Below are 144,179 nucleotides of genomic sequence, written 5' to 3' on the forward strand. Positions count from 1 at the left end.
TCTCATTGGAAACAAATGGAGATAAGTTGTAAGTCAGTGATTTCGGGTGGTTGTAAGATTTACCATTTATGATATGCTCACATGCTCTGTGATGTATTTTAAATTATATTGTTTCCATTTCTGTATACTTATTTTTCTATTTGAATACCCTTCCATTTGTAAGCGGTACTTTCTGCTCTTTACCAACAAAACCTTTGTCAATGGTAAAAAAAAAGTGCATAATTCAAAATTATATCAATTATCAAGATCCTTTTTCTTTTTTTAAATCAAAGTCAAAACTATACAATAGATAGAATTAAAAATTAGACATTAATTTTGTTTTTTTGTTTTTTTTGAACTTCTTTAATTCCAAGACAAAGTAACTTTGACATGCATACAGTCACCTGGATAATTAAGTATAACATGAATGATTGTTTGCCAAATGAAGATAATATATTCCTCAAAATCAAGCTTGGCCATTGCAGTGATTGCTCTGAAATTGATGACAAATGAAATACTACATTAGGGCAGAGACAGAGACAGAGAGAGAGAGAGACATGGAAAGACGAATATGATGACTTTAATTTTTTTTTTTTTTTTTTTTTTTTTGGGGGGGGGGGAGATAATTTAGGGTATGGTAGATGATGGGTAGTTGATTAATAGCTTGTCACATTTTATTCATGATAGCACATTGTGGTTGTCCATGATTTCACTTGCAGTAAATCTATAGAACCTTCCGAAGAGGCAATCTATATCATGTTTTGTGAATAATTCATAGTTTACGGTGCAGACTTATTGATCTTACCAATCAATCTCATCTTACCTGGGAACTGCGATATTGGAATGAAACAAAAACCTATTCTATCTTTCCGGAGCGCATCTTATTTCCTCAGTTCTCTCCATCTGTACATGAATTTAAGAGGCATTATGACTGATGCCATTAAAAAAATAGAAATGTTAAATATAAGCTATTTGAATATTGCAGTAAGATAAAAAGAATGAATACCAATTGTATCTTTCAGGGGGAAAATGGTGTTTTGTATAGCATTGGTTATCACCACCTTGTTCAATTTTCTCTATCTTTGTATTATGATGGGTCTACATGCAATGATAATAATTTTATTTTGTGTGTGTATCTAGCATCTTTCAGAATATGATATTGCCTCCCAATCTTCTTTTAAAGAACATTGACTATTAGTTCTGGCAACATTTATTAGCCATGAGCACTTTCTAGGAATACATTCTGCCAGTTTCTGAAGTGGATGAATCGAGACGAAAAGATATAAAATGCCTTGTCAAAGGACAAACGTTAAAAATAACAAAACTGTCAACCTCATTGTGAACTCTACCTCATTATTTATAGAGTCCATTGAATTATTTAGAGTCCAGGTATAGGTACAGGCATACATTCATTTGGTTTACTTTTCCACTTTATTTTCTTGAAATATCCTAGACTGTATCTTCTCCATTTTTGGTTTACCAGGGGGTATTTGACTACAGTTACTCTCCATTTTAATCTTTCAAATTTGTATGCTTGTTTTCCTTTGAACCCTTTTTATATACCCCCATTTTACAGAGCATAGGATTTACACATTCTAAGTCAAAACTTTGATTGATAGGACTACATCCAATATAATTTTTTTGAAATATTGAATTATCTTTAATTTATTTTGTACATGTTCAAAATTGTGTTTATATTCATTATGTCTCCATACATTCACCAAATGAATGAAAAGTACTCAATCTCCTCTTTTTACACACTAAATAATACTGTTTTGCTTCCTGATACATTTTTGTCAACCATTTAATGATGGATGTATACAGAATTCAAACACTTTTATTTTGAACCGTACCTTTAACCCGTTTTCAAAAATGCAAGCCCTTTTGTCCACTGTCTTGAATCTTTCATAATGCAGGGCAAGTTTGCTATCTCTGCGTTCAAGTCTCGATGTACGTCATCCCTGTATGATAGTAAGGCGTCTATTGAAGCAGTCATTCTCAAGAGTCCCATTCACATATAGAGTATGAATTTGTAGAAGTGCATCTATCGTAAGAATGGTCCTTCTGAAAGTCAGAGAGCTTGCACAATGTTTGCCAAAGGCTTGCCAGACCTAGCAACTATGTGCATTGTGCAATCATATTCTGGAAATGGTTATGATTACATTATGATTGTAGTTTATATAGTGATGATGTTGATGATGGTAACTATGGTGATACCAATGAAAGTGAAATGAAAATGAAAATGAAAACAGCACCATCATCATCAGCAATAACATGAAGAAGAAGAAGAAGAAGGAGGAGGAGGAGGAGGAGGAGGAGGAGGAGGAGGAGGAGGAGGAGGAGGAGGAGGAGGAGGGAGGAGGAGGAGGAGGAGGAGGAGGAGGAGGAGGAGGAGGAGGAGGAGGAGGAGGAGGAGGAGGAGGAGGAGGAGGAGGAGGAGGAGAGGAGGAGGAGGAGGAGGAGGAGGAGGAGGAGGAGGAGGAGGAGGAGGAGGAGGAGGGAGGAGGAGGAGGAGGAGGAGGGAGGAGGAGGAGGAGGAGGAGGAGGAGGAGGAGGGAGGAGGAGGAGGAGGAGGAGGAGGAGGAGGAGGAGGAGGAGGAGGAGGAGGAGGAGGAGGAGGAGGAGGAGGAGGAGGAGGAGGAGGAGGAGGAGGAGGAGGAGGAGGAGGAGGAGGAGGAGGAGGAGGAGGAGGAGGAGGAGGAGGAGGAGGAGGAGGAGGAGGAGGAGGAGGAGGAGGAGGAGGAGGAGGAGGAGGAGGAGGAGGAGGAGGAGGAGGAGGAGGAGGAGGAGGAGGAGGAGGAGGACAGATTATTTTGTATTCCAGAAGTATAATGGTGCTCAAGATACCCTCATGAAGCAAACATGGCTACAAAAATCTAACTCAAGTGAGCTTATTATTGAAGTTCGATAATTAAATGTTTGTTCATCAAGACACAAGAGGCCTTTAAAGTCGAGCCAACCATGAATGTCATAGTCCTTATGTGAACTGGTCTTTTCATGCTCTTGTATGGTTCCATTATTCAGAAAGGCCAATGAGAAATCTGCGTACCTCGATTCGCCTTCCCTTTTAGCACTAAGAGCCCTTCAAATGATGCCTTCCAATGTTGTATGGTTTTGATATCAGTTTTGATATTTGTTTATGGAGCTGAGAAGTGCTCTAATCAAATTGTTATCGATGCCAACTGATGTCTGTCGCGATAAAGTTATTTATAGCTCTGCTCTAGTGGAATATATCTGTCAAAATCTGATCACTTCATTAGTAGGTCTCCTACAATCACATTTTGAATGTTCTGATTTTTCAGAATTTTTATCTCAGTGAGATAAATTATCGAGATCAAGGTAAAATATAGTAAGAGAATAAAATTTGAATAAAATGTGGTCTGAGAATACCAATTTTTTTACAAAGGTAACATGAATTATTTTAGAGATAAAATCCTGCTTAGATTTTAATACCACCCTAGGTAATACTAATCGTTAATTAAAGACATTTATCCTTTATTTTTCTTATCTTGAATGCTGCTGTCTGGATTGGAAATATCATGTTATTCTGCATTTGTACATGTATTTGATTAATTTTGATCAAAACGTAGAAAACTTGTGGGAATTTATCAGTATCTGTTGTACAATTTCACCTTTACAGGCAGTTACAATATATTCTCTTTAAGGCGACTCTGTAACATTTTTTAAGGTTGATGAAAAAACTTCGTAATTTTTGTATGAAATGTTACTTATTACTGGTATATTCCTTCTACTAGCCCTCTAACAAAAGTAACATGCAAAAAATCCTGAAAAAATTCTTAATCCACAACAATATTTATTTAGTTTTCTTTGAAGGCATTGCTGTGCGACACCCTCTAGCAGTAAATTCTCCCAACCAATTTTGATTTTCCCAACCGTTTTTTTCCATGAAAATAAGACTTAAAACATGCTTTTATAAATCTTTCAACACTTAAATGTCTGGAATGGTATATGGAGCCAACTCACTGCTTTGTGACGATTTACATGCACCTTAACTGTAATTAAACCGTAATAATATAGTTCAGAGAATAAAGGAATCGATCAGATCAGTTTCTCCCATTTTTTTCCCATTAATAATTGTCTGTTTTCACTCAAACTTTCAGATTATCTTTAATTATACATCTAGCATTGAAGTGACTACCTTAGCACCACTTTCTCTCATCTGAACATTGTTACTAAGTCCCTTTAAAACGCCTTTGACTTCAGTCTACCTTGTAAAGACTTTTGTGGACAATATTCCCACCTGCAGCTGAGATTTTACATCAACCTTCATTCACACCACCAGAATTTATCGTACGTGCTCTCTCTCTCTCTCTCTTTCTCTCTCTCTTTCTCTCTCTCTCTTCTCTCTCTCTCTCTCTCTTTCTCTCTCTCTCTCTTTCTCTCTCTCTCTCTCTCTCTTCTCTCTTTCTCTCTCTCTCTCTCTTTCTCTCTCTTTCTCTCTCTCTCTCTCTAACTCTCTGTCTATCTCTCTGTCTCTTCTCTCTTTCTCTTCTCTCTTTCTCTTTCTCTTTCTCTCTTTCAAGTGTTCTGTCAAATACAGGTCCACACACCAGAGCCAACTTTCTCCATCCCTCTCTATCTTTAGCCTTCTTCATTATTAAGTCATATGATCTGTTACTTATCGAGTCCGACACCAATCCCACACCCAGGTCTTCTTCTTCCCCGATTACCATCCATCTTTCCTTGCAAGATGTCTCTGAGCATGTTATCTGCCTCCATGACGTGTATTGATCTTAGTATTGATCTTATAATGTAGTATAGCTTTACAATAACTAATTACTTTTTCTCTTGTCAGAATGTCGTTTAAAGAAACATTGTATAACAAAATGTTGTATAGCAAAACGCGCATTAAAGCAGAATTTTGAATGAAAACTTGATAAAGAATCAGTGAAGCGTTGTATTGTACAGAAATCGTACAAATGGGCGGGGCTTATTGTCAGCATGCACTGATGATTAGCCAGCTGTCATGGCAACTGAACTCTTCAAAATTAGATTATTTTTACGATGTTTCACTTTCTTTATATGATGTTGCTATCCACTGTGTATGCTCTTTCATACAATCATTCTTTATATGACGTTTCTTTAAACGAATTTCATATACATTTCATTTAGTCTGAACGGGCTTCAAGATTACATATCAGACTTGTTTTGATCACCGAGCGATGCAGCAAGCTTCTCTACTACATATTCCCCAGAGTGTATCACAATAAGTGACCTGAAAAATTATTACCTTGGCCGTGTAGCAGTGGAGTGAGAAATTGGCCTCAATTAGTTGCCGTCCATGTGTTGTCTGTTTATGAATTGTTATCGGGGAGTGTCGGGAGTCTACACGAGAGTGCGTTCTATTTCTGTTCTCATGCATATTTTATTCTTGGGAGTTTTATATCTTGAGTAGATCTGTAGATTTGCTTTTGTAGGTTTGCTTTCCTTTAGGGCTGTGATGCAAAGCCAATCTAAATTGTCGGAAAATAGATAGCTAACAAAGAAAAACAAATGCCTCGTGAAATAGTGAACTTGTTATGTTGAACTATCGAGAAGGTATGAGAGAGGGTAGCTTTTTTGGCCTATCTTTGGATTGATGTGATAGGAAATATAAAGAAATATTTTGTAGGGAAATAGAAGAATTAAGTCTGTAAGGAAATAAAAGAATTAATTCTGTAGGGATATAGAAGAATTAATTTTGTAAGGAAATAGAAGAATTAATTTTGTCAGGAAATAAAAGAAACCATTTGATGTACTGCAAATTCCATGGCTTAAAAATCAGTCACAAATGGGTTATCAATTTAAAGAGGATATAAACACCATTTCTAATGACACTAAACTTGGTGATGATTATGCCGTTACAAGAGAGATATAATTGATCATACTTGAGTTGCCAAACTTTTTATTAGGGGTTTAGATGAAAATTTTAAATTAATTCATTACTCCCTTTATTAAAAAAAATATTAACTGTCTTTGTTCACCTGTCATCCTTTTTGTGTGTGCCTTTGTTGACTGACTATCCATGGTAAGTCCGTGGTTTAATTACACCAACATGTACTCTCTAACGTCACTCCTCTGGAGAGTGAAAATGTAGTGAAAATAGAGTGAACATTCACTCTTTTCTTTTCTAGAGAGCACTCTAAAATCAATCGATTTTCACTCCTAAACAAGTGATCACGGCCGTCACTCCCAAGAAAGTGAAAATAGAGTGAAAATTCACTCTCTTTTTTTTAAGAGAGTATGCCTGAAATAGGTTGCACAGAATCACAGGAATGTATTTCTTATCTTTGTCAGATGTGAACTAATTCATAGAGCAAGCAAATACAGGGTCAAGAATATGATTTTTTTTTCTATTTTGTCTTTTTGGAGCCAGAAAGATTATTTACTCTGTTTAAAATGATAAAGACAGATTGTATTTCTTCAGTAGATTCAAAAGTAGAAGGGGAAATCTATTCGGGAGAAATTTCTGTTGACCAATCATTGTTTGAATTTGTATTGTGTCATGCATTTTTTATTTCAAAATATTATAAAGAAATATAATAATTAGATTGTTCATTGATTGTTAAACTGAAATGTTATTCCAGTATTCTATCCAACATTCTCTTGCACAGAATTTTGTTGGGTTCGCTTTGGTTCAGTTCGGTTTGGTTAGGTTCGGTTCGGTTTGGGAGTGCCATGTCTGTTGAACTTCCATTTGGTTCACTATTCTCTTGCATGGAAGCTTCTGAGAATGTTTTTCTTTAAAGTCTAAATCTGAAATTCATGAAGACCCTGTGTCTGTATACACAGTATAATTTTTACATCTACGATTAAGTAGACCATACATAATGTAGTGTCTTGAAATGCTTGAGTGAATATTTTACATTTCATGGACTGTTGGATTGCATCATCTGGTTCTCTCTATCATCTTGCTTTCTATTTCTTGGTATTTTTTGTCTTCCTCATCATAACATTCAGTAGTGGCCATCCACCACTCTTATTCGTTGATAGAGATTCTTGGTACTAATTGACCACTCCTTTTATAACCCATTACCACTGTATTGTTTGTAACAGAGAAAGTACTCTGGTTGTTTTGGAATTAACGCTTCTAGTTTAGACATCATCTAGTCGAGGCGCACTGCATCTCTGTCCAAGTCTATAAATGGGTCATTCCATGGAGTTGGGGCAATTTTTGTGACATACCAGAAGTGAGAAACCATGTCTCTTATCAACTGTAACAATGTTTGCTCAAACTGAGTTTAGCATAAATAGCATAGCCAACTATGTTGAGAAGTATTCTAGCTTTATGGTGAATTAACATCAGAAAACCAAAGTTAATGTAATGTTATACATGTATGCATATATTTTAAAAGTGAAGAGAAGCAACCAAAACAGGAATGATTCTGGCATTGCATTACTACATATAATCATTGCATAAAAACTTTCAGCAGATGGTGTCATCTTCCATGTGCAGAAGAAAATCTCATACTAGTGTTACATGGACATTGTCATATTTTCTACCCCACCCCCATGGATCGACCCAGATTCTTTACATACATGTGGAGGGTTCAGTGACACAAAGACGTAACTCCGTATTTTGCCAAAATGAGTATTTGATATCAAAATGTTCAGAAAAATGTGGGCTTTCCAGGAAACACAAAGACACTCCACCCAAAACCCCATTGAAGTCAATGGCTAGTGAAACATAGACTTAACTTCTTAAAGGTACTATGTCCCTTTTGCAGCCAACCTCAAATTCTGTAGAACTTTACAGGAATTATGAATATGTCGTGTATGTCCATCTGTGAAATTTAAACGTGAGCAGTGTCCTAATATTCAAATTATGCAAGGAAATCCATTTACTTGCTAGACTTCACTGTCAGACACTATTGAGTGACTGACTGGCTTTTTTTCTTCTTTGGTAATAACATACATAAAATGAGCTGTAAAGGGTACATGGGCATTTGTCTAAATCAATAACCCACTTCTTGTGATGGCCAAGATTAAACTGATTGAATCTTTGTGCAGCATAAAACTTATGACCATTCGGTACAATGGTCTGAAAATCAAGACTATTACTTATTGGCTCTATAGCTCCTAAGTCAATTTGACAACTAACAGTCATTATTTTCCCACTTGAAGACATTTGCAAGCTCCACCTTTTTTAGGGAAGTTCTAAATTAGTATTATTTTTCAAATGCCGTTGAAATTTTAACCTTTTCATTTTTTTGGCCTGCAAATGGGACATAGTACCTTTAAAGCCCAAATGCTCAGTGACACATACACCACTTTTTCTCAAAATGGCCAAAATGGAGTTATGTTTTTGTGTTACTGACCCCTCGATGTATCAACCCTCAAACGAGAGCCTAGCTGTCAGGTGTACACCCACACTGTGTCTCTTGGTATTGCACTGTCGTAGTTGATGGAAGAGCTTGTTTTCAGCATGCGGACTGATAATTTCTTGCCATTTCCACAGGGTTTCATCACATTCTAAAGGCTAAATTTGAGTTAAAGATGATGCAAAGTATCATGAAAAGGTCGAGGAGTCAAATATGATAGCTCTGCATTTGCTAATCTGTTGATACCATAGAAGGTGATGATTTAATTCTCCTATAATGATTATTAATACAGTCAAAGCTGTCTATTAAGGCCACTCTTGGCAAAACCAGAAAGTGGCCACTGTAGACAGGTGGCCTTTCTAGACAGGTTCTAGAACAGACAATTCTCTCCTGAGGGAGACAAAATGAATGGCCACTATAGACAGGAGAACTTTAAAGAGAGGTGGCCATTAAGACAGGTTTGACTGTATATGGCCACTATAGACAGGAGACCTTTATAAAGAGGTGGCCTCTATGACAGGATTGACTGTCCATGCATATTGCTGACTATATGCTCTACTGTTAATCACTTAATGGTCAATTTCTAACACTAACCATATAACTAATTTCAACCCAGAACCTTAAAACAGGACCCTAAACCCAACCTTTTCCTAACCGCAGCTGATCGTAATTGTCACCAGACATCCTTTTTGGAAATCCAAAGTATTTAAAGTTTGATATAAATGTTGATAAAGACAATCACATGGCATAATTAGGCTAATATCCATCAAGACCAAAGTAACCCTTCCCCATAGAGAGTCCTATGTACGTTAATTAGCACAGGTTGGAATACCTGACATGCTCAGAAGGTTGGGTGGTATTTTTAGCTCTCAGCAAGACATTAATTACTTCATAATTACCTACCTGCAGGTCCTACACGTATGTACATGTAGGCTAATGTAGACTCTTCCCAAGGCAGGGATTAGTTTTATTTACCTTCCATCTTCCTGCTCATGAAAACTGAACCAAATTCATAAATGGACTCAAAATACACATACAGGTCTAATTTGTGCAGAACAACTTGATATAGCCTCACATTCCATTAGAAATGGTACATAAGAAAAATCATTTACAAATAAATATTTCAGGTATCATATCAGACTTGATTAATCCCCAAATTTTGTGAATTGATGTCAGTTTGTATCTGTTGTCTGTTTCTCTATAATAATGATAGGTTTAGTGGCAGAGTATAAAGTAGTTGTCGTGTGATTACAACATTCATGGGATAGGGTTTAAATCTATGTCTGATTGATCGCCCTTCAAATATTCATAACTTTCTTATTTTTAATCAGTTTTTGCTCAAAATTTTACTGATCTGTTTCTCTAATTGTTCTGCTTCTATCAAGACAACTTAGTATCAGGGTGGGTTTCCCCTTTAAAGGCCCATGTTGCTCTGGTTGCATACATGTTGTATCTAAAAGCACTCTTGCTTTCTTACAGCCAAGTAAATTAAATCAATCATCAATTAAATCACAATGTGCCATTTGAGCTCCACTTTTCAGTTTCTGTTCTTGGTATTGTGCTGTTGATTCAAGAGGACCTGCTTACAAGAATGTTTTAATAGGCCATTTAAATCAGCATAAATGAACATTGTTTTCCATGTATTTTTGTTGCTTGATCCTTACTGACTGCTCAACTATAGAACCAGCCCTAACATATTATTTTCACTATTAATAGGTAAACTTGAAGCTCAGGGACCCGTTTCACAAAGCCTTTTTTCAATGACAACTGACATAAATCAGTGAAAAATCTGCTGATAACCAATCAGAAGCAAGGATTTCAGTAGCTTATAACAAAAACAGTAATTAGTCACTGATGACAAGTTTTGTGAAATGCCCTCCCTGGTAATGACTAATTTGCAGCATCATCAAGACACCAAACTGCAGTATCATCACTTCTTGGGAAGTATCCAAGTTATTTGAAAGATTTGCAGACCTTGTCCTTCAGAAAACAATAATGAACAATATGGATCTTGTTATTGTTAGTGGAACATAAAGAACTATAGATTCAGAGATCCCTGCATTTCATCAAATCAATTGTTAGAAGACATTGATGCAATGCATTGGTATAATGGCAGAGTGCGATAACACTTGTGCTAAAAATACCTTTGACCTACCTGAAGAAAAGAAGCTATTGATTTACAGCGTCCAAAAATAGCACGCAAGTAGCTATCATTGCATTTGATGGTTACCTAGACAGATTTCTGTTGTCATTGTTTGGGAAATGTGCTGAATTTACGACGTGATGAAATTGGGATGGATATGTGAGCAGGAGTACGTTAATTAACGTTAGCAAGAGTATGTTTATTAACATGGGCACTGCTGTCGCTTCCAATTTATGATGGTTGTCCTTTGAAATGATGCGCTTGATTTGGGATTCATCAGTAATAATTTTTGCTATTTCTGATTTTCTGGAGCATCTCGTGTGATACCAGGTTGCTAATGTTATGGCTTACAGAGATTAAGATGATGTGTTCATTCATGCTGTGCAGTATGATGAGAGCTCAGGTCAGGAAGAACATTGATGGTGCAGTATTTTGATGCCCCTGGATATAAGATGGCTTGATTGATCGGAGACAAGTATTTCACTCATTGTCATCTTATGTATTGTTCTATAGCAGTGAACGACATGATGTAGCTTTGTGTTATGATTTGCAATGATGCGCTTCATTCTGGATTCATCAGTAATCAATTTTTGCTATTTCTGGAGCATCTTGTGTGATACCACGTAGCTAATGTTACGGCTTACTAGGATTAAGATGATGTGTTGATTCATGCTGTGTAGTTTATGATGAGAGCTAAGGTCAGGACGAACATTGGTGGTGCAGTATTTTGATGCCCCTGGATGTAAGATGGCTTGATCGATCAGAGACAAGTGTTCACCTATTGTCATCTTCTGTGTTGTTCTATAGCAGTGAACGACATGATGTAGCTTTGTGTTATGATTTGCAATGATGCGTTTGAGATCATCAGTAATCAATTTTGCTATTTCTGGAGCATCTTGTGTGATACCACGTTGCTAATGTTACGGATTACAGAGATTAAGATGATGTGTTGATTCATGCTGTGTAGTTTATGATGAGAGCTAATTAGGTCGGGACGAACATTGATGGCCGGTGCAGTATTTTGATGCCCCTGGATATAAGATAGCTTGATCGATCGGAGACAAGTATTCACTCATTGTCATCTTACATATTGTTCTCTAGCAGTGAACGACATGATGTAGCTTTGTGTTATGATTTGCAATGATGCGTTTGATTTGGGAATCATCAGTAATAAATTTTGCTATTTCTGGAGCATCTTGTGTGATACCACGTAGCTAATGTTACGGCTTACTAGGATTAAGATGATGTGTTTGTTCATGCTGTGTAGTATTATAAGAGCTAAGGTCAGGAAGAACATTGACAGTGCAGTATTTATATTCTCCTGGATGTAATCATAAGATAGCTTGATCGATCAGAGACAAGTATTCACCCATTGTCATCTCATGTATTGATCTGGAGTCATGAATGATGTGATGTAGCATTGTGTTGTGGCTTGGTATAATTGAAATGTGGGAGTTGCTTCTTGTTGACATTGCCCATGCAGAGTGTGGAAATGGAAGAAGCCCTGAAACATTCTGATTAAAGGGAATATATCCAACCTTCATAGCAAACTACTCTGTAGAGGAAACCAGGAAAATCAGAGAAGTAGACTTGTGAAAGTTTGAATTAAATGGGATAGAAAAATGAGAGAGTTGTGATTTTCGAAAGTTGTCATCACTTTACTAGGTATGGGCTCTTCAAAGTTGCTGAATCAGTAATGTCTCTGTCATGTAGTGAAGAACAACTTTTTACTTTCCTATATGTTTCAACACACAAAATTACTAAATTTTACTTGTTAAAAAATATATGACTCTAGAGGGTCTACTCTCTTTAGAAGACCTTTAATAATATGCTATCTATAATATATTTTGATTAGTGCCCCAAGGGAGAAGGCACTGAGGAGAAAAACAGAAATCAATGATATTTTTTGTACAGGACAAATGGAAGAGTTATCTGACTCTACATCACAAAACCAAACTGCCAATTTTAAATTCACATAGGTAGACTTTATAGTGAACTCGTATTTTAAACATTCATAACTTTCTTATTATTTGTCTGATTTATTTTAAACTTTTGCCAGTCTGTGTATCTTTTTTCTGGTTTCATATGAATGAACATATTACAAGGGCTGGAGAAGAGAGCATTTTATTCTTTACTGGAATATCTTGGCTTATTATGTTATGAGCTGTTGCTGTCTTGTCAACAAGTCCTGTTAAATGTTTATTGTCTTGAAGAATTGAGGTTTGTTTGTAGCCTATACTTCAAAGTTTCAGAACCTTTAATAAAACTTATTATCAATAACAAGTAGCAATAAGTGTTATTAGCTGCTGAAATTGTTGCATTTGATTGGCTGAGAGCAAATTTGTCATAGAAATTTAGCATTTGTTTTTGATAACAAGTTTTATGCAACGGGGCCCAGATTATGCTTTGATTTGGAGGATTATATGTGCGTCTTCTTCCATGCTTTGCGTCATCTGTCATTCCATTATTTGTTTACCCTGGATACCGAAATGCATCCATTCTGTGCATATATTTTGGTGTAGCTTTCGATGCACATGTATGTGTATGCATATTATGTTGTTGTCTGGATGATAGGTAATAATAATAATAATAAAACGGTGGTTATAAATTCACCAAAGTGTCTAAGTGCTTTAAGAAACAAAATACAACGACAAACAATTATAGGTAGTGAAGAAAGGATTAACAAAGCCATCCAATATGCTCTAAAACAATATTTGAATTATTAAGGCAAGTAATTGTAGAGAAAATAGGTAGGTAGGATTCATGTATGTTCACTTTAAGGCCCGGTCACACAGCCCTCCACGGGCGTATCGCGGCCGAATCACGGCCAAAAATTTCTGCCCGTGAAGCAGACGCTGTTGGACGCTTTGAGGTCGCGATAAAGACGCGATACAGCCGTACTTTACCCGTCGTTACACGCGGTAAGAAATTCACACGCGGTTGGCCGCGCGAAAAAGTTTTGGGCTGCCCAAAAATTTAGACCGCGGGTAATCGCGGGCGGTACACGTGGTACACACGCGGTACACACGCGGTAAAGACGCGGTACAGACGCGGAACGAACGTGCTAGGACGTGCTACGGCCGCGGTTAAGACGTGGTTACACGCGGAATTGGACGCGAAATTTTAGCGGGTAATCGCGGGTGGAGCACGGTCATAGCACGTTTGTTCCGCGTCTGTACCGCGTTGTTATCACGTGCATTAGCGTGTGTACCGCGTGTAAGCGTGGTAGGCCGCGGTACCGCCGCGCTTCACCCGCGATAAGGACGCGGAACAGTCGCCGGCGTCTGTTCCGCGGGCATACCACGGGTAAACCGCGGGTAAGCCAATTTTGCACATTTTCCACCACGGGCAACCGCGGGCAAAAAAAAAATCGCGAAATTTTACCCGCGATACAGACGCGAAAGGCTGTGTGACCGGGCCTTTAAGAGGAAAATGAAAGTGAAAAGTTAAGTCCCTTGACTATTTAGAGTAACTTTACTAGAACTCTGTTGTTTTCTAAACAATTATAAAATGTCTAAGCTAATATCAAGTCTTTGCATTTTCATGATGAGCTCTTATATAACTTTCTTTAAATGGTACTAATCATCATTGTGACAAATCTGAAATAGTTATCCTTAATATATTTTTTTCATAATTATTTTTCAAATGACCCATGTATATGTTGTTTCGAATAGGACTTGGTTTAAACAAAAAGTTAGATAATACTGTGAACCAGATTCATCCTGCTTCTTTTTCATGATTTTGTCCCATTTTCACTCTCTTTTCACTTATCATTCAGTTTACACGCCGTACATTCCAAGACTAAAACCAGACCCTTCTTGAGGATAGAAAGATTGAGCAAATGAGACAAGAGAGAGAACGAGAGAGAGAGGAGAAAAGTACATAAATGGAGAGCATAAGAGTGGATATACACGGTGAGCAGATATTGACAGAGAGAGCTGAGGAGAAGGAGACTGTCATCCTTTATTATCAGATGCTCCTGTGATTAATGTTTGTAACAAGGTGATTCCTTGATATCAATCTTATTAAGCAAATGGACTAGAGCTGAGAACAATTACAGTGAACAGATGCTTTCAGAAGAAGAGGGTGGATGATGCACATGAGATACCAGAAGATAGAAGATAAAGCTTAAATTCGGGAAAGAATATTGATGCGAATGATATGATTTAGGATTATTTTAGTCTGAGATCGTCTGTGTGCTTGGAAAAACACTGTATTTGAACTCCCGAGGAAATATATGTGACTTTGAGCAGTAAAGTAATATATTCTTAGTTTAGTCAGTACTCGGTGCTATTTTCTTGTTGTTTTACCCAAGGAAGATTACGATTCTCTTGTTTACCTCAACTTTGAAATTATGGACTATTCATAGGATTCTTTACTACTTTCACTAAGTGGATTCACAATTAACAGCACCTTTACCAGCAAGCCGTGATCGACAGGCCAATTTTTCAAGTGCAGTGCAACAAAATGCTAGCCACCAATCAAAATGATCAAAGCAGTCCAAACTGTGTGAATTTACGAGATGAACACGTTGATGGGGATCAATTTGACCGCCTTTTCTAGCATTTAAAAAAAAACATTTTTGTCGACTATTTCCCATGATGCATCACATAAAATGAGTAAACATTTGTGTGGTTAAATGGCGCTGAGGGTTGTGAATCCATCGTATTAGATACAAGAGCAGTTCATGAATTTGCTGTTGATAGTTGCCACTCCTCCTGCTTTAATTAAATGCTGTGGTAAATCCATGAGCATTATCCTCAGAAAATGAAGAGTATTTATTGGTGGTTGCTATGGTTACTGGCATCCCTTGTTTTGATGCTCCTATGCCAGACAATCTCAGCGTGGATTCTCTGCTTTTTGGAGGAAAGCAACTTTGTTCCGCTGTGTGGCATCTGTGGATAGATGCTGCGCTAATTGATTCTACTTTTAGATTGAGAAAACAGCGGAGGAAAAGTGATAGCTTTCTTATCAAAGGCAGAACTAGATAGTAGTATTTCATATTATATTGTCTGTTTGGAGACACAAGGGCATTATCTCATGGACTTCAATATGATTCTATTTTTATTTTTATATTGATGAAGAAAACAGTTGAGGAAAATGATAGCTTTCTTATCAGAGGCAAAGCTAGATAGTGGTATTTCATATGATGTTTCCTGTTTGGAGCTAGAAGGGCATTATCTCATAGATTTTACATGGTTTCAATGCCCTTGTGAATCCAAACGGGTGATATATGCCTCTTTTGCAATCATTCTGTTATCATTTGCAAGGAAAAGTTTTAGACATTAGTTTAGGCGTTCATGTAAATGTAGCCAGTAGATAAGGTGTAATATATCACAATCTGTTTGATTTTACTTTGAGATCGTAGCTAAATGCACTCAATGATTTGATAGATGTCAAGTACCCTTGAATTAACGTATGCTTCTATTTATGATTTATTTATGATTCTGACAAATGGGATACTTACGTAGATGTCTTCTATTTTTCATTCATTAAAACCCTTCTTGTCAATTCACGTTTTAATGTGTGTTTAAAAGAGGCTCCCAGTTTCTTGTTATAAGTCCCTCGGATAGGACTTAAAGGCATCAGTCCACTGGTTGCTTACTTACAAGCATAAACATGCTTTCTTGGCAGTTAGGTAAAACAAGCAAGCAATTATTCCATCTACCTTGAAGGAGGGCTAAATCATTATACCCTACCCCCCCCCCCCCCCCGAAGTGGCAGACCATATTTAAATCTTTAAAACGTACATTTTATTGACATGAGATTTATTAGCAGTATAATAATAATAGTTATATTTATATTTCAGAGAATCCAACGCACTGTCCCTCAAACAAAGTATGTGGACATGAGACTAACATATTTCCCTTCTGTGACAAGTAACAGAATGTTTTTGTTGCACTATTTATACCCCCCCCCCCCAATATTCATCTTCTTTCAACCATCTTTCACCACACTGTACTTATGAAAAAGATAAAAATGTACATTGTAAGTTATGAAACGATCGACTAGTTTTCAATATTCAGTATTCATCTGACTTGATGAAATGATTTATTATCCCATTGGAGTTTAAGAATAAGATATCTGTCTGTCATACAGACAAGTTATTTTTTATATTCTGGTTCAAGCATTAACTATTCATCATGAAAATGCTGAAGCATGCATTTTTTTTTTCCTTTGGGCAAGTTTGATGAATATTTGTATAGCTATTGTGATTTTTAGGCCATTGAACTTTCTGATTGTGTACAGAATGAAGAATAAAAAGTTTCCTTTTCATATGTATGTAAGTAATGATATATTAAGCCAATGATTGTAGCAGTGATGAATCTATGTCAGACAGCCATCTTTTGTACAAGTTTAACTACCAGCAAATAGATGTGTGTCATTGTGTATCTGTACATAACTAAATAAAAACAAACATTGTATATGTGTCTCCAGATCACTTTTTTAGTCTACAGTAAAGTAGGAGGAACATATTTCCTGTTGCGTCGGCTGCTTATGTCCGGATTGAAAGGTAGAAATCAGCTTAGCATTTGGACCAGGAGAGTGTTTCACAAGGACTAAGATCGACTCTACTCTCTTTAAAAAAAGAGTGAATTTTCACTCTATTTTCACTTTCTTGGGAGTGACGTCCATGATCACTTGTTTAGGAGTGAAAATTGATTGATTTTAGAGTGCTCTGTAAGAAGAAAAGAGTGAATGTTCACTCTATTTTCACTACATTTTTCACTCTCCAGAGGAGTGACGTCCATGATCACTCGATTTTTTTTAGAGAGTAAGTTGGACTTACTTGCCACTTGTTGGTCTCTATAAAGGGATGTCACAAAACTACAGAAGTCACATTTTTGTATACCTGTTATTGAAGGAAAAAGCATTACAATCTAAAAATCATAATTTCTAAGGTTTTTCCCAATAATTTTACATCTGGTTCAAGACCTTTTAAGCGCATAAATCACCTGCCATAGTTAAAGTCCAACTTAAGTTGATCTTAGGCTTTGTGAAACACCCCCTGGTACATGTACGTGAGGGTTTATTACAACCTGATTGGAGAATATGGACTTGAGCTACAAACACAATATCCATTACAAATTTGCAACATTGCATTTAAATTGGTTTGTAAAGTATTTCCTTCTGAGAAATCATTTTGTCCAACAGAAACATTCAAAATGAGAAGGTGACTTTTCCCTGTGGCAGGTGCTGCAATGACAAGCTTATTTCTGTGTTATTTAATTTCTTTGGTGCTGTATTAGGAAGTCTGAGGCAACTCATCCCTTTTCCCAGAAACATATAATCATATAATTATATAAAGTTCATATTTGCTTAAGTTCTTATGCAGTTTTATAATTATTATTTTTTGGTCGTTGTTGGGGGGGGGGGGGGGTACATTTCATCAAAAATAGCAATACAGACATTTTAAAACAGTTTCTCAGACATTAAATGGGACATTAACAAACACATCACGTTTTAGAGGAAAATCGATCCATAACGAGTTAATTAAAGGCAAATCACGTACATGTAGGCATAGGCCTTTCAAGCGAAGCAGTAGCAATTGCTATATTCCATTACTTCACACGAGGGTATGGTTGGTTAAATTCATAGATCTGCTGATGAATCATGACTTGTTTACCAGTGAAATTGCTAAGAACTTTTTTATATATATATAATTTGAATGACAAGTTAATGTAGGTCAGGGCGAATCACATACATGTAGGCATAGGCCTTTCAAGCGAAGCCGTAGCAATTGTTATTCTACAAGGAACTTCCATTCCGGTATTTCATTTGAGGGCATGGTTCGTTAGATTCATAAATCTGCTGATGAATCATGATTTGATATACTGAGTTATAGAGGAGAAACTTTGGTGGAATTGCTAAGAATTAAAAAAAAAAGAGTTTGCATGACAATTTAATGTAGGTCAGGGCGAATCACATACATGTAGGCATAGGCCTTCGAAGCGGAGCCATAGCAATTGTTATATTCGATGGAACTCCTATTACCGGTACTTCATTTTAGGGCATGGTTGGTTAGATTCATAAATTTACTGATTTATCATGATTTGGTTACTACTGTATTATAGAGGAAAAACTTGAAAGAACAGTTCGGTCAAATCGCTAAGAAATATTTGGAAAAAAATAGTTGTCATTTTTCTCCAGAGGTGATCCTGGTACCTGTTTCACTAAACTACTTTTATCAGTAACGAGTGTTAAAATTCTAGGACAAATTTGCTCTCAGCCAATCATATGCAAAGATTTCAGTAGTTTAACAGTTCCTGCAACTTGTTATTCAAAACAAGTTTTTGTGTAACGACCCTGGTTGGTCTAACAGGAAACTTGTTTGAGGAGTATACCAGCAATTGTTTTATGTGCTGTATCAGGATTCCAATCCAGGCACTGATAAACGGAATCAACTGGAATCGCTCATGTTTATAGATCTACAGGACTCCTGGTAACATGAATTTACTTTGTGTCTCAGAGGAAATGTTTTCGTGCAATAGCATTAGAAATTACAGACCAATTAGTGCAACATCTGGGGAGTGTTTCACAAAGACTAAGATCGACTTGAACTATGGCAGGCCATTCATACCACTGGTTCTTCTCACCAATGGTCTCTCAAGGGATGTCACAAATCCACAGAATTTACTTTTTTGATAGTTCATTGTTGAAGAAAATAAGTTACTTACAATATAAACTTATGTTATATATAAGACTTGGACTTATACTACGGTATGCAATTCATGCCCTTAAAAAGTCTTAAACCAGATGTAATAGAGGGGAAAAAGCTAAAAGAAATTATGATCATTAGATATCATTTTTTCCTTCAATAATGAACTACATGTATAAGAAAATGTAAATTCTGTAGATTTGTGACGTCCCTTTAGAAACCAATGCCAGGAATGGTTAGACTAGTGGCATAAACGTCCTGCCGAACGGCCTAAAGTCGATCATAGTCTTTGTGAAACACTCCCCAGATCTATCATGATACCATGTATACTAAACATAAACCAATCATCTCCCTTTAGTACCATATAACTTTATTATTAGTTTACCTTCAAACTTTGATTACATGTGAATTGATAATTACCATGAAACCCAATGTATGTTATTGTATTGTGTATGTTTAGAATGAACCATGCAACATAAACCCTGTACAGGGTCCAGTTGGGATGTATGCTACATGCATTAGTGGGAAGTATTTGAGCGCAAGGAAATACAAACCGGTCTTTAAAGTAGAAACGTGAGCTACAAAGAGCATGCAATATTCTATATATACTGCTCTGGATATTGCACTGGATATAACACAGGATGTTTACAGTTTAACGATTTGATTCTTGCGTGCACTGCAGAGCTACTGTCAAAACGCACTTCCACGTTCGTCCAAAATGGAGTCCAACAAATTGCCAAGGAAATGGAATAAGTTTGGATACTTTGGAATACCATCATGTCATCCATGAGGATTCAGGATATGAAATGACCTAGACGATTCCCCAAGAGAATTCAAAGGCGTGGACCTTATATTTCTCCCAATTTGGCTTCTGTCTTTTTCGCTCACCTATATATAAAGCCATGATTCGGCACGATGAGCTTGTCGCCAAAGGGGGCGGGCCGGAGCGTAAGCGTCGATGGTCTGTTCCTGGTTGGACTACACCTGCCTACGTGAAGTCCTGTTTCCCTGGAGTTGGTAAAGGAAGCACCAGGCATGTTCGACTGAGGCACAACAGCAGTGGCACCATTCCATCTGTTGTAAGTACAGAGTTTGATCAAACCCCCCTCCCCCCCCCCCAAAAAAATGGTGTTTGCATATTATTATTTGCTTTCTGCTGTGCAGTGTTTTATTTGAATTCTATATTCACTTTCAAATCTAGCACCACTATCAACTATTGTACTTCAGGACACCTTGCATGCTGAGCAAACTTCATATGGGGATTACATATTCAGTAGATTTTTTATATATTTAAAAAAAAAAATATTTTATTGGGATTATTTTGTTGGGTTCAAGCTTGCTATCCATAAGGACTGTTATTCATAAGGACCGCTATCCATAACGTGTAACAAAATGAATAACGAGTCTTTATGAGTAGCGGCCCTTTAAATAGCGAGCAAACCATAGCCAATTTACCTCGCTATCCATAAGGACCATTATTCATAAGGACCGCTTTCCATAACGGGTGACTGAATGAATTGTGATTGGGCATGTTTTTCACTTTTCCTTCATGGCTTATTGGTACTTTGTTCTCGCTGAAACACCTAGGAAGGGGTACTTACATTTGGTTAGAATGGGGGTGCAAAGCTGAAGTCTCAAAACCCATGCCAATAGTCCAGTTTACTAACATATTCAAATTTCATGCATTCTTTTAAACTAAGGATGTTCGTGACAACCTTAAGGTTTGCACAATTATCACCTGACATAGCAACAAATAATGTTTGCAGACTGGATTCCAAGTATTGTAGTTCGTTAATTAACAATAGGTTAATGGAATAAGTTGTTACTAGGTCCCCAGGAAAGGAGCACCCATAGATTTGAGTATGTTAGTAAACTGGTCTATTATTAAGGGTCCTTTTGGCAGAAAGTGTACCCATTATAAAGATGAAAAAGCAAAATGATTTCAAATATTCATTTTTTGCATCTAGGATTTTAACTTTATAATGGATATTGGTGGGGGCTAATAAGAGGGCCATATTTAGGTACTTTTCGGTGCAAAATCGTATCCCATGTTTATTGTTTTTTGTGTAAAATGGTGACCCATTATTAGAGCGGCACATCCCTGTTTACAGTATAAGGCAAGCACCCCCCCCCCCCCCCCGAACATTCTCTCTATTCTCCACCCCTTTAGAAAGACGACACACTGCTATAAAGAGATATTTTTAAATGTTTTCATCAAAGTGCAAACTTATTGACCTGTGACATGTAATTAGACAACCCTTTTTGTTAGACTGGGACAATAGCCCTCCAGAAGAGGGTTAAATCTGAAGTGCTCTGCTTTCTAAATGCATAATATGAACAAATATATATATTATCATCATTAGCACCTTTGGTGTGCACTTGTATCCACCTGTCGATCTATTACCGAGCATGCTTTATTCATTTTTAAAATGCAAACTGGATATGGATTTGGGTGTTGTTTTACTTGTTTTGCAGTGTTTTTAAACAACAGAATATACAAATGCAAATATTCTTGTATCGTTTACTATCAAAATCCATCACCTGAATGAATGTCTTAACTGTTGGTAGAAATAATGATAATGATTGTTATTGTTATTATGATAATGATGATATTAGAAATAACAGTAAAAGTGATTAAAAAAATAATAAGTACAATAATTATAATTCCGCCAATAAAAACAATGACAACAACATTACCGGTATAATGTTTTTATGTAATGCAGTTCAACTCAAAATGTGTTTTATAAACAAAATCTAATATACAGAGGAGGTAATGATATAGCCAACTAATTACAACTGTAAAAAGAGATTCGACATAAAATAAGAAAGTCTGTTGACAATGAAATGGTTTAATGTCATGCATTTACATCATATAATATTATTTTACTCAACCAGGCACTTCTCTGCTTCGCAATAGCATGATTCTTTGTACAATTTTTATTTATTTGATATCTATTGGATGTGTACTGTAAGCCCCTTTACTGTTTACGCTCATTGTGTGTGTTTCTTTTATATACCATTACCTCTCTTTAAATATAAACTTTCATTAGATTGGAAAGAGCGGTTAGACACATTTATATAAGTCCTACAATCTACAATTTAGGCTTACAATGTGTTTATCAATATATTTATGTAATATGTACACTCCCCCTTGTCTGTATTTGAATCTCTCTCTCTTTCTATCCCTTTCTCTATCTCTTTCTCTTGTTTTCCATTTTGCTATGCAGCAACTGATTATTTGTAGGCCTACTTTTGTTCATGTAGATTCATGTTTATATTGGAATGTAAACATCGCTCTCCCACATACATTAGTTGTTAAACATTGTCTGGGTATACAGTCCACACAGTGATAAAGCAAACCATGTGCCATGTTGTTGTGGACTCAGTCTCGGAGCACAATATAGCTGGACTGCCTGGCCTGGCCTCTTGCCAAATCCTCCCACACACCTCCCGTTTGTTGATGTCCCATGGTGCATGTACATGTACTATAGTCTAGGGGAGCGAGCAATTTCTAGCCAGACATTCTAAAGTAACAGTTGAGTTCAGATGTGAAAAAATAGTTTTGGAGTTTTCTCATGTTTGTTATGTCAGTTTGGAAGAAATATATAGAAATGCGCCTCCTTGAAAAGGATAGCTATTTAAATGCTAAATGTATTCCAAATATTATAAGAAATAGCTGATAATGTTTAGACCAAACACTATACCACATGTTTATGTCATCCCACATGTATATTTATAATCCCTAATACCTGTCAATGATATATATAGCAAAGAAGATGATTTAAGAGGCCTGAAGCCCAGGAATCATTTATAGAAATTCTGAATGTTATTTTAACTGTAACTCGTTTCCTCATATTCTATTCTATTTTATTATAGACCCGGCCACTCTGTACCATATATATTTGTATATCTTTTGCTGACAAAAATGTTACAATTCAACTTTTCTCATCAATAGATCAGTGAGTGAAACGTATTCATTTGTCGAAATGAGAGCTCTTTTGTATTGGGCATATCTGTGATTGAAGTGACCTTCCTTGCATTTTGCAGCAATTTTCTTCCTTTAATTTTTTTTTGTAAATACTTTGTTTTCTCTCACTAGAACCATATCTCTTGTGCATATTTTACTGACCATTTTAATTTCTAATAGTCCACATAAATTTCATGATCAGTTGTATCTTACGATTGCCCTTTCAAGTAATAATGTAAGAATTTGAGTTACACATAAACATTTAATCTGTTCAAAAGCTTGAAACAGTATACAGGCATAGGTGTGTTCAAGCCAAGTGATGAAAAAGTTTTACTGTTGTATTTTGTCATGATTTTGTGGACGTAGATGCAGCTGAACACAGCCTTCACCTTTTGTATTGGTGTCTGAAAACTGAGACTAATCCAAGCCCAGGGTCTTGCCCCTATTTCCCAAATTAGCCTATCCCTCCCAGGCACCCCACATCCCAGCCTCTAGGCACTGGCCTCTGTTTACTTTCTGTCCAATCATAACAAAGCAAGGCAGTGTTCCCGTCTAGTCCATACATTCAATCCTTAGTTTTATCCAAGGAGTTGGTTGATCATGGTTTAGTTGTCTGCATGCAAAACCAGCGATTCAAAATGTGCCAGTCTATCCGATGCCCTGTATTTAGTCTATTTCAAGTCATATGCACTCACATATTTAAGATCTCATATGTTTCTTTACCTAGAAAAGGCTAGATATCCATTTTTCCCTTTCAAGTATTTCAATGGGGTCTTTATTTAGAGACTAGTTCCATTGTTGTCATTTTGCACTCAGATGATACACATCCACATGTGTGCTCTTTCAAGGTTTCGTTCATTCACTGACCAGCAATGCAATCACAAGTGCTAGACGCATGGACACTGCACTGTGCTTCTCTGTGAAGTATACAAGTTATAATTTGCTGGCATTTTAGTACCGTAATTACTTTCTGTATATTATTTATCAAGGAATCATTATTACCAGCTACTGTAAGCTTTGGTGGAGTTTTCGTGAATTGAAGCACCATTTGAAGGCAGGAAGGATCGTGTTATTTTGTTTCTCCGATTGACGAGAGAGAATCAATCTACTTTACGATGCAGACTGATTTGATCAAAGGTTTGCGTTACAAATCTTGTTTGTGTCTGATCACGGAGTGGTGATTATTAGTACTTAGATTGAGAATGAGCATTGGTTTACTCTGTGTAATTTCCCTACTGACAATGTGTGGTTTGCTGTTTATTTCTGCAGTTGCTGTTTTTGGTATTACTTTATTCCTTTGAAGGCAGGTTCTGGTGTTGTGTGAAGTGACGCGCTTGCCGTTTTCAAGATGATGAATTTAATTTGGCATATTTGTTTTTCCTGTGGTGAGATGTGTGACTTTCTTTCTTGCTGTATTTTCAGATTGTGAAATCACTCAATAAGTTTGTTTTATGTTTGACGTTTCATTGTCATGACTTGTATTTAATTGTTTACTGTCACTTTATCTTTTAAGTTCTATGGTGGACGTTGAAAAAAGGATGATTTTGCATTATTAAGATCGATATTAACCCAAGAGTTACAACTTTTATCAAACTGAACTTTGCACAATTACCATTGACGAGTATTGACTAAGTTCCATGACAATAGCAAATGGTCCTATAAATATTTGAGTAAATTTTCTTCTTTACAGAAACTTAGCTTAAATTAGACCCAGCTATGGGTTGGAATTCTATTAACATTTTGATTTAACGGTTTACTGTCAGAGAAATGACTACCATCAGCCAAAACTGTTCTTTTAATTTTGTGGTTTCCATTCAAGCCTGTCCGTTATGATTTGATCTTTAGTAGAAATATTATTTTTCTACTCTTAAATACTTCCAAATTAAAGAATATGACAGTGCTTGTACATATTAGAATTAAAGAATGCTTGTACATATTTAGTTGAATAAGTTACATTTCTACTTTTGCAGTAATGTGGGAAAGAAATTATGAATCGTAAGAAGAAAACAAAATTGGAAGATTTCAAACTGCCTTCGCGACTATAAAGTACTGGTATTTACAAATGTTAAGTAGTCTATGTGCCATGCTGCCTTCTGAATGGAAGATAAAAGGAAAATTAATGGGAAGTCCATCCTGATATTAAATTGAAAAATGAGAGAAACCGGTCAGTGAAAGTTTGAGCAAAAAACAATTAAAATAAGAACATTATGAACTTTTAAAGGTACAATCAATCTATTTTTTTCAGGATTTTTTGCATGTCAGAGGGTTAGTACAATAGAAGGAATATAATAAGTAACATTTCCTACAAAAATTACGCAGTTTTTTTTAATCATCCTTCAACATTGTTACTGAGTCACTTTAAACCAATTTAATATCAGGGTGGACTTTGCCTTTAAAGATAAAGTTGAGTTCTGGCCATGCGATTGCATTGTGAATGAAACGGTGTGGAATCGATCAGAAAAGTTTGATCATCTAGCATACAAGGATTATTGGTGTGTACTGCAAGGTTCTGGAATCATCAAAATGATAAGAAATTTGGCACAGTCTTGGTAAAGTTACAAGCACTGAACATATGGGACTACACAAACATGTGTCATAAAATTCGTCCCGATTTTTATGCTGTTACATGCCATATTTAGAATATTAAGGCATTTGAAGAGCCATGCTTTTCAGGGAACAGTTTTTATCTGATGTTCTTCCACACTTGCATAATAACGATAATAATGCTCATAAATTTTGTTTTACCCCTTCCCAGAACTCAACCTTCTCTTTAAACAAGTGTAGTTAATCTTGTTATGTCTCAAATGATGCTATCTAAGCCACAATAGAGTGTTTCAGAAAGATCCGTCTAGGGCATAGAAGTACAATGGTCAGTTGGTGATACAGCCTCCCATGTTTGTTCAGGTCAGTCTTGTTTTGATCAACAAGGCCCTGCCCAGAGAACAGCAAACAAAAGCCAAGATAAGGGTTGACCAAAATCAGGTCAATTGTGGCAATGCACACTCTACATACTGTATTATGCTCTACATGCATGGTCAACCCGGACAGGATAATTGCAGAAATAGAGGAAGAAAGCTTGTTGAAATCATGGACCCATACCGTACCTGCAACTGTAAGGTTTGAAATTGAATCATCAGAAGTTTGCTGAAACCACAAACCAGCTGCATGATGAAGCCAGCCATCGTACCATCAAATCCCTGGATGTTAGTTTGCCCCGCATAATTACCTGCAGGAAATTTGCTGATTTTGCTCACTAACCAACCTGTTTCAACTGTCTAATGTCATTGGATGACTGTATCAATAACAGCCCTAACACAACCACATGGCCTGGTGAATTTTCAGGAAGAAACCTTACTTTGCATATGATGAATCAGTTCTTTGTAAGTAGACTATGTACAGCAATAAAGATGTAGACTGGTAGTGGTAAAATTGCGGTTTAAGGGTTTTGGGTGCAAAATATCCATTTAACATTGTTTAAATATTGCCTTCAGAGGTTTAGATGGCAATACCTCAACCTAAATTCACAAAAAAGCAGAAATATATGCCCAAATGTTCAATGTTGAAGTACATTTGCGATATCTACCCAGGCCGGATCGATATGATAATTTACCAAATATATCAATTAGTAGGTGGTTTCCCAGCCAAATTTGTATCATCACGTATTTGTCAAAACATGTTCTTTCACATGATTGGAAATAAGAGCTTCCATTTCATTTTTTGAGAGGGGGGGGGGGGGGGCGTTTCCAAAATTAGTCTATACCTTTAAGACTACCTCACTAAACCAAAACAAGAGTGATCAAAATCTGTGATAAATAGACCTACTTCACTTTTCATGTGTGAGTTTACATGTTTTCATAAACTATATCTATAGGCTAAGATCTCCAGACAAAAGAAGAGAAAAACATGATTTGTTTTAGGTTTTGATATCTTGTAACGATCTCCAGACAAAAGAAGACAAAAACATTGTTCTTAGTTTGTTTTGATATCTTGTAAAACCAGAAGTTATAATTATCTTCAAATTCATACCTGTGATTAGTAATATTGTACCCAGATGTTGTGTATTTAGACAGTTGATTTTTAAAACAGCAATTTGAAGAAATTTGAACAATATTTCACAAATCTTCTATGTTGGACAATATTATAAAGGACAAATATTCATAATGGTTAGTGGCTATTTGATAGATATTTCATTAAAATCTGAAAGCAAAAGTTAAGTGTTTATGTTTGATAAGTGTCCAGACACCCAACTCCCCATCATACCGTACTCATATGGAGAATGGAGCAGTGATGTATTGTCCTAAGTACTCTACATGTAATATACATGATCATATGTCATGAAAGGAATTTAACCATGCATAATTCTCATTTCAGTAAGCTGTAGCTGTTTGTTTTATTCCTCCACATTTGGCTATATTGACTTATTGTACGGTATGATAATTATTTAAAAAATAATTTCTTCCTATTATTTGGGGGGTATTACTTAGAACTAGATACGGCACCAACTTGTGTTTGTACATTCACAATTAATTGCCAGACAAATGTTGGGTTAGATTCAAGAGGTAATAAAAAAAATTACTTGCTATTGATGGAAAAATATCTTGATTTATAAGTACAAATAAAAGTACAGTCGTTGAAGTTATAAGTTGGCAATCGAGTCTGCACAACGATTTCCGGTTTTCCGTGTTAACTAGTTGTACTAGCGCGCCCACATGCGATCTATACCGCTCAGCGGTGCATGATGGGATCGGGATATTTGACTCCGTACTTCGGTCTAATGAAGATGGTCGCAAACTATCCCGCTAGTTCAGAAATAGTGGGATATTTTGCAAACTAGACCGAGATATCTTGGGATATTATCCCGACCAACTATCCAGCTAATTTGCTACTTCGGTCTAATGAAGACGCAATTAGCTGGATAGTTTCGATCGGGATAGTTCAAATAGCTGGATATTTGGCAATCTCGAGATGGTGAAGACGGGCCTTACAGGGCATTTCGCTTGTATGAACAAGAAAGTAGATAAAGACTGTTTCAGTGAGGCCCCATGATGTCTACGCTGGTTTCTTACAACTTTGACTTTGAACTTGATTCATTACCAAAGCAGACTTTGACCTATGACCTCATGCCTTAACCTCTCTGCTAGGCTTAGCTAGCAGCGCCTTGCCCTTCGTTTATGCATACTGCATGACTAGATGAACATTAAGACCATGCTAGACTTTATCCAGCAACCTTTTTTAAGAAGAAGAAGAACAGCCCTTCAACTATTCCTAACTGCAAAAGAAAGTCTTATCCCTGTGAAAAAAAAGTGAAACCAAATGAGCTGTGCCTCACATTTTCAATGAGTAGAATCGTGTAGTCTAAACTTAAAAACATTATTGGCAGACAAGAGTTACAGAACTTTTCTTGAACTTATTACAAAAAACAGTCTGGAAGTATGAGACTAACAGTTCTTTGGGCTTCAAAGTCATTTCATATTTTCCCTGGTACAGTATTTTGCAAACAGTATTCATTTCCGCCTGTGTACCTGGGAAGTTTTGCTCATGAAAAGTAATGATCATGATCATTACGGGTAAACTTTGGAAGTATGCATACAAATGTAACGTCCCTTGCTCATTTTACAGTCTGCAGAAGGCTCTCCAGAACACTATTTCCTTGTTACAAGTGGAAAATGCAATATACATGTATGTGTGCAAGAAAACCTCCGTTTGGATCTAGTGTCCTTTGATTGTGTTTTCTGAAGTCATTGCAGTTCTGAGCAATTTTGCTTGTGGTTTTTACTTGGAAATTGTCCACTTGTGGCTTTTAACTTGGAAACTTTCCACTTGAAGTTCACTTTTCATAGCTTTGATTATGGATTCCATAGTGACTTGTTTAGCCTTAAACCCGGAGGTCAAGTTCACTGATCTGCACTAAAGAAGAAAGAGTGTCTTTTAACTGCAGCATTTTCATACAGTGAATTACTTTTTATGACAAAGTACATTTTGTCAGATTTTGATACCAAGTTTATTGACATTGTAAGAGAGATAGGTGTTCAGTTTGTCTTTGTTTTACTTGAAGGTCGCAGTGATCAATTTTTCCTGCCATACATGGTCACTAGCTGTTTGAACTTTTGTGTTTTAATTATGAAAAGTTGAATGGTATCTTTAAGACCCCAGCCCCGTTCTAAGGATTTGAAGCCCTATATTATTAATAATGACCTAACTAACTGTGATGAAAATTGTTTTGTACACATGTGCTGCAAGACTGAAAGCTAGCACAGGACAAAATCATAAATCTTAACGAGGGTAGATGGGAACTAAATCATTTTGTTTTCATGTTTGTCTGGGAATGTGTACTCCAGATCCAAAAGTAGCTTGTAGATTTAACTGGATGGAAGTACTGAACGTTCGATCTAGATCAGTCTGCAGGATCGAGTTATATGTTGAGCCAAGATTGATCCAGCTTGCACCACTGAACTACCATTCTGTGTGATGTAGCGCGCCACTAGTTCGATCCAGATCACTCATGTTTCGATCTAGATCACTCGTGTTATAGGAATCAGGCCTGCATTTGCTTAGCTGCAAAATCATTTTCTTCTCAACGAGAGGAAAATAAGAGAAGAAAGAGGAATGTCATAACGAGGTTTGAGTCTTGGGGGCAGAACAACTGTTCCTCTCTGGGTTGTCTTTCTGTCGTTGTCACTCTAGTCTTTTATTTTAGTTGATAATTTACAATGCTCTCACTTGAGTTAGAGCCCTGTGTCTCTGATTCAACTGTTTATCATTGCTTCATATCGTTAGCTGGTTATTTATGATGCTTTCACTTCTAAGTTTCACTTTGATTTTGAAATCTGTGATCACACTACAGTGTACGGTATGCTACTTTCACAACAAGAGAGAAGAGAAGTTTAACTGGAACATCTTGCGCATACAATTTGTAATTTTAAGGTTGGAACATTTTCATGTTTTTGACAGTGATAATGTTTTGCCCTGTGCATAGATGAGAGTTTGGACCATTTGTTCGTTGGGAGGAGTAAGATTGCAGAATATATTCCATTTCGAGTAGCAAAATATTTGTAATTTCAAGGTTCAACAAGTAAAAGATAATTCATTCGTTGGCCCTAATAGCCTAATGACCGGTGTCTCATAACATTACACATTGTACCTTGCCTTTTTGTTAATGGCTTTCATTGCAAACAACTTTTGTGTTCCTAGTTTGTATACAGATTGCAATAAAATGATATTGTAAAAGATAAGTCTGTCTTTCATATCCTGGCCTTTGTGCTTTAAATTTGCTGGGTGGTGACTTGTGTTTGTTGTGGGTTGCCCTTTTCACTATGAACATGACACACAAAGAAAGAGGACAAAATATACAGTTCCTCATTCTACCCTAAACAATTGCTGTGGTAGATAAAGGAACATTCCTTCACTGCTATTATGTAAAAATGTGTTGAACAGGTGAATATGCATGTGACACCTGTTCTACACATTTTTACATAATAGCAGTGAATGGATGTTCCTTTGTCTACCACAGCAATTGTTGAGGGTAGAATGAGCAACTGCATAGTTTGTCCTCTTTCTTTGTCCGCCATGTTCATAGTGTTTAGAAATCTGATATCAAATCTAATGGAGGCCTCACATGGATCATACTGGCATTATCAATATTGAAAGTTTCTAGACCATTGTATAATCTGTGCAGGTCTGAGGCTGGTATAAATATATGCACAAACATTGTATTTTGAAGACTGTTTAGTCACCTCCTTTCAAGTAGGCAACCAAGCGAAGCTTTTGTTTTTGTTATTTCATTTTATGTATCCTTAAACTCTTTGCTTCTTTTATGGCTTCATCAGTCTGTATGTATGAATAATGGCTGCTTACACTGTGTGACCTGCCTTGCTTGCTAGCAAAGAGAAGACATTTTGGAATGACCATCAACGCTTGGATCGTGGATGAACATATATGAGAATTCTATCACTGGATTATATAATTGACCTGTGACTAATATTTGAGGAGAGACTGGTGTCAGTTCTTTGAAGTTACCAAAATGATGAACCCATGGAGAATACAAGAAGAGGAGGTAACACACTTCATATTTGACTGCATGATTTTTTTTAACACTTTTCTTTTTAATACTAACATGATCGCAGCTACATATACCTACTTCGAAAATTCAACACGAGCAATTTCGATACCCATAAAAATCCAATAGAAATCATGTTCGGGTAATGTAATCCGTCTTTATCATTTCAATTGATGACACACATCAATTACGGCTATTAAAATTTCCCTGAGTTTATTTGAAGAAAGTTATTGCTATCTGGTGTTTATTCTTGCTTTTCAAAAAATCTATGATAATTTCACTAAGGTATAAATGAAAATATGTTCCTTATTCATACAAAAGTTTTTAAGATTGTATACGCTATGCTATTCAGTTATGATGTACAATTTACATGATTAGATTCATAATTATGAAGAGGAAAGTTTAAAAAAGATCAAAAATGAAAAGGGCATGAACAGTATTATTGTACATTTGCAGAAGTGATTTCACGTTGCGTCTGATTTCACTTGCACAAGTACAAGAGCATTCAGTACAGATGGGCATTGTATATAGGTGATAGCTTTCTTCACATTATACTTTGGACATTGCACACGCCCAATGCTATGTCAATACACCAATGTTTACACGTGGGACCAAAATAGATATCGGCCTACTGCCCTGAAACTGAAATACCAACACGTAAGAAAAGAGTGTTTGCACTCCCAGGCCATCTGAAAGTAAAATAAATAGAAACTGCTAATCAAATGAGTTCAGTTGATTTAAGCACTAATTCAATCAAGGATCCACACATTTTGTTTTCCTTGGGGGGGGGGGGGGGTGGAGGTGGTACACAATAAACCTTATAAAGTGTGTATGCTTGAGCCTTTTGTAAAACTTTCAAAATTTTGAGGGTCCAGACTTTATATATGTACAAATGTATATATATATATATAAATATTTGGGGCGCCCATATATGTCCCGGGCACCTGTTATTGTCGAGCCTCGACTAGTTTGAAAATTTGAATTGATGTACGATTCAGTTGAACACCATACATCCTATATAGGCCAATACTATAGATCTACATTATTATGTCGACAACATGTGAAATAGGGTATGAAACTCTTAGACTATCCATGTTCTTGTTTGGTCTAGCATGGTTGGCTTCGCTCCAGATGGTTAAAAAGATAGTCGAGTTCTGTTGCAGAGGGCGCTACACAAAATAATTTTTGTGTGAGATAATGAAAAACAGAGTGTCAAATTTGAAAGTACATACAATTAAAATTACAAAATCATCTTTGTTTGATCAAAATCGGTTCAGAGACTGCTGAAATATCCATAAATATAATGATTTCTAATACTTGTGTACCATCACAAATATTAGATCATTTGAAAAAACGAAATAGCACCTTTTACCTCGTATTTCAGCCAATGCCGATGTTGCACTTTGAAGGCATTTGCGGTCTGAAAACAGAACTCAACTATCCCTTTAAAGTAGATATTCATTGATTTTAAATCTAGCTTTATTTTCATTATTGCAAAGTTGAAACTTTGATTCGACAAGGTTATCAAAATTCAATGCTTGGAAACATTCAAAGTAATGATTATTATAAATTACAAAACGCTTAAATACAGCCCCGGCATAGCACCTGAATAGCTCTCCGAACGCTGCTGGGATGTGTGAGATCACAGCAGGGACATGATTTGCACAAGCAGACGATGTCCCATGACATCTCACACATTTTCAGTGCCTGTGTTTTCATCTTCTCTTGAGTTGTTTCTCTTACTTCACTACCGTCAGGCTAAATGTATAATCTATTGCCTCACTCTAAACCCCGCGCATGGTTTTATTTTGATGACAAATGCAGCGATACAAAAATAAAGGAATCTGTCGCTTGTAAACAAAATAAGACGCCATTGTATATTCAGCTGCACACACCGGGGTATGTTCGGCGTTTCAAGAGGGAACACATGCCGTCCTTAATATCAATCCGGGGGCTTTTCAATTTGAAAGTCTGGTTTATTTGATTGTTAATTAACCCCTATCCTGAGTATTTTCAAGCAAAAGATTTTAGTTATCAGAATCGGGTCATGTCCCCTTTTGATCGGTTTGACATGCCATTACATTTATATACACTAAACTCATTATAATTTGAGAAATAATAGCTTTGCAAATATGTTCATTCTTTATGGGATGTCGTCTACTTGGGCAGTATTGGTCCCTGTTATGACGTCATTAAAACATCGTTATTTTTCTGGCGAATCTCTCGTATATCCCAGCTGCTATGGAGGTGGTTGTATTTTTATTTTTATAAACCACCCGATATGTAGCTGACCTCAAACTTGTACGATGGCCATCTGTTAGCTTATCAGTTTCTAGTGATACATTAGTTGACATTTTTGTGATTTTCTTTGAATTTCACCTTTAAAGCATGGAGCTATAAGAGAGATGGTGCCTGGGTGTAGTGTAGTGTAGACTAACCAGGGTTACAATGGATCATGATAAGTGTTGTTTCTCTGATGATTTTTGTTGTTATTATTACCTTGATTTACACATTTTAGTCTAAGAAACATGATCTTTAAATGCATATCGAGAACTATTATCTATTTCGGATCAATGACTCTGTGATGAAAGAATCCATCTTTGTTGTTTTCTCTGATCATTTTTGTGTTACTATCTAGATTTACACTCTGTAGTCTAAACAAGACGACCTTTGAATGCAAATTGAGAACTATTATTTATTTCTGATCAATGACTCTTCAAAGAAAAAACCGATCCATGGAAAGAGCTTCCTCTTCATTTTGGAAACACGCTCCAGTTATTTTCTGAAACCTTAATAATAGCTCATTTGCATGTTACTGTGAACTGTTAGCTTAGTTCATAAGCTTCACAGAACACTTTGTAATCCCTCTAAAGCCTTGATGGGTGTGGGAATGTCAACAATCCAGTCTACTTTGAAAGTAGTCTTGTCTCTTATAGTCACAAAAGAAAGTTTACTATCGCACAAAAGGACATTTAATCTGGTTTCATGCAAGCTTGCCTTGTATTAAAATGGTGTAGAGCAGCTGCATTGTGCGTACATGGGTAATTCGATAAATTAGGGACCCTCTTGTATGTATCATGATCGCTAGGGTTCAGGTTTATGAAATCTATTTTATCATTCAATTAGTAAGGTGTAAACCTGGTGTTTAGTGTGCCTGCATACAAAACTGGAAATCTTTCTACAGATCTTTGAAAAAGGCTGAAAACACCTTTGAAGATTAGCAATAGAAGAAGAATAAATTGTGTAATTATTAATCGAGAAGTATTAAAATGTGTACCTGGTGCATTACAAGTGGGAAAACTCCCCCCTTCTGTTTAGATGTGAAAATAGAAATAAAATCATTGAAAGTATTGTATGATGTCACAAGTTTCAGTGTTGATGATCCTTTTGTCAATTCCTAATGAACAATTCAACTTGTGAAAAATTGAATATTTAAATTATTTACAACAGTTGTTGAATACCTTAGGCAATCAGAAAATCTGTCTGGAAACTTTTAAGAAAAGTAGTAGAATTTTGCTGAATGATAATTCGTTGTTCATTTGCAGTAAGATTTTCTACATGTACCGTCAAATGGATGTCTTTAAACAGTTTAAAGCTTATCTGCCATAGTTTACAGGAGGGATTAGACTGCCCTGCAAGGTCACAGGACAGGTGGTTACCTCATCAACTCAGCTCTCAGTTAACATAAGAAAAAGAGGATCATGGGGGACCAATGGTCTCCGATTAGGCATTGTTTGTTGTATAGAGGGCACAAGTAGCTACAAGTAGTACAGTGGGCCTTTAAAGTAATAGAGCCTGGATAATTAGACATCATACATGCAGAGACGCCAAGTTCAAAGATCAGCAATGCGTGACATTTGCATGATTCGCGTGCGAGGGTATAACACACGTATAAGGTATAGCGTTTTTTCTAAATCTAGCGTGCGCGTCGTGCGTGAGAGCATTTCCAGACCCTCGAAAATGCATGACGTCACGCCTAATGCGTGACACTTGATAGCTCTGTACATGACTTATTCCAAAGGATTCCATACCATTATTTCTTCTCATAATACCTTTGCGATTTGATATTGAAAGGTGAGAAGTGCCTTTAAAAAAGGTTGTTGATACAAATTACACCGCACTTGCACTTGCTCATATACTGTGTGTAATAATGCTAATTATGAACCCATTTGAGGGGTGCTTACATTTCGAAAGAAGATTTAGCGTGATAATGGACTTAGAGAGTGGTGTCAGACATGCTTCTATTAGCTCTATTATGAACAGATGATTGAGCAGTAGCAGTGTGGGAGAGTACACATATGATGAAGCAAAATTGTGGCACTTTGTTATGATGATGTGAAGTGTATTATTATCTGTATAAGGTTTCCAAGTGGTAAAATAAATTGGTGTATTTAATATCTTTAGGGCAGTATTACCTGGATGACAGATCAATATCGTTTTCATATTGCTCTGTCATCTTATCAGGGAACTCGATACAATATTGCTTGATCATTGATTTTTGTTATTTCGCTTGCTAGTCAGCCTGATGTAGATGATAATAAAAATATGGTATGGCTTTGTTTTTGTGTGATACAAGACTAAGCGAGAGCTCCCGCTACCTGTATAACAATATATTCTTGTATCACTATCAAAGCTATCCAATACATGTATACATGTATATAAGTACTCTTTGCCTCTATGATATCAGTTGAAATCATTCTCCCCGAGGTTTGAAAATATATAAGTTTGTATATCCTTTTCCTTTAATTATTAGTATTTTTTAAATTAATTCCAAACATTTTTATTCAGTTACAGTAATACATTAGAGGACACGAGTTTCCAGTGTCCCTTTTTGCCAGTTCTAAACTAAAGGCATCAATCAAATTTCTCTGATTTCCTCTCTAAACATGAGCTTTAGCCCTCTTCCGGGGATTAATATGCATCTTTATAAATGTTATCTCTCCTCGATTCTTTTTAAATCATTCATCATTGTCAATTTCAGCCATTTTAATGAGCCCCAGGTTGAAAGTTGCATGATTTGCTGCTCCCTTTTTTTAACGAAAAAAATTAAACCCTTTCTTTATTGATGGCCTTAAAAAAAAATCAAAGTGTAAATGCAAAAATTAAAAGGAACAAATATACAGACATTTCTTGAAAACAAAATGTAAATGCAAAATTTGTGTATTTATTCATCCCAGTGTCTGCATCCCTCTTTCCCCTCTTTCATCAATTGCGTTTTTCTAACCAGTGTTTCTAGAATACATGAATGCAAAGATGCTGTATTTGCTTGTGATTTCCATACTCTTAAAGGGATATTTGAGTTCTGTTTTCAGACCGCAAATGCCTTCATAGTGCATGGTTATTGCTCTTATTCTTATCTATGACATTTCTAGTGCCCTTTTAGAACCTAAAATTGCTATGAAGGTAATTTTAGACCCCAAAATGTGTGAAATTTAGCCAATAAGATCATACCAATTCAGCTCCACTTTCAAAAAAACATGGTGACCGTTAGTTAATTATTTAATTAAGAATAACAATACATGGGCCGGCTGGTTGTGCGTAGTATAAGCAACACGAAAATGCCAACAAAAGAGCCAACATCGGCATTGGATGAAATACGACTTAAAAAGCGTTATTTCGTTTTTTCAAAGGTTTTTTCAAATTTTTCAAAATATCTAATACATGTATTTGTGGTGGTACACAAGTATTAGAAATCGTTATATTTCAGGCGTCTCTGAACCAATTTTGATCAAACAAAGATGATATTGTCATTTAAATATTATGTTCTTTCAAATTTGACACTCGGTTTTTCATTATCTCACAAATTTTGTGTAGCCCCCTGCAACAGAACTCAACTATCCCTTTAAAGTGAATAATGCCATTCATTTGAATAGAAGCCCTACAGGTATTCTATGAACAAACGCTCCTTTTAGCTTGCTTGTTACCCGATTGCAATTGCCATTATTTTTTCTCTTGTTACGCGTAAGACCCAATTACAGTTTTGATAGCAAAACGGAAATTAAAAATTAAACTTGATTATGGTCTCGCAATAAAAGACTCATTGTTCCTTTTCTCTCTCAAGAAATGTAGAATCCACAGATATCACGACTCTTTCAATGTCTGCATGTGCAATTCAAGCCATTTTAACATTTTAACATTCTAACTTGAGAATGAATTCAATTAAAAAGCAAATATTTTTTAACTGTTTGTAGGCACTTTGTGCACCCTCACCCTCTTGTGAATTTTCACCCATTTTTAACTTACATATATAGATATGAAAGTGACCAACAACAAAAAAATGAAAGGAAAACTTACCCAACAGTTTCCATGGAGATATCTTTTAGAAAGTGATTATCTTGAAACTAATTTGTCTTAGTCTAAACATTGTATAATGAAACGAATTGTGAAACATACATATCTTTGAGCATAGTTTTAAAATGTAAGCTTGATAAAGAATCATAGACCTTTTTTGTCTTAACATCATATCATTAAAAACTTGTATAAGTTGGCGGGGCTTATATTGAGTGCGCACTAATGACAACGTCAGCTGACCTGTAAACTATTTTCTTAAAGCTTCATTTCTTTGTATAATCCATTGTGTATGCTCTCGTTTAATCTTTATACAGCGTTTCATTTATGAGGTTCAGAAATATTTCATTTAGCCTGAACAGACTTTGAAAATATGAAAGAAAATTAACTTATTCTTCCTGTTCATTTATATGTATACATGTATGTCATGCTGTCTTAGTTCGGAGCATGAGGAGCATTCTCCAAGAAGTTCTTGTACTCATTGTTGAAGTATTTTGCTTCTGAAAGGGATAGTCGAGTTCTGTTGCAGAGGGCGCTACACAAAATAATTTTTGTGTGAGATAATTAAAAACTGAGTATCAAATATGAAAGAACATACAATTTAAATGACAGAATCATCTTTGTTTGATCAAAATCGGTTCAGAGACGGCTGAAATATCCATAAATATAACGATTCTTAATACTTGTGTACCACCACAAATATTAGATAATTTGACAAAACTGTTGAAAAAACAAAATAGCGCCTTTTACGTTGTATTTCAGCCAATGCCGACGTTGGCTTTTTTGTTGACATTTTTGTGTTGGTTATATTACGCACAACCATCCGGCCCATGTATTATTATTTTTAATTAAATAATTAATTAACAGTATTTTTGGAAAGTGGAGCTGAGTATGATCATATTGGCTAAATTTCACAAATTTTGGGGTCTAAAATTACCTTCATAGCAATTTTAGTTTCTAAAAGGGCACTATAAATTTCATAAATAAGAATAAGAGCAATAACCATGCACTTTGAAGGCATTTGCGGTCTGAAAACAGAACTCAACTATCCCTTTAAGTCAATATTTGTGCTCTGTTCTAGAAACAAAAATGATGTAATCAAAATGACTTATTTTTCCATCTGTTTGTATCTCCTCTCTCCTCTCTCAGGACCTGAGTTCCTTTGCGATGCCTTTCCTGGAGAGTGAAGAGCGATCACCAGGGAGCTCACAAGCAGGAAGCAATTCACCTTCTCCTGCAGGAAGTCTTACAAACATCGACAACAACCGTCGATATACCTTCCCAAGCAACATCGCCAAGCCAGTGAGTATAGATCTCTTTCAGCCCATCTAGAGAAAAATAAATGCACCGCTGTTTGTGTGTTTTGGCGGTTGGTCCTTGATCTTTTGAGAGATAATGCAGCAAATTTATCAAAATTAATGATTGGAAAAAGTAATATTAGTTTGCAATTTGTCACTAATTCCAGACACAAGCGTATGCAGTTACTATATGGAAGCTTGATCTTTTCACATAACAGTTTTAGAGGGCTAGGAAAAAATATGAGCCCATTTCTTTTTGAGAATGGTTGTGTTCTGTTCGAATAAGATCTATATATTGAGAAAAATATACTTTCTTTTGCAAGTCATTGCTATTATCGGTATTGCCATTATTAGAATGGCAAGTGAAGTCAATAAGTTTTTGCCCGAATTATTTTACTTATAGTTTAGGGTAAGGGGGGGGGGGGATTCTGCCGAACTTATGACAACAACATTCATGAGCTGTAGATTGTATACCCAAGGTGATCGAGGGCTGAAATTGCAGTTGGCTGTTCTTATTGACCGAGCGAGTGCAAATACATGAAGTGCTCTTTCCTGCTGCTGATGTAAAAACAAAACATGGACCCTAGATGTGCAGGGCACTCTTTCACTTCCTTCCTTCTTTCCTCTTCCTCGCTTCAACTTCCTTCTCTCTCAGTAGCTTTATTATGGTGGGACCTGTGCCAGTTTAAACTTTAAGTTTGTGAAACTTTGAAGTTATAAAGTTATCTTTTACACCAATTCTTATTGTGAACTAAACAAATAATGTTAAACGTGTATTGTAATACAGTTCATTTATGCTTTGAGTTTCCTGCAAATCAAGGGTCCATATTTTGTCTTTACATTTCGGTTTGCCGTCTCGACAAAACTCCCACTTGTTTTTTTAGGGCCATCCTAATTCTAATTAAACTGTTTTTTAATTTGTACTGTATTATACTGTATATTTTTACACTTATATATATCTCTATTTCATATGTATTTACCCATGTATTTTGAATAAATTTGCTAGAATTAAAATAAACAAATTGCATTGAATAAATAACAAACCACTAACAACAATGAGGGTTCACGCAGGATTGAAACAACGAATATACAAAGTTTAAAATTACAAGCCAGACAAGCAGAGTGTCATTTTAACTAGATTCTAGCATAACAATAACATTGAGGTAAATTGCATCCGCACAGCATATAAAGTCGAGTGAGGATCCCCTGCTGCTCGTAGTTATCATCCTAACCTTAAGATCGCTTGTGGTTTATAGCTTCGAGTTACAAACTCATAAGTTTTGTAACCATGGATACAGATACAGAATATTGATATGTTACATTACATTATAAATTGACTTATATGATGTATATGTTCCCAAACAGAATATTGATTGTTACATTACATTGTAAAGTGATTATATGTTTATAAACAGAATATTGATGTACATCAATGAAGTTAAATAAATACAATACATACATCTTCATGGTTTAAAACCATGTCTTAATGCCTATCTGCACTAGTTTGACCAGGAGGGATTAGACCTGCCTGCGTGGTCACTGACAAGTGGTTATCTCATCAAATCGGCTCTCAATTGACATAAGAAAAGGGCGATCATGGGGGATCAACTGCTACTGCTTAGGCATTGTTGGCTGTATATATAGAGGGCACAAGTAGCTACAAGTAGTGCAGTCTCGCTTAAACTAAAGATTTAACAAACTGTCCTGTGAACCTAACTTTTGTTGTTTTACCCCTGACTTACAGGGTAAGAGGAGATGGCACAGTGGACCAGCACCTGCTACCTCTACTGGTCAACAATCACCAAGCTCTGGCAAGCTTCTCTACAGCACCACACAATCTAGATCAGGTAAGATCAATTCATATGTTGCTACATGTAGGTCAATTTGTAAGGGAGGGGTTTGGGGGGGGGGGGATACGCCTCTACCGGTCAACTATCTCCAAACTTTGGAAAGCTTCTCTACAGCACAACACAATCTAGATCAGGTAAGATCAATTCTCGCTACCCCAAATAGCGATTCTGCCGAGATCCGGGGAAAATCCTGAAAACGTGCATTGCATTATGGGATAGCTTTTCGACATTACAGCTTCCTGTGCAGGCGTTCGTGATCACAACCCTCTCTTTCACGGTAGAGTTTAACGGCCTTTTGTGCTAAAGTCACTAATTCTGCCCGAAGCTTTCCATTGCATATTATAATCTGTACAAATTACACTGATTGGCATCGATTTTAGCGTGCGTGAAAACTCTGCACAGCGAACACAGGCGCTAGCGCCAGCGGCATGGGACTCTATACCGGAAGTTGTAGTGACGACCCGAGAGAGTGAAAATTACCTCGTCTCGCGAATTTCGAGATTTTCGTACCTATTTAGGGTAGCGAGAATTCATATGTTGCTACATGTAGGTCAGTATGTAAGGGAGGAGTTTGGGGGGGGGGGGGGGATATGCCTCTACCGGTCAACTATCTCCAAACTTTGGAAAGCTTCTCTACACCACATCACAATCTAGATCAGGTAGCATTCATTGAGCTGTCTTGAAAAGAGCGGGGATGAGGTACTATGTACATCTACCAATCAACAATCTACAAGCTCTGGAGAGCTTCTCTACATCACATGCCAGTATCTATTAATCTATGTTGTAAGAGCGGGGATGGGGTACTATGTACATCTACCAGTCAACAATCTTCACGCTCTGGAAAGCTACATATCGTCACCTGGCTGGCAGAAGGGCGCTATAGCTTGAATTTCAGGTAAAAAATGAAACGTTAAGCAGAAGGGCGTTAGCACAAAATCGCCTCAAACTTTTTTTAAAAAACTTGAAATAAAACTGACTTATTTCCAAAAAGAAATTTGTGGGCTTGTTCTACTTTAACATTTCTATTACCGGTAGACTTTTAAGTTTTCAACTAATTTTCGGGATGGAAAGCAGTTTAAATATAAAACAAATCTTTAAACGTGAATAATTTGAAAAGTAGTTTTGAGTCGTTCGCGCGCTAACGCCCTTTTGCCAGTCAGCCGGCCGACGATATACTTCAGGTAAAAAATGAAGCATTAAGCAGAAGGGCGTTAGCACTAAATCGCCTCTAACTTTTATAAAACTGACTTATTTCCAAAAAGAAATTTGTGGCTGTGTTCCACTTTAACATTTTTATTAGTCTTCTAAGTTTGCAACTAATTTTCGGGACGGAAAGCAGTTTGAATATAAAACAAATCTTTAAATGCGAATAATTCGAAAAGTAGTTTTTTATTCACTTGAGCGCTAACGCCCTTCTGCCAGCCAGCTGACGATATACTGTACAGTACATCACAGTCTAGATCAAATTAGTGAGATACATTAATTTATTGCCATATTTTTGTTTTAGGGGAGGGAGGGGTACACACTTCAACCAGTCAACAATCTCCAAGTCCTTTAAAGCCATTTTACAGCAATCCAATTTGATTTTAGATTTTAGTATTCATTTAAAATATTCATCTTGTTTTGAGGATTTATTAACTGTAGGAGCTCCGCAGTTGGCTATTTTGTACAGCATATAGCTATTCAACAACAGTTATGTTTAGATACTACAGATTAGGACACACTAAAACCATTCCCCATCAATCATTACAATATTATGTTGGATTTACAGCAATCGAAAATTCCTCCAGCTCAAGTTTGATCTCGAGCTTAAGTTAGCTGTTGATTGATTATAATCGGGTGCAGTATGACTCGATTAGAAGCAAGATGAGAAGGAGAATTCAGTGGAACTTGTCTCGCAAGTTCCAGGTCTGTTCTTAATCTTGGGATTTCAATTTCCAATGCAGAAATGAGATAAGGTCTGAAAAAAATTGTAGTTAATCCATATATGTCTTTATCCCTATCTTCATGTTGGATATCAATGTTTATTTCATGGTGAAATTTGCTTTGTCGGTGTCCTGTATGCTTCACACATAGGTCATTAGCCTAGCTTCCATGCAACATGAGATATCGTTTTTCATCCCTAGACTGTAGTTTGGCTTGTTTTTGGATATCAGTAATGGTTTATTTACATATGACAATAATGCATATACCCCACCCCAAGAGGAAATATAGAGAAAGAGAGGGGGAGGGGGCTGGGGAAAGGGAGAGAGGGTGGATAGAGGGAAAGAAAGAAATAAAAAATAAAAAGAGAGAGGTCACTCTTGAATGTACTAGCCCTGTTTGAAGCAAAAACTGCCTTTGTTGTCATTGTTTATTTATTTCTTTATTTTTAAATCATTCCTAATCAATCCTAAAATTCCTAATCTAAAAGTATGGACTCTTAATTTGACACTTTTGATATAAAAATACAGTACATGTAAGTTTTGTATGAAGCCTGACCCAGCTTCCCATGATTAGCCATTAGCAGCAATAGTACAGGGCAATACATGTACGACATATGATATACAAAGCTACTGGCCCGACCTTGTGTAATGACGAATAGGCTTTATGCCTGCAATCTCTCTTGACCCCATTACAATGAACCCAACGTGTCTAGCCAGCATATTACAACACTAGGTGGCAGCAGACATCAAAGGATAAAGAGCCAGTATTGATCCCAGACCTATACAAGTGATGTTCATACCGATGCCATGTTCCTGTAAATCTGAAAAACTTCCCTTCCCCTCAAAAAGAATTATCATTATGATAAATTGTTGTTGAATTATTATTTATTATTATTATTATTTTTTTAATTATTATTATTTTTTGTATTATGGTTCTTTATTATAATTATTATTATTATTGTTATTGTTATTATTACTTATAATTAGTTGTCTTATTTTTAAAAGAGAGTTGCCTAAAACTGTATGATGCCTTCACCTGTTTTCATAATTTCACAGCAAACTTACAGGACTTTTTTTTGGGGGGGGGGGGGGGGGGAGTTGGGAAGGGGGAAGGAGAAGTAGTTGGATAAAGAGTCTTGCATCAATATTCCTTAAAAAGATATACTTTTGCTGTAAATTCTGTGAAGGTGCCTTACATGTGTAGAACATTGTTTTTCTTCAAGTTCATTGTCATCTATCGACCCTGTCCCTGGGAGGTACAAACGGAATCCCTAATCTTGACCTTTGAGTTCGTAGAGCTCTGAAAGACAAACGCAACAACAATGTTAACATGCTTCTATAGGTCACATGCTTGAGGTCTAGTCTCTATCAGCAGACCCTATCAAGACAGAACATACACGTAAACAAAACGTGGGATCGGAAAAATACACAGTAGCTAACCCCTGGCACTATATTGTGTTATGCAAGTACTTTTTCAAGTGGCATACTCATTTGAATCAATATTATTATTGTTATTAATGAGTATTTGCCGTTACCAGAGCCTTGGGGGGGGGGGGGGGGCGAAAAGCAAACTAAATCACTGTAACCCTCAGGTCTCTCCTCCCAGCATAACTGATTGAGGGTATTTCAAAGATTAATGTTGAGAATCCTAGACTAGTTTTGGAAGTCTTCCTGACTGGTATCAGGAAACACGGCCGGGTTTATCAACTCAACGTTCCACTTGTCTGTTGACTGGGTTGACTGTCTGGTCCAGGGATATGATTGTGACGTTGAACTAGATATACGGCAGGCCTTAGGGAAATTTCCTGATTAAATTGTATCGGAACCACATACAAAAATTGCAATTGAGGGAGGAGGTGTGTTAGTGTCACTGTTACTCCTGATCTAGATGATTTACAGTGTGTGCAGAGTGAGAGGAAAGGTAAGAGTTTATTTTGGCATAATTGTGGGTTGTTTACATTCTCATTTTTTAATAGAAATTAGCAAAATTATGCTGATATGGATAAGGTGATATGGATTATATTGCATTAGTCAAGCATTGTATGCTATGCTACCCCACCCATCCCCAGAGCCCCTTTGTTGTTGTTGGTTATTGACAAGAGTATGGATTTTACACTGTCAGAATACTTCAAAGATAGATGTTGATATATCGGTGAGTGCTTGAACAATCATTACTTTAGATATTAGGATATTTGTTTTGTCTTTTGTGTAAGCTTCAAACTTGTCCTTTTAAGCCGGCTTGGAATGTTGGGGGACATTAGGAAACTTATTGGTTTCTGTATTATTCAAAAGCTATTTTTAGCTAACAGTGCGACGCTGTTCTACACAAACGTGTATTGCAATCATACAGTCTTGGTACAATGCCATTACAAGTGACTTGTATGCCAGTATGATTAATTGTTATGCATTTATGTATTGCAATTTCAAGGTGAATAGAATAATGATTATACGTTTTGGTATAGCGCATAACATATATAATTGCATGTCTCTATGCGCTTTACAGAAAATAATACAGGGTAGCAATTGTGCACCGGGGTCATAATTCTGAGATCTTACAATCAAAGTGCTAAATAAATGTATTCTCAAATTACTTCTGAATTTTCATGTTTCTTTATTTTTATTTTCCCAGCTAGTTATTACATTAAAACAGTGGCTGGATATTAAAATAATCTTTCCCTGTAATATTTTGTCATAGTTTGAGGGACATAAAATAAAGACTTTTAACTGGAATGTGGTGTTCTTTCTAGTTTATAACTGTATTAACAAAGGAAACATTGATAAATTAATAAGAGTACTTCAAACTGGATACAGGACTGGAAAGGTAGCCAAAGTAGATTTCTTAAGACTGGGGATATTGATTCACATTCAGGGAACCCTGCCTTCCAAGTACAAGTGCATGATAATAATACTAATAGTGATGATAAAATAAATGAAATATAATGTACCTCCCCCCCCCCCCCCCCCCCCCCCAACAGAGAGTAATATCATCATGTGCCAAGCACAAGGGTACAAGGAAAATTTGTAAAATTTGTTAACTTTATTATAATGAAAGAATATATATTAAAAAGTATAGAGAAATGAATAGCCTTTCTCTGTGAATGATTTGGACAATATGTAGAATTGAATGTTCCATGCAGATGTAGTCATGAAAGATTGTAACTTGAAAATGTGTTCTCCAAGAAGCTAACAGTAACATACATCCCCAAGTAGATATTTTTCTTTTTATGCTGGGTACAAGCTCATATACATGTAGTTGAGCATTCTCCCTTACAATTGTGTTGCCACTGTAACGGTTTCTTATTTGTAGTTGGGGTATCTCCCCAAATGTAAATGAGCAAGGCTTTTGTCCAAACATTTCGATTATGTTCTTATTATGGAAGCCTTGTCGATCAATACAGCTACCCACTTAATCACACATACATATAGGAGCTTCACAAAGCTCCTTTGAACAAGCAGGGGTGTAGTATGAAAGGAGAGTGGATTATATTGATCTGAGGTTATCCATGTCTGTCGTTGCATTGTACAAGTTGACATTGTGATGACAAAAGGAGAAGGCAATTGGTGGTGTAATAAAGGAATGCCCCCCTAAGAGCTAACAACAGTATTGGGAGCACATTCACAGTGTCGGTGTTATTTACAATTGTACAGGATTGACTTAATTTTACTGTGTGCAGTATATTGGTTCCTGTTTATAGTGTTTCAAAAATATCAGTATTTCTTGAGGCTCAGAGGAACAGAGAGAAATAAAAGGTATGACGGTATATACATTGTAAATGTAAGCTCTCATGTCTACTCTCATGTATGTGACAGTCATAAGCAGTGGATTGGTCGTAAGTTGTTTACATTGGATGAATGAGATCAAATGATTGACTGATCTGTATCACTGGGCAATGTATCTTGTCCACAATTTCTAGATACTTGTAGCTCTTTCTTACTCCATTTAAAGAAATAACTATTCAGAATTTGATCTTCCAGGACCATTCCAGTATTTGAATGGTGTTAAACAACTCAGGTTGCATCATTTATAAAGTCTCAGTTAATTAATCAGATCATAGAGATCTGGCTTCACTTCGAAACATATTTTGTCTTTTTTTAAACAACATAATTGATTAAACGAATTCATTTTCACTGGCTGCCTGCCGTAGCAACAAACAGAATTGACAAAAGACTTAACACCGTTTCGTTGACATTCAGCCATGTCTTTCGTCTATGGCTGATTGTCAACGAAACGGTTTATCTTTATATCTTTACTACATTGCTTTGTTTGTAGGTTGTTTTGTATGTTCTTATTGGCATTTTTATCGAATTCTGGAAAGATAAATTGAATTAAAAATGTTTAACTTGTAAAAAAACATCTATAGACATTATAGATGTGTAAAGCACTATATATTCATAAATATGATATTATCATTATCATATTTTTTTTGTTGATTTCAGTAGTTGGATCTCCCAGCAGCACCGGGTCCCATTCTTACGTGAGCGGCCTTCAACAACTCAGACTGCAGGACTACAACAAAGAGCCGGAGAGGAGACTGCCTCGGCGGGTCCTCGTCCGGCAGTTCTCTGACCAGGGAGAGTCCGCCTCTGTACCTTTCCATCCGGTAAGTCTGCCGTCAGTAACTAGATCATGATGAATCGTCATGATTTATTTTGATATGAAATTATTGTTTTATTTTAATTGTATTTGCTGAATGTTAACAGGATTTCAATGTGTGGATACTTGCTGTTAAACAAGATTCTTCTCTCATACATTTATGTTCACAAATTTTGTGAATGGTTCTGGGCTCTGTGTAATAAAATTTGTTATTTCCGACAAGTTACAAGAACTGATATAAGCTACTTCCATCCGGTAAGTTGGTCTTCAGTAACTAGATGATGAATCGTCGGGATTTATTTTGATATGAAATTATTGTTTTATTTTAATTGTATTTGCTGAATGTTAACAGGATTCCAATGTGTGGATACTTGCTGTTAAACAAGATTCTTCTAACATACATTTATGTTCACAAATTTTGTGAATGGTTCTTGGCTCAGTGTCATAAAATTTGTTATTTCCGACAAATGATAAGAACTGATAATAATCAAGGAGGAAGGTGATTAGACAAGTAAACTATTCACTTGTAGATGATGAATATTGAGAGAGAGCGAGAGAGAGAGAGAGAGAGAGAAAGAAAAAGAAGTAGAAATTGTGGTTGTCACAGGATGATTACTATGTGATTCACCTGTGAATAGTATCATTATGAATAATGAAGATAAAAACGTGGTGACCGGATTTGTGAATTATATCTGATGAAAGGATTTTGCACAAGGTTTTCTTGGTGAGTTCTGTGCATTATTAGATTACCAATAACAGAAATGTTTTATTGTAACTGCCTTTATGAAATGGCCATTGTGTTATTCTGTCAAATCAACCCTCACTTGTCCTTGGTGGAGTCAGAGAAAGTTAGAATAAAAAACTGACTTTTTTTTTTAGGAGAGAGAGGGAGTATTTTATCAAAATAAACGTGATATGAAATGATGAAGAAAGGATAAGAGAGTGGTATTGATAATTTTTGGCAAATCACAAAAAAGTGTGATTGATTTGAAATTGTCATTTCCAGGTTAATGAATATTAATGTACAACTATATTTTAGTGTGATTTCATATTATATATATATATATATATATATATTGTAGAAACAAATGCAGCAGCTATACAGAAAGTGAACAGTGGATAGCTCCCCTAAATGGGTAACAAAAGAACAGGATGAAGGGGGCCCTCTAGAGTTACAAGATGACCAGTATCTGGTGTCTGTAAATTCTTTCAAAACGACATCATTCACAGTCGGGAAGTGAATAAAACACCTCTTTATCTCTGTATCGGTGACAAAACTTCATCGGCGTCATCCCCCATTATGGTTGTTAGATGTTTCTATGTAGCGAACGAGGACAATGACTTAGGCAAAATCCCGCCTCGTGATTGGTTGAATTGGACACACCTCCGATTTCCCGGCACATTACCCACAAATATTAGGAGGCAACATAATTATTATCTTTAATTAGTTTTCACGAGAACCCGTAAATAAAATGAGGAGAACAAACGGAACATATGTTTGTAATAGTTTTCTTTATATTTTCATACTGGTTTGGACGACTGCCACTGATGGGACTACGAAACAACACAATACAGTGACTTGCCCTACAGTCTAATTAATATAAAGCCATGAATGCAAAAATGTACAGTGCCTCATCTCGCGCATTAGCTGGGACATTTAAGACAAAAATTATTATTAGTAGTAGTAGTATTTTGTTGGGCAAATACAAAATCAAGAAAACAGTGAATACAAAGTAACAGTAAGGGTTGAATTAAGTGAGTCACATGAATGCCAGAAAAAGAAAAACATCAACTCTTATAAAACTATAACCACACATTAGGTGTTGTTACCTGTAAGTAGGACCAACATTATGGCTTTTCCTACTTTTCAACACGTAATGTACGCAATTCGCTTTCTGACTATTGAAATACAATTAATCATGACAGGTAAATGAAATAATTTGTAACCATGCACTTGTTTTTTTACATTACAAAAATGTCTTATTACAATTCAAATTTAGAGGAGGAGGGTGCCGGGGTAGTTTAGTATTTCAGTCCAGAAATTACTTACTTACTTTATAAATAACTCTGAATGTTATGTTCAGCATTCAGATAAAATCTTCTAGTTTATAGTTTTGTTTTTAAATTTTGAATGTGAGAAAATTTGAAATATGAAATTTCAACTTAAGAAGGTTCAGGTCAAAGGATTAACATTCTTTTTTAAAGACACAATTGCTGTTGATTTTCAATAATTATATTGTGGACATTTAATAATAATAATAATATGGATATTTATATAGCGCCGGTGTCCGCCAGGTTCTGACGCTCATGGCGCTTACACATATTACCCTGGTCGTAGCTGAGCTGCCAAAGTAACTAGCGCTCAAGCATATCAGGTACCCATTTACACCTGGGTGGAAAGTGGCAAATGTAGATTTACATCTTGCCAAAGGACATTAGTACCGCAGCGGGACTTGAACGCCGTACCTTGTGATCTGCAGTTCGGTGACTTATCCACCAGACCACAACACCTCTGAATATGATATTGATATTATTATAACTAGAGGGATTGTATAACATATATTCCATGAAATTGCTATCACCCTTATAATCATGCCTCCTCGCACCTTTTGGACAGATTTCTCAAGAGTAAAACCTTAGATAGTACCTTTAAAATTGCATTTAATTTGAAATGTTCCCAGGGATGAATGAGAGACGATGAAAGACCTTCTAAAATTGCAACGGACATGGTAACTTAATTAAATGCCGCAGAGTGGAGGTTTTATGTTAATGCAGTTTTGCTATTAATGTTTAAGGTACTGTCGGCCTTGTCTCTTGAAACTAATACAGAAACCATCAACGGTATTGCCAATTGAATGACGTTCTGTCTCCATAAAATCAAGGAGGTACTAGGCCTGGTGCTAATTAAAACATGTGTATGTTCTGCAATAGGACATGTTTTTTTAAATAAATAATCTACTGAAGATAAAGCTCCAAATTGGTTCAGGTTTCTCTAAATTGTCACTGTAGGCCAAATAAAATTGACTTCTAGTTCTTTGTCAACATTTTTTATTTTAATGGGGGGGGGGGGGGGGGGGGGGAGGGAGGATACTCAATCAGAAGGATCCCTCCTACAAAATAAATTTTGTAGGAGGGAATTTTATGGTTGCAAATGTGACGCATCTGCTAGGTGACAAGGTTTATCTCTCTAGCATGCGTTCCATCTGTTCAGAGCCACAAGGGCAGTAAATAATAAACTTCATTCTACAAATCATTCATTCAAAAATTTTAGTTAAGATAAATTAGATCTGTCACATCCATATGGTTAAATAACATATTCTTTTAAAGATAATATCATACATCAATCAAATGATACTTTAATCAAGCTCTCAAAAATTGTTGATCTTTTGAAGAAAAGAATGTTTATGTGGCTTGAAGCCGAGTGCTGGATAAATTTAAAAAAACTTGATTTACCCTTTTAAAAATTATATAAACAGATTACCTATAGCTTTAAACATGGAATTGGCAGTCAAATTTAAAAAATGTTGTGGAATATACAGTATTTTTTCGAAAATTAATTACAAAATGGATGCTTGTGATCGATTGTGGCATCAGCTAATGTGTGAAGCTGTGTAGTAGAATGATGGTAACTTGTTCAGGCATCCTGATTCATATGGTGTACTCTGCACGTTTTGCTCATAAACACCCAGGGCCTTCTAATGTTTAATGCTAATGATATGGCTGAAATGTCAGCTGTAGGACGCATTTACATGTATGTGCACAGCGCTATACTTGAAAGACATGTTACACACATGCTAGAGTGGTAAATGATGTACATCAGTAGGCTGTAATGGAAATCACGTCAAAGTCACTGTCTAGAATTTAAAGTTGCAGTGAAGTAAAATTGAAGTAAAAACCAAAGAAAAACAAAAATGATATGATCAATTACAAATTTGCAGCTCTATGATTTTATAATAATATAATATAGATATAATGATAATAGTTCACTTACATGTAAATAAGAAGGGGGCAATGTTATGAAAGCATTCGTATGCAAAAACTAAAAGTTTAAACAAAAATACGGGAGTGGAGAGGAAGCCAATGTTTAAATTGATTGATTCAAATTTATTCCATTCCATATATCAATTGTTTGCATAATAGACAACATAGTTGACAAAGTAAGTTCAAAATTATGAAATGAAACGGGAACCTACTGGAAAGCATAGCTTGTTTTTGTAGGTTTCCAAGAATAAATATAATATGAATATATATTTGAGTAGCTATCATCTCTTGATACACAAATTACCATGAACAATTCCACATGCTAATTTTTATGTAAGATTAGATGATTTTCATGGAAGCCTCACAGAACAAGATAGAATTTGTGCAATATTGTTTCTGTGAAATGGGCAATGGGAAACTAAAAATGAGAAGCATCATGTTGAAACTAAGAAGAAAGTAACTTGCATATGAAATTGGAGAGTTACACATTGATGTTCTATCAACTACAAATTTCAAACGTCAACTTCCTTATAATTTTTTCAATGACCTGTTTCAGTTATTTCTCTGCTATAATTGTCACAAACTGACCCTATTAAAGATTTTAAGTTCGAGATAACTGAAAATGAAACTCCTTTGAATAAGCACCATATATATGTTTAAGTGAAAATGTTTTCACTCTGCACACTTCTACTTATAGCAATAGGAATGAGCACTTCTTAGAATGTCTTGATTGATGAGCGCTGACTTGGGGAAGTCATTAATCTCCCAAGCTACAAGCTCCTGTCAGTTTGTCAAACAAATACTCATCAATTTTAAATTTAAAACAATAATCAGGAATGGAGCGGAAAAGGGGTTGATCGATGATGAGGGAAGGAGATGGGAGGGTCAAGAAAGAGTGGATCAAATATTAAACCAATTCAAGAGAAGCTAAATTTTGGACTAAGTCACTTATTTTGTTATAATTTTTTTCTTTGTGTATCTACCAGCTTGTTAATGTTGATCAGTGTTCTTCATGATTGGGCAAACATTACACCCCCCCCCCCCCCCCCCCCCCCCAAAAAAAGTGGGCACACTTCTGCTCTGCAAATTGTATGTACTCATAATTTACATTAGCATTAAATAGGGAGGCAGGAAAAATGTAAAAGCTGAATAAGACCTAAAGAGGAGACATTTAGGGTTCCTTTATTAAGTGAGAGCATGGAAAGAGAGAGTAAGGTAATTGAGAAAGGAGAAATGAAATAGAATAACTGGATATTTGAAGAGGGACACAATCTCTACATGTGTTGATTTATTATGGCTGTCTTGAAGCTGTCTTGAAGATGCAATCAATTCTGGTTGTCTCACTACAACATTAAAATAACTGAATGCAATCCATGTCATACAGACATTGTAAGCTATAAATCTTGAGAAGTGAATTGAATTCATTCCCTTAAAAGTACTTCAACGTAGCTCTCTCAAGTCTTTGTACATAAAATGACTAAAATGATGCAGAGGTTGTTTAAGTGAAAGTGTTTTATTTGGGGAAATTGGGACAAAGTGATTGATGGCAATAAGATCTTAAGAAAGAAAAGTATGAGGTAAATCTTTAGGATACATTCAGAGCAAGCTTCATTCATAAAGTCCCCAGTAGTGTTACCTGGTTAGTCATGAATCTCCTATGTTTTATTGAAGAAAATATACTGGAGTGAGTCACTAAATAGCTGAGAAAAGAAAGAGAGAGAGAGAAAAAGGAAGATACATGGTTGAATACTCCATTTATTACAGAGGAGTGAACTTTACAGCAGCTTGATATTTTGTGAGGAACTTGTTTTAACAAACAAATTAAATCAAATTAATATAACCATTTTTTCTTTTTTTAACTTTATCCAAAAACCCTAAAAAGTACATGTGGCGGAAATGTTCATTTTTGTATTTTGTATTTTTGAAATATACTGTTTGGAAGTCAATCTGAAAAAGTGATTGTAGTTTTTATAGAATTTAAGATCATTTACATCATAAGAAATCACAAGTTTGTGCTGAATATCATCAATATGAAAATAATGGTTTTGGCATATATGAATTATAGGATTAGAGATATTGTGACCTGAATTAAATTCTTGATCTTAGTCTGCCCAAATGACTAGTTTGAAAACCTCATGTTTTACTATTAACTTCTTCCATATGTTCATGAAAAATGAGACAGCCCTCAAATGATTGTTTTTCTTCAACCAGTACTGGAACTCACTTTGAAGTTTTACCCTTACGTTCACCATTTTCAACACAAGACTCCTCAACTTGAGAAAGGTTATATATATATTGCCCTTCATTTTGTTTTCCGCATTGCATGAATTGCCTGTAGGGTTGTGCTATGCATATATTCCAATGCTCTCATAGGGACATAAAGGGTTGCCTTCGAGACAACATGCAGACATAATGAGATGAAGATTGATCAGACGTCAACATTAATGTCATGATATTTAATACAGTCCATGTTTAGATGTCAAATAGAAAGGGTTCACACTGACTGTCTGATATTGTATGCTAAATGAGGGTTGCTGTGAAATGCGTCTCTCTTCCTACAGTTTCCATTATAAAAATGTTTTATTAAAAAAAATTGTATCTAAGTTTCTTTTTTCCCCTTATAAATAAATTTCAATTTGTCTAGCGCATACTTATTATAGGTTAATTCTCTATGAGCTTTACATTACTAAGCAGAGAAGGATGTAGCACTACTACAGAAAGAGATAGTTCTTCAAGGCTTTCTTACATGTATCGACTATCAAGAGAAGATAGGGTAGAAATGCCACAGAGCAGGAGTTGATGCTATGAACAATTGGTTTCCATATTTTACAGGATGCACAGTCAGTCCCTTTTCTTACAGGCTTATAATATGTCTTTTATCTTAAATTGAGTGTTATTTCTTACTTCTCTATGGACTATGTACTAGTATATGTTGTAATTTTTTTAGGCTATCTACTCTCCTCTATCTATTGGTTTAATTTTCTAGTTTTACTTTTTTTGAATCCCATGATTGGCATATTTTTTAAATACATAATGTTCCAAAGGAACTGTGACAAACATCAACTGTAGCAAACTATTTATCTTCTTACTCTCTCTTTCTTTCTCTCTCTCATTCTCTATATTTTCTCTTCTCTTTTGATCTCCCTCTCTTTGTATCTTCTCCTCCATCAATATGGCACTACCACTGGAGGCGAGAACCATTAAAGGTTCCATGACATGGCATCGCTTTCAATCTTCAATCTTTCAACCTTTCAAAATGGAGGAATAATGAGCCGGACGATATATCATTTTCAATTTACTCTGTCTCTCAATTTTAACCCGTCTTTGTTTCTTGTTCTCTGTCTTTCATGCTGTCTTTCTTTGTCTCCCTCTGTCTCCCTTATCCCCTCTCCCCTCCCCCCCCCCCCCCCTCTCTCTCTCTCTCTCCCTCTCTCTCTCTCTCCCTCTCTCTCTCTCTCCCTCTCTCTCTCTCTCCCTCTCTCTCTCTCTCCCTCTCTCTCTCTCTCTCTCCCTCTCCCTCCCTCTCCCTCTCTCTCCCTCTCTCTCCCTCTCTCTCCCTCTCTCTCCTACTTCTCTCCCTTTCCTTCTACATGTGTCTTTTGTAATGTGCCACACCCCATTTTCCATCTTTTCACTCTTTCTCTCTTTCTCTCTTTCTCTCTCTCTCTCTCTGTCTCCCTCCCCCATCCCACTCTCCCTCTTACTTCTTTCCCTTTCCTTCTACATGTGTCTTCTGTTTGTGCCACACCCCCTTCCCCATCCCCTCTCTCTCTCTCTCTCTCTCTGTCTCCCTCCCCCATCCCACTCTCCCTCTTACTTCTTTCCCTTTCCTTCTACATGTGTCTTCTGTTTGTGCCACACCCCCTTCCCCATCCCCTCTCTCTCTCTCTCTCTCTCTGTCTCCCTCCCCCATCCCACTCTCCCTCTTACTTCTTTCCCTTTCCTTCTACATGTGTCTTCTGTTTGTGCCACACCCCCTTCCCCATCCCCTCTCTCTCTCTCTCTCTCTTCTCCATCCCTTCACTCTACTCTCAACCCACCATTACCCTTTGCCAGCCTCTGTGCTACCTTTTCAAAGTGACATGATCTATTTACTGATGCCTTGGAACCTCATCTTAGTTAATCAACCATCAAAGAATCACTCCTTCTACTTAGGCACGGCCAATTTTACTGATTTGCACTTTGCTTGTCCTTGACTTTGCACCCTTTCATAAAAGCCAACCATTAATTTGCGAAGGTATAGAATACTTAAATTAAAGTTTATTTATAGCACTTCAATGCAAATAGTCCATCTCTTGGCAAACACAAACAAGGCATACAAATAATCACAATCCAGAATCCCTAATAGGACAGCGTGTAGTATCAGATTCTAACTGAGCCTGACTCGATAAACGCCGCCAATAGGGGTCCATTGAGTATGCTCATTGAACTGAGACGTAACATAGAACTATAGGGTCATGTACATAGTGTGTGAGCAATGCAGAGCAAAGGTTTGTGCAGTGCGGTATCACACGGCTGGAATCCCACTACCGGTGCTATATATTATCATAGGCTAGCTGTACGCCAGCCATCACACAGCACATGTAGAGGCGTTATTGGCTTGGGGATGGTAAATTGAGTATATGCTCTCGGTTGGATTGCTGGCGGCTGGCAGGACTCAGAGCGTAGCATTGTTGTGTTCACTGCGATGGTAATGGTGGTGTACTTATATGTGGGAAGCTAGCCAGAACCGGGTCAGTTCAGGTCTCTGACAGCTCAAGCTCAGTCTCTTTAGCATAACGCTGGTTCACGTTACTCTCTCTCTCTCCGACCCATCTCACTGTCTTCTTGCTCAGCCAGGCTACACTGGTGATTCTACCCATCGGAGATCAAGGAATACAGCTCTTCATTTGTCCTGTGTCTTGGAATATATACTGCAGCTCATTAATGTCTATGTGTATCATCGTCAACCAGGAAATATACAACAATTTTTGACGTATAGCTGCTTTTCCTCTATACCGGACTGTAATCCATCAATGAACCGAGGTCACACATAGTTGCTCGCTGTGTAACAAGGACAGGTTTATCTCATAATGATATTTCATCGTAATTATTGAGGTATATATCTTCAGACTATTGAAACCCTTCAATGGGCAGTTTGATGTGAATATCAGCTGTGAGCTATTCCTGGTATTCTATCTTTATTCAGAAAGTGCTTGCTAACGTGTGTGACTACATCATACCCACAGAACATTGTAGGTTGGCTCATCACACGGTGTAATATAATTGCATTCAATCAATTTATAATGCATGAAAATATCAAGGTACCTGCATGCTGAATACGAGCTCGTCAAGTCTATGCTTTCAACTGCAGGATTCATTCATTTATATAGTGGAAGCCATAACTCATCAGGATTCACATTTGTTGCCAACTTACGGAGACAGTCGGCAGCAAAGTGATTAATCACCAAGCGGTAGATATGTTGCATTCCTTGATCAGACCATAAGCGGATTTGTTTTTGTCTTTATAATTTTCCTTGGAAATGAAAACTGATGTGTTGAATGTCGTTTGGTGGCTTTGAGCAAATTTACCTCATGTGAAATCTACAAGCTACAGTACATGAGGATTGTTTTTACTGGAATCCCTGTATCGTATGAATAAACCATTGATTTCTAACATTTTATTATCAAAGTACTGATGAGGATTAATTGTTACGCTGAAACTAATTCATGAATGAAATAGCTTTCCATTGGTAGCCAGGATCTGCATGATGATAACTTTTGACTACAACCTGTGAATATTTGCAACTCGAGTGCTGTGGAATATAATTTATTGGCTTGCATTCTGCTCGGCTACGCTTTGCGGACTATACTCTACTGGCACTACCAGGCTTGTCAACATTTGGATTTTAATAGTCCTTGAAGCGGAAAGCAAAGTACATTAGAGGAATATCAATTACAATCAAACCAAACAACTTGGCGTGATACTGTTTCACCACCTCAAGCTCTCTTTCTTACATTTTTCACTACTTGTGATTGCCATGGCAACTGCTCATTAGAGGAATAACATTTCAGACAACTCATCGTCACTGATATAGATGTTGTTATCACCAAGCTTTTAACGTTTCTATTACTATCGCCATCCGCAATCTGATATAGATGTTGTAACACCAAGCTTTTAACATTACTATCGCCATCTGCAATCAGCAAGGGAGATAGAGAGTACATTAGAGAATTTAAGTTCCCAGTAGATTGAATCTGATCCTCGCGGGAGTGATTTGATCATATCTCCGCGGGAGTGATTTGATCATATCTTCAAGATGATTGATATCGATGAGGCGATGGCTCTGGAGACGGAGGTGGAGGAGAGCCAAGGGGATGTAAGTATTGATAGGATATTAGGATACTATAGGTAAAGGTTCAACAGAAGTAGAGGAATAAGGTCCTCTTGAGTTTTGGTAGAATACTATAGGTAAAGGTACAACAGAAATAGAGGAATAAGGTTGTCTTGAGTTTTGGTAGAATACTATAGGTAAAGGTTCAACAGAAGTAGAGGAATAAGGTTATCTTGAGTTTTGGTAGAATACTATAGGTAAAGGTACAACAGAAATAGAGGAATAAGGTCCTATTGAGTTTTGGTAGAATACTATAGGTAAAGGTACAACAGAAGTAGAGGAATAAGGTTATCTTGAGTTTTGGTAGAATACTATAAGTAAAGGTACAACAGAAATAGAGGAATAAGGTTATCTTGAGTTTTGGTAGAATACTATAGGTAAAGGTACAACAGAAGTAGAGGAATAAGGTCCTATTGAGTTTTGGTAGAATATACTATAGGTAAAGGTACAACAGAAATAGAGGAATATGGTTGTCTTGTGTTTTGGTAAGAATGAAAAGTTTCTGTACGGCTGGCATAAGGGCATGTACATGTACGCAGACCTGGGCATCCCTATGTCGCCACACACATGCACTTACATCTGCAAGCAGCTTCAGCAGTGAAGGAGGCAGATTAGCTTGAAGAAGAAGAAGGCACGAACGGACAGACACTATTGAGTCAAGCAGAAGGTCATTAGCATTTATAATGCCTGCAACTTCAAATAAATGTGCTTATGTTATATGAAACGACTCCAATCGGGTAGTTACAGGTATAATCCATTTTCTCTTTTTATTACTTGATAAAGAGAGAAATATGTGTCACGTTTGAAGTATAAAAGATGTAGAGCAGTCAAAGCCTTAGAAGAGAGATATCAGAGATTTGCTATTTCTTATTTTTATTATAGATGTAGACTGTAGCTAATGAGCAAGAGAGAAAGAGAGAGATGAAAAAAGAGAGGAAGACAAAGAAGAGGTCAAGTTGATATCTTAGATGTGATGTACCCATAAGATTTGGTCAGGGAGTTGCATTGGGATTGAAATTGGATGTTAGGTTATGATTAGAGTCAGGGTTGAAGAGAGTGCAGAAAAATCATGATTAGAGTCAGGGTTGAAGAGAGTGCAGAAAAATTAACTGTGGAGCAATCATTCATAGAGTACATTGTATGTGTGTACAGTCTTAAGCAACGAGAAGGAAGAGGAAAGAGACAGAGAGATGAGGAGAGACAGAGAGAAAGAAAGAGAGATCAAGAGAGGAAAGAAAGAAAGAGAGATCAAGAGAGGAGAGAGGGAGAGAGATAAAGAGAAAGAGAGAGAGAGAGAAAGAAAGAGAGAGAGAGAAAGAGAGAAAAGGAAAAAAGGAGAGAGAAGGTACCTTCAAAGTCAAGTTGATATCTCAGCGGTGATGCTACATACACGTAGCTGTAAGTAAACCCATGTTATTTGAGATGGGATGATTTAGGCTGGGCTAGCTGCTTCATTCATCATTGTGACTCGGTTGATGATGATGGGTAGATTCAACAGCTGCTAGATATACATGTACAACAATCTAACTGAGAGAGCATAAACAGTATACACTGGTTCCCATAAACTCATCCTTTAGTATTGCAAATATGTCTCCCCCCCCCCCCAAAAAAAACAACAACAACAACAAACAAACAACAACAACAAAATAATAATAATAATAATAATAGCAATATATGTAATAATATTGATAATAATAATAATAAGTTTATTAGTGTTTATAATATTGTAATACAAATGTTTATTTAAAAAATAAAAATAAACCAATGAGTCAAAATTTATGTTCACTGAACCTGTTTTAAATGTATGAAGAAAAAAAATATATATATCGTCGCTGTTTTCACGAAGTGACGGTAGTGAAAAATAATTGCATTCACTTTGCGTTACGATTTTCCTCACTACCGTCACTTCGTGAAAACAAGGACGATATGTACTTTCAGATATTTCTTCCTAGTTTCTAGAGCATTTTTCTACTTATAAAACCTCTGCTCCCTTTTATATTTCTTTTCCTGGCACTGGTATGATAGCTACAATACTGAGGACAAAACATTTGCCCCCTAAAATATGCGATAAAGCAGGGTGCAAGTGCCTCCTTTAATAAACAGATCAAGTTTTTCAACTTGTAAGAGATTGATATGCATGATTTGCTGTGGAGATGACATTTATAAGAGATGACCCACCCCCTCGGTTAGATGATTAAAAACAGAATGACATCAGGGCATGTCTCTTTATTAACCATTGCTTATGAATGTTTGATCAACATCGTAGCGACCCAAATGTAAACGATGACATTTATCAGATTCTTTCCTTAGGCAGAAGGGAATTTTTTTTGACATATCTCTTAGACCCCGTTCTCACTCACTTTGAAAGTGGTCTTAGTTAGACCGCTCCAGAGGAACGGGTCTTGAGGAACGTTTTGCGAGCGTTCACACTCCGAGCAGTTTTTTAAGGCTCAAACCGCTCCACGAGTCAAAGTGGTCTTGTTGCTATGGCAGCTCAGGTCAGCAGGTCAATTTTTTCGCGCGCAGAATACAAACCGTATGTACCGTACTACATGTTTCGCACGGAATGTCACTAGCTCACTTCCGGTCAAAGTACGCTTCCGTTCACATGGCGCGTTAGAGCGGTCCAAACCGCTCTTAATAAGACCCGTTCCTCAAGACCACCTCCCGAGGTGGTCTTCTGGAGCGGTCCAGAAGTCCACTTCCTGGACCACTTTGACCGTTCTCACTCACCTAAGAACTGCTCCTGAGGAATGGGTCTTAGTTAGACCGCTCCAATGAAGTGAATGAGAACGGGTCTAAGAAATCTTTATTGTGAATCCTGAATAAAATATACTCTAAAGTTTCTGAAGTTTCTGGGAATCGTATACAATGGTAATTCTGTAAGACTTCATTAAAAATAGTTATGTCATTTATGGAGATCACAGGCCGCATTATTCTTTTTTCTTACCAAGAAATGTTATTTGAAAATGTAATCTAATCAATCAATGTGTCGGAGATTGCCAAAACATTTCCACAAAATGTTATCCCTGTGGGTGGCACATTACGTGGTGTTTTTGAAAGATATTTGCAATGTTGTCTTGGTAAAATGCCTACATAACTATATTAGAAGCTAAAATGTCATCGTCTGAATCCAAATGCAATTTAGACTTTACAATAATGCCAGGTGTCACACTAGTTAAGAAATCTATCATGTCAATTACAAGGGTTACAAAAGCAAAGGAAAACAAAAGTAAAGTAGGGACTATGTAATGAATAATTTTCATGTATTTTACTTGTTTGTCATCTTTAAATTAAAAACAAAAGCAAGTAGCAGTTTGAATTATTGGTATTTTATCATTAAGACCTATTTTAAAATATAATATACATATGACTTTGATTAACCCTTATGAAACATTTCAACTTTCTCTGCTGTGAGTTAAAATGGTGATGTGCAATGATATCAGCTTACACGTACCCTTCACGTTTTTTGAGCTGTCAATTTAATAAACAGCATTGCAAAAGCTAGGCAACCTGATGGCGTTTTAAGGAAAAGGTTGAGAATTAATGAAAAACTGTAACCATATGGTAAGGAGTGTGGCCAATGGTTGAATGTCAATAGTGCTATGTAATTGCATGGGACGTGAAGTCCTAGACGTGATTATCATTATTTTGGCTTCTCTGATGATTGCTCCGATCAAGCTCTTGCTCTTGAACACCTGATGGACCCCTGCTCAGGGCAAGATGCATTTTAATGGTACCCAGAGGATAACAACTATTGAAGATATGGATTGGAGATGATCGAGGCCTATGAAGAAAAATTGAAATGGAGAGGGAAAGAGAAATGAGAGAAGAAAGGAGAGGAAAGGAGAGAGAGAGAGAGAGAGAGGAAAGGAGAGAATTAGAGACTGAGACGGAGACAGAGAGAGAGAGATAGAGAGAGACGAGAGAGAGAGAGAGAGAGACGAGAGAGAGAGAGAGAGAGAGAGAGAGAGAGAGAGAGAGAGAGAGACCCTGAGGGCAAGATGCATTTTAATGGTGTCCAGAGGATAGCAAATATTGAAGATATAGATTGGAGATGAGGCCCACAGAGAAAACTGAGATGGAGAGGGAAAGAGAAATGAGGGAGAAAGGGAAAGAGGGAGAAGGGGAGGGAGGGAGGGAGAGGAAAGGAGAAAGAGAGAGAGAGAGAGAGAGGGGGGTGGAGGACTCTTGCTCTTCAAGAACTGATTGGCCCGAGGGCATGATGCATTTTAATGGCACCCAGAGGATAACAAATATTGAAGATATAGATTGAAGATTAGGCACCTACACAGAGAAAAATGAGAAATGAGGGTGGAAGGTAGAGACGGAGAGAAAGGGAGAGAAAGGGAGAAAAAGGGAGAGAAAGAGGGGGAAGACGGAGAGAGATGGGAAAAAAGAGGAGGGAGAAGGAGAAAGAAAAACAAGGGGGAGGAAAGAGGGTGGACGGACAGTTCAAAATGGAGAAAAGAGCAAAATGAAGGAAGAAAAAGTTAGATGGAGGTATAAAAAAACAGAGAGGTGGGAACAACAGAGGGAGGAGAATGAAGTAGGGAAAGAATATTGGATAGCTTGATGATGAGATGTAGAGGGTGGAGAGCTCTTGGTTTATACTAGAGGTTTAATTAAACTTTCTTCTTGTATAAGTACAATGCCAATATTGCATAGTTTGCTGTTCATTTTGTGTTTCTCAATATAATAAGAGACATCTTGTATGCCTTCCTCCCTCCAACTGATCCTTTTTTTTCTTTAGAATACTGAGTAAGGTTTTTGAGATTGATTTCATACACTATACACAAATTATATTTTAAAGTGATTGGTATACTTAAAGGATAGTTGTGATGGATACAAAGTAGATCATGATATGACGTGACTGATGAAGACGGTTGCGTAGAATGAACTCCAAGAAAAAAACACTTTTTATTGAGGATGTCATCAATAGTTTTGACATTTTGATCGTTTGAACGTATGGGGGTGAATTCATTGGATATGAAATGCAGCTGTCTGTCCTATTTTCTTTGTCGAGCCCAGAGTCTCAGATTGATTTTAATATGTCTGAGTGAATGTCACCATTTTCCTGTAGAAATAGGATGTGATTAGCATTTATCATATTTAAGATGAGTATAGGAAATAGCATCTATACACCAATCCAGATTAGCATAATTTATCATTTGACCGTTGACTTATTTCTCAAATCCACTCAAAATTATGTTGGCAGCTAGGAGTTATGTATTTAAAAGTATATATTTTTTCAAGCTTTGTGCTGCATTTTCTGTAGTTTTAGTCCAAGATTTAGACGCTGAAGAATAATATGCATGGATCTGTTAAATATATTGCATGTTTAAAAATATTTAAGTAGATTTAAGCCCAGTTGATCTAATCTCAACCAAACTTGAGGCGGCCCTCAAAAATTCAAAAATGTTGCTTTCCATTTAAAGTAAGGAGCATGTGTCATGCTAAGCCTTCTCTCTCCATCATTCGAATATCAACATCCAAGCTTTTTAGAGATAGAAAGTTAGAAACAAAAGGTGAATTATTTTGCGGCCGGGTGTCACAGTTTTGTAACTTTGATTTGTTTATTACCTCACTTTAGAAGAAAAGATTGGAGCCACTTAGAGTTGTGAGTATTTATCAACTATTTATCAACTACAATCAAAATCAAACATTAATAGGGGGAATATCTACAGTCTGCTATAAAATTAGAGTCATCACAAAGCCAAAGGCTAGAATTGAGGAGACTATAGGACTTCTGAAAACCCATGTCTGCCGTTCAGACATATCACCTCACAGTATTGATCTGATTATAAATGTAAAAGGTGAAAGGTCATATTTGCACTCCTCTTATCGTGCAATTGTATGTTTGATAAAAGTTTGCTGTTTCTATTCTTACTGTGTCATCAATGTTTATTTATGAATGCAAAACTATGAAAAGTTGAATTGGTTATGTTATCAATGAATAATATTACTTATCTTGTAATAATTGTTTACCCATGTATGGTATGATATGATGATAATGTTACAGTGTACGATATCAATATCATAACATCAATACTTTTGTATTATTATCATTATCATTTTTCTTTGATGATATTTTTGTTAACAGAATGTTTAATTTTTCTAACCAAACTTAAATCCCCATTTGTTACAGCGATCCTACTCAGAGTCCTACGTTAAAAAGAAAGGTTAGTTTCAGTGCAAGACAGTTGGACAGCATGCGGCAACACTCACTCTTTCTTTCTTTCAACTCCAGCTTTATTTGTTTTCAACCATTTTCATGTTACTTCAATTCTCATATTCTAACCAGTTCCTAATTCTTGCTTTAGATTGTCTTCATTTGATTTCCAGAGACAGAAAGTTCAACTTTTGTGAAGCGTCCTGAAAAATGTTCATTTTTTGTTTCAGTTCCCATTGCATTCCAAATTCCAGGCTGCTGTATGTCATGTCATTAAAGCTAGCTTTGTTCTTCGTGTAAAAGTACATGTGCTTGCAAATGGTACCACAATGTCATTTTGGGGTCCCAGTTGCACAAAATGTATCCTGCACATTGTTCCACAATATAAAACATATGTGTATGTATGAAATTTAAAAAAAAATTATTCTTTGAAATAAATGTTTATGTGGTATTCACTCATTTTTGCTCTTTAAAACCACCAATTTTGTTGTCAGAAATATATGATTTGAAAGACAAAAGCTCTATATCAAGAAAATTAAGCATGAAATGTAAGGGGGAGGGGGTAATAATTGAAAATAAAGTCTCACAGAATCAAAGTAATTATACTTAATGCACAAACAAAATTGTGTACAAAAAACAAATTTCAACTATTTTTATCTGTAGAAAACACTTTTGATAGAAAATGTATAAACAAAACTAAGAAATGGGCAAAGAAATATAGTGGAAGTCTTGCCCTTGTGCAAAGCTTCCCTGTGAATTTAACTTCACAGAAATCTACTTCATGCATGGTAAAAACTTCAGAATTACTGTGCCACTTTCAATTAAAATTCCTTGTCAATACCACTACATATTCAACTGCCAGTAAGTACTCGTTGCTAAGATACCACACAAGTATTATTACCAGTTTAGCTGTAGCATCACTCGTATCACTCCAAATCTTCTGATGTCAGTCTCATACCTTTTTTGGTACCTCTGTATTTTGAGCACTCCAGTCACTTTATGTTGTCTCTAAGAGGGTCCAAATACTGGTATTGCAAGCACAGAATGTACGATGCTCGTTCTTAACTTTAAAATCAGGGCGATTCCATGCAATGTGTCCTATTTGGCATTATGACGTCTATCCATATTTTCATACTTTGAAAGAAAGATCTCATTCTCAACATGACAATGAATAATGGTAGTGGTAACAGAGAGCACTATAATTCACTGGTCATATCCAGATATTCTTCAATCGGTGGATGAAATATTTGAACGAAAAAAAGTCATGTAGTTTAGGACACGTTGCACAGAGTCACCCTACATCGTTATTCTTTTTCAGCTTTGTTTAGTTCTTTTCATGTTTTGATTTAGCAGCATTTCATCAATGACTTGTTATTTTATTTGCGCAAACTCTTTTGTTTTCATGCAGACATGGTTTTCATCTTTTTTCATGTGTTTTTTTGTCTTGTTCTCTTTCCAACCATTTGTGACTATCTTTTGTAGCTTCCCCGTAAGGCCAGTGATCCTATAGGGACAAGGGATTATTACAAGGAAGGTATGAAACATAAAACTGTTAAAAAAACAATGATTGCTGTGAGAAAAAAAATATTAGCATATATGCACATATTCACAAGATGACGTAGAGATTGGGTGTTGGTTAACTAACATAGGTAGTTGGTAATCTCCCCCCCACCCCCCGCCCCAGACCATACTCTTTATTTTCTTAGTGCTTGATGGATAGAGATGTATGATTTTTCTTTCAGAGAATCATGATATTTTTATATTTTTTGAAAGATTTAATCCTTGATATTATTATTAAAAATTATCCTTATTTTTGGTGTGGTGCTCTGTTAAGGTTTTTATTTTATATCATAATGCATTGAATTTCAGTCTCTCTCTTCATCTTCGACACTCTCTTGCTCCTTGAGGCCATCATTATCAACCTCCATTTCTCCCTCTCTAGCCACCTATTCTCCCCTTCCCCCCCCCCCCTTCTCTCTCTCTCTCTCTCTCTCTCTGTCTCTCTATTTCTCTCTCTCTCTTTCTCTCTCTCTCTCTCTCTCTCTCTCTCTCTCTCTGGCTCTCTCTCTCTCTCTCTCTCTCTCTCTCTCTCTCTCTATTTCTCTCCCGCTCTCTCTCTCTTTCTCTCTCTCTCTCTCTCACTATCTCACTATCTTCTCTCATTTCCCCATTTCTGCAGTTCATTTTTGTTTTTTCTTCTTTTCTCTCTTGATTCCTGACATATGTTCCTCTTCTTGTCCTTTTCCTTCATCATCGTAGCATGGAATGAAGTTCAAAATATTCAAGATTACGCAGCACGTTGGCTTTACAGGCTTCCCTGCTAGGCAATTTGGTTTGAGATGGCGACAGGGTCTCCTCAGTTTTCAGCTATACTGGGTTAATGCATTCCATCCTTCCCTCGAGATGAAAAGTCAAAACTGATAGGTTTCGAATAAAAGCACCCATGCACATCATTTTCTGATCAGGACCGCAAACCTCACTTTATCAAAAATAGAGTAAACCAATATAGAAGCAAATTAAATGTGATCTTATAATTAATTTCCTTATCTCTTCATTCCTGTATATGGTGCTTTCTTCATTATTTTTTATGTAACTACTCATTGGCATTATAAAAATAAAAACAAATGAAAAATCTAAGCTGTACAGAGAAGAACTCATGCATTTTTGTTCCAGTTGTTGTTACAATGAATTTCACCTAATCTCTTTGACTTTTTAAATTCCCCTCCAAAAAAAATATATATATAACATGTATATAAGATTACGAAATCGGGAAAAAAAAGAACTACTTGCAACTGACATTTCAATTTGTTGATTTGCTTTTGTACATTTTTTGCTTGTATTTTTGTTATTATAAATTCTATTCAGTGTACTCCTTTTATCTTTTTGATGCGTCCCACTCCCACGAACAAGAAATATTTCTTTTAAAAAATGAGGAAAATAAGAACTACTCGTGACTGACATGTTAATCTGTTTTGGAATTCAATTTTGAAGCTTTTCTTTTCTCTTCCATTTTATGCTGCTTTTATATTTTCTTTCTCTCACTCTCCTGTTTATTCATTTGTTTTTCACTTTTGTCTCCTTTCTCCATTTTTCGTATCTTTGTCACCACCAATATAATCTTGGTTCTCGTATTACCTGTTACATTGATATTCGTTCAGGTATTACCAACAGTGCAATAATACCTTCAAATTGGCCATTACGATATACGAAAAGAAACACACAAAAAACAAAGTGAAAACACTGAGGAAAAAAATTGTCAAGTGAATGACAGAAAACATAATTTGTCAGTGCATGTTATTTCCTCTGCCCCATCTTCAGAAAAAAATATTATATGCATTTAAGCCGATATTCATCCCCCCCCCCCCCCATCCCTTCTCATAGTAAAATGTGTTTCCCTCCAGGAGTGGGCCTTATTTTAGATATCAAAGTTATATTTTATGACCTTTATTGGAACCTTCCTGCATCTTTGCAATTCATTATTGTATGCATATAGGTCTACCACTCTTCCCCATCTCTTCTCATATATATTCCCCTCAAATGGTTGGCCTTATTTAAGATATTAAAGTTAAATTTTGTGAACTTTTTATTTTCACAACCTTTCTCTATCTTCAGAATTCATTATTGTTTGTGTACAGGTCTACCCCCCCCCCCCCCCCCCGTCTCTTCCCTCAAATGGTCTGCCCTTTTAAAGATATTTAAGTTGTATATTTTTATTACCTTTTATTTTATTAAAACCTTTCTTCTCCATCTTCAGAATTCATGATGGTTTGCATGCAGGCTTATAACCCCAGTCCCTTCTCATTTTTCTTAAGTAGCTTTCCTTATTATACGGGCAAACCTAGGGGCGATGAAACGTGAGATCCATAGATACATTTAATACCAGAAGTTGAGAGTGAATCGGCAAAGTGCAGAGTTTTATTTCATGGCATCCTTTATAAGAAGCTTTCTCTTCTCATAAATTTCCCTCAAATGGATGCCTTTATTTAAGATAATAAAGTTGTATTTTATGACCTTTTTTCAGTAAAACCTTTCTCCATCCTCAGAATTCATTAGTGTATGCATATGAACCTACTTATGTGCCTTCCCATGTGTTTCATTTGAATATTTGGCCTTGTTTTTAATATTAAAGTTATACTTCATGAACTTCTTTAGTAGAAGCTTTCTCCATTTTAAACAACCATTATTTTAGGCAGATAGGGTTAGGCCTACCCCTGTCCCTTTTGTGTTTCTTTTGAATAATTGGAATTGTTTAGGACATTAACAAAGTCATGAAAAGATGATCCCCTTATAAGGACCCTTCTCCATTTTGTATCTTTGAAGTGGTTTTGACTATTGACATTTAAAGATGCATACATTTAGAGCTCAGTAGAGCTAGGAAAAGTCATTTGAAATGAGGTTTTCTCAGGAGGCTTTTCATTAATTATAATGAAGACATGTAATTCAAAGACTAAAAACCCCTGATTAAATGACGGATACAGAATGATTGGAATTAGGACAACTCATTTTAATCATAATGTATATTGAATTAACACTTGATGTGATTATTTTTTTTTGGCACAGACAGTTCAATCATTGATTAATTTTTTCCTTATGACAACCTACAAAGTTTGCTAACTACTGCTACCTTACACACTATTTTTTTCCTCAAAAGAAGAATAAATAGTATGTTGAATTATAACAAAAGAAAAAGGTGTATGAGAATGAACCTGTGAAAACTAAAATGTACACCAAAATATTTTTTATTCTGAATATGACCATTTTGAGTAGTTGACTTGAGTCATCTTCCCAAAATCAAACCCATCTTCATTTTTTATATGCATAAATTTTCTATAATAGATTGGACATATTTATCTATTATGTAGTAATTCATTTTTGAAAAAAGAAAGTCACTCCATGACCTCATGACCTTAACTGTGACCTTGTATGCCCTCCACTCATTCAAATTGTTGTTATTACCATTGCTACTAATACCAAGGAGGATATCTCTTTGCTAATACAAATGATTTGTTTATTTGTTTTGTGTACTTCATCTCTTATACATCCATTCTTTAAACTCATGAGCTCAATTACACAAACTGTTTGAAAAAAATATATGTTTTATCTTTGTTTATTTGTTTTGTTTGCTTGTTTTTGTGCTTTGCATTTTGTTATCTCCATTTCTTCTACATTCATTCATTAAATTCCCTTGCTCAATTACACAAACCTGTAAAAAAAAAAAAAAGAAGAAGCATTTTGTTTTGTTGTGCTGTTTGTTTCTTTGCTTTTTTTTGCTGTCTCAATTTTTTCCTACTTTCATTCGTAAAATTCACTTGCTCAATTACACAAACCTTTTTTATAACCATCTTACTAATTCACATTTTATATCTTTCATTTGTTTTGTTTTGTATTTGGTTGTTTGTTTTTTGTTTGTTTGTTTGTGTTTTGCTGTCTCTTCCAAATCCTTTCATTATATTCACCATGCTCCTATTAAACAAACCTATCAAATTCTTTCTCTATAAATTTGAAATCATATGATATGCAGTGCAACTTCTGCTTCTGAAATCTAGAAGATAAGAGCCTGAAGGGCGTTAACTCATAGCTTAAAGTGGCATGTTCCCCGTATTCCAGAGGGCGTTCAAAATACGTACCCGCTGGCGGACGATGCTAGCTGCCTATTGACACCAACAGAATACGGCTCTTACGCGCAGATGGCATGTTCCGAATGCCCGCACAATGCCGATTATCGCATACATGTGCCGAAGTAATACCAATCGCAGTTCGGTTCTAAGATTCGGCTGCTGTTTCCGCCCACTTACGTGACGTCAGGATCGGCAGCGATCAGCTGGCTGGACGAAGGCAGGCCAGGCCGCGCGTACTTTGATTGACAGCTGTATGCAAATAAGAAGTCGATCTTCGGAACCAAGATAGCGATGACTAGAGCAGCGATAACTACAATGGCGGGAACGTGCCTCTATAAAGAGATGATTTAATGCCCTCTGGCTCTCAACAGATGACATCATCTGTTGAGAGCCAGAAGGGCATTAACTCTGTCTGTGTTAAAGTATATGAGTTAACGCCCTTCTGGATCCAAACAGACAACATATTCATTACAAATGTTGTCATTATTTATGTGTTTGATATTTGGTAAATTGCATGGTACCTGCCCACTCATTTCCATTCTATTCAGACTGTGGAGGAAATCTGAAGGAGCTCAGAGAAAGTACAGTGTACAAGACAGATTTCATTTAATTTTTGTTAAAAGGTTTGAGAATGTTCATTGAAATTTTGCAGTATTCATTGCATCATCAATGCGATAGGCTGCACAAAATGATGTTTTGAATGAAATCAAAGCTTGACAAAAACTTAGAACCAATTGTTAATTACAAAGACTTTTCAATAAGAAAAGAAGCTCAACTAATTTTTTTCATGGAAGCAGTTATAATAAGCAGAACTCTGAAGCTAAAATAAATATTACAAAAATAAAAAATGATTGAATAGCAATTAGATAATATTATATGTACCTACAGGCATAATGTTCATTTTTTTAAAGACAGTAGGCATGTCTAATTTTGTTTTTGCCATTCTCTGCATTGTTTCATGTCATTATTCCCCATCGCTATGGCAACAACAGAGGAGGAAGATATGACCTTCGTAAGGTTTATGAAGAATCACAAATGTTATGAGATCATCCCGACCAGCTCCAAACTAGTCGTCTTTGATGCAGAGTTATTGGTAAGTTCAGACAAATTCACTCTCAAGAGAATATTACCATGATTGCTTTTTGTCCCAGGGATATATTGCATTGTTATCTTGATTGAAGAGCAACTGCGACTGGGTTCATGCAGCGTAGATGAAGAACAATTTCTTCATTAAAAGGATTCAGTGCTGATTTCCCTGTCCTTCTCTTTTGCTTACTATTTTTAAGGCACCTTGATATATATTCCTTCTCATTCCCCCTTATGCTATGGTCACAAAGGTTCGTACGAACGATAAATTCGTACAAATCTCCCGGTTTTTCCATTGTCTTCCTGAATTTCCATTGTCTAAAAATCGTTTGTACGGCTTTGGTAGCAGTTCGTAATGGCATTTGTGACCGAGGCTTTACTTATCTTTAATTCCTGGGTTGTATGTCTCTCTGTTTTTCCTCGCTATTGTTGAAAATACTCTAATAAAAAATTGGCAAATATGGCACTTTAATGCAGATTACTGACATGGATGATGGCCATTAGGGTAAAGTAGCTACTTGGAAACAATTTTAACATTAATGGTACATGCACTTTAAAAGTACAGAAAAGTAGAATTAGGAGAGGGAGAGAGAGAGAGAGAGAGAGAGAGAGAGAGAGAGAGAGAGAGATAGAGATAGATGGAGAGTAATAATAGAGGTTCTCTCTGTCCCCCTCTCTCTCTTTCTTTCTCTTTTTTCCTTTATCTCTATCTCTCTCTCCATCTATCTCTCTCTCTCCCTCTCCCAATGCTACTTTTCTTTACTTTCAAAGTGCATGTACCATTAATGTTAAAATTGTCTCCAAGTAGCTACTTTACCCTAATGGCCATCATCCAAGTTAGAAATCTGCAATAGAGTGCCATATTTGCCAATGTTTAATAAAAGAGTACCAGTATGTTGAACCTGGCTGGAACAAGAAGCCTTCTGAGAAATGTTAAATGTCGCTTAAGGTTACTATATACTCTGTGCTAGGTTATAAGAGTGAGAGGTGATGCTTGTAACAATATAATGATAATGATGGCTTCTTATATAGCGCACATGTCCGTCACATTGTGACGCTCCTGGCGCTACCCAGATTATTACCCTGGCTTTAGCAAGACTGCCACTACGGCGCTCTAGCATTTCGAGGAATTAATTCCTGCCAGGTACCCATTTACAACACCTGGGTTAAGTGTGGCAACGTAGATCAAAGTCTTGCCAAAGGACATTAGTGCTCATATTTTGATCATTTACTTCCAGAGCTCGTTAAAAGCTTTTTAGAGCTTTCCAGGGCTCATTTGTAGCCTCCAGATCTTCTTTTTCCTCTGCCTCCTGTATATTTCATATCCCTTATCCTTCTTAAGTCATTTTTTTTAAGGCAGCATTAATATTCTGTCCATATGAGAGCGATGTAGAATTCTTTTATAGTGCATTTGTCGACACTGATCCTGACATATTGAGGTGTCTATTTTGACATTTCACTATAAGACACTCAAGAATATCTTTTTTTTAGCCTTCCCTAATCCTTGTTAATGTCCAAAAAATAGTAGTTGACATGAAATTGCAAAACTTCTTATACATTTACAGTTAGATACACCCAAAGCTGTAGGAATTAAGTATGACTATGCTTACCGGTGTTGTATGGACTTTAAAGCCTATCTGCACTAGTTTTGCCAGGAGGGATTAGACCACCCAGGGAGTTCACTGATTGGTGGTTATCTCATCAAATCGGCTCTCAATTAACATAAGCAAAAGTTGATCCTTGGGGACCAATGGGTACCACTAAGGCATTGTTTGGTATAACGAGGGGGCAGGTAGGTACAAGTAGTGCAGTGGGGCTTTAAACAAGTTTGTTTTTTATTTGTATTTCTTTACTTGTTGTTGCAGGTGAAGAAGGCTTTCTATGCCTTGGTGTACAATGGTGTCAGAGCAGCTCCACTATGGGACAGCTCAAAGCAAGACTTTGTGGGTAAGTGTTCAGAAAGCCAGATTGCAGTTAGAATCCTCCCCCAAAGACCAATGAATAAGATGCTTTTTGACTTGTGGAAAGGTCAGAGTTTCACAAAGATCCTAAGTTGAACTTAACTCTTAAGTTAGACATGAACATTATGGAGAGCCATTTGTCGCCTTAAAATAAAATATATTCAACAGCAAAAATTCAAGTATTTTAGACTTTTCATAAATTCCACATCAAGAACATGAAATCTCCCTGATAATAGAAAATATGAATGATTTGAATCAACATTTAATGCCTTTTAAAATAACTTTTACAAAATATTTTCAACAAGTTCAACTTAGGGTTTTTGTGAAACACCCCCTGGTCTCACCATGCATTCTGATGTATATCAACTGTAAAAAGGAATCCAATCCTAATAGCAAACTACTCTAAAAGAAAGCAGGGAAATCAGACAAGCAGACTGGTGAAAGTTTGAACGTAATCGGACAAAAAATAAGAAAGTTATGATTTTTTTTTAAAGTTGTAGGCTAATGGGCAATTCAAATTGGCTGTATCATTAATGTCACTATGGCAAAGTGTAGGATGTAAATGACATAACATTCAGGTGTACATGCACATCAAAGCATCAATGTGAGTTTCAAAGGGGATTGTTCTTGGAAGTTAAATTAGATGAAAGCAGAAATATCAGAAATGCAAATTCATGAAAGTTATCAAACAAAGGAACAGGAAAGTTATGATGGTTTCTCAGAGTCAAAATCTTTATTGAAGCGACAGAATCTTCTCTTGGCAATTTCAATGTAGAAAATTTGCGGGACATTTACAGCGAGCAATTAAGTATATTTCTGGAGTAATCACATACATGCTTTGATTTTTTTTAATTTTTAAATACAGGTATGCTGACAATAACAGACTTCATCAACATCCTTCAGTACTATTACAAATCACCATTGGTAAGTTGATGCATAGATTTAGGTTTGGAAAACCTACTAGTTAAAGATAAAGTTGAGTTCTGGTCATGCGATTGCATTGTGAAAGAAACGGTGTGGATTCGATCAGAAAATGTTGATCACCTAGCATATAAGTATTGGTGTGTACTCCAAGGTCCTGGAATCATCAAAATGATAAGAAATTTGGCCCAGTCTCTGTAAAGTTACAAGCACTGTACACGGAAAGATGTATATGGGACTACACAAACATTCGGACATGCCATATTTAAAATATTAAAGCACTTGAAGAGCCATGCTATTCAGGGAACATTTTTTTTTATTTGATGTTCTTCCACACTTGCATAATAGAATGATAACGCTCACAAATTATTTTTCGCCTCTTCCCAGAACTCAACCTTCTCTTGAAACCTTGTTCATGTATGAAGTGGAAAGCTGCGATTGGTTTTTTAATTAATTAGTTTTGAATGACCTTAAGGTAATGCGCTCCACATCCCTATATATCATAACACACAGCTCAGTGAATATGGGTTGGACCTTTGTTGCATTTAGTTGCCATTCATTTACACATGAATTTATAATTTGTAAAAAAAGCGTTGCGGTTTAAAACAAAATGGCTGCCGTATGTGCAGAAATTTAAGCTCTTTCTCCTATTAAATGCATCTGGCTTTTTGTTAAGGACTCTGAATCCAATGTTTTTTAGCCAAAGCACAAAATGTGGAATGATTGTCGTGAAGGGGACTATATGATTTTGTCTGCTGAGAGCCTGTAGGGCATTCACATTAGGCCCGTCCTCATCAGCTCCAGTTGGCTAAATAACCCGCTTTATTAACTACCCTGATCGCGAATTAGCCAGTTAATTTGCGTCTTCATCAGCCCACAGTGGCAATTAGCGGGATATTGGATGTTGTTTCCAAAATAGCGGGCTAATTTGCACCCGTCCATGCTAGTTTGAGATGCACATATCGTTCTAGTGAAGACGCAATTTGGAGCTTCAGGATAATATCCGGAGTCTGGAAATAGCAGGTTATTTGGCAAACTCGAGCTGATGAAGACAGGCCTAGTGTGTATTACTATGTGTCAACATCTTCCTGGCTGTTAGCAGATGGTACAATGTATGCTGAAGAAGTACAGCATGTCTTTCATGTGTAATATCATTGATATACCTCAAGAAAGGCTTGGGAGTACATATGTGACTCTGGTTTGAGGTATTCTCAGAATTGTTTCAATTTAATTGAAATTTTGATGTATAAGACGTTCACATCTACTTCTGATGTAATAATAGGTGTACATTTTTTTCTTCTTCAGTGATTTAGCATGTAAATGAATTTGTGTGTCTATCAAGATACAAAACATGACCTCCATTATTAAAGGGATCCGGTAACTTTGTCTCGGATTCTGAAACAAAATCCTGGATTTAGCTCATGCTGCAATGATAATTTTAGACCTTTAAGTCAGTCAGGAACTCCATGACTTTTACAAGCCGATCGCTTGTCTGATTATCAAGATATTTGTGATTGGAATTCAAAATTTCAAAAATAATTTTCCCCAACGGTTTTTATGACACTACAGTCTATTGGGGAAAATGAGTATGGTAAAACCAGTCACTCAAGATTTTACTTATTTGAGGCACTTCATGATCATTTTGAAGAGTGATTTTTAAGGGCTTCAATTTTTGCACCAGATACTGATAACACGTAGGACCATGCAAAACAGATTTGCCTGTAATGGCTACCTGTATATTATTCAGAGAACATTGAATGTTTCTTTGTGCCTGGCAAAAGTATAGCATAAATGCTATGTCTGCTGGTGACACCCATGTGGAAAATTCCTCATTGAAATGTACACATGGATGTACATTTTATCGATTGGTATGCTGTTATCCTTGGGCTCTATTTTGAGGTATGGGAAAAGCCATTTGCCATTAAAAAGCTCTTTCTCAAGCTTTTAGCATTAGTGCATGGATTCTGATTTTACTGCAAATTGTTTAAATTTGTTCACTGCATGCAATTTGAAATGTCTGTGTGATGAGTAATTGAAAATAAATCTCTTTTCTACCCTTTCTGTGTCTCTGTCTCTCTCTCTGCCTCTCTCTCTCTCTCTTTCTCTCTCTCCCTCCCTCCCTTCTCTCCCTCCTTCTCTCCCTCCCACTCATTCTTCTTTCTGCCTCTCCTTTTCTTTTCTCTCTTTCCTTGTCTCCATGTTTCATTCCTGCTCTTATTCTCTATCTCTCTCCCTCTTTTTAATTTCTTTTTTCTGTCTCTTCATGACTGTCTCCTTTTACTCTTTTGCTTTTCCTTTCTTCCCCCTTCTCTCTCTCTCTCTCTCTCTCTCTCTCTCTCTCTCTCTCTCTCTAATCCATCCCTCTCTTTCTTTCCTCTCTATTTCCCACTCCATCCCTAGGTCAAGATGGATGAGTTAGAGGAACACAAGATAGCAACATGGAGAGGTGAGACAAAGATAGCAACAACAACAAACTTGCATCAATTCATATTTGTGTTCTTCTTTTTTAAATGTACATTAATTTTCAAAAGAACTGCATATTTTTCTGTAGTGCCTTCCATTTGACTTGGTTTATTTAAGGAGGAAATATAATAAGATTGAATTTTAGAAACTGTTGAAAGGGGGAATGGGGAGTAAGTTGAATTCAAAAGACAGTTGATTGTGCTATACTAAAATGGAAAATATTAGGTATTCCTTTATACTTGTATTCTATGTTCATTCAGCTTTCCATTGATATAAAGTTGTATTTTCCTTGGATAGGTCTTTAATGCTTTTAATTCTTTGTCTTTTCATTTTTACAGAGGTGTTAAAAGAGAAAGCCAGACCGCTTGTGTGGATCAATCCAGATCAAAGGTTTGTTTACATCTGATTCTATGAATTCATCTTGGAGAGGATTTTTATGGGAACTTGCAGAAATATCATTGAAATCTGAGACTGATTACCTACTTGAGTCTGACTCTCTACTTGAAAAGGGCTATAAACAATCTCTCATGTAGTTTATCATTAACCGCAATGTGTCAATCTCACATGTTTTTGTGTCAAATCTAAGCCAATGAGAGTAGGAATGTAACTTTGGACTTATACAAGCACCAAGTTACATACCAGGGGAGTGTTTCACAAAGATTAAGATCGACTTTAAGTTAGACTTAAGTATGGCAGGCCGTTCATGCCACTGTTTGCTCTCACCATTTACTGGCATTGGTCTCTCCAGGGACGTACAAATCGTGGTCACAAATCTACAGAATTTAAATTCATTATTGAAAGAAAAATATTGTCTAAAGATCATAATGGTGAGAGCAAACAGTTCACAATATCTCTATCGTATCATTCAATAAAATTTTCCTCCTTTTTTGTTTCCGTTAGTTTGTTTGAAGCCGTCAAGATGCTCATCCAACAGAAGATTCATAGGTTACCAGTCATAGACAACGCTACAGGCAACGTCATCTACATCCTAACTCACAAACGTATACTGAAGTTCCTTGCTCTACTGGTAAGCTGTGCTTTGAATCTATCAATCCTTTGAAGCCTATCTGCACTACTTTAGCCAGGAGGGATTAGACCTCCCTGCATGGTCACTGACAAGTGGTTATCTCATCAAATCAGCTCTCAATTAACATAAGAAATAGGGGACCATGGGGGACCAACAGTGACCGCTTAGGCATTGTTTACTATATAGAGGGCGCAAGTAGCTACAAGTAGTGCAGTCCCGCCTTGAAATAAAGTTGAGTTCTGGTCATGTGATTGCATTGTGAAAGAAACTGTGGAAGCGATGGGAAAATGTAATGGAGCATATAAGTATAATGGACCATGATTTGATACTTGACTGGAAAATCTTATTTGCAGAACATGAGTAACTATGTTGCACATTGTCAGGGGTTATAATGGAATACTTGTCTGATGTGAACCAAGATCTGCATGCAGTGAACAAAATTGTACAGCATCTTTAAGCCTCGTTCAATTTTTTGATGACATAAATTGTAATAGGCTTCATATTTCTATATCTTATAAAATAAAGCTCTCTGAATACATACCTTTGTTGCACACAGTTGCCGCTATTTACACGTTTAAAAAAAAAGCTGGCGGCTTGTTTGGGGCACGATTCATATACCAGTTTCATATATCTGAACAAGCCTTATGTGTACTTTGTCTGCATTTTGAAATACATATCACTTTATGCACACTCTTATACCGTGTATTTCTGTTGATGCGTGATATAGTCGATACCATTTTACTACTTTGTTTTTCTGTGTCTTATCTTTGCAGCAAAAGACTGAAATAAAGAGTCCCTCCTTCCTGAAGAAGACCCTTAAAGAACTCAACATCGGGACGTACACCAACATTGCCACAGTGAGTCAAGATAGTTTGCATGTTTCATCAATGTCTCCTTTGTAATACATACATGTACTGGCGGGTGTTTCACAAAGATCCTAAGTCAAACTTAACTGTTGGACTTAAAATTATGGAGAGCCATTTGTAGCCTTAAAATAAAATTCAAAATATATTCAAAAGCGAAAATTCAAATATTTTAGACTTTTTATAAATTCCATGTAAAGAACATGAAATCTCCTTGATCATATAAAAAATATGAATGATTTGAATCAACATTTTATGCCTTTTAAAATAACTTTTACATAATATTTTCATGGATACCAACAGCTTTCCATAATTGGAACACTCCCCTGTACATATAATAACATATTTCCATCAAAGTAAGTCAAGTAAATGCACAAGGAGTTTATTTTCTTGTAAATTCATGCAGAAATTTAAAGTTAAAGCAAAGCCGTTTACAAAATAAATGGTAATACCATAGTGCTTTGACAAGGTATTAATCCACATTTGCCACTCCCTACCCAGGAGAGAAATGGGGACCTTGTATGATGCCAAAAGCCTTTTTTTTTCTGCCATATGCCCTCACGGTGACCATATGGTAGAAATAATCCCCAGGGAGTGAAGATGGTGCTCATTGTGCGTGAATCGATCTGATGACCAGGGTAATAACATCTGCTTAGGAACGGTATTTGGTATTAAGCGCTATATAAATCCAGATTATTATTATTTTCATCATTGTTTTTAATGTGATCTTCTTTGTTTCAGGCTCGACCGGACACCCCTCTGATAACAGCTCTCAATATGTTCATAAACAAGAGAGTTTCAGCCTTACCCATCGTAGACGAGAACAACAAGATTGTGGACATCTATGCCAAGTTTGATGTCATCGTAAGTCACTTAAATCAGTCAGTGTTTTTAAGAAGTACGATGATATGATGCTGTGGTATTGACCAGGGGCGCGATTTCTTTTCATGACCAGGAGGGAGGGGCGGGGGGGGGGGGGGGGGGGGAATGAAATGGGAGGGACGAGGGAGCATAGTGAACGAGAGGGGCGAAGCACTGATCTATTTCTAACTCTTAATCTTATATACATAGAGTGTCAACTGTGCTTGCATGATACCAACGGAAATACAGATTTTTCCTGCAATATTTACTTGTACATTTTGAAGGATATTATGCGAGGGGGGGGGGGGGGGGACGAGTCAAAGGTTAGGCTAGTCTAGGGAAGGAGGAGTGGTGAGTTACATTTATTTTAGGGTCATGTATTTTTTCACTCAAGCTGAGTATCATTCATCATTCTAACCCCTCCAGAATCTTGCTGCTGAGAAGACGTATAACAACCTAGACATCACCATTCAACAAGCGCTCCAGTTCCGTCAGACATACTTTGAGGGTGTGAGTACATGCAAGGCTTCAGAGACATTAGAAACCATCATGGAAAGGATCATCAAAGCTGGGGTGAGTTTATAGAAACTTCTTCTCCTCTCTCTCTCTCTCTTTCTCTCTCTCTCTCTCTCCAGAGGAATTAAAGTTGCTCAAGCGCGGGTATATAGAGGACAGCACATGGACGTATGCCAGGAGCGTAATACCTATTGGCTCGGTATTATGTAGTGATTGTCAAGTTGCCTACTTCACGAATGACGATATACCCACGCATGAACATCTTAAAGACAACAATGATATGAGTAGGAGCACAAAATCCAGAGAAACAAATGAGTGAAACCTTTAATTAATATAGGACAGAGTATGAGGAATATTTTTAAGTTGAGATGACTACAGTTACGCAGAAACATCCTTCGGACATGTAGTTGTACTATGTTATATTAGAACTGGGGGTGTTTCACAAAGTAAGATCGACTTTAAGTTGGACTTAACTATGGCAGGCCACTCATTCCACTGTTTGCTCTCACCATTTACTGTAATTGTTCTCTCAAGGGGCGTACAAATCATGGTCACAAATCTACAGAATTTACATTCTTTTATATTTCATTATTGAAGGGGGAAAATCAATCAATCTTAGTCTTTGTGAAACACCCCCCTGTACAAACACAAATGGAAAAGAGCTTTCTGTCAGGCTTTGCGAAGCTATATATGATGATTCTCATCAATAGATGGAAAAATAGAAGGAGAGTCATCCACACAACTTTTCCCATTTTGTTCCCTTCGACCGTAGAGGTCATCTTGGGATCTGGAAATTCTCTAAAATGTCTCACAGAATTAAACCAAACTTGATTTTTGGTAGCTGATTAACAAAGCAAAGAGAGATAGTAATATCATGTGATGTTACATGTGCAAAATTGAGCTGCGTTTTTCAATGTTGTTATTTCCTGCAAGTTCTCATTTTGTATTCAGATTTTTTCTGGTCCAAATAAGCAATTTAGAGGTTGATGAACCATTCGCAATCCCACAACATCTTTGTGAACTGAATTCAGGACCTGTTTGTACTATTTTTCCTCTTGGATGATATTTGAATCTGTTTTTTTATTCAACTTTTCTTCTGACAGGTCCATAGGTTAGTTGTGACTGACGATGAGAAGCATGTGATAGGCGTCATCTCACTTTCAGACATCCTTAATAGTTTAGTGCTCAAACCAGCAGGTAAGATTCCCATGGATACGATGGGGATGGGGATGGGGATGGGGATGGGGATGGGGATGGGGATGGGGATGGGGATGGGGATGGGGATGGGGATGGGGATGGGGATGGGGATGGGGATGGGGATGGGGATGGGGATGGGGATGGGGATGGGGATGGGGATGGGGATGGGGATGGGGATGGGGATGGGGATGGGGATGGGGATGGGGATGGGGATGGGGATGGGGATGGGGATGGGGGTGGGGGTGGGGTAGGGATGTGGGGGTGGGGATGTGGGGGTGGGGTGGGGATGTGGGGGTGGGGGGGATGGTGAAGAAGAAGAAGGTGATTATGATGGTGTTAATGGTGATGATTATGATATTGTTGATGATGATGATGCTGCTGCTGATGGTGATTATGGTGGCAATAATGATATGGATTGTGGTGGTGGTGGTGCTGGTAGTGGTCTCTTTTCATTTGACGCAATTTAAAATTAAACATAAGTGTACAAACAATTTGTGTTTTTACAACAGGGGTCATTTATCCCCTGGATCCTTCTCTAAACCACTGGCTTTCAAATTGTTAGGTTTGTTGGTGAAGTCTTTTAATCAACAACCAATAATTATATTTTCTCTCTTTGCTTTTTCTTTCTCTCGCCCAGGTGTACCCAGTAGAAAGAGCAGCTCATCATCGTCAACACAAGGGTCGCCGCGGGTATAGCAGGGTCACCAGCAGAGGGCAGTATTTCCTACAAGTACTAGCAGTTGGGTATCAGTTCTTATGTTCCTCAGAGATCGTACAAGGAGGGCTACGTGGTTTAGAAGAACCATCATGAGCACAATAACATACGGTCGCTTGATGTATCGGGTTCCAGGCCATGGATTGCCTGCTAGTGCATCCTGCTGTATTGGAGATCATGCAAAGTCATCTCATCGCCAAAGATATTCCCTGACTTATTTTCTCTGTCATTTTTTCATTGTCACCAATGTCTTCATGATGTTATAAAGATATTATATTTTTATTTTATTTGAGAATTATAGTAGAATCACCACAGGCACACAGGGATCATAAATAGAAATAATTTTCTTTGTGGTATACAGTCAATAGTTCTACAGAGCTTACACGTTTGCAAAGAGTTACATGTACATGTATTATAATTGCACTTTTCAAAGTAAACCTTTTGGCAACATTTATATCTTTTTGAGACACAAGTCGAATTATAAGTGTTTGGGAAATCCAAGCTTTGAGATTCGTAGCAGAGTTAAACACAAAGAAATTGCTTTATCTGTGATATTCCACCTTGTGTTAGCTTTGGTCAGGCATGTCATTTGAGCAGCTCGCTAGAACAGCTGAAGACAGGAAGATATGGAGAACCTGTGTCTCAAAGTCCATTTCATTGTAGCCTTAACGGCCTCCAACCAAGCTATGGGACATAGATACCTGTAGCTAGATTTGGTTAGTTAGTTTGGGTTGCTGGGCTAAAATGTTTAAAGAATTCACAAATCACTCATTAACCAATTGAATACTAGATTATCTAATTCCCATAGGCTTAACACATGGACCAACAGGTTCCAGTAAGCAAAGGGTTAAAATCTTCCAGGAAGAATCTCAAGTTTTCGATGATTCAGATGATTTCGAAGATCGGGTGGAACGGAATGACTGGAGTTGCAAGGACAGACATTTCAAATGTTGTGTCTCTACTCTAGGTGTTTTCTTATATGATGCTGTAAACATATGGATTGTAGGAATCAAAATGGGAAAAGTTGGTGGCCAGTATACCACTTGTATCTACTACAACTCGCTTTACTTACCTATCTGTTTCATAGTTGCCAATCTCCAATTAGAATTGCCCCAATACCTGAGATTAAGAAAGTTTTTTGAACTTTCAAAGAACTTTTTCAGCTACGGGGCGCAATTCTAATTGGCTTTAGAATGGCAATTATGAAGTAGATAGGTAAGTAAAGCCGACTCATAGATAAAATGTTAGGTCACAAACATACAGATATGCTTTAGAAAAGAGTTCTGTGACACATCCAACATTATTCACCTGTGTGACAGTTTGGGTGTCTAAGTTGAGACATATACTGGCGGACTGAAGCTAGCTGCCAGTTTTAAAAACTTTAGTCTGCTTCAGTCTGTCAGCACAAATCTAAGGAAGTTATGTGGACTGACGATACAAAAACTGTCACACAGGTCGATAAATTGTAATGTGTCTTGGAATTCTTATCTAAATTATTTAAACCATCTTTTCTAAATTATTCAAACCATCCTGATCAAATTGTTTGTCACTTATATAAGGTTCTGTAACACTGCTATTCTTTCTCCTGTCTTGACAATGTAAGTGTCCTTTCTGCATGTGTTACACGGAATCGAGAGTTAATACTTTGATAATTTTTTATCAAGCTTTTGATTATTTATTTTGATTACATTGTGATTTTCTACTGAAATATTGGAACATGAATTTATGTTTGCTTTTGCATGATATTCTTTTCCGTGAGAAAAAAATGGAACATATCCCCTTTTCCTTGGAAATTTGAAGATCAAGCTCACATATTATTCAAAGTGATGCTCACATAGTAGGATATGCAGAGTAAAGAGAAACACATGGCAAGGAATGGTTGTATACTTTAATAACTTCATGCATAGGGACTTGCTGGTAGAATTTATGAAACTGTACATGTAACTATATCATTATAGAAGGAATATCTAAGTACTGAGAATGTTCCTTTGAACTTTGTAGCATTGAAAATCTTTACAAAGGAAAGTCCTTTATTTTAAGCTATCATCCCTATATGATATTGTTAGAAGTATATTTTTGAACCCCAATCGAGTTCAAGATTGTACAACAACTTGGAAAGGGCTTCATGGTGTCAATATATTCAGGACTTCCAGATTTGTTCAAGTTATTAAAACAAATATTTCCCCAACCACCATCATTAAAAATTGTATACCCAGTTACCTGTACTTTATGAACAAATGTTTGTTCAATTTGTTTTTTCTTGACTTACTTTTTATTTCTTGTGGTTTTAACAAACTTGGGAACCTATGTGAAGACAAGTATGTTTTCTTTGCAATAATTTTTATTTTAACTCATATTTTGTGAATGGACTATGATTGCATGTATACTTCATTTTTTTTTCTTTTGGTGATTTTTTGTTTGTTGCCAAAAACCTGTATAAATGTAAATAGAAAGCAAAATGAAATAATTTGTAGCAAATTGTTTTTGAAATATTTAATATTGATATCACTAATGATCACTTTGATTTGTTGCTTGTTATCTCGTGGATATGATTCAAGTGTGTTGTCATTGTTAACAAATGAACATCACAACAAAAGTTCAAGTTTCTAGGAAGTTTGTTTCTTTTCCCCCTGTCTAATTAGATAATTTGTATACCTTTTCCTGTGTCTGAATCAAGAATTATCTGATTCAAAAATTGTCTGATTCAAGAATAGTCAACAATTATTTTGGTAAGTGAGACCCAAAATACTTGCTTCTACACAATCTGTTAGGTTACAGAAGCCTACACACTCGAGGGTCCCATTTTATGAAACATGTACCAGCTACAAATAACATTGAGACACAAGCAACTGAAATCAGTTTATTAGATTGACTGTGAGTAAAAAATTTAAATCCAGATATAGACAAATGTAGACAAAGTAAGGTCTAGACTACAGGAATTGAACCATGAGGTCTTTGATTTCGAGATATAACAAATCACAGACAATAAGGTTGTCATACACAATATTGATTCAGCTATAATGCATCATTTCTAATTTATACCTTGCATATAGTCAACCAATGTTCATTTGTGGAATAGGCATTCTTACAGCTTTAGACCTGGGTCCCATTTCACAAAACTTCTCATCAGTGACATATGACAGTTTTTATGCCTCCGTTACGAAGTAGCCGGAGGCATTATGTTTTCGGGTTGTCCGTCCGTCCGTACGTCCGTACGTCTGTACGTACGTACGTCCCGTTCTCGTGATCGCGTTATCTGAAGAACTGGTTGATGGATTCCTGCCAAACTTTGGTCATGTACGTATCTTGTAGAGCCGATGAACTGATTAGATTTTGGGGTTACGAGGTCAAAGGTCAAAGGTCACAGGGCTCATTATGTATGCAAAACAAGCTCGTGATCGCGTTATCTGAAGAACTGGTTGATGGATTCCTGCCAAACTTTGGTCATGTATGTATCTTGTAGAGCTGATGAACTGATTAGATTTTGGGGTCACGAGGTCAAAGGTCGAAGGTCACAGGGCTCATTATGTATGCAAAACGAGCTCGTGATCGCGTTATCTGAAGAACTGGTTGATGGATTCCTGCCAAACTTTGGTCATGTATGTATCTTGTAGAGCCGATGAACTGATTAGATTTTGGGGTCACGAGGTCAAAGGTCAAAGGTCACAGGGCTCATTATGTATGCAAAACGAGCTCGTGATCGCGTTATCTGAAGAACCGATTGATGGATTGCTGCCAAACTTAGGTCATGTATGTTACTTGCAAAGCCGAAAAACTGATTAGATTTTGAGGTCACGAGGTCAAAGATCAAAGGCCACAGGGCTCATTATGTATGCAAAACGAGCTTGTGATCGCGTTATCTGAAGAACCGATTGATGGATTGCTGCCAAACTTAGGTCATGTATGTTACTTGCAGAGCCGATGAACTGATTAGATGTAGGGGTCACAAGGTCAAAGGTCAAAGGCCACAGGGCACATTATGTATGCAAAAACAGCTCGTGATCGCGTTATCTCAAGAACCGATTGATGGATTCCTGCCAACTTAGGTCATGTATGTTTCTTGCAGAGCCAATGAACTGAGTAGATTCTTGGTTCATAAGGTCAAAGGTCATGGGCTCATTATGTATGCAAAAATAGCTTGTAATCACAATATTCTGAGAACCTGTTAATGGATTACAATTGAACTTGAATTCGAAAAATTTCTTCTGTTTTGGTTTGTAAAATTGCTCTATGACGGAGGCATCATTTTCGACTGCGCGCAGTCGAAGTTCCATCTAGTTTTTTTATAAGCTAGCGAAATCCTTGCTTCTGATTGGTTATTAGCAGATTTGTCACTGATTTTTGTTATTTGTCCTTGAAAAAAGGCTTTGTGAAACAGGTCCCTGTTGTTGACCATAGTAACCTAACACATTTCAGTCCTTAACATTCACTTTGATCGGTCTTAAATTATCTGCTATGTATACTTCTTTCTTTCTTTCTTGTTCCCCCTCATATCAAAAGGCTAAGAGAAAAATTATTGAAAATTGACCAGAGGTGTGTTTGCACTTTTCTGCTGACCACTCAAAATAATTTTTAGTTTCTTGTTTTATCAAAAAATATTTGGTATTTTATTGACAGTCCGACTTTGAGTCAAGGGAAAGGGGGGGGGGGGGTATTTTCATTATTGTTGTGGAGTTTGTATGTGTGTGCATATCAACATCCCACCATTGTATGTTACACACTTTCTTTAAAATCAGGGCCTTGTTACATGAAACTTACCACTGAAGGTAACTTTGCCATCAATATTAACTCATGGTAATATCACTCACCAGCCAATCAAATCAGATTGTAAGTTTTATGCAACGGGCCACGGATGTAGAGAATTGATAAGTTTAATTACGGATGTTGAATAGTTACAAATCAATTCAATGTTTCATACTTCCAAAGGACAGGGGCAGACTGGGACTAGAATTTGTGCGGGTAACTTTGATGGCCAAATCTTCTTCATGATATTAATATCAGTTGACCTTTAGACCACAAATCGACCAATCTCAATATGAATTATTGAGCGGCTTCAGGGGGGGGGGGGGGGGAACTCCCCAAACTTCCCAAACTTCTATGGCCAGTCTCACCCCGTCAAATGGTATAGAGATCATTCATAATTGGATGTGCACTGTATATGCACTGTATGATAGAAATAGTGTATATCATACTGTTTTAATGTCACAACTGGTCTTCTTGAAGTCCAATGGTATTGTTTTAGCGACAAAATAATTAAACTTTGCAGAGCAAACGATACATTTTTCTTTGTACCTGCTCTATAAGGTGCTATACCAAAGTCTTTGTATAATTGGACTGGATTATTTTGGCAAATGGGTTGATAGTTGGTCGATTATTCTAAATATCACTGAAGATGAAATCTTGGAAAATTTGATTGCAGATCTATGGTTTTATCAATCTCTTTCTTAGTCCATGGATATTTAAACAATGTTGGTCAACCTTGTGACTCAATTAATGTTATTAAAGTACACATGCTTCTTTGTAATTCTAAAATCATGTTTTTTGTTGTTCAACATGGTTACCCCCTTTGTTTGTATTGCTGTTACCCCCCAACAGAGAGGTGGTATCGTTCTTAGCAGTGTACTTTTAAAAGTGTTTATTATTGAAATATGAAATAAAATATTGAATTTATCATACATGACAAACGCTTCACATGAGGTCTCTATAAATCAATGTTTCATTGTAATTTGATTGAAAAGACAGTTACTGAATGCTTAAATTGTTGTGTCAGGTGATGATTATGAAGTTGACTACGGGGATGGTGATAATGGTGATGATGATGATGAAGTTAATTATAAGGAGGGTGGTGATGGTGATGATGAGGATGAAGTTAATTATAAGGAGGGTGGTGATGGTGATGATGATGATGATGATGAAGTTAATTATAAGGAGGGTGGTGATGGTGATGATGATGAAGTTGATTATGGGGAGGGTGATGATGGTGATGATGATGATGAAGTTAATTATAAGGAGGGTGGTGATGGTGATGGTGATGATGATGATGAAGTTAATTATAAGGAGGGTGGTGATGGTGATGATGATGATGAAGTTGATTATGGGGAGGGTGATGATGGTGATGATGATGATGAAGTTAATTATAAGGAGGGTGGTGATGGTGATGAGGATGAAGTTAATTATAAGGAGGGTGATGATGGCGATGATGATGATGATGATGATGAAGTTGAGTATGGGGAGGGTGATGATGATGATGATGAAGTTGAGTATGGGGAGGGTGATGATGGTGATGATTATGAAGTTGATTACGGGGAGGGTGATGATGGCGATGATTATGAAGTTGATTACGGGGAGGGTGATGATGGCGATGATGATGGTGATGATTATGAAGTTGACTACGGGGAGGGTGATGATTTATGAAGTTGACTTCGGGGAGGTTGATGATGGTGATGGTGATGAAGATGATGATGAAGTTGATTATGGGTAGGGTGTGGGTAGGGTGATGATGGCGATGATGAAGATGATTATGAAGTTAACTACGGGGAGGGTGATGATGTATGAAGTTGACTACGGGGATGGTGATGATAGCGATGATGATGATGATGAAGTTAGTTATGGGGAGGGTGATGATAAAGTTGATTATGGAGATGATGATATTAATGGTGGTGGTGGCCGTGTCATATTAAGAGTATCATCGAACTGCTTCATCTCGTCTGTTCAACAAAGCTGTTCCTTTATTACACAATATATGACGATGTAGAACAACTTATGAAAAATACACTATTCACTGACAATTTCAATACCCGTTCCCCCCCCCCTCTCTCTCTCTCTCTCTCCCCCTCTCTCTTGCTCTTGCTCTCCTTCCCGGTCGCTCACATATTTTGGAGGTCCTTTTCTTCTCCTTTTCTCTTCTCTCTCTCCCTCTCTCTCTCTCTCTCTCTCCTACTTTCCTATTTGTATCATTTCTACAAATTCTCACATGTCTTCCTTTTTTCTGTCATGCTGCCTCCTCTGTCTCACTTAAACCGGAACATATAATTATATTTGAAATACTTTCTTTCCCACCCCCCCCCCCCCCCCCTCCCCCTCCCCAAGTCCATAGTCTATAATATTCCCTACACTTGCTTCAAGTCACCGATGGTGGCATTATCAACGAACTCGAACGCACAGCCTAGATTCTTTCGCCCGGCGTAGAAATTCGGCGATCACGTCATCTTTAGCGTCTTGAAGCAAGGGAATATTACTCTTTCACCTCTGATAAATGCCCCTATTAAAACCTAATAGGTGTCAATTTCATTTCTTGTGAGGGCCCAGTTTCATGTACGAGAAGTACCACTTACCACCTTTGATAATAGTGCCTCCTTCACCTTTGAATTTTGCCCCTCTTCAAATTTGAGAAGTGTCCCTTTTCCTTTGAAATAAGTGCCCCTTCTAATTACGTGCCTCTTTTCACCTCTGATAAGCGCCCCTTTTATTTTGACACATATCTCCTTTTCCTTTCCAATAATTGCCCCTTTTTTCCTTCTGGTAAGTACCCCTTTTCCTTTTTAATTCCTTTCCCTTCTCATAAATACCTCTTTTTACCTCTGACAAATGCTACTATTAAAATCTGAATAATTTTCGATTGACAAGTGCCCCTTGCTCTTTGTAATAAATGTCCCTTTTTTCCAGTCTTTTCATCTCTCGTAAGTGCCCACTTTCATGTACGACAAGTACCCCCTACCATTTTTTCCTTTTTTACTTTGACACGTGCTCCTTTTCTTTTTTAATACGTGTCATTTTCCCTTGATGTTATTATCTTTTCATTTGTTCATTTATTTCCATCTTCATATAAAAACAATAGATCATTACAATATTATACATTAATCGGCTCGGTGTAAAAATGTCAGTGGAAAAAATGTCAGAGGTAAAAATGTCAGAGGTAAAAATGTCAGAGGTAAAAATGTCAGAGGTAAAAATGTCAGAGGTAAAAATGTCAGAGGAAAAAATGTCAGAGGAAAAAATGTCAGAGGTAAAAATGTCAGAGGTAAAAATGTCAGAGGTAAAAATGTCAGAGTTTAAAATGTCAGAGGTAAAAATGTCAGAGGAAAAAATGTCAGAGGTAAAAATGTCAGAGGAAAAAATGTCAGAGGTAAAAATGTCAGAGGTAAAATGTCAGAGGTAAAAATGTCAGAGGTAAAAATGTCAGATGAAAAAATGTCAGAGTTAAAAATGTCAGAGGTAAAAATGTCAGAGGTAAAAATGTCAGAGTTTAAAATGTCAGAGGTAAAAATGTCAGAGGAAAAAATGTCAGAGGTAAAAATGTCAGAGTTTAAAATAAAAACAAAAGCATGTGACAAGATTGTTATGTTTACTGTTATGATATACATGTATGTATCCTACGGGATTGAATGACTTAATAAAGTCCACGCATGCGCGTGTCTTATATATCTGAACTACGTCTCAAGACATGGTGGCAGCGGCGGAGCCTTAGAATTTGACATTTTCACAGGATAGCTTAAATCCTACGAGAAAAAGGACAGTGCTAAATTAATAGCGCAAGTTTCAAGCTGAGGTGAATATATGTGTGAACAAATTTTGAGGTCTTGAATAAGTGAATCCAGCCGTCAGAAAATATGCCTACAACAGGCGAACATGAGACAGCCGCTCAGCAGCAGCCCGATGGCAATGTCGAGCAGAACGGGACGGCTGACCAGTCGCCTACGCAGCTAGCGACGGGTCGCACTCAGCAGAGAGTGTCAGCACCGCCTCCCGTGAGCGGGATACGACCACCACCCCAATTGACTATAAATCGCGGAGTGATTGAGGGGTGGAAAACATGGCGTCAGATGTGGACGAACTACAGCGTGGTAGCACATCTGGATCGCCAAGCATCAGTGTACCAGACGGCATTGTTTTTGCATACAATCGGCCCGTTGGGACTAGAAATATACAACAGTTTTGTTTTCGCTAATGCCAATGGGGAAACTAGCAACCTGGATGAGATAATAGAGGCATTTGAACGGTACGCTGTCGGTGAGAAGAATGAAACCTACGAGAGATACCTCTTCAATAAACGGCAACAAGAACCAGGTGAGAGTTTTGAGTCATTTCTTGCCAATCTCAGATCTCTCGCCAAATCATGTAATTTCTGTAAATGCATGACAGACAGCCTCCTCCGGGACAAGATAGTGCTGGGCACCAATGATGCGCAGACGAGGAAGCAACTACTACAAGAAAGGAAACTGACACTCGGTGGCTGCATCGACATCTGTAAGAGCGCAGAGACAGCTGAATCGCACCTCAAAGCTTTCAGTGAGGCCGGTAGCAGCAGATCAGCGGCTCATATCCATAAGATCCGGCCAAGCTTTAAGAAAGGAAAGCAGAGCGGTGGACCAAAAAGAGATAACAGCAAGCGCAGCACTGGCAAAGCAGCAAAATCTCAATGCAAGTACTGTGGCAGGGAGCACCCGAGGGACAAAAACAAATGTCCAGCCTACGGACAAACCTGCAAGGCATGTGGAAAGCAAAACCACTTCGCCAATGTGTGCATGCTGAGCAAACGAATGCACCAAGTAAATGATCCAGCCGACAGTGACTCGAGCACCGAGTATATAGACAATGTCACAATCACCATCAACACCGTTAAACCGAGAGATGAGGTGTATGCCAGAATGATGATCAATGAGAAAGCAGTAGACTTCCAGGTGGATAGCGGGGCTAGTGCCAACATCCTGCCATTGAGACACCTGGAAGGGGCTGACTACGTCCTGAAACCTAGCAAGAAAAAGCTCATGATGTGGAACGAAATCACAATGGCCATCGAAGGCGTCAGCAGGGTCAAGATGCTAAACCCCAAGACGAAGCAGAAATATTCGGTGGAATTCATAGTGGTGGACAAGGACTTCACACCGTTGTTGGGAAGCACAGTCAGCCAGCATTTGAAGCTCATCACGGTCAATAATGAGAACTTCATAAGAGTTCACGCAGCTTCCAGCCAGAAAGACAAGGCATGCAAGCCTGAAGAACGCTATGCAGAAGTCTTTGATGGAGAGCTGGGAGAGATGCCTGGAGAGGTCAACCTGCAAGTGGATAAAGAGGTGCAGCCCACCATCTTACCTCCAAGAAGACTACCCCATGCAATCAAACAAAAAGTGAAAGCAGAGTTGGATCGCATGGTTGACCGTGAAGTGATCGCGAAGGTGACAAAACCGACGAGTTGGGTCAGCCAACTAGTGGTGGCTGAGAAAAAGAATGGTGACCTTAGGATATGCATTGATCCACGGCCACTGAACAAGGCACTCAAACGCGAGCACTACCCTCTACCTATAGTTGAGGATATCTTGCCAGATCTCAACCAAGCAAAGATCTTCAGCAAGCTTGATATGAGTTCTGCATTCTGGCAAGTGAAACTTGATGAGCCCTCAAGCCACCTGACGACATTCAACACGCCCTTTGGCCGCTACCGATGGCGCCGTTTACCATTCGGTACAAGTGCCTCATCAGAAATCTTCCAGCAAAGATTGCATCAAGCACTTGAAGGACTGCCAGGGGTGATTTGCGTAGCAGACGATATCCTTGTGTATGGGAAAGGGACAACGATGGAAGAAGCAATCATCGACCACGACTCGAAGCTTGAGCAATTGTTCCAGCGATGTGTTGAACAACACATCAAGCTCAACAAGGAGAAGTCCGTGTTCAGAGCAACTGAGATTCCTTTCCTAGGACATGTCGTCACAAGTGCAGGACTACAGCCTGATCCAAAGAAGGTTGCTGATGTCCTCAAAATGCCAAATCCCTCTGACGTACAAGGCGTGCAGAGGTTAGTGGGATTTGTGAACTACCTAAGCAGATTCTTGCCCAGTCTGTCCGATACGCTAGAACCCATCAGACAGCTGACACGCCCAGACATAGCATGGGAATGGTCTACAGAGCAAGCCAACGCAATGTCAAACATCAAAAGAATGGTTTCAGAAGCACCACTCTTGGCCTACTACAACCCTAAGGAAGAGCTAACCATCCAATGCGACGCAAGCAACAAGGGTTTGGGAGCAGCACTTCTGCAGAATGGACGCCCCATAGCGTATGCCAGTAGATCCTTGACCGACACAGAATCGCGGTACGCCTCAATTGAGAAGGAAATGCTAGCTGTAGTGTTTTCAATGGAGCGTTTTCATCAATACACGTTTGGTCGATTTACTAGCGTTGTGAGCGACCACAAGCCGCTTGAAATGATCATAAAGAAGCCGCTGGTGAAGGCTCCGAAACGCCTTCAGGGGATGCTCCTCCGTCTTCAAAAATATCATTTTGATATCAGCTATCAACAAGGAAAGCTCATGTATCTCGCAGATACCTTGTCGCGGGCAGTTGGTGGTGATCCAAGCGAAGTGAATTTCTTTGAAGAAGTGAATATGGTAGCACATTTACCTATCCGAGATGAGCGCCTTCAGCAAATTCGTGAGCAGACCGCTGCAGATCAAGTACTTCAGAAGCTCAAGAGCGTCATCGTCAGCGGGTGGCCGAATGACCGGCACACTCTGCCTGAGGAGCTAACACCATATTTCGGTTACAGAGATGAACTAGCAGTTCATGATGGTCTAATCTTCAAAGGAGAGCGTGTGATAATTCCAATAAGCCTTCGCAGGGAGATGAAGGAAAAGATCCACTCATCCCATCTGGGCATGGAAGGGTGTCTTCGACGTGCTCGCGAATCAATCTTTTGGCCTGGTATGGCTAGTGAAATCAAGCAGTTTATCGCGACATGTGATGTATGCCGATCATACGAAGTCAAGCAACAAAAGGAGCCTCTGATGGCTCATGATCTGCCTCAAAGGCCATGGGAAAAAATAGGCACAGATCTTTTCTCATTGAAGGGAAAAGATTACATGGTAACCGTCGATTACTACAGCAACTTCTTTGAAGTTGACCGATTGGATAACACAAGTAGCCAATTGGTGATTCGAAAGCTCAAAGCACACTTCGCGAGATATGGAAGCCCTACGCAAGTCGTTAGCGACAACGGGCCCCAGTATACATCAGCCGTGTTTCGGCAGTTCGCAAGTGAATGGGATTTCGAGCATCTCTGCAGTAGTCCCGGTAACAGCAGAGCCAATGGAAAGGCAGAATCCGCAGTCAAAACAGCAAAACGCATCATCATGAAGAGTGATAAGTCGCGGTCCGATACTTACCTTGCATTGTTGGATCACCGCAATACACCTTCGCAAGGTCTGGATACAAGTCCGGCCCAACGACTTATGAATCGCCGTACACGCACGCTCTTGCCTACTTCAGCGAGTCTACTCGAGCCAAGGGTAATACGTGAACGTGAGAAGATGCAATTACGTATCGCAAAGCAAGCGTACAACTACAACAAATCTGCAAAAGATTTGACCCCACTGCAGGAAGGTGATACCGTGCGAATGCAACCTCTTGTCCAGGGGCAAAAGAACTGGGAAAGAGCAATCGTGAAGCGACGCTTGGATGAGCGTTCCTACGTTGTCGAAACGCCCTCCGGCATCTACCGTCGCAATCGCGTACACTTGCGTCAAACACCTGAAAATCCTCCTGATGAAACAACCACGAGCAGCAACGAAACCGCGGAAATTCAACACGCAAATGACCACAATGCAACACCTGATGAAACTGAAGCGCGGCCTGCCCCTCAGGCAAGCCAATCAAATGACATTGAACTAGCGCCGAAAACTCGTTCAGGGCGTACGGTCAAACGTCCAAACTATCTGAAGGACTATGTTACTCGTTAATTTGCATGCCCGTGGATAAATATTCATGCTCCTATAACTGACATATTCGATTATCACGTTTATTTGAACGTTATACAGGAAGTGATATTTTCTTGATCTTTGAGTAAAATGTTGATCTATTATTGCCATGTGGATCTCAATTCACTAGTAAGAAGTTTACTACATTTTATAGATATGTTCAACTGCAAAGCAAAGGACCTACACTAAGTCATGTATATGCTTTTTTCCATACAGGATGAGATGGGAACAAACTTGTAAATATCATAGAGTTAGTTATTAGAGTTAGAAAGTACATAGTAAGACATTACATTGATTCATGTTCCAGAGCTGTACTCATCATTTATTATGGTCAAATACAAATTCATAGTAATCATAGCAGATGAAAGTGAAATGACATTGATTCGTAATTAAGCAGAATACGAGTAACGAGGCGACAATTTGTTAATTGTCTGTTACATGTTTAGACATTGAAATAAATCAATAAGTTCAAATTACCGTACCATTTGTCAGAGACACGTAACAAGTGTTTTATACAAACAATGTGGAAATTTATTATTATTGCTTAGGAAAACAGTAGTAACTGATTATACTTGAGTGTAATTTTGAGTTGAATAAGTGCACGTATTTACTCAAAGTTGTATCAGACAGTACAAATAATTGGATAACAATATTATACAAGATCAGCAAATGATCAACCTGACCTCACATTCCAAAATCGTATGAAATTAATAAGTTTTACAACAATAACAAATATTTGAGTTTTATTTAAAGAAAATCATTTAAGAGTTTTTCTAAGATTTTCATATTAGAAAGGAAAGTTTTTTATCTAGCAAAAGGCTATAAGTGTACATTCAATAGTTAACATTTTAATTTGAAAAAAAAAGGGGATGTTATGATATACATGTATGTATCCTACGGGATTGAATGACTTAATAAAGTCCACGCATGCGCGTGTCTTATATATCTGAACTACGTCTCAAGACATTTACACCCGGGCTATATATCAGGCTTATCGAAAAAGAACAGCGAGGGATATTCTGCAGTCGTTATTTCACCGCTGTCTTATTGTATTGTATTAGTTAAGTCTTATTTTGAGCGTATACCAAGGTTGTAACTTGTAGAGGAATCATGTACTTTGAAGAATGCTATCAGTTGTCTGATGACCGCTTGCAAGGCGTGAAACTCGGAGTACACCATCCATGTCCCATTAGTCTGCCTTATTAAATATTTATATACCGGTATATTATGTTTTTGTATAAGCAAATGGTACTGGTACACTAAGCAAACTTCTAGGGAAAAAGATTTCTAAAATCGATAAGTTTGGCCATGTTTTATAGGCTGAGTTGTCGCTCCATGGTGTAATCATTAAAAAAAAAAAAAAAACAAGGTTATTTAATAAAAGGATCATGCGACAAATAATCATTGTGATTCAAATTGATGCAAGGATTTTTTTGAATAAGCAATGCTTTTCACCAGAATCTTCTTTGTAAAAACGACTTTTACAAATCTCAGCCATGCAAATCTGCCACTGTGTTGTAAGATCACTTTCAGATTAGGAGAAGTGTATTCTGTAATGAGTATTTTACATTGAATGGAACGTCTCAACTCAGTAACACTATGAACATGATAGACAAAGAGAGCGGACAAAATATACAGTTCCTCAGGTAGACAAAGGAACATTCCTTCACTGCTATTGTGTAAAACAGGTGTCACATGCATATTCACCTGTTCAACACATTTTTACATAATAGCAGTGAAGGGATGTTCCTTTGTCTACCTGAGGAACTGTATATTTTGTCCGCTTTCTTTGTCTGCCATGTTCATAGTGTAAGCATGGCTGAGAATTGTAAAAGTTGTTTTTACAAAGAAGATTCGGGTGAATAGCAGTGCTTATTCAACCAAATATTCGCATCAATTTGAATCACAATCATTATTTGTCGCTTAATCCCTTTTAATGACCTTGTTTTCTTTCTCGTTTGCAAGGGGAGAAGAAGATATGTCACGTTAAAGACATCATAAAGATCAGTGTTGTATGCGTATATATTATATACACAGGCCAGTAACAGCTATGTAGCTTGTAAATTTGTAAGAGGGAAAATGCTGATTGAAATGATAATGATGAAATAGCAAATAATTGAGGAGTATCATAGGTACCAATTCAATGGATATTTGTATAACAGAGAGCCCCCGTCAGTACTAAAAGAGCCCCCGTGAGAAGGCTCACGGGGGCTCTTTTTTGGGGGGAAGAGCCCCCGTGGACAAAAAATTAATTTGAGCCCCAAAAAATTAATTTGAGCCCTGGTTGTAGAGGAATCATGTACTTTGAAGAATGCTATCAGTTGTCTGATGACCGCTTGCAAGGCTTGAAACTCGGAGTACACCATCCACGTCCCATTAGTCTGTCTTATTCAATATTTATATACCAGTATATTATGTTTTTGTATAAGCAAATGGTACTGGTACACTGAGCAAACTTCTGGGGAAAAAGATTTCTAAAATCGAGAAGTTTGGCCATGTTTTATAGGCTGAGTTGTCGCTCCATGGTGTAATCATTAAATAAAAAGAAAAGTCAGTACAGCCCCCAAAATAGGATCAGATATCTATGAACCTTCCCCCTCCTACTTCTCCTTCGTATTTGAAGATTGTTGGACATTTTAACTGCGTGGCAATGTCTACTATTATATGTAATTTCCAATAAATGCATATTTCCGACAATTCCACTTTCTTGAGGGCTTGGTATTTTGATACTCTGAAACAAGCAGAAAGCCATGTTATCAATGCTAACCGCACCATCACATTCCCGAAGTGCGCGCGTTGCAATAAAATATTGTCGATTACTATTGCGGTATAAAATAGTCTGGGAGAAAATCAATAAGCAGCTTTGTTACTCCGATACAAAGCAGAAAGCCGCCCATGTTACATCAATTAAAGAGAAGGTTGAGTTCTGGGGAAAGGTAAAACAAAAATTATTTGTGAGCGTTCAATGCAAGTGTAATAGAACATCAAAGAAAAAAGTTATTCCCTGAAAATCTATTTCAAATGACTTCATATCCCAGATATAACAAGTAACATCTTTGTATGCCTGCCCGATTTGTATGCCATATGTTTGTGTAGTCCCATATCAATATCTTTCTGTTTACAGTGCTTGTTACTTTACCAAGACTGGGCCAAATTTTTTATCATTTTGATGACTCCAAAACCTTGCACTACACACCAATACTTACATGTTTATGCTAGATGATTAACCTTCTCTGATTGCTTCCCAAAAAAAAAAAAAATTCAAAATCTATTTTCCACATTATATTATCTTCAGGACATGTACGATATACAACACATCCATTTAGAAAGGAATATAATAGACTAGCCCATGCAGTAGCTGTACGTCTTGACATTCTGAGTGATAAAAGTGCTGAGATATTATGACGGCACTCATTTGTTTTGCTTGTACCTCTGACATTTTTACCTCTGACATTTTTACCTCTGACATTTTTACCTCTGACATTTTTTCCTCTGACATTTTTTCCTCTGACATTTTTACCTCTGACATTTTTTCCTCTGACATTTTTACCTCTGACATTTTTACCTCTGACATTTTTACCTCTGACATTTTTACCTCTGACATTTTTACCTCTGACATTTTTTCCTCTGACATTTTTTCCTCTGACATTTTTACCTGGCACCCATTAATCATACATTTTAACAGTATCAAAGACACCAAATTTACCAGTCGAAAATGAGAAAAGGGGAACTAAAATAAGGCCAAAAGGCTTTGTAAAATAAATTTCCTATAAGTATAAAATTATTATTTGTTTTTTTCAACTTATTTTGTGACTAAAAGACATGTAAACAAATTAAAAACAAACAGTGGATAAAACAATTTTAAAAAAGCCAGAAGAACACAAAAGGGAATTTATTTTGGTAATGAATTCCAAATCACCGGGAGATTGCACCGAGGAGATTTTTCATCATACATAACAAATAATTTTCCAACGATGAAAATTGGTACAATTTCTTGTGTTATAATTATGAGTACTAAGATTCGTAGGGAGCATGTTCGAGATTTTATAAGGAAGAAGATTATGAAAATAAAGGAACCCTAACACTGCTGTATGATACTGGTATAAATCAAATACAGTTTTGAGCTTGATAAAAAGAGAAGCGGAATGAGCAAGATAATGGCTACTGGTACAAATACGCAGTATTTTTTTCTGTAATTTAAATAACATTTTCAGTTTCAGTTTGCCACAGTTACCCTAGACACTGACACAATATGATACATGTGGTATTACAAGTGCATTATATAATGACAAGAGAGCATGATCTGAAAGATACCCTGTCGCTCATATAGTTGGAATATTCCTTTTTTTACCCCAATTTATGGAATTATTTTAGAAATGATTTATTCCTAATAGATCTAGATATTTGTATACATTCTTAGGTTTTATTGAATAATAATTTGCCAGTGTTTGTTTTGCGTGACTGCTAAAGCATGTGTATGATAATATGCTTATCAACTAGTAGACCTACGCCCTTAAGTCATAAATGACAGTAATGAGGATTAATGCCCCCGCAAAAGGGCACTAATATAGCATATCGACACGGTTTTGATCCTGGGGCCTCACAGTAACGAGGCCATTGCTTTGTCTCTGAACCATGACTGTACGCAGCGGGGGCTAGGGTAGGGGGGGGGGGCAGTTCCCACAAATAAAAAAAAATAAAAAATAAAATGCAATAAATTTTCAATAATTCATTGCATTTTACCCCGGTCCCCAATATGAAAAAAAATCCTCTGTGTGCTCTTGCCTTGAGCCATAATGCATGGCCGTACAGAGGATTTGTTTATGTTGGGAACCAGGGGGAAATTCAATGAATTATTGAAAATTTAATAAAACCGAATCGAGCCTTGTAAGATGGAAACAAAATCCCAGTGCAAGTTATGCGTATTGTCTGCATCTACGTATACATCACTGGCTAATCGGGGGGGGGGGGGGGGGGGGGGGGGGGGGGGGGGGTCCTCCTTTTTGGGGGCGACCTAACAAAATGGAAATGGTAAAAAGAGAGAACGATGGAAGAACAACATGAGAAGAGAAAGAGTGAATAATGTAAAAAGAGAAGAAGATAGAGGATGAAGGAAAAGGAGAGAGACAGAGAGAGGGAGAGAGAGAGAGATAGAGAGAAAAACAAAACAGGACGACCATGAAATTCCCTGTTTACAGATTACATTTCCGATGAGTTGGCTCGACATGTGCTTAAAAGTTTGCGGACGAAAGTACAACAATAAAATAGAAGTTGTATAAAATTTTCTTTAAGAGAGAAAGAGAGATTATTTCTGAAATTAAATGAAAGGGGCAATGTGACTTTTGAGGAGGAAATTTACAATTTCTATCGCTCGTGACCACTATTTGGAACTTACACCTTTTAAAAAAAATTCAAGAACCCCCTCCGCTTTGATATACGTGTTTCTCAAGACAACCTTTTGTTGTATAAAATTGAAGAGAATGTGAGTTTCATGTAGTTAAAGCTTCTAACAACCACTCCCGTGGACTGGGGGAGGGCGGAGGGGCCTGGGAGCCCCCCTCACTCGAAATTTTCGGCGATTGCGCCGCAACCGCTTGGAATTTTAAATTTTCGTTTCATGAATTTTTTCCCTCAAGTATAAGCACATTTTGATACCGTTTTCGTCGAATACTGGATATACCTGTAAGGTGTTATCACTATGAACATGGCAGACAAAGAAAGCGGACAAAATATACAGTTCCTCAGGTAGACAAAGGAACATCCCTTCACTGCTATTATGTAAAAATGTGTTGAACAGGTGAATATGCATGTGACACCTGTTTTACACAATAGCAGTGAAGGAATGTTCCTTTGTCTACCTGAGGAACTGTATATTTTGTCCGCTCTCTTTGTCTATCATGTTCATAGTGTATATAACAATCAGTATGCACATGTCATCAAACAAGGTTATCGTTATAATTGCAAATATTCATGTACAAGCAGAAATGTGAATACAGGTTTAGATGTATTTCTTCATAAGTGGGAGATATGAATTGATATCAAATTTGATATGTTTCTCAAAGTAACGGGGAGCTCAAAATAGCCCAACGCAGTAAGGGTTAAAGACTACCGGCAAAGGTTTTGCCCCTGTACCTCATCCGTAAAGAAAGAAGTGGTTCCCAAGACATTCTTTAGTTGTATACAATTGGAGAGAGTGTGAGTTTTATGTAGTTAAAGCTTCTAACAACCACTCCCGCGGGCCTTCTATTATTTATAAAATTTGTAAATGGTTGTAAGACAAGAAATATTTTCAGCTAAATTACGAAATCAACTACCATCATTTGATATAATTTTATCAGCTGTAAAACGTTATTATGAAATGGAAAAATATATATACCAAACAAATCTCAGAGAGAATAAATTGAAAAAGAAATGGTTTCACTTTAGAAAATGTTTTGAGGGTGTTGGAAATGTGCTAACATAAACATGATCATGTATTTTATGTTTGTTTTTGTTTTTTAATTATATATTTAAAGTAATAATTTTGTCATAAATGTTTGTTTTTATCTGCCACAAAAGTTTTCAGCCGTGATGATTATTATCTGAGTTAAGCCATTATGTATGGAAATTATTTATTTAATTATTTGTGTATGATATATGGATATACTGTATATGATGGAACTTGTTTTGAAAATAAAGAACCCTGTGGAAGGGGAAAAATAATTATAAAAAAAAAAAAAAACTTCGTTAGATGTCGCCAACATTCGTCAGAAAAGTTGGCGACATCCTTGTTATGCAGATGGTTTTTCTACGGGCCATTCTTGACCAGAAGTGCGTTTCAAACTCACTGATGTGGGCATAATCCCATTGAATGTTAGGTCCAGGATTTAGGTATTAAGGGTGTGTCCTGCTGCCCGAATACAAAATTCGCTGCCCGGCCTTTGTGTGCTCTTTAAAAAGAGCACACAATATGGGCAGTGCAATTTATCATGCAGATTGGATTCTGTGAAATACTATTATTCTTATCAGGTGAATGAAAAAGTTTGTATCGAGGCACTTGATTAACTTGGGGTGTCATTGAGAATGCCGTAGATTTGGCCACAATCCGTTCTGGATTTCAGTACCTCAGCGGTCACCCCGCTGTTACTATAGTAGCTTCTCGAGTTTGCACACGTACCGCAGATTCTCCGTCCGCGTTGAGCTGGCGAAAACTCCCCATGAACTCGAGACCTCGACCACCTCATAAAGGGAAGGCACGGGTTGGTTGACGCAGAGGGGGTGCAACAGATTTCATGGACTGCCTACTTCCCTGATAATTATGAACCCTATTGAACATTGGACTCTGGCTATACTATATTCATTGTCGCCTACCTGGTGCATTACATGCCTTCGATTTCTTGGATCATTCGTCTCTCGTCAACATGGCGTCCATAAAGAAGATACTGAAGCTGAAGATATTCCTGTGCTTGCTTTTAGTATATTCTGCATCTAGCTTTCTCATTTACTTAAGGAAATCAGTGTTTCAAAAGATTACTTTGACCGAAACGCATTCTGAAGTGCGAAAAGCGCTACATGAAGTTGAAAACGAAACTCGCTTATCAAACTGTTTTAGTGATGAAGAGAAACTGCTTGGTTGGAGACAGACTGTTCACTGGGAGTCCAAATTAGACCAGCATGAGTATCGCTATCTCATCAACCCGGAGAATGGATGCAAGAAATCAGAAAACTTGACATTGGTTATCCTCGTAAAGACAACAGTGGGTAGTGTAAAACGGAGGACTATCATCAGAGAAACGTATGGCAAGGGAGTGGTTAAATACAATGTTTCTGCGAAGATTGTATTTCTTACTGGATTCTCCGGGGAATATAATTCCACTCTGCAAGCCCAGCTCCAAAGTGAGGCTGATATTCACGGAGATATTCTACAAGAGGACTTTATTGATAGCTACTACAATCTAACCATTAAACTCATCATGGCCGCCAAATGGGCATCCACATTCTGTAACAATAGTTATTATGTAATGTCGATAGATGACGATGTCATCGTCGACATCGTTAACCTTGTCAACGATCTCGAAGCAAATACGTTTCGTTCGAAGTTTGTGTTGGCCGAGCCTGCAATTGACTGGGAAGTGCATCGGGATCCTGGAGACAAGTGGTACACTCCATATCAATTCTATCCGGAGGAGTCATGGCCTCCTTTTCCTCGAGGATACGCGTATATCGTCTCCAGAGATGTCGCCCATGATCTCTATCGTGCCTCTCAGAAGATGGCTGCACCGATACCCTGGGACGATGTATATTGTGGTATGCTCTTACAGACATTAGGGGTGGAGATGAGAAATATAATACCTTGGTTTCAGACTAGACATGGACATGAGAAACCAATAGCTCCGTTGAAAACTCAACACCACTATGTGATTTGGGATTCTGTACAGAAGCCCCCAAGGAATACCTGGAGAGCAATTGAACATAGATACAAGAACATTCACAACTTGTAGCGAAGTTTGCCCGTCCAGGAAGATCTTACATAGGAGAAGCCGTACGATGGATCGACAATGTGTTATTTCATTGATTTCCTTTCGTATTCATTTTTTCAGAGTTTTGAAACAATTGGAGACGTCGTTTTGCAAATAGGTCAAAGTTTGATATACACAAGTAAATAGATGTTAGTTATGAACGGAAGTCATTCACAGGATACTTTTAAATCCAACGTGGGGTTCAACAATGTGATCCTCTGTCACTATATTCATTTTTATTAGAAATTGAGATTTTGGCGAACGTAATCAGGAAGAAAAATGTTATTCATGCAAATGATGTAACAATCTTAAACCAGATGTGAAATTACGAACAGTTCAAAGTTAATTTTTTTTTTAGATCGCCAACGAGCGAAGGGCGAAAGTCAGAAAGAGGGGTTTGCCTGCCACTACCACACAAACTAAGTACACCTTGTTCATTCTAAAGATTTTATCATAATACTCAATGTTTCATATGTGTTTTTCTTAAATTTGTTGCGAACACCCCTAAATCGGAGGGGGCGTCCAAAACAGAGGCCCTTTTGACGAAAAAAAGTATTTTGTGAATAAAATTTTGAGGGAACCTTGAGCCACCATGAATGTGGTGTCATATGAAAGCAAATTAAATTATCTATATTTTGATAACAATATCAACGGAATTGTGATTAATTAACATCGAAACTTTAAGTGAAAAACATGATTTTTGTGATTTTTTTTCTCGAATATTAAATTATAAATATTTTCCATCAATTTTGTTCGTTATTTTCCAGGAATTTGCCCATGTACATGGACAATATCATATCATAGCCAAGGTGGGTTACATATGGTTAAAATTGAGAAATAGATACTGAGTTTTCGTTTAAGATGGCTTGGTAGATTATTGGATGACAATAAAGGTCCATGGAAAGATATGTGTAATTATTGGTTTGATTTGCTAAGTGGCGTAAGTCTTCTGTTAAACTGTAACTATGACCATAAGTTATTCAATGTGCAGAAATCGCAACTAGGCGTTGTGGCGTGCGCCTGTAATCCAGCTAAAAAGTGGAAGTTACAAACTGATTCAGCCGAGGACGCAGGTTCGAAATTGAGTCACGTCTTTCGGATGGTGACGTTTAAAGGTCGGTCCCAGACGTAAATAATCATATCTGATTGATACACGTCTGTAAAAACCCAATACACACACACACTGATTTCTATCTAGAAATATTATAAGCCTGGAATTATGTGAAAGGTTTTACTTGTAGTGATAATTATTCTGTACAAGATGTTTATAAGATTTTATAAGTAAATAGTATGGCATAACAAGGATATTGTATTTGATACGAAGTCTTTATTTTACGCAGATTGGTTTGGTTGTGGAATAATTTATCTAAATGACCTCTTTGAAGTAAGACATTTTTTGTCTATTAGAGACCTGTCAGTACGCCTTGAGACTAAAAAAAGCAAGCAAAATCTTTTATTCGATTATACTAAATTGAAGAAAGCTATTCCAAAGATATGGTTCAGTGATCTTTCAAAGGGTGAAACTGAACCAGTATATTATATTCACTCTCTAGAAATTCCTTATTTTAAATTTGGAAGAGTGTCTTTACTTATCAGAGACGTAAGCAGCAAACGTTTATTCAATCTGATATCTTTTAAACGTACATTCAACAACAGATGCTGTCTTTTTGGGGAAAATATACTACAAAGAAATATTGACTGGTCTTCCGTGTTCAAAAGGAATTTAACATACAAGGGAACATCGCTTAAAGGAGTTTAATTTTAAATTGCTCTACAGTATACTACCTGTTACTAGTTAGAAACAATCTTTACAAATGGGGATTAGCAGACGACAGATACTGTTCCCAGTGCAATGTCATAGAGGACATAGTGCATGTGTTTATCGAATGTGAACAGAATAAGAATTTCTTTGATTATATCAAACATGTTGTGAAGTACACTTTTAATATTGATTTTGTCATGGATATCTCTTGATTACTTAAGATTAATATTGACAGAGATATACGTTGTAACAACGATCGCATTCTGGTGTATATACAAAATGTTAGTCATCCGGAATTAGTATGGATTTAATGAAAACCGTTTCAAACTAAGATACGTATTTGTTAGAGAAATCAAAAACAGAATTGTTGTATAAAATCGGGAGCTTAAAAAGCCTGACCCGAGGTTGCCAAAGAGACTGTTACAAGCACTTTAGATGAAAAGAAGCAAAATATTGTAAAGTTGAGAAAAAATATGTGATTTTTATTGATAAACAGTGTGCGTCAATTGTATTTGTTCTCACAACTTTATTTTGATGTTTGAATGTAAATAAACACCTCATTAGAGGCAAAAAAAAATCATGTGCACAGGATAGGTTTGTATCTCTGTTCAGTGAAAATTTATATTGATTTGATTTCCACAAAAACAACAAATTTTGCCCACATGTCCATTAACTGTATGCATATACGTGTAGTGTATTGACGACGTGTTTGGTGTGTTTACATCGACAGTTAAAGATAACTTTTTATTTATTTATTTATTCAGTTTTATTTAAAAACAGGGTAGTCTTTTCAGTGCCAGAGGCCTGCTTTACAAAAGAGCCCTGTACATACAAAGATTTACAAAAAAATGGAATACATTGTAGAAAACAAAGACATTATATAAACAACATACCATAAGAGAACTAAAACAACTTAAAAACTAGATCAAATTTAACATAAGGCCTGAACTATTAAACATTAAGATATTATTGATACAATACAAAATACAAATACAAATACACATGCCATAAATAAATAACAGACATAAAATCAAAATGGTAAAAGGTAAGAAGAAAAAAAAAACTACTACAGACTACACAACTACAAAAGTCATAATATAACATTAGGTACCAGTGCATGCATTAAAGTGGAGGGAGTGATTTAATTTGTTTTTTGAACATTTGGAGTGAAGTTGCCGTGCGAATATGAATTGGTAGATTGTTATAAATGCTTGGAGCGATGAAAGAAAAAGATCGTTTTTTAAATCCAGTCTTGGGTTTTGGGATAACATCCAGTAAGTCAAAGTCCATCTTTATCAATGAAAGCTTGACACAACATCGTAACAAACTCTACTGGAAAGTCAAAATTGGTCTGGAAGGAAAGTAAAGACTACAAACTCTGGACACAAGACGGCAAAATTACTGTCAAGAAACCGAACGGCGAAAAGGTGACTATTCTCAGAGAAAGAGACTTATCGAAACTAGGCATAAATTGTTGAAAAGCTGTGCTTCTTTGTCGAAATCTTATCTTATTTTGATTTAACGCATGTTCATTTCGTTCTCTGTGATTTTTGGCTAACAACGTTTATTTTCGTTATTTCATTTTTGTTTCGTTTACTATTCCATGTGAATTATTTACATGCCAATTAAGTTTGCGTGTGTATGTTGCAAGAAACCAGTAAAATGCAATCAGAGAGCTCTTCTCTGTACAAACTGTAAAAATTGGGCCCATATTACGTGTGCCCGTGTATCTCTATCTCAATACAATGATAGAAAAGAACATTTTGAAAATTGGAATTGTCCAACTTGTATCCTACAAGAATTGCCCTTTTTTAATGAAGAGTTAGACGTAGATTGTGAACCCTGTGCCGGTAATGAGTCAAACTTAGAACGTGACACGAATCTAATTAAGAATGTAGATCAAAATTATAGTATTTATGATAAAGGATTGTCAATATCCCATCTTAATGTTAGAAGTTTACGAAATAAAAAAGGAGAAATTGAAATTTTTATAAGTAACAATTCAGTTGATTTATTCACAATGTCTGAGACCTGGATTGACGATTCCTTTACTTCGAACATGTTAGACATTCCAGGTTACATCTTCGAAAGAAGAGATAGAGGTAGTCGAGGTGGAGGAGTTGGGTGTTACATAAGAAATAATATAGGATATGTTACAAGACGTGATCTTGAAAAAGACGATTTGGAAATAATGTGGTTTGAATTAAGGGCTAGAAATCGATTACCATTTTTTGTAGGTGTCGTATATCGCAAACCTACATGTATATCCTTTTTTAAAAGCCTAGAATCAAACCTAGACCAAGTATTTTCTTTTACAAATAATGTTATAGTCCTCGGTGACTTTAACTCCAATATGCTGACTAAAAATACCCTTTCAAATAAGATGCATGAACTTTGTTCCACCTTTCAGTTAACTCAGCTTATCCGAGAACCAACAAGAATAACTCCTTTCAGCAGTACTTTAATTGACGTTATTTGTGTTTCTAGTTCAATGTTATCCAATATAAAGCAATCTGGAACAATTTCAAGTGGACTAAGAGGCTGTTCACACCGCAATGAGATAGCGCGGTCTATCGTAGCACCCCTTTTTTTCTAGCGCGCGCTAGACCGCGCTATCTCTCGTGGACCACCCCCAAGAGGTGCTCCAGTGGCACGCCGTTTTGGCTCGCCGTGGCTCGCTGTTGGGCAGACCGAAACGACGTTGTACCTTCCAAACCGTAGAGATAGCGCGGTCTAGCGCGCGCTATCTCTGCCGGTGTGAACAGCCTCTAAGTGACCACTCCCTAGTCTATTTGATCCTTGGACATAATACCCCAAAAGCTAAGCCCGAAATCTTTTCATTTAGATCGTTCAGGCATTTTGTCGTCGAAGATTTTGTCGAAGACCTATGTAAAATACAATGGAATGATCTATTATCGTCCGAAGAGGACGTAGAGTATTGCTGGGAGAAATTCAGTGAAGCATTCAAGGCATTAGCTGATAAACATGCTCCCCATGTTACAGTAAGAAAGAAACTAAATAGGTCTCCCTGGATTACAACTGAATACCTGGCTCTATCTAGGGATCGTGATGTCCCGATGCTGTCTTCTTTTAAGTAAATCCTCTAATCACCATGGATTTGCTCTAAAAAAAAAAATCAATAATTAAATTCCTTTAGGTTAATATCAATTTCACGGAGTGATGACATAGATGATATAGATGACGAGTGTGTGAAATATAAATTTGAGCCGAAAAGGTGCGTTTTTGTAGATATCTATTCTTTTCCCTCTAATTTTGGCAAGTATCTCGGTGTATTAGCTGGACAAAAGGGATTTGACATTTTGTAGTGCAGAAAGTTGAAAGGATTTGGAGTGCTGAAGACAATTGATAAGTCCTTCTTCTGTACTCTGTGATGTTTTAGGAAATATGGGAATTGGCAGTCCCCCCCCCCCCCCCTAAAAAAAAAAAAACTCCCGGCAAAGGCTCTCCCCCTGCACCCCATCTGTAAAGATAGAAGTGGTTTCCAAGACAACCTTGTGTTGTATATAATTAGAGAGCGTGTGAATTTGATATAGTTAAAGCTTCTAACAAACACAACCGTGAACCTTTACACAATAATAGGGACTTTTAAATTTGCACGTCGACATAGTGGACTGCTACGTGTGATGTCCTTTTAAGGCACTGGCAGTGCCTTAAAAGAACGTCACAGTGCCTTAACTTCACACGTAGCAGTCCATTATGTCGACGTGCAAATCTAAAAGTCCCTAATTTCTTGCTGTCTGCTGCCTCGAGAACACTGGAGCGAAGAAAGGTTACAATGTATAGCTAGAATCCCTTTTCATGTAGATGTTCTACTACCATTCTTGACCAGAAGTGCGTGTTCTACTACTGAACGAGATGGAATGCCTAATTATTAGGGCTTTTTTGTGCTCCTTAAAAAGAGCACACAATAGGGGCAATGTAATTTAAATTTCAAGGGATGGATAAGACTGAAGTTTTTATCGCTCACGACGGCTATTTAGAATGTTCTGAATTGCCAAAACTCGAGAGCTTCTAGGGGCTCCGACTCCTGAATCCCTGGCTGAGGCAATGTCCCTGCAACCCACCAGGGGCACTAAGGCGGACCCCATGGACCCCATTAGTAAAGATAGGAGTGGTTTTCAAGGCAACCCGCTTCTAAATACAATTGTCCTTAGGAAAGAGTGGGAGTTTCAATAGCTCAAGACGGTCAATTTAAAGGTTCTGAATTGCTTTAACTCGAGAGCGTCCTGTGATTCCGCCCAGAACCCCCGGCAGGGACTCTGTCAGGCCCCCCAATCTCTGCCATGTTGTACGGATCCGTTAGAAAGCAAGATCCTCATTACTTTGGAGGCGCGATAGCCCAGTCGGTAGAGCAGTGGTCTCGTTATCCGGTGACCCGGGTTCGAAATCAAGGAAGGCATTAATCCTCACTACCAGGTCCCTCTGAGAAAACCTAAAGCTGTCGGCCATCTGGTTGCTTACTTACAAGCATTTATGATTTCTTAGCAGTCAGGTAAAATAAATATCACATTGATCACATTGATAGATAAGCCCTAATAAATAACTTATTAAATGTTTGTGCTCTGTATCTGTGCTGTGCCTCTTGACCCCATCCAGAATGGCTAGCGTTTACGTGCGATTGCAGTGTGCTTCGCGCACTCGTTCTATTCGACTATCCACCCCCTTTTTTTAAAATCCTGGAACCGCCGCTGAGAAATGTATAGTTTTACCCCTTTCCTCTTAATGAAGTACATGAATAAATAATTGTTGTTCGCAAACTTCAAAATTTAAAGTTCATAATCTGGTATTGTACGAATTACTAAGTCCCTGTATACACTGTTGGTCATAATGATGGAATAATTATTTTTACCCCAATTTATGGAATGATTTTGACAATGATTTATTCCTAATAGATCTAAATAATAGTTTACAGTCTCAGATTTTATTGAATAATAGTTTGCCAGTGTTTGTTTTGCGTGACTGCTAAAGCATGGGTGTGCTACTATGATAATTAACTAGAGGACCTACGTCCTCATAACTGATAGTAATGAGGACTAATGCCTCAAAAAAGGGCACTGATATAGCTGATCGACACGGTTTTATCCTGGGGCCTCACGGTAACGAGGCCATTGCTTAGCCCCTGAATCATGAATGTACGCAACGGGGGCTAGGGTACGGGGCCGCCCCCAGAAATACAAAAAACAAAGAAAATGCAATACATAATCAATAATTCATTGCATTTTCCCCGGTCCCCGACAGGAAAAAACCTGTATATAGGGCCATGCATTATGGTTCAAGGCATGGTCCTACAGAGGAATTTAAAAAAAAACGAATATTCAGTATGAAAAAGGGAAGAAATCGGTCATTTAAGATTTGAAGACTTTTCGTTAAATGCTAGGATATAATGTTTATCACATTTTTGAGTTAACGTGGTGTCAAGCCCTCACCCCCTTCTCTATTCTGGTTCTAGGACACCTAACCCCTGGACAACCACCCCACGGATAACCACCCCTAGGATAACCACCATCCAGGAAAACTACCCCTATGACAACTACCCCTTGGTCAACCACCCTCTAGGCCGACTACCCCCTAGGACAACTACCTCCGGACGACTACCTCCGGACGACTACCCGCTACGACAACTATCACAACTAACCCTCGGAAAACTACCCCCAGACAACTACCCCCTACGACGACCATCACAACTACCCCCCGGAAAACTTTCCTAGGGGGTAGTTGACTGGGGGCAGTTGTTCGGGGAGTAGTTGTCCGGGGGATAGTTGTCCTAGGCCGTAGTTGTCCGGGGTTAGTTGTCTTAGGGGGTAGTTGTCCTTCATTCCCCACTTTCACCCCCTTCGGAGCAATAAGCTTTTGAAGTTATGAATCTTCATTAATTTTAAGATTAATGAACACAATGGTATAAGAAGTTTGTGTGTCCCTAATTATTCTCCCTCAGAAAAAATGAACTTTTTAAATACGAGTACGCCAGACCACGTCCCAACTGGGTTGAAAATAGCCAGTATGACATTTGTTATCTTTGACATGACATGCTGATTTTGCAAACAAATTGCAAATCTAACAATAGGTACGGTGCGAACAAGTTGTTATTTTGACTCTATACAAGGGCAATGGAAGTACTGGGATTTGGTTTGGAAAATTTATTTGGGAAATATTGACACCCCTGTTGTGCGCCTTGGACCGATGTCCCTTGCGACCAGACTGATGCACGACTCATGGAATGCTAGATCATTCTACTGTACATAATTATCTCAGTTAAGCCCTTATCAAATTTGATAGTAAGACCCTTTTCACTATTTTAATGAAACTATTTCTCATTTAAAAAATGTATATACACATTGCTTTTTGTACATACATGTATATTTATGAAATAAATAAATATTAATGCAATAAACTGCATTCTAATGATTGTATCACCAAAGGCTCAAAGAGTTATAATAAGGATAAAGGAATTACTTTACGAGGAGAAAAACATTATTTCGAAAGTTAATTCGGTTTATTTGGCATCATAAAACACAATATAAATCATAAATACATAATAGGCCAGGACCTCTCAGAGGCAACCTGTGCTTTACAAGGTTAACGGAATATTAAATTAAATAGCGACAAAAATAAAATTGCAAGTTATATACATACAGTATGTACATTTAGAAAATGAAAAAAGAAAGAAAAAAGACCGACCATTTATATTCAGCAGGTATCAACCACGTATATGCACACACTTACAATCACACACAAACACTTGCGCAATACACACACAAAAGGGAAGAGCTCAGAATGAGAAAGAGAAGAAAGGGAAGAGGTGAGAAGAAAAAAAAGAAAGGGAAGCGGTCTGTTTTGATAATGTGTTTTGTTTGGTTGGTGTTGTTGGAAGATTCATATTCTCTTGTTATTTCGATGTACAAAAAGAATTGTATTGAATGCACCACCTTTTTATATGCATAGGTTGTTGGTGTGGTATGATAATAGCGAGTTTTCGCTCAGCGACGGACAGACCTTCTACGACGCAGAGCACTCAAGGTTACGGCCGTCGCACACAGACCGCCCTCGTTACAATACGCGGTTTCGCTTTTCGGTGAACGCGTACGTAGGTATTGCAATGCAATGCCAAGGCAATAGGCAATTTTCGTAATGTAACCAAATTTAATGCATACGTCTTTGTGAAGTGCCTCGATACAAACTATTTCATTCACCTGATAAGAATAATAGTATTTCAATAGACAGAATCCAAACTGCATACATCATAGTTGTTGCCAGTTCGACAAACATTAGGGAGATTTCGCAAGCTCATTGCGGACGGAGAATCTGCGGTTCGTGTGCAAAATCGAGAAGCTACTATAGTAACAGCGGGATGACCGCCGAGGTACTAAAATAAGCGAGTTCGTAATAGCCACTGGAGTCGTATGACGTCAACGTGTCATAGGTCACATGAACATAAACTCGCCCGTTCACTCGTACGCTCTGCGTAATGTACATAGGGCTACGTGAAAATATGTGCGTGTGTTCGTCCTTCACTGTTTAGTGTATGTTTTACCGGCTGTTCGCAGTGCTTTCTATCTTTTTATTCATCGAAAATTCCTACAACAGTTGTTGAAATGGATTGTGGAGGCTCCTTCGATAGACGATATACATTTGTGGACCGTCAACTCATCAAATTTCTCATAGAGTGGGACTCGGTTCACGAGGAAAAAAACGAATTCTCGTCTGAAATGTTTGTACAGATATCAAAATTGTATGGATTTAAAACTAAAATCAAGACGTTTCGCACTTATTCAATGTTTATTTGACTATGCTAACCTTGCATGATATACATAAACAAGTCAGATCAAAAGAAGTTGAAAATTATACAGAACAAAATGGTGAGATTCATCAACTGTTCTGGTCTAATTAGAACTGTTGGCTACAGCGAACTTTCTAAAGCTGTTTTTTTTTAAAGTCAACCAAAGATCAAAACAACTCGTATTGCCTCACGTGCATACAATATTATCATACTAGGTCGAATCATTATATTCGATCCAACTTCGATCTTGTTACTGACTTACATGATTATAATACAAGAAATAGCTGATTCAACTTCAACTTACCAGAAAGAGTAAGTAGTACTGGAAATTCATTTTATTACTTTGCCATAACACATTGGAATTCCCTTCCTAATGATATAAAGGAAATAGAAAACTTTGCTCATTTTAAGAGGAAATTAAAGGAATACCTAACACTTGAGTGTCAGAGGAGAGAAGCAAATGACATGTTATATGATTGAAATAGCCTGAATACAGATTATTTTCCTGCCGGTTCATACTTTTTAATTTTGCATATACTTATGTTTTAGTACGTTATAGAAATTCTACATAATAATTCATCATTATTTTCCTCTTCCTCCTCCTCCTCCTCCTCCTCTTCCTCCTCCTCCTCTCCCTCCTCTTTTTCATCTTCTCCTTCTTCTTTTTGTTCTTGTACTTATTATCATTTCTATCATCAGTTTAATGTTGTTATTATTATCATCATCATTATTATCTTTAATAAGTTTTTTTGCTTCTCTGTATGTAAATTACTACTTTAACTCATGAATTTTGTACATGACTGTCGGAGACCCCACTGAAAATAAGCTCTCGAGCTTTCGTGGGCTATCCTGTTATTCTTGTATATTGTTGTATGTTGGAAGCATGGCGAATAAAAATCAATCAATCAATCAGGAGTATATTCCTCGTGGTGTAATTTGATGATCTTAACACGCAAGGGGGACTCGCACCACGAGGAATATATAAACAGTTTTATAGTGTTTTTAGTCAGATTTCTTTTGATTTTAGTGATAAACAAAATCATTATAACGACATGAATATGGATATAACATGAATTGTTTTAAAACTTGAAGATAAATTGGTGAAATTTGATAAAAAGCCGTTTTGTGGCTTGGTCGAGACAAGTTGTGCTATTCGTGTAGTCCCGTCTGTACTGTATTGCGTGGCAGGGAATAGGCCATTTTCGTAATGTACGTAAGTCTTTGTGAAGTTCCTCAATACAAATTATATCATTCACCTGTCTAGTATTCGCAATAGACAGAATGCAAACTGCATCTATTAAGTGTGGCAACAACTAACTTTAATTGATAAATTGTTCTCTGTTTTAAATGTATTCATGCTTGGTATAAAATTTGCATAATATTTATTATCCTAATATTTGTATTTTGTTGGAAGCGAATGGAGAAAACAAAATCGAAAGATGTTTTTGTGATTCTAACAAAAAAATAACATATCTTGGTTTGAATCAAGAAACATTTACCATTTTTGCCTATGTTTGTTCTTATGTGATTGAAACAACTTTTCATGTTTTATTTGTGTGAAGAAAAGATTAGTAGAGAGAACCTTTACTCATAGTAATTTCTGTTCACGCTCCTTTCGACACAGACCTAAGATTTGTTGTTCCTCAGTCTAAAAGGGGTTTATCATGATAATCAGAGGCATCAAAACAACAATGAAAAGTTAAGATGGTATGCATACATCATACAGAAAGAGAGAGAGAGAGAGAGACAGAGAGACAGAGCGAAAAGGGCTGTGGTTTTTTCCATACTTGGAAGGCATTATACATGTAAAAATAATTAATGACGCGATCGTATGTAGCTTTTGTTTTGTGTATTTGTCAAGCTTTCTATCTATACTTCTTGATCTTCTTCAGGACTCATGTAGATAATTGACAGGTTTATATTGAAGATTATAACGGTGTATCGTTTTAATCTGCATCATGCATTTCTGAGTGGTTGGTCTGTGAAATGTGGAGTGCTCATTGATGCTATTTTGCGTATGTGTGTGAGATCAAGTTTTCTTGCTTTCGCATGCGTGTTTGTATTTTATTCCTATATTATATTTTTATTCTCTCGCTCTCTCTCTCGTTAATCCCTTGCTTTCTCTCTCTTTATCCTCCCCCTCTATATCTCTTTTTCCCTCTCTCTATCTCACTCTCTCTTATAGTACGCCCATCTTTCAGCGTCTACTTACAGCACGCCTTTCCTCTCTTTTATACACTCTCCAATCCAATCATTTCTGGTTTTCTGTAAAAAGCGTTTTACCCTCTCTTTATGTTGCCCACCTCTTATCCGACTTATTCCAGTTTACGTGAATAAAGCTATGAGGCGATAATTCAAAATGTAAATGGCTTTCATAATTATTGTTTTTAATTTCTTGCGATATTTCCCCTTCTACAATCTCTAAACAACAAGAACATTTTAAATCCCATGAGTTCAATCAGTCATAGATCGAACTTTCTCTTGTATACATATGTACAAAGACATATTATTGTCTGTTTGTAATTCTCTGAAACTGCGTTTATTTATAATTATTTACCCACTTAAACTAAACAATACATAACTCTTATATATAGTCAGTGTTGGTAAAAGTCGAAGGGATCGATTAAATCCTAAAACAGCTAGCTGCACACACACACTAAAAATATTTTTACCAACTTACCTTAACAACAACTTTTGGTACCTTTGTATAAACGAAACATCACAACTTCATCGAACAGATAAAATCCAAATATCCACGGATCTATTAGGTCTACGACATAACCAAATAAATGGCTTATCACATGATAAAACAGTCATTTAAAGCAAATTACAGTATTACTGCTTAGGTAAATACATGGAATATATATATATAATCCTACATGGTACATTAAGTGGACATCATAAAAATCCTAACCCTAACCCTAAAACCTAACCCTAACCCTAACCCTAATGTCTACTTAATGACTCATTTTTTCACTCTAAATGTCCCTCCAATGACGCCTTTAGTAAAATTACATATAATATATAGAGAGAGATATATAACAAAATTGGGCCTTCTATGAGAAATAAAACGTAAAAAACGTTAAGAGGACACCAAATTGTCCTCCTAATGACAAAATCATTACAACACAGGCTTATTATTAATGAAAGTGAACATAACAATAGAGACATAAATTGAAAGAATTTATAATGGAGTATAAGTTGATAACATGTACAATGGTAAAAACATTGTACAGGAGCATCGGATGTTTGAAATATATAACTCGAAAGAAATTTTCCGTGAAGATAAGAATAAATTTCTTTCATATTACATTGACGACTGTATACATGTCACAAATAGACTGGATTGTATATATACACGATCTGATCACGATTTGCTATAAGATTATTACAACGCGATCAAGATGACTTATTACTCTATTTTACTATATCAATAACTGTTGCATGCATGTCACGAACTAGACTAGATTATATCACAGTTAGGATCATGCATGATTAGTTGGATGTAAATGACAAAATACTTAAAACAATAAAGGCGATAGCAATAATAACAAACAATAGCACGACATGTATGGTTCCTATATAGTTATATGGTTCGAGTGGAATTGTAAAAGAACATTGAGTAGAAAAACTGATATCTTGTCACATTTTAACCATACACATAAACTGCACAATATAATTATACTTTACAACCTTGTTTTTTCGTCAAAATTGTTCATGAAGCACGACAGACTCTTAGGCTAACAACCATGAACAACACTGCATTGAAGTATTTGCTTAACATGGCATGTAGTTCAAGATATAGAAATAAATAATGATTGATTTAAATTACGTCAACTCTAATCCAATCTTTTTCTCTCTGTACTAGGATATAATATGATATGCTTGCAGTATTAAATCACAAATGCTTTGCCAAGGTCAAAGTACTTTTGAGGAGGCTGTATAGAATTAAAAACTCGCCCGAAAATAAATCTACCTTCTTCATATGCGTCAACAAATTATAAAGATATTAATCAAAAGTATCGAGACAGGGCATAATCAGTAATATGTTTATGATACTATATTTCATGCAATTGAACTTTAGATATCCTTCGATTAGTATTATTAGTTATCGGGTGGTCTGGTTACCGCCACACATATTGCTCCGGTTGTCTCATTTTCGCTCGCTGGATAATTGCCAGCACAAACGTAGCTAGTTTGACGGCACTACCAAACTAGAATGTTCCACTATGTTTCAGGGTGTATGCCATTGGGTGAACTGGGTGTGCGGAAATGGTGTGTTGGGGAGGAGAAGTGGGAGTGTTCGTGTGTGTGGTAATTGCATGTGTGTCAGAAATTAAAGACTAATAATGACAGATGGCTAATCATAAATCTACAATGACGAGTAAACTGTCGATTTACATCACAGTCCACAGATAAATGTGCCTTGAACGTATATAGCAGACGGCAATCGGCGGATCAGACGACACTTGATAGTGATTTTGTATGTGAGATTGCTTTGCTCAATATAAAATACAAGAACCTTTTCCATATCTTTAAACTATCATTGATATCTGATAATTAAACAGTTAGTAAAATAAACCTACCAAACTACATAATACAATGAAATACTTGACTTAAAGTAGGGGAGTTTGAAGTGGTGCACAATTATTGCACCCCACTGTAAATAATCGAATAGTCCATGGCAATCATGAATATTTATGTTTTTGCTTACCTCGGCAAAATGCTTGCCTATACTAAATGGAAAAATTACGGTGGGGGTTGGCTGAAATGGACACAATGAACCATTCAGAACTGATCTATGATAATTCATGCTTACAATCGCGTGGCAAATTGCGTCCAAAGTTCGACTTATTTTACATGTGTTATATAGGCAATGGCGAGCTAGCGACCTATTTTGACCAAATTACGGTGGGTGAGCTTTCAAAAGTCAATGGGACGTGAGGGTTCCAATGAAAGAGCTAGTGTCAACGTACGTCGGGATGGATGTGCTTTTCGTTTAAGCAAAAAATGAAATTTTAACGATTTTTGGGGGTAAAAGTCCATAGGCTAACATGTTAGGCTGCTGGACTCTGACGATAGGGGGCGTTGTCCAATGAGACTATTCGGAGCCATATGCTCGACAAGTTTCATTTTGAAGTCCGCAGTAGTCGTTGATACGTTGTTGCTTGACGGCCAAACCACATTGTAGGCCTACTTGAGCGTTATCTTCAGAACTCATACCACTATTGAAATATAAGAATACCAGAAATAAAATGTATATAATGATGGTTTGCTTTGATTTCATGTGATGTTCTTTCATTCCATATACATCAACATATTTACATTTACTATCTTATGAATTTAGATGTATGATGTTGATAGTGGTGGTTATTTCACCTGACAGCTCAGAAAGCAATAAATGTTTGTTAGTAAGCAACCAGAAGACCGACGGCTTAAGGTCCTCTCCGAGGGACCTGGTAATGAGGATTAATGCCTTACCAAAGGCCACTAGCACATCGACTTGGTTTCGAACCCGGGTCACCGGATAACGAGACCATTGCTCTACCGACTGAGCTATCGCGCCTCCTCATGATGACATGGCATATACTGAAAAGGGGTCGTCTTATAAGCATAAGATTTAATGACGTCCTCCCGAAAATAAAAATAACAATATGAAGCGATGCATGACAATTTTCTTTAGGAAGGAAGCAAGATTTTTTGTTAAATAACATAGAAAGAGAAGGGACATAGAAGATCGGACAGGGAGAAAAAGTTACATTCATGATAGTATTAGGAGGAGTACATATATATCAAGCCAAGTTGTGCATGTATAAATAATCACCTTTTGACAGCTATTATTCATTACAATTATAGGGAAATTCTTTAAATAAATTATAAGTTGAAAATGATTTTCCAGAGATAAAAATTCATGTAGGTCAGATATCTAACGAGTAAATAGTTCACAATCATTTATATAGAACCGCTTTTTTGTTAACATTTAAATTCCAATCAAAAAGGCGATGGATTCATTTACGTGTCTGCATTTGAAGAACAGATAAAGTTATGTAAAATGCCAGGATATCGTTTAGTAAAACCAAAATTAGATTTGAATTTAACCACTATTTGCAAGCAGTTTGATATTGATGAATAATTTTGTTCAAAAAGGTACTACAAGCATTACATTTCAGGCAGGGTAGATTTGCAATTTATATATGATGTCACCATCATGACTTAGGTAGCAGGCATAGGAAGAGGAGACACGTATAGGCCTACACTCCGTACCTATCACCCATCTTAATGACATCATTTCTTTAAGAATTTGTATTTGTTGTTGTTTTTATTCAAGAATTAAGAATAAACAGGCAGTTTGATTGAACAAAAATGCTGGCCAAAAATAACATATACACCTTAAACATGTTCTGAAAAAAGCAGTGTGATGCGTAAGAATTTCCAATATTTCCAATATACGCTCGTATATTCCATCGTATGGATATTGCTACAGGGTGAATGTTGTAAGAAGCAGGTTTTATCTTTTTACTTTTCGCCACGGTTCTAAAGTAGAGTTGTTTGGTTGAGATGCATGCTACATGATCCTTTGACAAATTCCTTTAAGTAGAGCTCTAGATAAGATAACGGAAATATTTCTTCCTTTCATCAGAAATTAACGTCATATCGCTTTTTTTTAAAGAGGACGAAGTAGAAGCCTTATACATCATGTACTTGAAGGAAAAGTACTTTTTCACTAAAAATGTTCATATAGTTGTGAAAAGTCTTTTTCTGTATGTTTGTTATATTTCAGTTTCCGGATATCATTACACAGATCAAGAACACACATATTGATAGACGTGATCATCATACTCAGGCCAGAATAAACACATTCAAGACAGCTTAAATCAATGTGTGTATTGTTTATTCTTGGGTTCAGATTGGGCGAAGTTAAATATGGATAATATAAAACCGCTATAGCCTACTTTCAATCGATGGAATGCCAGAAAGAGAGAGAAGAATCAACCACAGGATGCGCATGTAATCTGTTGTTATATCTTACCCGGCCATGTATCGTGGTGACAGTCAGCTTGCCTTCACTGTTTACCTCAGAAATCAGTGGATCCAAATCCGTGTTGGTACGACACCTTTCCAACCTATAGACAGAAAAAAAAGTACATTTTGAGTGCACAATACATGAACAAGCTTGACGTACATGTACGATACTCTCTTAAAAGCCATCAGAGATGTATGCTATATGATGTGAGAATAGATGACAATTTAATACACATCGGACCTTGCATAATGTTGCTCTGCATTTATATTGCATGACTGCAAACCATGGTATCATAACTGTGTATGTAGGATACAGCAAGTCTATGAAAATCATGATGAATAAAATAAATTAAGTATTGAATTTAAATTTATCTTAAGAAAATAATATTGGTATAAATAAATGAAAGCTTTATTACACATTTTGCAAACAACAACCGTAATATTGACTCAAAAACTTGTTCATCTTTTTCATTGACTTTGAAAACATTGCATTAAACACTGGATTTATACAAATTGGTTGTTTACAACGATATTGAGATGACAATATGTATTTTCACTTCTTTAATGTTGTCTCTGAAAATCTTGTCATTGTGCCTACTATCTAAAATACATCTCTATAAAAGAAAAAAAACCTTTGATTTAAGTATTTAAATGCATATTTTCCAATAAGACAATTATATCAAATGTTTCATATTACGGAATTTTTTACTGCTTTCCGCTACTTACTCTATGTTTGTCAGGTGTACATGAGTCTTCATGAGTTGGATGATCTCAGCTGCCTTCTTGTTGAACAGGTCAACGTTGCTAATGGACAGCTTGGTGAGTCGGGGACATGATGTTATCCCCGACTCGCAGAATGACACGGGATCATCCAGTGTAACAGATGTTGGATACACCAGGTCTCCCTGGATGTGAAGGTGAGTTAGATGATTGAATAGAGAGCAGGCGATTGTGACGATGTCTGATGAGACATTCTCCTGGGTCGACCAGCCCAGCCTGAGAGTTTTCACTCGGGGACATGATGTATGAAGTCCACGGTTCCACAGACTGGTCACATGCTTACCATCCACAGATAGCTCATCTACTGACTCAGAGGTTATTTGACGAGTCTACATGAAACAGCGATGCATAAAGGCTCACTACATATGATTTGAATGGAAACCAACGCTAATGAAAAAATTATATTACATAAACTGACTCATTATTGTTTTAATATAGTACTTTTACTGTTCATATCATGCTTGGTAAATATTCCACAAATGTACAATAATAAGACTTAAAGGGTGTTCGTCAGTTTAAACTTAAGTATATAAGAAGAAATAAACAAACGCGTAGTTTTTTGAAAAATGGGACAAAGAATACAACATTTTTAAACTTTTGGATACCGAGATTATAATGATTTAGAGAATTTTCCATTGACATTACAGGCATATTCGATGCCGATCCGGATGAACTAAAATAACCGATTTATTTTTCAAAAATATTAAAATTACCTCTCTGTTTTTCATTTTAGTGATCCAGGAGACTATGTCCCATTGGGCCTACCTTTACAAAACGTATTTGTCTATCATAATACTCTGAAAAAGGTATTTGCGGTATTTTCAAAACAAACAAATTAGAGGATCAGGGGGGCTGTACGACAAAACACATCATGCCCGCATTGCTAATACAGGTTTTCTGTGAAACCTTCTTGAAATATTTCTTAATTTTATCCGTTTCAACCAACAAGACCAAAGCCAACTTAAAGGTAAAGACCGGTATTGGTAACGCCCCAATTTCAAAAAATGAAATGGAAGCTCTCATTACCAATCGTGTGAAAGAATATGTTTTGACTAATACATGATGATAAAAAAATTGCCGGGAAACCGCCTACTAATTCATATATTTGGTAAATTTGTTTCTCTCATGGTCCTGTGAGAGATATAGGGTAGTCCCATATACATCTTTCTGTGTATAGTGCTTGTAACTTTACGAAGAATGGGCCAAATTTCTTATCATTTTGATGATTCCAGAACCTTGCAGATGCTAGATGCTAGATGATCAACCTTTTCTGATCGATTCCATAAAGTTTTTTTCACAATTCAATCGCATGACCATAACTGGTCTTTACCTTTAATAACGAGGGTTAATCCTCCTTGTTCAGTGGAAGATGACGAGACTGTAGTACTCATTATCTTTTTACTGTGATATTCGTTCACCCAGATTTAAAAAAAAATCAAATGATTTTACATTATTGAAAGTTACACATTTTTATGATGAAAACATAAGCAACAAAAGTCTCCATAGGAAATAGCAAACGGCAATCATTCATTAAATGATATTTAACGAGCTTTAAGAAAAAATGCTTGGATAAATTCCATCCCAAATTAACAAAGTTATAACAGTGCCTGTATAAATGTTTCATATATAAAACTATCCACCCATAGATTTAATATAGAGCCCGTAGTATATGGCGTTTTTAACTAGATTTCAAGACAAAATACATTATTCTTTCGGCAATACCTAATATCATTCATATTTGGTCTGTCTAGTTTTTCTGAACCCCTCCCTTTTGAGCTTGGAACAAAAGGAGGATTTTGACTCGGAATAGTTACATACATACCAGTGTCTCTCCATTGTCTATGTCGACTGGTCTGATATCATCCAAGCTGAGTGACTGGAGGCGTGGTAGTGAGAGAATGGAGTTTAGTCGACACGGAGTTATGGAAACACCCCGCATACTTAGCGTCTGGATCTGTGCAAAGACATTTTATCAGTTCAAACCAAAGTGAAATCCACGATGCTAACATTACTAAAATCACAGCTAATATCGGATGAATTTGTACTATCTTAGAAACTTTATCATTCGCCAAGTCTGATTATTTCGTCTCCATTTCCGCTATAGTTCAAATGAATCAACATGCTATAATAAACAAAAAAGCATTTCAAATGTGCTTGGTATGATGTATTTCGATAGAGGTACTTAAGGTATTGTATCGGTGGGATGACATTACATCAAAATGATATCTTCAAGAGAGTATGTTTAATATACTTGTTCCTCTTTGTTTTCAGTAGGCTTATCTCATCCGTTTCCTTCAAAGTGGATAATTACCCATTTTATTAATTCTTCTAAATTCACTAGATACAAGAGGACACTCGCATGAATACATATTGCTTCAGATATGTGATACATCCGTCACTGGACAGGCACGCGAGTTGACATTGTGCTTGCCAAATTGTTGATGTCAGATATATTTTACACGAAAATTGTGAGAACAGTCTTAAGCAATAGTTGTTACCTGATAACTTGGTCATGTGGACTACGGATAAACCAGTAAATATCAGTAAATAAGTTATCAAATAAATCGGCTATGAATGCGTAGTAAATGAAAAGAACATTATACTCCAAATATTCACGATAACAAGAATTGTGTATCTACTGTTAATATCAATATAAGCGCGCTTGTAACTAATGAAAAAAAAAGATTTCTTTTTAAAAGGTGTGACAAATTTAGTTACCCTATGTGTTGAGTTTGAAGAATGCAATACTTTTTTGGAAACAAATCGTTTCCAATTGAAATCGTATTTGGATAATACCTTTGATGTTGATGCTTCAGATGCCATCATCGAGTAAAATTCATCACTCAGCTTCACACGGAGCAGATTTAGTGACCGAAGATTTGGCATGGAGCAGAGACCTCTCGCGTAATGTGAGGATGCAGCAGAACCCAGATCTTCGTTCTCGTGCTTTAGCTCCTCAATCTGGTGATGTGACAGGACATGTTGAATAGAGTGAATAACATCGACATGTCTAATTTTAATATTTTCTATTGTAAGTAATGTAACATCAGGAAGAGAGAGAGAGAGACCCGGTCATAGACAGAGACATACTGAGAGACAGAGATAGATAGAGAGAAAAAGGCCCAAAGAGCAAGTGATGTGGTAAATGAAAAGAAAGACGAGATGAAGAAAGGCAAACAAATGCCATCAATTATAGATAGTTGGAAAAAAGAGACCGTGTCTGTTGAAGCAAAATAAAAGTATTATATCCGTCTAGTTACAATGCACATGTAAAATGAATTTCCTATGGCTACTAGTATTGGCAAATTATAAGTAAATTTCTTGTTTAACATGTAAAATTTAAACACGCCTTTTTGGTATGAATCTCTATCATTTTGACACCAAATTTCATTCTATAAACATGATCTGTTTCCATGTCAGCATGACCAAATTGTTATTATATTGATATAAGATTGCTCTTGACTAATGTTTATAAATCTCTTTTTAAAAAGTGTGAAAATACAGTTCCCCCATATGTTAAATTTGAAGGATGCAAAACTCTTTCGAAAAATTGGTTCGAATTGTAAGCGTTTTGGGGTATACATTTGATTTTGATGCCTCAGAGGCCATCGTCGAGTAGAACTCGTCACTCAGCTTCATCCACTCCAGATACAGTGATCGAAGATTTGGCATGGAGCAGAGACCTCTCGCGTAATGTGAGGATGCAGCAGGACCCAGATCTGCGTTCCCGTGCGTTAGCTTCTCAATCTGGTGATGTGACAGGACATGTTGAATAGAGTGAATTGTATTATCAAGTAAAGACGACATGACTAATTTACTTATTCTTACCGCCATTAATGTAACATCATGAACCTCTACTTAGACTTTTAAAGCAAGGAAAAGAGAAGGGAGAGAGAGAGAGAGAGAGTGACCTGGAAAGAGACAGCTACAGAAAATATATAGAGAGAAATAACCCGAGGGAAATGGGTGTGGTTAGAGTAAAAAAAGACGAGATGAAGAAAGATAAACAGTTGTCATCAATTATAAATAGTTGGAAAAGAGAGACTGTGTCTGTTCAAGCGAAATAAAAGCGTTATATTCGTGTCTTTACCATTGACATGTAGAATTAATTTCCTGCGACTATTGACAAAATTCAACAACAAAACAAAATCAATGTATAGAATGCGAAATACTATTTGTAGAATACGTGCTTTTAAAACACGCTTTAATATGCTTTTATATCATTATGACACCAAAGTTCATTCTATTGACATGTCTTTTTTTAATTGTCAGCATAGCAAAACTATTCATAATATTGATATGAGAGTCCTCGTAACTCATAAAAATGTGTAATTCTTTTTTTTATAAATATGAACAAACAGTTATCTCATTATGTGGAATTTGAAATTGCAAACAATTATTTGGACAAAAATCCTTGAATAGAGATCATGTTTGGTATACCTTTGCTTTTGATGCCTCAGAGGCCATCGTCGAGTAGAACTCATCACTCATCTCCACAAGGCGCAGATCCAGTGATCGAAGATTTGGCATGGAGCAGAGACCTATCGCGTAATAAGAGGATGCATGAGAACCCAGATCTGCGCCCCAGTGCGTTAGCTCCTCAATCTGGTGATGTGACAGGACAGGTTGCATGGAGTGAATAGTATTATCAAGTATAGACGACAGGTCTAAATAAAATATTCTTACTGTCCTTAATGTAACATTATCAACCTCTTTTTAGAATTTTAGAGTAAGGACAAGAGAAGGGAGATGAAGAGAGAAAGAGAGAGAGAGTAAGTGACCTGGAGATAGACAAATAGATATAGAGAGAAAAAACTCGAAAGAAATGGGTGTCGTAAGAGCAAAGAAAGACGAGTTGAAGAAAGAAAAACAATTGTCATCAATTATAAATGGTTGGAAAAGAGAGACAGTGTCTGTTGAAGCAAAATAAAGGTCTTTATATCCGTCTCTTTACCATGCACATGTAGAATTAATTTCATGCGACTATTGACAAAATTATAAAAAAAATCAATATAAAATGCGAAATACTATTTGTAGAATACGTGCTTTTAAAATACATTTTGATATGCTTTTAAATCATTATGACACCAAAGTTCATTCTATTTACAGGTCTTTTTTCCTCGTCAGCATAGCCAAACTATTTATATTATTGATATGAGAGTCCTAGTAGCTCATGAAAATGTTTTTATTTTTTTTATTTTTTTTAATATGAACAAACATTTATCTCATATGTGGAATTTTAACAATGCACAATTTTTTGAAAAACACAAAAATCGTTTTGAATAGAAATCATGTTAGGTATACCTTTGATATTGATGCCTCAGAGGCCATCGTCGAGTAGAACTCATCACTCAGCTCCAAACTGTTCAGATCCAGTGATCGAAGATTTGGCATGGAGCAGAGACCTCTCGCGTAATGAGAGGGTGCAGCAGAACCCAGATCTGCGTTCCAGTGCGTTAGCTTCTCAATCTGGTGATGTGACAGGAAAGGTTGAATAGAGTGAATAGTACACTGTTGGTCATAATGATGGAATAATTATTTTTACCCCAATTTATGGAATGATTTTGACAATGATTTATTCCTAATAGATCTAGATAAAAGTATACATTCTCAGATTTTATTGAATAATAATTTGCGAGTGTTTGTTTTGCGTGACTGCTAGAGCATGAGTGTGCTACTATGCTAATCAACGAGGGGACAATGATTTATTCCTAATAGATCTAGATAATAGTATACATTCTGAGATTTTATTGAATAATAATTTGCCAGTGTTTGTTTTGCGTGACTGCTAAAGCATGTGTATGCTAATATGCTTATTAACTAGGGGACCTACGCCCTTACAAAATGTAAGTCATTAAAAAAATATTCTGTGTGCCCATGCCTTGAGCCATAATGCATGGTCGTTCAGAGGACTTTTTTATGTTGGGGACCGGGGTAAAATTTAATGAATTATTAAAAATTTATTGCATTTTCTGTTTTCTTTTTTATTTGTGGGAACTGCCGCCTACCCTAGCCCCCGCTGCGTACAGTGATGGTTAAGTGGCAAAGCAATGGCCTCGTAACTGTGAGGCCCCAGGATCAAAACCGTGTCGATGTGCCATATTAGTGTCCTTTTGTGGGGCATTAATCCTCATTACTGTCATTTATGACTTAAAGGTAAAGACCAGTAATGGTCATGCGATTGCATTGTGAAAGAAACGTTGTGGAATCGATCAGAAAAGGTCGATCATCTAGCATCTAGCATCTGCAAGGTTCTGGAATCATCAAAATGATAAGAAATTTGGCCCATTCTTCGTAAAGTTACAAGCACTATACACAGAAAGATGTATATGGGACTACCCTATCTCTCTCACCAGACCATGAGAGAAATAAATTTACCAAATATATGAATTAGTAGGCGGTTTCCCGGCAAATTTGTTATCATCATGTATTAGTCAAAACATATTCTTTCACATGATTGGTAATGAGAGCTTCCATTTCATTTTTTGAAATTGGTGTGTTGCCAATACTGGTCTTTACCTTTAAGGGCGTAAAGATTCCGGATAGACTACGGGGCATATCTACAGGAAGTTTTGTAAAGTGGTCTCCCTGCCCATATGTTTTTTGTTTGTTTTTTGGTATGAATAATCTTTTGAAGTTCTACAAAGCAACGTGACACAATATTTAGATTCTGAAGTCGTCTAGAATGCATAGTTTCACCATTGATATGCTTTCTCGCATAATAATTTGACTTTAACACACAAAAGAAAGAAATGTAAGCCGTCGTTATAACATAATTAGAAAGGACCGAGAGGACTGAGACTCCTTCCCGAAAGCGGAAGGTCACCTAAAGTAAATATTTAACGCTACCTCTCCAATATAGATAGAAAGGAAAAAAAAGGTGCATATTGAGTCCAGACCTAATTATCTGTAGCAAAGCGTGACATTTTTAAAGCATTTTGAAAATATAATATGTAATTAACACACGGAGTTGCTATACTGTGAAATGTTTATGGAATGGAATATCTGCATTAACTTCTTATTTCAGGAAAGGGCGGATGTCCCCCCCCCCTCCCTCCCCCTTCCCCCTCCCCGCCATCAAACGGATTGACACCGGAGCCATTTCTGGCTCGGCTCCCTCAAAATGTTTGGCTCATAACGCCACTGATTTTTCATGTGTGTGTATCAACTCGCGGCAGGAGAATTGTAAAAGTGTATGGGCGCACTGGCGGCAAGGAAAAGCGTCAAGGGAACATTAATTTTCTCCCCATCCCGAGTGAGAAAATGTCCTGCGTCTTACAGTGTGTGAAGTGCAAATATACATGTAATCTGTTATACCTATGGAAAAAGAGTCAATAAATATTAACCAGAATAAACAAATCAGATGAAGAAGAACAACAAGAAGAAAAAGATGAAGTGAAAATGATTTCTTCCTATATTGGAGGGTGGCAGATACAATGTATTTTAAATGGGGGTCAGATTTTCCTTCATGTCCCAAGCGCCGCCACATAGAGACAGAGAGAAAATGACAGAAGCTACATATCGATGATACATAACTTATGTAAAGATAAAAATGAAAAGAAGGTGGGTGAAGCTGAAGGAAGAGGAGAGCAAGACCCATTTTATATGCCTTTCCTGGCGTTTAGACTTCTCACCTTTGTGAAAAGAAATGACCGAAAAGATAAGTGCAAATAACCAAATTTTGTTCGTGAATGTAGTTTACTTCTCTTTACTGTATTAAGCAACATATACGGTAGCATGCATCCATTAAGAAATAACGATAATTCAGATATAGGATTCATCAAAATTAATATAATAATTAGAAACCATGGAATGTGGAGCTGCAGCAGACATTCCTGTGAAGAATTCGTCATCCAGACGCTCGTTTTCAATGGTCAACTCTCGTAAGTTCTGCAATGTGAAGAGTCCTACTGCTGCTGCTACATCAGGCGATGATGCGTTAGCTTCGAAGGACTCGCTAACACCCAATGTTTCACGAATCGAGGAACTTCTTCTAACCTGTACAACAAAGGAATTTTAGCACTCACTCTATAAATAATACTTTCAAAAATTATAATCTTACATACCAATGGTTTAATTTGTGCTAAAAAATCTTATAGCATGCATTTGTTTGTAAAAGCAAAAAAAAAACACCAAGTTATTTTCTTGATGTCTTCACCATTGCGCCAGATTCTGACATCTTGTATAATGTAAAAACAATGGATACAAACGCACATTTTTATCTTCAAGAATTATGGAAGAAGATATGAACAGGACAATTCAAATTTAGACTTCTCGTCTTTATTACTTATGTGAAATATGTATACCTGAAAAGTGGGTGGCTATTGAGATAGTTACGGAGGGATTATTGAATATAGAATGACCTATTCGTTTGCCTAGCTTTTTTCTCTTTGTTCAATCCTGAAAGAGCCGTACATGTTTCTCTTCCTTTCTTATTAAGTCCTTTGAATTTATATATGAGGAAGAGGCAAACGGTGACAAGATGATCGTTCTCATGTGAGTCTGATCACGCATTGGAATACAGCCCACTATCAATGGCGTACGCAGGATTTTTTCAAGGGGGGGGGGGGAGGGGGGTTAAACATTTTTAAATCGGGCCGAAAATTTCGCAACGACTCAGCCAGCCGCTGAATAAGCGGGGGGGGGGGGGGGGGGGGGAGTGGACACTTTTTTTGTTGTTAGGGTCTCGAAATTTGAAAATTTGACATTTTGCTCCGTTGGGGGGGAGGGTGAGGGTGAGGTCACCTTTTTTAGGTCAGCCATTGGCATAATTTTATTTTTTTTATTTTTTTTTTTTTTATTAAAAATAGTTTTTTTTTAAATTACAAAGGGGGGGGGGGGGTTTGCTCCAAAATACACACATACAAAAAACTGAAGGGGGGTTTAACCCCCCCCCCCCCCCCCCCAGCGTACGCGCCTGCCCACTATAGTACGTATATAATGACAACATGGCAGTTCTAAATGGTAATGAGTCAGAAGGCTGGAACAAAAATAACAAACGGTATATTAAATGCGTTGTTATCCTTTTGTTTGTAGCCAAATTTGCATATGTAATTACTGACAGCTCAACAGATGATAGTATTCCCGCAATATAATAACATTTACAATTAGATGAATTGAAAAGATTATTGGTACTACAAAATCGGAGAATAGCGTTGAAAAGAGCCATACTAAAGCTTTTCGACTTGCACTCATCACAGTAAAACGCAAGAATGAAACAGTGTTTAGTTTCAGTTTATATTGGTCGATTTCGGCTTTCTGTTTCATTCTTGCGTTTTACTCCGATGACTGCAAGTCGAAAGGCTTTAGTATGGCTCTTTTCAACGCTATTCTCCAATTAGATCACGGGTGGCCAACCTTTAAAAGCTCGCGGGCCACAGTTAACGATCGGCTTAACTTGGCGGGCCGTAGGTAGCCTTCTCTCCCCCCCCCCCCCCCTTGGGGGGGGGGGGGTACTCAGATCTGGAATGGAAGGGGTGTGCCGCTCAAGCCCCGAAACCCCCATCCATTCTTAGGGGTCATTTTGTGTCACTTTTCTCGAAAAAAGACCCATTTTCCACAATTTTCGGGTATTTTTAGGGATGTTTACATGGCAAACACCCAACAAAATTTTTTGAAAAAGGGACCCATTTTTAATGATATTTTTGTTAAAAGTGGGACTCATGTTTATAGATTTTTTGTGGAAAAGTGACCCATTAGAGCGGTACACCCCTGTATGTCCTCATATGTGAGTACCCCCCCCCCCCCCCCCCGGGGTCTTATCCCCCCCCCCCCCCACACACACGCATGCAATACGTGTACACACCTGCAATTTTGCAAACAACAAAATCAGTGGGAAAAAAATCAGGCTTACTTTTGTAGTGTGATCTCGTGGTGACAAATGAGCCAAAGTAGTTTACCTTTGTTTTCCATGAAGAAATACTTCAGAGACCGATCTGATTTAAAGTTTCTGCCTTCATCAAAACACTCCGATGCCATTTTGGTTGTTATTTCAAACAAAATCAAGGACACAGCGTAACGAATATCCTAACTGTCTCATTGTATGCGGTGTTTAGGGGAGGGGACTATCCAGTTTACGATTAAAGGTAATACAAAGTTTTGGGAAATTTTGAGAATTTGGTGGATAGTGATAAATTTCAAATAGCGCCTACGGCCGTACAATGGTAGCCGCGACCATGAAAATCTCAGAATATGTAGTTGTGATATATAATTTCCAAACGGGAATAGCTAATCGGTCGCTTTTAGTCAAGAAACATTGTTTTATAGCTTAATTAATATCTTGACCGAGAGGGAGCTATACAACACAAAGAGTGTATTATTTACAATTTCATAACTTTAGACTCGATTTCAACGGCGACAACGATCACTGAATTATTTAGGATCGCATATGCTTCCAATATGTTCATTTGAACCAAATTCATGACCCCATACCAACACTTTGTATTACCTTTAAGATTCATGAGAAAATTCAACGGCGGGAGAAAAGGGTTGTAAGTTTCAAGACAAGTATGGCATTTCAAACATATTTCTCGATTCACAACATTTGTATATTTACAAACGTTACTGCATGCGGAAATTACAAACTGAAATTAACACGGCGAGTGAATGTCGTTAATGTAATGTAATGAGAGGGAATTTGAGGGGTTTTGTATCAACCACGTGACGAGTCAATATGATGTGAATGATGAAAACAAATTAAGGAAACAGAGATAGCTGTGTGTAAACATTTTACCCTATTTCATCGTTGCTATACGGCCCGCATTTTTGTAACGAACTATGTTAATAATTACTTTTTCAATGCTTCGTGGGCCGCACCAGGAGAGCTCGCGGGCCGCGGGTTGGCCACTCGTGAATTAGATGAATGCAAATGAGATACGTCTATTATTCTATTCACGAAACTTACTACTTCCTTTCCTATTGGTTCCAGTGTGACGAGAAATGCGGCGAATGAAAGACTACTAGGTAACGTAAGATCTCTCTTCGTCTTCAACAGGTTCCTGACGGGACCAATGGCTTCTGAATCATGACATTCAAATGCACACTGAATGATGAACTCCATGTCATCAACTTCATTGCATAGGGCTTCCAGGACCGACTTTCCTACTTCACCTCCATGAGCTGCAGTGAAGTACAAGACATATCTGAATTCCTTGTAGTCATTTAACAGCTTGTGTGTCAAGATTCTGTTGAATTCCGAAGGATTGTGGTTATACAGCGATGCAAGGTATAGGCTTGCGGTGTGTTCCTGCAGTAGCTTGTGAGGGAAACAGAACTCTTGAATGAACTGCTTTCCCTCTTTTTGTCTGATTTTCTTTGAGGCTAACCTCTTTTTCCCACTCAAAATCCCAACCTGACATGCTACTGCTACTGCCATCACCGCATCATCATCATCAGCCTCATCGCAGGCTTCCATTTCCTCTTTGGTGAAGATGAGCTTATTATTCAGCAACCCCTCGAATGCCACATGACCGACCTTTGTAATGGCTTCAACAGCCTTCTCCATATGACGTTGATACCCTCCCTCAATATCAGTGTATCTTGATGAATATTGCTCGCTAAGAGCGAACTCGATCTCTTTCATTAGTTGGGAGATTGTTTGTAGCTTCTCAGTTGTTTCGCGCTTAGATTCTACTTTCCACATGTAACACAGCATACAGCAAAAGATTGGGAATGGTGCCATAAACTCAGAAACTACACTGTTAATGTTCATGAAGTGAATGAGACTGGATGCAGAAGCATTGTCATTATTGAAAAACTGTTTGATGTATTGATTTGTGTTTTCTTTCGTAAAACCCTCAACAAGTATATAGGAGTACTTTTCATGGATTCTCGGAATGCTTTTGATTTGATCAGCTCCAAAAGGACGTGAACTAATGAGAACGGATGTGTCAATGAATCTCTCCCTCCTTGCGATCGAGACGATAGCAAGTTTACGGTTTGGACATGTGATGTCCATTTTAGCCTCGTCCAGTCCGTCCAGTAAGATCAGAACTTTCCTTTGATTCTCCTTGATGTATTTATCAATCGATTCCCCGTTAATCGCTGTGTCATCTGGGAAATGATTCATAACGATATCACCAAAGGAGGGGCTATCTTGTATGTCTCGAAATGATTCGTGAAAGAGAAGAGTGAAATCTTGGAGACATTTACCCGTCGCCCAATCGAGAGCTATTTTTGCAAATAATGTCGATTTGCCTACACCAGCTTCTCCAAGAAAGGCTAACCGTGTTATGAATCCTTTCTCAGTCTTGTTTCGAATGAAACTGAACAGATCCTCATAGTGAATTTCTTTTTTCTGATCTCCTCTACGCCCTAACATTAAAATGAGACTGACGAAGATATGCTGCAGCCATGTGCGTGATTCAGGGTCCATAGGAGATACTTTGACCTCGCTAAATTCTTCGATATATCTAGCCTGTAACTTCTCTCTTAATCGTTGTACTTCGTCAGGCATCTCACCATGTTCACCTGAAGAGGAGAGAGGATCAGAACAAGATGCAGACGAGTATGAGGATGATGGGTCAGATCTCAGTGCAGTACGGGAGGGGGGGGGGGGGCTAAATCTTGACAAATTTGTTCACGCCTCCCTACAAAACCTCCCGGGGGGGGGGCTACTCATATTTGGTTTGGACGGGGTTGTGCCGCTGAAGGCTCGAAACTCCTACCCATTTTTAGGGGTCATTTGGGGGGATTTTTCTAGAAGTAAAGCCCACCTTCTCACAATTTTCGGGTGTTTGCCATGCAAACATTTTGGAAATCTTGAAAAATGGACCAATGTTTAAGGATTTTTTTGGATAAAGATGGGACCCATGTTTAGGAATTTTGTGAAAAGTGACCCATTAGAGCGGCACACCCCCGTATGTATTAATATGTGAGTACCCCCCCCCCCCCCCGGGACAAAAATGGAGAAGATGGAGAAGAAACAATTCCAGAGCGCTTTATAAGCAGGGGAAAAGCAGGTTTTTGAAAGGTGGAATGTTGTTGTTTTGTTGGATATTAGCGTTTTAAGAGTACCTCCCGGGACACTTTCTGGGTGGAATATCTTGAAAATATCCTGCTAAAATAACACGGCAGCTATTTAAAAAAACGGCCGCCACGTATAACTTATGCTGAGCGATTTTGGAGATTACTTTTTTACTTAAGAACCGCATTTTACTATGCATGGGGTGACATATTCAAAGGAATTGATTTTCCTACAAGATGATATCCGATCATTTGGCTTGGGGATGATTTGCATAGCGATTTATAGCCCCCCCCCCCCCACAAAAATAAGAAACTTGGAACTTCTGGTTTGGTTCTAAGGCTGTCTTCTCATTAGCACTGGTAACAAAGTAAAATGAACAATAAAATATATCGCGAGTATATGCTATTATCAAGAGGGTGACTATTTTGATATAAAGAGTGATGACAGATGATGCAGTTTCGTCATATTTTGCAGATGTATCTCTCTTATTATCCGTTTATATGGTAATAAGAGGCCGATCAATCAATATATAATGTGCTCTCAGAAACCAAATTAGGCTATCGGTCGGATAATACATTCAATATGACCTGATTCCAAGTGATATACATGATTTGCAGTCTGAAACATGTGCATAATGTATGGTGTGGTTCAGAACTTTCACCCTACTCCTTCCCCTCCTTTGAAATTAAGAGAAATTTTGGGATGAGGGCATTAAGCTGTGGAGGTGTGTTTGGAATAGACTATCGGTCGAGTGATACAGTAAATAAGATCTTGATCTAGTTGATAGTCATGATTTTCAGGCTAAATCATGAAGATAATGGATGGTAGGATTTAGAATTTGCCTCTGGGACCTGTACCTGTTGACCTACTAACCAAAAAGCTAACCAGATCGTTTTCATATGGTAATACATATTATCACCAAGTTTGAAGTTCATATCTAAAGTGTTTCTTGAGATGAGAAAGCGGGACGGACAGACGGACAAATAAAAAACATAGTGCCTCCGGTACCATCTTCAGTGTGCGGATGCATAGAAAATGTGTACCCAACTTTGGTAGCTTATGATTTAAACGTCATAACAAATGCGAACTTGATCTACAATTCACGGTACAGAGTAGCTTCTTTTATGTCTAATGATGCCCTATTCATATTTTGTCTGCCCGGGTGAATGAGCATCAAGGGTAAACAAACATGCCGTCAAAATCTCCGTTTTTCAAGTTTGGGCTGATGCACCGCATGTGGGTCAGGCAATATTCAAGTGTTACTTTGGTCTTATAAATCCTTTGAAAAGTTTATTTCTGCTGAATGCGTCTTCATGCGTCCGGTGCTTCACTGATTAAAGTGATCCACTGTATCTAAGCTTTCCTAGAACCTTGTTTCAATCTACTGGATAACCTTAATTTTTTTTTAAAGCCTACCGTATTTCCTTGTTTCATGATATCTAAGATCTTTCTTCTCACTTTTCTATTGCATCCTTTCAAATGCCTAAGATGAGTAAAAAGCATATTGATCTTTTTATTGAACGGAGCATGAAAACTCAGAGGTTCACTAATCTCAGAGATTTAGTAAAGAGAAGAAAACACACATGTTCATAAATACCAAAGATAATTACAGCAAACTTTCATGAAAAACAATCCCTTGAGTAAGCTTTGTCCAAGACCCAATGATAAGGCTTGCCTTAAACACGGGATGGGAGAGAAGCCTAGTGTGTGTCATCGTAAAAAAAAAATTAATTTTGATAAAACTGCTGCTCAGTTATTCGTGACAGCAGACTTGTGAAAAGGTATCATTAGACATAATATTAGTCATAAACTCTTTAAAATGCAACCATGTATGATTTGAAAAAGAACCAAAGATTGAAGTCACCCACGGAAAAACTAATGATAATGAATAAGCAGGAGGAGTATCATGAAAATATTTCATCACCCCTTAAAGTGCAAGTCCACTCCAAAAATAAGTTACTTTCAATAGAAGCAAAAAAATCAGACCACCCAATCAAAAAAAGTTTGAGCAAAATCGGATAATCAATACAAAAGTTATGCATTTTTTTTCTCCAAACTTTGGAAATCACCAGACAAATTGACAACTCACTCATGAGTCTGTGACGTCATTGCCTCACTATCCACTAATTGTTTTCTTTATATCGATAATGTAAATTTCCTATTTCCCCCCTAAGAATCTTATTTCTTCACACCAGCATCCAAGCTAGATTGATAGTAATATGTTTTTGTGTGGATGCACTAATATAGAGTAATTTTTTCCGTCAAATCATGACAAATGGGAATTTTGATAAACTATTTATATCAAAATCAATAATTATTAATATACAATATTTAAAAAAAAGTATTAATTATTCAAAGTTCATAAAAGATTTTGTAAAATTTCATGCACGCAATATGATACAAATCATATAACCTGGGCGAAGATTTCAAGAATCGCCATCCGGCTATTGCTCACGGAGCAATTATCAGTGGAGCACATGTCGTATTTCCAATGTAGATAGTATCTAACACTCCTCAGACAGTTTGAACGTCAACTTAATAGATATGCGCAAATTTTTTCCAATAATGATTACTTTTTACAGAAAATTATTCAAAATATTGTTACCCGGAGCGAAACATGCCCAATTTTGGTTCGCCAAACAATGAGGTAAATTTTGGTTCCAACTTTACCAAATATTCCAACCGTATCAATGCGGGTCTAAAAAGTTTCTTTAACAAAATTGAAGTCACCTTTTCTTTGCAGACACGTCTCCTCTATTTCTTTCAAGCCCGCCGCCTGGACAGCAGCTCTAAGAATGGGAAGTTGCTTGGATGGTTTGACCGTCTCTGCCCAGTTCTGAAGCAGCATTACATTACCATTACTGGTCTTTCTACCTCCAGCCCAATTCGTCTCCAATGCCCTGTTAATATCAGAAGTCTGGACTCCCAGCTCAAGACCAAGTCTCCTTAAATCACAATCTGCTGATATGGCGTCTGCTACTTTGATGATGACGTCATCAAATCCATTTGTTTGACTACTATAATATAAGAAACATAGAATTAGATCAACTTCATAATTAAAGTTATACTACACAGCTGATCAAGACTTCTATTCATTGGATATCATGAATTACAAATCACTAAAGAATAATGTAACGAAACGTCCTGGTAAATTTTCAATTCCTTCCTGCTTGATATTTTATGTCACCGGTATGTCATTTTTTTACAGAGTTAAAATTTTGTTTGTTTCCAAAATCACCAACCAATACTTGGAAGATAACGGGCTCGAGCGCATGGGGTAGCCATCAAGATCCCCCGACATTAATCACAACGACCAGCTTCGGGGCGACATCAAGCGAACAGTCCAGAATAGAGTAAAAAATAATATTCTTTTAGGAAATTCTAAAAGTTAAATTAGGCACTAACTGATAACCACACTATATAGGACTGTTTGGTTGTTTTGTGGTGCGGAGTCAAGTATGTACTTGCATCATTTTTGCATGTTTACATAGTAATGCTTTGATTGATTTGAAAGGGGGCTGTCGTAAAGCATTTTACCATTTATAATGGTCAACTGTAGGGCCTATATAATCCTGTTTTTGGTGTACTGATAAACAGATTCGTTGTATCTTAGAGGTTTGTTTATCATTTCTTTCCGTCTGAGATGAATAGCGAATAGCGTCATATTTTCATTTCCACTAACGCACCTCCTCGTTTCACAACAGGTATCGACCATCGTTTATATATAGTACTAATAGTTCATTCGGATAACATTTTAAAGAATAATAACCTATGCTACCCTCAAAAGTGATAAATGGTCTTACTCAGTTATTGGCATTCTGTGACCAATGCAAGTTTAACAATTATACATGTATCACAGTGGACTTATGGTTAATATAATATGTACCTTGTACTTGGTACATGAATGTCGTCACTCGGGGGCTCAGTCATATCTTCGGTCATTTTCAGCCTCTTTGCCATCGTGAATGGTTTCCAGGCTGAGGAGAAATGTCAACATATAAATAGAAATACGTATATGAGAAATAATCACAAATATGGGGTCCACCATATGGCGGCTCAAGGTTTGCCTTAGGCATAAGTCCTAAAAATTGACCGGTTCACTTACATATTAAAATGTTATAGATGTTTCTTTCCTGGGGCCTTAGTGGCGAGTTATTGAACTACAATAATTAAAATCAAGTCTGATTAAATTAAGTGTTGCTATTTCGGGGGAGGGGGGGGGGGGGCTCGGGCAAGCTTTCAGGTTGTCAAAACATACGTATTCCTGACAAATTTCGTGTTTCAGAGACGTTGTTTACTCTCACAGCGCCGACGAGGTGCTTTTAAACACACATTGCTTCACCAAGAAAAACATATAATTATGGTGGTCAATTTATATCACTGTTTGAGTTTGAGTTTATTGGTTTCACATTTCACATGCAGATACAATACAGATAACAAAATATGCATAAAAGACATATAGTTTCATAATTCAAAAAATGATTACAGTAATTGACAAATAAATCAGATTACAAAGATACATATCATCAAATTTGTTTGACAACTATTATCATATTAAGGAAACCCAGACAAAAAAAACACAAACTGCGAAAAGTGCAGGAACCTATAGAAAAACGCATTTTTGCCGCCCTAAAACGCGCCCCCCCCCCCCTCCAAAAAAAAAAAGAAGCAGTTAAGGAGTAAAGATGGTTTGTATTTTTAACCCAAAAGAACAATAATAAAAACCTGAATTAAATCACATATGAAATTATATTCAAAGAAAAGGAAAGTTAACAGGAAAAACATTGCGCATGCCACCGATATTTATCAATATACAATGGCGGTTTTTATAATAGCGATACGCGCATATCGTGGACATATTGTGAGAGAATGGGAAAGCCCCGGGGAAAGCGTGTCTGTTTTTTGTTATAGGGGTGAGAAGACATGAGCTCCTGAACGCTGGCGTACTGATGGGGGGGGGGTATTTCTTATTCGATACCAGTGATTTACAAATGTTGCTGAAATGACATGATTTTCCGGTATTTTTTCTCTATTTTTTGTAAGTCATAGCTTTTTATGCGTTTTTTGGAAAATTAGAAATTCCCAACTTTAAAGTGGGGCGAAAGATATGCTTATTTAAGGGCCTTTGTGTCATGGTCTGCAGAACGGCTGGGCTCGGGGGCTCGAGCCCCCCTCACTTTTTGAAAAAGTACGTTACAGAAAAAAAGAAAGAAAGAGAGAGAAATCAAATAAGTGACCTGCCAATGTCACAAATGAGGTATCAAAATATGCTCATCTGACCGTAATTAAATGGCTCAAACCCCAGAGCTTCCGGGGGCTCTGCTCCCTAGACCCCATCAAGGGCCCTAAGGCGGCCCCTGGATGCTCATCTGACCGTAATTAAATACTTAAAACCCCCGAGCTTCCAGGGGCTCTGCTCCCTGGACCCCACCAAGGGCCCTAAGGCGGGCCCCTGGATGTTCATCTGACCGTAATTAAATACCTAAAACCCCTGAGCTTCCGGGGGCTCTGCCCCCTGGACCCCACCAAGGGCCCTAAGGCGGCCCCTGGATGCTCATCTGACCGTAATTAAATACTTAAAACCCCCAAACTTCCAGGGGCTATGCTCCCTGGACCCTAACAAGGGCCCTAAGGCGGGCCCCTGGATGTTCATCTGACCGTAATTAAATGCCTAAAACCCCAGCGCTTCCGGGGGCTCTGCCCCCCTGGACCCCATCAAGGGCCCTAAGGCGGCCCCTGGATGCTCATCTGACCGTAATTAAATACTTAAAAATCCCGAGCTTCCGGGGGCTCTGCTCCCTGGACCCCACCAAGGGCCCTAAGGTGGCCCCTGGATGCTCATCTGACCGTAATTAAATACTAAAAAACCCCAAATTTCCGGGGGCTATGCTCCCTGGACCCCAACAAGGGCCCTAAGGCGGGCCCCTGGATGTTCATCTGACCGTAATTAAATGCCTAAAACCCCAGCGCTTCCGGGGGCTCTGCCCCCTGGACCCCATCAAGGGCCCTAAGGCGGCCCCCTGGATGCTCATCTGACCGTAATTAAATACTTAAAAATCCCGAGCTTCCGGGGGCTCTGCTCCCTGGACCCCACCAAGGGCCCTAAGGTGGCCCCTGGATGCTCATCTGACCGTAATTAAATACTTAAAACCCCCAAACTTCCGGGGGCTATGCTCCCTGGACCCCAACAAGGGCCCTAAGGCGGGCCCCTGGATGTTCATCTGACCGTAATTAAATACCTAAAACCCCTGAGCTTCCGGGGGCTCTGCCCCCTGGACCCCTTCCAAACGTTTTTGCTCATTACGTCACTGCCCCTGGAAAGTGAGCCCCCTGGAATGTTTGCCCCCCCCCCCCCCCATCCCAAACTGCTTCTGGCGCGCCTGCTGGTAGGTTTTAAATAAAAGAAATTATGATCGCTGATTCTAATCTTTGGAGCATGGGTGCTTAAAATTTCAACGACATGTTTGTCGATAAGATTCAAAAGAGTAAAATTACAATGGAAAAACTGTTTGGGAACTTGAAGTGTAAACATGTCCAAATTTGGGTATTTCTCCGTTCCGCTATGATAAAACATTCCTGGCTAAAATAATGTACGAGAAATCTAAAACAGACATATAACAGAAGTGAAAAATGTTAACAATATTTTGGGATCTGTTTATTACATTTTTTTTACAGAATATCTAGGTCCACCATCCTTTACAAGATTACAGATATGTATACTATCTATTATAATGTAATTCATTAAATAAGTGACAGTCCTAAATCGTAAATACCAAATTACATTAATATCATTTAGCTATGGTATTGAATACTTAAACCTAAAATATCTTTTAATCGTTAAGCTGATGTTTAATACATTGCGGAAACCTGAATTTTACAGAAACTTTTTTTTGGGGGCAGCATTATTATATAGGCCTATGTATTATGGTGAAAAACACACGGGTCCGTATTTCCATACTTCAGTCGGTGGCACTTCAAATGATCACATTCGATTGCAGATATGTGTAGTTATTAATCAATGTTCATGACATTCATTTAGGCTCTGGCATACTCTAAAAAATATCTAATTTTGTACTGCTAAGCCAATTATGTTGCAAATTTGGTATAGGTTAGTATACAAAAAAAGAAATTTTAATTTATTTTGAAACAAATTATAACAAAATCGCTAGATATTTGCTTTATATTTTAAATATATTCGATAATTGCACAGCCCCTCCCCTACCCCAAAAATATAATAATAATAATAAATACAAATTAAAACTAGACATATAATACTTGTTTGGAACAAGTATAGGTGGGCTGGTCAACTAACATTTGAGACAAAATAGGGCAAAAATAAGCGACATACTGCTTACAAATTCTTAAAAGACAATATCATGTAGATTCATAACGTGAACTAAATTCACCTTCTATAGGCATAACACGCAAATTATGAAGTTTTTGACATGAGGCCTTTAATCAAAATTTTCACTATGATGACGTCATCAAAATGAAAAATGGTTATTACTGCGCTTGTAGAGAATTGTCTTAGCTACAACATATCGAAATTTTGAAGAAAATTGATCAATATTTACAGAGATACAATCAATTTTACATAAATATGCTGACGTCATAATATGCAAATTCGTATTTTGAGTTCCAAGGCCATTGTGATGATGTCACGATACACTTAATGGCCAAATGAGACATGGAATCATATTTCCGACTCATACTCTATCTTAATATGAAAAAAAATTGAGGATCCTGGTGCATTCCAAAGAGCTATAACGGATTTTGTATAGGCATGTTTTTGCCCATATATGCTATGTATTAAAAGACCTCGCGCGCACTGACATTTATCTTGAATTTACGCTCATCTTGTTAATAATGGTCATAAAGAGATAAACATGGAATCAAATTCCTTGAAAAAATATGAGAAATATCATGAAAGAAAAAAAAATGGCGATTCTATGTTTTTTAATGGTGTTACGCGCGAAAACGCGCGCGCATGCTCGTACGCGCGATTTTTTATAAAATGCTTAAAATGACCTAAAACGTATGCAAAATAAATTTGAGACGATTTTAAGCATTTAAAAATTTTGCGCGCGCATTGACGCGCGGACGTACGCGCACGCGCGCGTTTTTTGACCTGAAATTGACTGGACTGATATTGACCTTGATCATAATAAATATGAATGAGAAATACCTTTTGGTTATGAAGATATGATCATGAGTTTATTTTCAGAAAATTTCACAAAATGGCGCCTAGATGACGTCATCAGTCAAGGTCAAGGTTGAAAACCTTACTGTGTTTTGTCCATATGCCTATACATATGTGTGCCAAATATCAAAGCATTTGATTAAACCATTTTCAAGATATCTTGTTAACAAAAAAGTGGTTAGAAATAAAATAAATAAATAATAATAAAGGCAATTTTAACAAAATTATAAGGTGGTCTGTATAGATACAGCCCACCTGATAATGTCTTCGTTAAAGTCTGCTTCCCCATGTCATTCAGGGAGTAGTTACTGAAAGAAATCAAGATAATCATCATTAACTTATATGGATCATTGGATCTTATGATGCTCCTCTACTCTACTACTCTATCAGGTTGTCTTTTTGTTCATACACTATTCTGTTAAGTTATTAACGCAAATAACACCTTAAAGCCCATATTGCAAGCTCTATTTGATTTTTTAAATGAATCAAATTGTGTATACACGATGTGAAATACATCGGGAATATTGACATTAAATGGATAACCTTTAGTCTAAATTCTGTCAAAACATGTTCACCGACTTTACTACTCCAAAAGTTTCCTTCTTCGAATGACAACAGAACCCCCTTCTCAGCCAAACACACTGATTTGATTTGAGGGGGATTTTCTTTCATATTTGAGTATTCCGACAATTTCAAATTAGTTTGGACACATTTCAATGAGAAAGGGGAAATGAACCTTCCCTTGAAACTTAAACAAACCAATATAAACCTACCACTTTTTAGGGAATTGCTAGTTGGTCTAGCGGTCATGTCCGTCTTACGTGTTAGCCTACAAACTGACTCTTATCGGACCAAGGATGGAAACTGAGTCTGTCTAGATGTTATTCATCATATCTCATTGATACACGGATATGCACCCAAAAAAAGCACGCAATCGCACAAACAAATGCGCGCGTACACGCTCGAACACACCCACGACTACGTAGATGAATAAAACATTATTCAGTGCGTATAAAAAAAAAAGTATATCCAACTTTGGCAGATTTCTATTTTAAAGTTATAACCTGTGTGACCCTCGATTATATTTAATTTAAAAGAGTAACTAATATTCTTTCTGGTAATACCTCATTTATAAATCTGCTGCCACTGATGATAAGGCGTTGTAAAAAAACCTTTTGTACCAAGTTTAGACTGAAACAATGAATATGGATCAAAAGCCCCAACGCATTGTTATTTCAGTCCGAAAACAATTGTTTCACATATTCGCATTGATGTTATGCCTAAGAGGAGAAAAGGTAATGAGGTCGACTCAGACTCAAGCAAAGGCTCATTAAAAAATAATTTAATAATATTGTTCTCTTTGCTTTCATTTGATGACACAATCTTGGCTTCTCTTGCATCGCTTGTAAAATGGACAAATGCATGGATGCTATCTACTTATCTTCTACAAGAAAGTCTTTTGTCAATATCTTTGGAAATTGTTGTCTTGACTTTCTTTCTTGCATATACTGACTATGTGAGGATAGTAAACCTTCTAGGTTTTTATGGAGGGTTTGAGACAAATACATAATGCCCCTTACTCAATGTAAGAGTGTAAAGTGGCGCAATGGAAATAATGAGATTTTATATATCATGAGACAAGAAGTAAGAAGGCCGTTTGAAATATTTAAAGGTGATCATGTGGATTGAAATAAGGTCATGCGAACGCTTAGAAACAGTGGATCACGTTAAACAATGGAGCACTGAAGCTCAAAATATAGTTTAACATGGAACAAGATGTAAGACCAAAGTAACGCTTGCTAATAGCCTGACCATCATTCGGTGCATCAGAATAAACTCGGTACAAAACAGATTTTGATGGCACTAATTAAAAACCCTGGTTTTCATTCATCCGAGGCAGAAAAAGTATGAATCATGTATCACTAGACAGGAAACAACCCTCTACCACAAAAAAGATTCATAGTTCACCTTAATTATTACTTTTTAATTATGAGCTACTAACGTTGAGTATACTGTTTTTGCTATGCACTGTATTATACTGCGGCTTAGCTTCGTGTAGCAAAGGCATTCAAATCTTCACTAACAAAAATGACAAAATTTCGAAAGAAATGCATTTTTTAAAAGGCCTTGAATTGTTTGTTATGTTGGTCACACACACCAGTTTTACATACAAGAAATGCGGAGAGCGTGGATAATAGACGCTCAACAGCTTTTCAGCGGAACAGATTTAAAAGAGGAAAATTACAATGAAAACTGACAAATCCATGCAATAGAAACTTTGAGCATATTTCTCCCTTTGGCTTCGATGCAGACGTGGCTGGAAAAATGAACGTTTTACAAGAACAATCCGACAAACCTAACATAACTGAAAAGTGATTCCAATAACTAGTCTTCAATTATTGACACTTTTAATAAAGAGGCATGCGTATCCGGACACCTACCCCCTGGACATCCACACCCGGATAACCACCCCCAGTCAACTACCCCCTAGGGCAACAACCCTCTAGGACGACTACCCCCCCCCCAGGACAACTACCCCAAGACAACTACCCCCTCACAACTCCCCCCTAGGATTGTTGTCCGGGGGGTAGTTGTCCTAGAGGATGGTTGTCCGGGGGTTAGTTGTCCTAGGGGGATGTTATCATAGGGGGTAGTTGTCTGGGGGGTATTTGTCCGGGGGCTAGTGTCCCGTGGGTAGTCGTCCTAGAGGATGGTTGCCCTAGGGGGTAGTTGTCCAAGGGAGTTGTTGTCCTAGGGGATCGTTGTCTGGGGAGGGGGGGGGGTACTGTCTTGTCCGGGGGCTAAAAATTGTCCCGGGGGTAGTCTTCCTAGAGGTTGGTTGCCCTAGGGGGTAGTTGTCCTAGGGGGTAGTTGTCCTAGGGGTACTTGTCCGGGGGCTAGTTGTCCAGGGGTAGTCGTCCTAGAGGGTGATTGCCCTAGGGGGTCGTTGTCCTAGGGGGTAGTTGACTGGGGGTGGTTATCCGGGGATGGATGTTCAGGGGGTAGGTGTCTTAGTATACAAATAATGAATGGTTATGAGTTGAAAGATTAACGTTAATTCTATTCAACTCATGAAAATATTCGCACTATTAAACGAATGAAAAACATTCATTATTTGTTTTATACAACATCGAAGAAGATCTAATAGAACGTTAATCAACAAATTATGCTTTACTCCTTATTAACGATAAATTAAAGTTGGAGTCAAGCCTTCTCGATTACATTCAGATTGCCTTCGCGTCAGATACACGCAGGGATACGCGCACGGCATAGAGGAACGCAGTCTGCATAACCAAAAATGCACGGCGAATATAACCAAAAATGCACGCCCGTGCAATAGAACGTCCATTGAATATCATGTGACCAACAATCCTCCAATAAAATGACAAGGATCCACGTAGGTGTTGTATAAAACCAGATAGATGATATTCATTCTCGTAGAACCCAATGGAGAAGATTATAGACTATATTTATTTATTTTTAAAATCTAAATTTGGGCCTATTCAGAAGCTAGGAACACACCTATCATGCATCATCATGGAACATTGGACTAAAAAATCTATGCAA

The 144,179-nt window shown here is 37.2% G+C and overlaps 6 protein-coding genes across 16 annotated transcripts; 4 read left to right on the forward strand and 2 right to left on the reverse strand.

Annotated features, from left to right (window-relative positions):
- The first annotated feature begins 19,858 nt into the window (after positions 1 to 19,858).
- On the forward strand, positions 19,859 to 83,431 carry LOC756927 (5'-AMP-activated protein kinase subunit gamma-2). Of its 11 annotated transcripts, XM_030990491.1 has the most exons (18): positions 24,088 to 24,206; positions 30,896 to 31,122; positions 38,563 to 38,715; positions 40,456 to 40,558; positions 46,924 to 47,087; positions 63,029 to 63,055; positions 63,584 to 63,617; positions 70,218 to 70,318; positions 72,177 to 72,258; positions 73,138 to 73,196; positions 75,594 to 75,639; positions 75,995 to 76,046; positions 76,557 to 76,683; positions 77,457 to 77,540; positions 78,288 to 78,410; positions 78,834 to 78,980; positions 80,027 to 80,120; positions 80,758 to 83,431. In XM_030990491.1, exons 2-18 carry the CDS (start codon positions 31,090 to 31,092, stop codon positions 80,814 to 80,816), a joined length of 1,488 nt encoding a protein of 495 aa, XP_030846351.1. In that variant the 5' UTR covers positions 24,088 to 24,206; positions 30,896 to 31,089; the 3' UTR covers positions 80,817 to 83,431. The 11 variants fall into 11 exon arrangements, with proteins under 11 accessions (XP_030846346.1, XP_030846347.1, XP_030846349.1 ...); XM_030990486.1 differs by lacking the exons at positions 24,088 to 24,206; positions 30,896 to 31,122 and adding an exon at positions 19,859 to 20,181; XM_030990487.1 differs by lacking the exons at positions 24,088 to 24,206; positions 30,896 to 31,122 and adding an exon at positions 19,859 to 20,181 and having other exon boundaries at positions 46,927 to 47,087.
- A 2,151-nt stretch (positions 83,432 to 85,582) lies between these two features.
- LOC115925834 (spore wall protein 2-like) lies at positions 85,583 to 87,249 on the forward strand. The gene is made up of 2 exons (XM_030989826.1): positions 85,583 to 85,601; positions 86,606 to 87,249. Exons 1-2 carry the CDS (start codon positions 85,583 to 85,585, stop codon positions 87,247 to 87,249), a joined length of 663 nt encoding a protein of 220 aa, XP_030845686.1.
- Positions 87,250 to 89,444: 2,195 nt separating this feature from the next.
- On the forward strand, positions 89,445 to 93,569 carry LOC115925835 (uncharacterized protein K02A2.6-like). The gene has a single exon (XM_030989827.1). The coding sequence runs from the start codon at positions 89,445 to 89,447 to the stop codon at positions 93,567 to 93,569; it is 4,125 nt and encodes a 1,374-aa protein (XP_030845687.1).
- A 7,011-nt stretch (positions 93,570 to 100,580) lies between these two features.
- Positions 100,581 to 102,817, forward strand: LOC100889244 (beta-1,3-galactosyltransferase 1). Its single transcript, XM_003727971.3, has one exon. It carries the CDS (start codon positions 100,988 to 100,990, stop codon positions 102,065 to 102,067), a length of 1,080 nt encoding a protein of 359 aa, XP_003728019.2. The 5' UTR covers positions 100,581 to 100,987; the 3' UTR covers positions 102,068 to 102,817.
- Positions 102,818 to 116,681: 13,864 nt separating this feature from the next.
- Positions 116,682 to 124,922, reverse strand: LOC105447475. Its single transcript, XM_030990498.1, has 8 exons — positions 124,753 to 124,922; positions 123,889 to 124,053; positions 123,031 to 123,195; positions 122,245 to 122,409; positions 121,271 to 121,402; positions 119,395 to 119,777; positions 118,676 to 118,769; positions 116,682 to 116,870 (listed from the first exon to the last, which is right to left on the reverse strand). The coding sequence occupies exons 1-8, from the start codon at positions 124,840 to 124,842 to the stop codon at positions 116,856 to 116,858; spliced, it is 1,209 nt and encodes a 402-aa protein (XP_030846358.1). The 5' UTR covers positions 124,843 to 124,922; the 3' UTR covers positions 116,682 to 116,855.
- Positions 124,923 to 129,885: 4,963 nt separating this feature from the next.
- Positions 129,886 to 136,383, reverse strand: LOC115926088 (baculoviral IAP repeat-containing protein 1e-like). Its single transcript, XM_030990499.1, has 3 exons — positions 136,299 to 136,383; positions 135,143 to 135,429; positions 129,886 to 131,916 (listed from the first exon to the last, which is right to left on the reverse strand). The coding sequence occupies exons 1-3, from the start codon at positions 136,370 to 136,372 to the stop codon at positions 130,235 to 130,237; spliced, it is 2,043 nt and encodes a 680-aa protein (XP_030846359.1). The 5' UTR covers positions 136,373 to 136,383; the 3' UTR covers positions 129,886 to 130,234.
- Positions 136,384 to 144,179: the final 7,796 nt, after the last annotated feature.

The sequence above is a fragment of the Strongylocentrotus purpuratus genome, unplaced genomic scaffold, assembly GCF_000002235.5.
Source record: "Strongylocentrotus purpuratus isolate Spur 01 unplaced genomic scaffold, Spur_5.0 spur5_scaffold_19, whole genome shotgun sequence".
Classification (NCBI taxonomy): Eukaryota; Metazoa; Echinodermata; class Echinoidea; order Camarodonta; family Strongylocentrotidae; genus Strongylocentrotus; species Strongylocentrotus purpuratus.

What these genes read in the sequence shown, in the direction of transcription:
- LOC756927 (XM_030990486.1), top strand. Translation starts at nt 20,005, where the DNA reads ATGATTCGGCACGATGAGCTTGTCGCCAAAGGGGGCGGGCCGGAGCGT. An exon ending in TCTTTGATGCAGAGTTATTG is followed by an intron (nt 70,319 to 72,176) that starts GTAAGTTCAGAC and finishes TTGTTGTTGCAG; the next exon opens with GTGAAGAAGGCTTTCTATGC. An exon ending in ACTATTACAAATCACCATTG is followed by an intron (nt 73,197 to 75,593) that starts GTAAGTTGATGC and finishes CTCCATCCCTAG; the next exon opens with GTCAAGATGGATGAGTTAGA.
- LOC115925835 (XM_030989827.1), top strand. Translation starts at nt 89,445, where the DNA reads ATGCCTACAACAGGCGAACATGAGACAGCCGCTCAGCAGCAGCCCGAT.
- LOC100889244 (XM_003727971.3), top strand. Translation starts at nt 100,988, where the DNA reads ATGGCGTCCATAAAGAAGATACTGAAGCTGAAGATATTCCTGTGCTTG.
- LOC105447475 (XM_030990498.1), bottom strand. Translation starts at nt 124,842, where the DNA reads ATGCCAAATCTTCGATCACTGGATCTGAACAGTTTGGAGCTGAGTGAT. An exon ending in CTGAGGCATCAAAATCAAAT is followed by an intron (nt 122,410 to 123,030) that starts GTATACCCCAAA and finishes TCACATCACCAG; the next exon opens with ATTGAGGAGCTAAAGCACGA. An exon ending in GTACACCTGACAAACATAGA is followed by an intron (nt 118,770 to 119,394) that starts GTAAGTAGCGGA and finishes TTCTGTCTATAG; the next exon opens with GTTGGAAAGGTGTCGTACCA.
- LOC115926088 (XM_030990499.1), bottom strand. Translation starts at nt 136,372, where the DNA reads ATGGCAAAGAGGCTGAAAATGACCGAAGATATGACTGAGCCCCCGAGT. An exon ending in ATTCATGTACCAAGTACAAG is followed by an intron (nt 135,430 to 136,298) that starts GTACATATTATA and finishes CTTATATTATAG; the next exon opens with TAGTCAAACAAATGGATTTG. An exon ending in GACGTGTCTGCAAAGAAAAG is followed by an intron (nt 131,917 to 135,142) that starts GTGACTTCAATT and finishes TCTCCTCTTCAG; the next exon opens with GTGAACATGGTGAGATGCCT.